The sequence below is a fragment of the Melospiza melodia genome, chromosome 15 (genome assembly GCF_035770615.1).
Source record: "Melospiza melodia melodia isolate bMelMel2 chromosome 15, bMelMel2.pri, whole genome shotgun sequence".
Taxonomy (NCBI): Eukaryota; Metazoa; Chordata; class Aves; order Passeriformes; family Passerellidae; genus Melospiza; species Melospiza melodia.
The window spans coordinates 16,147,933-16,291,538 of NC_086208.1; the positions used below are offsets into that span (position 1 = coordinate 16,147,933).

A 143,606-nucleotide genomic window follows, 5' to 3' on the forward strand; every position below is an offset into this window, starting at 1 on the left:
CCAAAATAGGGTGAAAAACTGAGCCACGGAGACCCTGAGGATCTTTAGATGCCAAAAACAGGTGTGAGTGCAGTTTGCACCCTGATTTGCTTGTTTTCCTTTCACGTGAGACAGCCGCAGGACTTCCCAGAGTTTGTGCAATGCTCTGTGAGCATTGTCAGCTGCTGAGACCCACTGGTACCACATTAATTTCATGGCTGTGCTCAGCCATCTGCAGGGTTCTGCACACATTTGACAACAGCTGCTGCTCACACCCAGTTGTGCTCTCAGTCTACAGCAGAACAAACTTTGGGGCATCTGAGTCTTCTGTTATTTTAAAATCTTGTGTTGGATTATGCCTTGGCTGCCCTTGTGTAAGCACCTGACCTGGAAACCTAAGCCCTCCCAAAGTGTCCAATTGTGGATGTCCCATCCCTGGCAGTGCACAGTGTCAGGTTAGACAAAGCTTGGAGCAACCTGGTTTAGTGGAAATTTCCCTGCCCACAGCAGGAGAGTTGGAACAGGATGATCCTGAAGGTTTCAACCCAAATAATTCAGTGATTTTCTGAGTGTAGGAAAGGACATTACTAAGAAAGCTACAGATATATAGTTAGCCCCACTGAAACAGCCAGATTTTTTTATAGATCCAATAAACACTGGACTTCTCACAGCCACAAATAAAATTTTACAGGATCCTTTTTACATGGAGCTCCATTGTACAGATGAGAAGAGCAAAGTTCAGTGGGCACATTGCTTTTGCCCAGTTTCACAGTGCAAGACCTTTGGCAAAACTTGAGGCTGAGCTCTGGCTCTTTCACTCCCCAGTGCTTCAAGAACTCAACCATTCTCTCCTCAACTATACAAATAAAGACTTTAAGTGATTAAATGTAAGTACTGAAGCGAAGCTCATAGCAAGCAAGAGTGAATTGGCATGAAATGCAAACACAAGCATGAGAAAACAATCCATGTTTTAACCATAAATGCCTGTTTTCTGCAGGAAAAGCTGTGTTCTCCCATAACATTTACAAGCCATCTTGTCCCCAGCAAGGATTAACATTTGGCATCGAAGTACTGATCTGGCAAAGGGCTGCCAGTAACGTAATCTTTTTTACAACCAACAACATGCTTAAAGTCTTGACAGACTTGACCTCTGCCCATTGCTAATCCCTAACTTTCTTGCCCACTCAGATATACATCTTTAAAGAGATGGCACCAAATGTATAGCAAACAGCTACACTTGAAGTGATGGTGAAACAAGAGCTGCCCAGGGAAAATCATTGGGTGGAGAGCTAACCCAGCCTGGCTGGGATTTTGGCTCCATGGTGGGGAGAGGTTAGCCTGCTCAGTTAGACATTTGTGGGGACTTTGTTGCTGCCCAGATGGGAGAACACACCTTTTGGCAAGAGAGGATGCAATGTATTTGCTTGGATTGCTGGAGAGCCCAAAACTGTAATGAGACTCTTTGTGCTCAGACAGTCTGAACAGTCCTTGATCCCGAAGGATAAAGCTAAACAAAGTAGATGAAACTCACACATGGAAAAATGAGATATAAAGAGGCCTTATATTTTACCGAATCAGTTTCTGGTTGAAAAACCAGAGTGGTAGATTTACATTATATTCACAGAAAATAACAGCCAATCCAAAAAGATTCCAGCTGTCTTTTCTTTCATTTGTATGACAACCAGTCCTGGGACACATGCCAGCTCCTCAGATATTGCTGCTCCACAGTCTAGTTATTTTAACTTCTGGCAACTGGTTATTTGACCTCTTGGTGGCTTGTCATTTTAGTATCACTTTCTCTATGTGGATAATCTAGTGGGAATCCTTCTTTTATAGTGAAACGTGGTCATTGGCCAGAACACTTAAGCATTGTGCTGTCAAGTCCAGTCTTGAGCTACAGCTGAGGAATTGTGGCTGGGAAGCACAAAAAGTACATTTCAGGGTCTTGTTCATGAATTGATGGTCATCAGACACTGGGAGAAAACAAGTTTTTTCTAAGCCATGTGTTGTGTATCAGCTTTGGATCACTCCATAAAGCCTTGTGATAGCCAACTCTTCTCCTGGGTGAGCACAGGCTCCTAAGGACTGACAAGGAGGAATTTTGAACAGCATCACCCTCAGCTTTCACTGGCTTGAGAATGCTGAGTTAGATCACTCTGGCCAGAGAAACCAGCCAGGTGTAAGACCTGATCTCTCCTTCTCTATCCAGTCATTCCAAAGTGGCACAAAATCCAGCGGAGTTCTCTGTATCCTATGGAATTCCTCCAGGGATTGGCCAGCACTGCTGGATGAGAGTTGCTTTTCAACAGTTCCAAAGCAGCCTGAAAGCACTTCAGAAGAGCCTTGTGTCTGTAAATAATCTCATCTTCTGATGAGAAATGTCAACAAAGGGGCAGCCATATATCTTTAATTTAAGGCAATATTCCTTTGTCCACCTTGAGCAGTCAAAGCACAGTCATAGATTTTTCCAGTAGTCTGGGAATGGGATCTTAGAAAATGGTGTACTCAGTCTGACATGGACTTAAATAGGTTTCAGAATAATCCATTATGCATCATGTGTTTAATTGACATAATTAATATTTTTAAGGGGAGCCATTTACATTGTGATTTCTATACACATTATTTACAATTTCAACAGTAACAGTTAATGCTCTGTGACAAACTATATTGTTTCCAGCTTGTTATCCATTCATAACAAGGTCAATCTATTACCATTATTTTTGTGAATGTAGCTGTTACCTTGAGGCAAAAAGTTAATTGTAAATTACAGAGGAGGGATTATTGAGTTGGATTTTTTAACTGTATTCACTGCAATGTATGGTAATGCTGCTATTTTATGAAACATTTACATTTAAAAGCATTTTGTTATTCATATCACACATGCTGGACAAACTCACTTTTAAACTTTTCAAGAACTCGCTCAACGGGAAGGGAAGAGCCTTTTGGAAGGATCCAGCTGAACACTCCATAACCACTGCAGTTAAAACCAGATGGAGCCTCAATCTATTTTCCCCCTTTGTCTGAGGCTGGTCCCTCTGCTATCACCGTCCAACACAACTCTGAGAAGTGCTTAGTGCTCTGAGGAACAGGAGCAGATTTGATTGTAATTCTGAGTAACACCACAAAAGTGATCTGTAAGAGACGTATCTGCAGATTTTATTCAGCCCCTGACACACAGCAAGTACACAGGGCCACTCTGATGGCTGAACTCTTCTCCTCCCTTCTTCTGCACAATTTCCACTGCGTTGGTTGATGCCCTGGCAGGCAGAGTTAAATTTTCTGTTTACACCCTGCCTTGTTTGCTCCCACCTGAGCAAAAGTCAAAGGGTCCATGGCATTGCTGCTTCCCAGATGGCAGTAAAATTGTCATTCAGAGACTACACAGAAAAGGATGGAGAACCATCATAAAACCTGTCCTTTTTTTTTTTTTACATCATTTTAACAATGCATCTCAGGGCAAAACCCATGAGCTTTCCATTAGATCATGGACTTGTCCATCTTAAAGGAGAGCTGACACCATTTAACTCAATCTAGATCTGTCTGAAACGTTGATCTCCACTTTAGTTTTCTTTTGTACTGTACTTGGAATTAGGTGATTTATATAATCCCATTCTATCCTGGCTTCAATTAAAATACTGTCATTTTATCTTCACAATCACTTCCAGAATAAGAGGAGACAAACTCATAAACACTGAATATTTTGAGCACACTAAAGAACGTAAGAGCCTGATCAGATGCAGAAATGCATTTACAGTCACACAGAAATAAGAAAGTGTGTTTTATCTTACTTTCTCTACTTAAGAATAGGCAGGTGAGAGTTGTTGGGATATTTCCTTAACCAAGCTGTAGGAGATGTGTTCTAACTTCTCAGTGATGAAATTTGTGTAGCATGCTGAGGGTGTTCAGGTAAAATTTTATAGAGAACAATTTAAGTCTGTTAGAATCTCAGCTGCTCACTTGAAAAAATTTATTCCTTTCTTCCCCAAGTCCTGATGAAAAATAAATTTGTCAGGCCTGTGTTTTATATTTCAAATGTTTAATGTGCTATAACAGACCAAGGTTTTTTCCTACCTCATGCTCTCAGAAACTTCAAGGCATCATCAGGCATTACCATATCAAGCTTGGAACGGGTTAATTAACATTATTTCTGTGGTCTCCTTTGCTGGCAGCATGTTCAAAGTGCACAAAGCTCGGGACATGTGCATTCTTCGTCCAATAACTTGTCCAGTAATTGGTATATTGATTGCTAATGTCATCATGTTTTAGTATATATAAACCCTCTCACTCTATCACACAGCAGCCAACAATCCAAGAAGTCATTGTTTATTCATTGTAACTCCCAAACTGGCCGTGTCAGATTCTGCTTCAGGCCTTGCTGATAAAAATCAGCAGATGATTGGGCACACACATTCTTGACATGGCTGACCCATGACATCTTAGGGCCAGCAGGGAGCCTGTCATTATGTGTACAATACTCTTCTTTCTTCCCCCTTATCTATTCCCAGATGACTTTGAGATTTTTATTAACTCATTAATGACTGAAAATGTCATTAAAGAAAGTGGGGAGGGAGGGGGAAGAAGGACATTGTGTTTGTTTGTTTAAAAGTGGGGAGCAGCCAGCCGTGGGCTCCGCTTGGAGAAAGGTGAGGAGCCTTAAAGGCAAAGCTGAAGTGTATCCAATGGAAATGATCATTAGTTCAATAGGATGAATAAAGCCAAGCTTTAGAACAGGGAAAAAAATATTTTAGGTCATATTTGAAACAGAACTAAAAAGGGAGGGATGAATTTCTCAACAAAAATAGCAAAAAAGGGTGGTCAAGATTATTTAGCACAATCAAGAGCCCTCAGAAGCACATAAGGATATGTCCCTGGGACTGCCTGGGTGTTCAAACACTTCAGAATTCAGTCAGAAGGAGTTTTCTGTTCAGGCTTAGAATTTTATCATGTCTTTAAAAGAGCATCACTTCACAAAAAGAAACAGTGCCTGTGTTTATGGGTGTTTTTAATTTTCTTGTATACATGTCAGTTGAAAGGACATTGAAAAGCATTAAATAGTAATAACACCTGAAGTTTTTCTCAGTTTTTTTTTATCCTAAGTTTATGAATTCTATCTGTAAATGTAGAAAACTACTGTATATATAAATTTGCAGATTTTTACTGTATGGTCAGAATTTTATTACATTTAAATATATGTATTTAAAGCAGAGTTTTCATGTGAGTCTGTTGATAGGCTATTTCTGATCCTACAACACTCAGTCACAAAAATTACCCTACATTCAAGATAAAAAGCTAGTCCTACCTTAGAGATTTTTCTTCCACCTCAAAATATTGCTTATATTTCTTAACTTCTGAACCAATCTCAAATCTGATACTTTATTGGAAGCTGGATTCATATGAGAATGAAAATAGCCTTTTTCTCCTGAAATTTGTGTGTTTCCTATAATTAGAGTCCTGTCGGTTTGGAACCAAGGACTTAATATTTTAAAGATTGCAATTATTTTATTTTAATGATTGCCATTTGTGGGCTGACTGAGGAGTAGTGAATGTTTTCCTTTCCTGGGCAGCTGCCCTCCATATGGTTGTTGATCTCAGCCTAGAAAACTCTGATGTGATTCTGTGATTCCTGGGTGCTAAAGTGACCCAGAGCTCGGTGTCACCTCCATTGGTTGTCCCTTAATATTCCTTGTTTCCATGTCTTTCTGCTCCATGAGGTGAGTGGAATAAAGATGAGCCTGTTTCTCAAAGGGAGCTGCAGGTATTGGTATAAAATAATGCAATAACCTCCACAGATTGGACCTGTGAGTTTCTGCAGCCAACTCAAACAGGAATCTGCTCATTCCATCACATAAACTGCAGATAATGGATCAGATGTATCAACCTGTTCTCATAGACTGAGTACAGTCAGTTTTAGTACTCCTAATAGGAGCTAAATTAAAATAATTTAATTAAACCACATTATTTGTGACAACTCTCCATTCTCTCCACTCAATAGGTGATCAGATCACCTGGGTCATAGGGCAAACATTTATTCTCAGGAATAATGATAATATTTGCTGTGTCCCAAGTCCTTGTGAAGACAGTGGACATTTTCTCCAATATTAGATGTCATTTCTGGTTTGCCTCTTTAAGAGTGATTTCTATTCTTCTTTTGTCTCCTGATAATTAACAGAACATTGTTTGTATTGTAGTGGGAGCTGGAGTTCTCCATCATAGGTCACAGACTTTGTGGAAGATGCTGTCAGGGGCTTTAAAAAACTGCACATACATATATTTTTATATACCTATATTCTCCAAAGGAGCACAGATGGTTTTAAAAAAGAAAAAAAAAAAAAAAAAACAGCAAGCATTTGCTGGCCTAATCAGCTATGCCCTGATTAATCAAGGTGTGTCATTTCCCAAATGCACCTTTCCGAGAGGAATCTTTCCTTTCTCTTCCCTCTCTGACATCCAGCCTCTCTTCCATCGTGCACCAGAGTGGGAACCTGTCATGAATCTTTGGATAATGGACTGTTGCTTTGACAAACTACTCCTGGTGAAACACGTGCCTGTCTTGGCAACAATAATAGCAAAGTGCAGATTTTGGGGAAGAAATAGAGGTTTTGAGGGCCTCAGCACCAGACTTCGAGTCTATAAATTGCTGGCCTGGGATGTTAGATGCCTTTTAATATTTTCAAACATCCAGTAGAGTAATGAAAGGACTGTAGGGCTACCCTGATGTAAGACCTCAGGAGAGTTGTTTTCAGAGATCATGGGAGCTCAGAACTTGTTTAAGAACATGAAGTCCTATCCAAGTAATAGCTGGAAATAAGTTGCTTGATTTTTCTATCCCTAAAGACAAATTCTTGTAATAGCAAAAGTGTAAAATCCAACAAAGAGGGGCTTGATACTTTCAGATACTCCAGCCACTTCACAGTAGGGGAAAAAAAAAAAAAAAAAAAAGGCAGACTGACAGTGAAACTATTTGGGGTAAATAATGAGGACAGACTACTCAGAAATAAACTGGCATGGATTTGGCCATGAGATGTCAGATTCATAACTTGGGAAATGAAAGCCTCTATATACTAGAGAGCAGGCCCTAGCCCAGCAGTGGCAATTCAGCCTTCTGAGCCACAGGGATTTCTTTATAAGCAGTGGTATATTAAATGTGGGATCGGGCAGGCCAAAGGGACAGCAGTAAAACAGAGACAACGTGCAGCGACCAAAAATGAGCTAAAGCCAGACACTAATTACTTCACAGTAATTTGGTTTTCCTGTAGAGTTGACTAATATTGCTTGCTCCTGGAGAGTAAATGCTATCCCTATCAGTTGGGTTTTAGACCTAGTAAGGTTTTTTTTTTTCATTTAAGTGAAACTGAGGAGAAAGCAGTTTTTGTTTATTTATCTGATTTTGCGCCTTTTTCGACGTGAAGATGAGGGGCGGATTGTTACACTGTGCACATAGATGGAGTGGGCTGAGGAGGAGACAGGCCCAGGTCAACAAAACAGATTCATCCATCACATCTGCCAGAGTGGAAAGATAGTTGTCTGGATGCTCGATCAACCCGAGACCTTTCTGCTGAGTCAACTGACAAAGATTGCAGATACTCGTGACAACGAGGACACTTATCCACCAGTAAGTGGACTGAAGACCACCAACACGTTTTTGGCGGTGGGTCTTCAGCTTGGGAAGCTCTGAACTCTTGAACACCAGAGTTTGCAGCCCTCCTCTCCTTATCGCCTGAGAATCTTGCCAAAAACTAAGATGGAATAAGGTAAAAGAACAAAAGGAAGGGATTCTGAGGTGCTAATGGTGGAAGGTGTGAGAGTCAGTAGAAAGTACAGTAAAGAAACCCATGACAAGTCATGATAAATGGGTCGTTATAAAATTCATGTTTAGGCTGCACCAGTCTGGGGATAATGCCATTCGTCATGGCAACACTGGGGCACTAATGAGCCCTCATTGCATATTCATGGCTTTGGCGCCTCTCTCCTCTCTCTGCCTCCCTCCCACCCCTAACCAATGCCTGGTAAATATCTCCACCTCAAGCTGAAACTCGACTTAGGCTGCTTTTTTTTTTTTTTTATTTGTTATGTTGCAGCAATTACACTGTAAAAGTGCTGCACAAGATTGATTGCTCTGATCTGTAGTTCAATTGTAAATTAGAATACACATCCCCCTGGGGACACACGGCCCCTATTTGTGATTAAGAAAAAAGCCCCATAATAGACTAATAGCTAAAGTTCTCTCTCTTTTACTTTCAGGCAATTAGCTTGATGAAATGGCCTCTTTTTGTGTACCCTGGAAGTGTAAACCGATATCATAATGAAGTATATGATGTTTATTCTATTATTTTCACCTTGCCATGTATGCAGGAATGCATAAATAATGGCTGCTTTGTCTAGTACACTTACTGATTCAGAAGTAAACTCTGTCTTAAAGATGCAGCCTGTGATCCCATAGCCTTCTGGACACTGTGACTAGTCCCTATAAAAACTCACATTCTGCCCAAAGAAGTTGGAGACCATTTTTGGCCAGGTGATTAAATACTGTTTGCCAGACACTTTCATTTATGATGAACCTTAATTGGCAAATCCTCCTAATAACCTTGTGGAAAAGAAGGTATGCCCATTTTACAGAAAGGAAAACTGAGGGGCAGATGCTGAGCGCGTTACACAAGCCCACACAGGACCTTAATAAGTACTTAAGAAATCCTACCTCCTGGAAGGTTTTTTCAGGCAATCAGAGGCTCCCTTTCCTCCCTCTTGTGAAGTTATTAATGCTGTCATGGATGGGTCATGGAGTGGCTCTGACCTTACTCTTCCTCACGACTCCGCGGTGTCACGGCTGCCTCCATTTCCACGTGACACACAGAGCTAAAGCTCTTTCACCTGAATCCAAGGTGGATGTGGTCATGCCCATTCTCAATGTTGTGTGCTGGATGTTGGCTTTCCCAAGGCTCAATTTGAGCTGTCAGTCTGAGCCAAAGGAGTGGTGTTGTGCAACAGCGTTAGAACGCGGGGATGGTGTTCGTGCAGTCGAGCTCCAGATAAATATCTGGGAAGCAAACTGCCATGTGATGATAGCTCTGGGCATATCTGCCTGCTGAGGAAAGGTGCTCCTGCATTAGCCTTTCACTTTGGCCCAGGAGTGCACTTTTGAAGAGAATCCCCCAAATATAACCCTGCTTACCACATCCCACCAGGCCAGGCAGCCTTGGAGCACGCAGACGGAATTCTTTAGTGTGGAATTAAAGCAGGTGATGTGGTCTGGGAGCTGCAGCAGCAGCTAACAGGAATTCTCTCCACAGGAGCATGCTAGAGTTAGTCTGAGTAAACCTCCACCTGGGCCAGTCCCTGCTCCTCAGAGCATGGTGCAGACAGAGCTTTCTTTGCCCATTTGCAGGGCTCCTATCCAAGGAGTTATGACAAACTTGGGTAGTGTGGCAGGGAGGACGTGTGAAATGGCCTGAAAATCCTGCCTGAGGAAATGCACTTCTTTATGTACACCCCCATCAGTTTGCCTGCAGTAGAAATGTCTCCATTTAGTTTAAATTCTGTGTGAGAGGTGTTCTGTAGGGGAATATAACACAGCTTGGAAACATTTTGCTAAGAAGCACTACCAGTGCAAACCTTCAAAGGGTAACTCTGTACATGGCTACAAAACCATATTCTGTTTAAACTTGTTCATCATTGTCTTCTTGCATGACAGCCCTGGCATTTAAAATATGTTAGGGGTGACACAATACTTTCACCTGGTGCAGACATATATCACTGGAAGGATGTTCTCATAAACAAAGTGCTGCAGGCTATGATCTTATCATTCTCCTCTTCCTTCTTCTCAGCTCAGTTCAATGACAAACACGTATTTCTCTTCTTTGCTCCAGTTTCTGCTCTGCAGGAGCCTGGTGCTGGAGCAACAGGTGATGTTGCAAATCAGGAATGACAAGCGTTGGTGGTGGCCTGGTGAGGGGAAAGCATCAGAGGGGGCAGGAAACAAATGGAACAAATTTCATCCCAATCCAGCTGGTGCAGCTTCGTGGCACGGGCAGAAGTGCACTCGTGTGTGCGTGCCTGCACAAGCGTGAACTTTTTTTGAGGAAGACAAAGCAAATTAGAGTGTTCATGTGTAATTAGCTGACTATTAGTGTGGTTCAGCCAAGGCAATAGGCAGACAGTTAACTCGAAGATAGCTCGCAGATAAAAGGGCTGGGAAGGGTGTTCTGGGGAAAGCTGGAGGTAATAGTTCAGAAGATAAAATCCTGACAAATTGAGCAGGCATCTCAGAAGTTCTTTCCCCACACCATTAGCACAGTGAAGCTACACAGGCCTTCCCTCTCCGCCCTACAAAGCTTAACCCCTCACGGCATCTGGGGCTCTTTGCCCTTGGATAGCTCACTTCTGAATTATTTAATTATCATTTCCTGTTTAAATGCATTCGTTTGAAATAAAATGGTGAAATTTCCTGCCTGTGCTTCCTGCCCTCCTTCTTGTGCTAGCATATGAAGCAGAGATTATTACCCCTGTAGAGGCTGGAATACCTCCAGCTCTTTATCTGAGAGGGTGTGTGACCAGGTCTAGTAAAAACATTATCATTAAGCATCACACCTGGGGAGAAACAAAAAGTGTGTCCGAGTTCAAGTCTTTGCAACTTCTGTGAAAAATGTGGGTGTTTTAGTAAATCTCTGTGATAAATGAAAATGTCATTATAATTTTCACTCATTTTATAGCTGACAGGGAAGTGCTTTCTTCTGTCCCTTGGGAGTTTTCAGGATTTCATATTCTTTCAGCTAATTCTGTGGCTAACCAATAAGCTGCTAAAAAGTGAAAAATCTAACTGAGCCATTTGCTTCAGTAGTTTCAAAATATTTCATTTTTTTACTTTCACTTATAAATTAAAAATTAAAATCAAAAATATTTCAAAGCAAATATACATTCACTTAGAATAATATTATTGGGACACTTGCAATGATTTTTAAAAATCTTTAACATCTTTTTTTTTGCAGCGGAGAAGCCTCATGGAAACTTCATTATTCAATCCAAACCTTTTTGCTTGTTTGATATTTTCCAGGACAAAGTTCTCATGGAAAACCCTAGCCACAATCCACTTTTATCATTAATTCAGTATATCAGGGCATTCTTGTTTGGGATGACTTCCAGGAAAGAATAATTGAGAACTTCATGCTAAATTGATCCAGCAGTGAAATTCTCAAATACTGCTGAAATTATCCATATTTCTGAGTATCCATTTATGAAAAACTTACATTTCTCTAAGGTCTATATGCCTATGGCCCCTTCCATTCCTCTCAAACAGGATTGATTAAAAGTTCTTTTTGTTGAAGTAAAAGTTTATCATGGGTTTTGCACAACCTGTGCACTGTTTCTCTGTCAGTGTGTAAATTTTGCAGCAGGACTGTTAGAACTTTTTCCTGCAAGGAAAATGCACTCAGGGTATTTCAGATGAGACGGTCTTTTCTGTGGTGCCAGACACAGAATTCACCAAACAGACAGGAAAACCTGCACTGTCGGGGTGGGTACAGCCATATACACTGAAGAACATGTTATTTTTTGCAGGAAAAAAAAAATCACTCCTCAAGGTACAGTTAGCAACTTTTGCTTCATAGCTATTCTTTAACCCCCAAAAGAAAATTCCCACTGCTGCTTTTAATGCTTGTTTGTCCAAGCCTTGTGTAGGCATTTGTCACGAGCCAAATTTGGAACGAATTCTCTGCAGAAGAAATGAGGAATGAAGAGTGGGCAAGACTGTGTTGGTGTTTCTGTCCATCTTGAAGGAGGGAACCTTCTGCTGCAGCTCTCAAGTGATGCTCGAGGGGAAGAACAGCACGTACAAGGAGGAGAGCCAAGTGCCTGCCACTAGAGAGAAGCCCTGGGGACAGCACCAAGGTAAGGGCCCTCACCAGCCACTCAGAAAATGCTTTCCTTGTGACTTTTGCTGCCCCACTCACCTTCCTCCCCGTGTCCTGTCGTTTCCCGTTTTGCACAACGACAGAGAATCCTGAGGTTTTACACAGGTTTCTGGAGTGAGGAGCAAGCTTTCAAGCTGCTTGCCTTGCCTAAAAAGAGGAGTAGGGTTACACCAGAGGTTCTGCAAGCCCCTCACCATCTCCTCTGAGCTTAGGGGTGTTCAGCCTGGAGAAAAGGAGTCTCAGGGGGGACATTATCACTCTCTACAAGTCCCTGATAGGAGGTGCAGCCAGGTGTGGGTTGGTCTCTTCCCCCAGGTGACAAGCCACAGGACAAGAGGAAGAAACTCAAGTTGCACCAGGGGAGGTTTGTGTTGGATATTAGGGAAAATTTCATCACTGAGAGGGTGCTCAAGCACTGGAACAAGTTGCCCAAAGAAGAAGTGCAGCCACTATACCTGGAGGTGCTCAAAAAATGTGTGGATACGGTGCTCAGGAACATGGTTTAATGCTAGACCTGGCAGTGTTGGGTTAATGGTTGAACAGATGATCTCAGAGGTCTTTTCCCACCTTAATGACTCCATGATTCCATGGCCCCTGTGATTCTATGGTCCCACCTTAATGACTCCATGATTCTATGGCCTCTGTGGCAGAAACTCCCAGCAGATGTACAGAAAAATGTCAGAAGTCAAACTAATTCTTCTCATGAGGTATCTTCCTTGCTCCTATCACGTAGTGCATTAGAGACTGGCAATAGAAGTTGCATAAAACAAGAATGTTTAATGGTATTTTAAGTTGATTATATTTTTGGTATTCTTTTGGCAGAAAGTCCTGCAATTTAATTAACTAATTGTGCTGCATGACAAAATTTTATTCACTTTAAACCTCTTTTGCTCCTTGTATTAACATAGTCTATAAATATTCCCCTCCTAAGAACATTCTCCATAACATTTGCCACGGTATAAACTTCAGCCCCCTCCTCCCAAAGAGTTCTAAATTTATCTGGTTTATCCTGGCATGAAAGCAGATACATACAATTACTGACAAGACAACCACTATCAAACCCAACTGTTGTTACCCAGACTGAAATTCTTCCAAAAATTAATTATTTAAAATAATCCAAACGGTGCAAATATCCAAAGATCAGACAGATCCATAAAACTTGCCTGTAGCAAAATCATGCAATTAGAATCATGCTCATAAGTGTTGCAGTCTTAAAACATTAATGGAAGGAGTTATTAAAATTGTATTTGATTTGCATTATTACAACACTGAATGCACTGTGGAAAACTGAGTCCATGAGTGAGGTGCAGCACAAACCAGAGTATTATTATCTGAGTTGGAACTTTAAAATAGACTCTGCTTTACAGTTCTGCCTGAATTTTCTTTAGTTTTATTGCTCTTGTAAATTGATAAGGATTCCTGGTTTTATATTAGAAATAGAAAATGAGGAGGAGGATAAGAAAATAGTTGTAGATAAAGACTCAGAAAAGCAATTTGAGGAAAAAAAATCCTTCCCAAAGTAAGTAATTTTTATCAGAAATGAGATGTGTTGTTGTGATCATAAGTACCATCAGAAGCCCCAAGAATTGCAGGGTTTCTGTAGACAACCTAGGGAAAAGTTTCCCTAAATGTGGAAGCAATTATCATAAAGAAATTCATGACTCACAGTAAGAATTCCTGGTTTTATTTCCATTACAAATAGTCTGCAATTTGTGCATCTCTGTCTGACATCTTTTTATTGGGCACTTACCCTCCCTGACATGTTTATAAAATTACCTGCTTCATTAGTGGGACATCACCAGCAAATCTGATGCACAAATATTGCCTTTAATCCAGCAGAAAACAGAGTTTGCTGAAGTCAATGGAATAATTTCAATCAATTCCAACAGAATTAGAGATAAACCTGTGAGGGTTAAAAAAGATATATATATAACCATTATTACAAAGTGTAAGAAGGAATACAGGGAATTTTCTTTGCAACTGAGATATTTTTAGGTTTTTTATTCTTTAGAATCCCTGTACAGGCACGTCCCTCATGCACAGTTGTCAAAAATAGTGTTTAGGCATTTAGGCTCAAGTTGATCTAATCCAGTACAGAAGTGTGCTCTAAATTTTTCAGGGCAGTGAAAATGTGTAAAAATGGTATCTTCATGTTCAAAAGCTCCATTTCATTTAGAAGAACAGTGCCAATAAATTAAATAAATGAGATTCTTTCTATTAAAAATAGAAATAGTGTCTTGTAGAAAAAATACTCCTTCTTCTGAACTTAAACTATGCTTTAAAATTCAGTATTCAGATCCTTAGCAGGTGTAAATCATCACAGAAATTATGCTGTTACACTTTACATGATATTACCAAATTGTCTTGCTGGTAATTAAGAATATCCTCTATGGAATAAGGACCAATGACAGGAGAAAGTATAAGTTGATATTGTCTCAGCACGCCTAAGTGGTAGACAGAAATATTCATGTGCATAATCTTGCACCTTCCCTACATGATACCCAGTGGGCTGAAGTAATAGTGTACAGAATTATCTTGGAAAAGGCAATTCTCAACAGAAACTAAAGAATCTTATGAGTTGTCTGTGTTTCTCATAATTATACATGGCAAAAATTAAGATAAAACTAACAGGCATGCTCTTGGAAAATGTTTCTTTAAAAATGTTTCTTTAAACTTTCAGCATATTATACTCAAGTGTTTTCCAAGCTCAAATTTTCTGTATTTCATTCCAAGAAAATCAGTATCCCTTTCTCCATTTCTCTTTATGGGTCTATCATGTCTGTAATGTACAGCACATAGAAACCAATGCCATTCCTATTACTCAGGAAGGCAATGAAGCTGTTCTGATCAAAGATGAAATTTCTGAATTCTGGTGTATGAAATTTGGATGAAATTTCTGAATTCTGATCAAAGATGAAATTTCTGGTGTAAATTTCAGGGGAAAGGCCTGAATTCAACAGAGACTTCCATGAAGAGGCAAACAGCCACTCTGTCCTCTACAGCACAGCTCCCCTAACTCACCAACAGAGAGTTTTTCCAGAATCGAACTTCTCTTTAAAATGCCAGTGCTCTCCTTCCTCAGTATTAAAAGTGATTCTCAGGAAAATTGTTTTCTTCTGATTCTCGTGGAAATTATTTTCAACATGTCCCTTAAGGAGGTGCGCATTATGAGCAGCAGAGGCTCAGGGCTGGCATTTCAGGAGTTCATGAAACATGCTCCGACCTATGTGTTCAGCCCATGGCTCTCCCCAGTATGCTTTGGGCTTTAGAAATCACTTTGCTTTAATTCCATCTAAGTTACTGTGAGGATACAAGGTCAAAATTCCATGGAACATGATGTTACATCCATGGAACATCAACATACAGCTGATGACCAAGTCCCTGTTTTCTCTTTTTGGATAAAAAGGTCAGTATTGGTTTCACTATCCCCTCCAAAAAATTAAAAATAGTCAACAGAGAGAGGAAAAAATACAATGCATAGTGGTGAATGATGCTAGGATGCATGTGTTTAAAATGTCCTGTAAGTGCAGGGTAACCAGAATCATGATGTCATAAACATAACATTAAAAGGCCAAACATATTAAGACCAAAAAATATTCTGTATAGATTACTAGTGAGCATCCTTATGGCAGATACTGAGGGATATTCTAGATTCTATCAGGAATCAAGAAAGAATTAGGCATATATGTACATATAGGAGGAGTTTTTGATCTCACATAAAATGTAGAAAGCATAAAATACTGTGTATTAGAGGTCCCCTGAGCAAGAACTATTATCTCAGCATCAACTGCAAACACATTACCATCGGAAGGCTTATTCCAAGGTATGAAAAAATCCACTAACAGCAGGAAACAGAAACGTTTGAGAGCTCCTCTGGAAGCCCTCAGAACCAAAGCAGGATGGCTCTGTGCAAGGCAGGCTCCAGCAGCACGGGCCCTCCAGGAGCTCTGATCAGGCACTTCCCTCATCTTCATGTCTGCACCCTCCAAGCTGAATATCAGCATCTTTCTGAAGCTGCTTAATGTGTGAGGCTCTGTTTTAACCTCTCGGTATCCTGTCTGTATGTGGAATGCAGACAAGTGGGCTTTTTTTCCTTATTAATATGGAATAATAAAATAACGTCACCTGTTGTAATGCACCAAGAATTTTGTGGGAAATTTTTTTCCCACAGAGGGAAAATTCTGTGTCCTGCCTACTAAATGACAGGCACAAGCAGCTCCTTCTGTGCATGTGATCACATCCCACTTTGTGCACGTTGGAGCTTTTCAAACCTCCAGAGTTTTGTGTTTAGCAAAGCAGATGTGCAAATGGAGATCGGGGTGACCTCCCCTCTGAGAAGCAGGCCTTTGACACACATTACTCCCCTGCTGACAGCACCACTAGTGTGGATCAGTTGGCATTTCACACCTGCAACTAATGTAGAAGTTGTAACAATATGAGTGAGCATTAGGGAGAGAAGGGATCCTTTGGACATAAACCAGCTATATTTAACAGGAAAGGTGCAAATCCACGTTATGACTCAGGATATGTATTAGCTGCAGCCCTTCCATAACCTAGAAAGAAAGAATTATATCCAAGGGAACTTACCTCAAAGAGTTTCTCTCTCCTCAGGCAGAAGTGATGATTAGGCTAAAACTGGCCATTTGTTTTATCTGTGGGTCGGGAATAGACAATTTAGTCCTTGCAGCTTCAGCTGTCTTGGCTCAAGATCCTGACCTACAATAAATACCTCTCCAATCAATAGAGCACTGAACTTGGAGCACAGCCAAGGACCTTTCCTGGCAACTTTGGCCTGGACTGAGCTGACCTGGTAAATCTGCAGCGTTTGGGGAGAGATGTCACTGAGGATCCTGAGCTCTCCAAGTGCTCCAAGCCTTGGGAAGTCTGTGCCTCCAGTTAGGCTGCTGGGGACAGGAGCTACAGCAGCTTTTCACATGCTGTTTTCTTGTTGGTGACAGATGATCTGCGCTGCTCCTTGGGCTGTTTGGGCTGTCCTAATGCTGCAGCACATATCCTACAACACTCATCACTGCTCAGGGCGCTCTTCACTGAAGCAGGTCTATCAGCTGCAGAGCATTTGTGATTGGATGTATTTGCTCCCCCATTTAGGAGCAGCAAATCTTGTTGAGTGGATAGAAAGGTACCATCACCCTTAGTACCACCATGGTCTGGGAGTCATCCCCTATGGATGGGTTCTGCAGGTTTCTTTGCCAGTGTCCAAAGGTGGCTGCCCCGATCCCTCCCTACATTTCCCCCTTCTGCCTCTCTTCCTGCCTGAGAAATGTCACTGCTGTGAATGGGCAGCTTCAGCTCCTCCTGCCAGGCTGGGAAGGGGCCACAGCAGCACATCTCTCCTTGAAAATCAGGGTGCAACACCCACCAAAGGGGGCCCTGGGACGTTACGTGACATTTCCTTGGGAAAGGAAACCGGTTTGTCACCTCTTGCTTAACGGTGTCACCTCAAGGCAGAGCTGAGGAGCACCCGTGGGCACCAGAGATAAGGTTGCATTAGTAACACTCTATCCATCTTGTTCTGAAGATCATGGAAGCACAGGAAAGCTTGGGTTGAAAAAGACCTCCAAGATCACCTAGTTCCAAGACATTCTGTTTTCCAGCCTCAAATGTGACATAACATTAAAAATGTGGTGAGAGTCTCACTTACATAAATGTTAATTTATAGATTGTCCTACCAAAGAAAGTAAAGCATCTCTCCCAGCTCATCTTCCTGATTTCTCTTAGAGGATAGAACAGCTCCAAAGTAGATCAGAGCTGTCACCATCCATGACCCCTTGGGGTGAGAACTGTATGAAAACATAGAAAAGGTGTTCTTAATGCAGAATGACATAAACTACAGATGAAGTATGTGTGAATACTTTTGTGTAAGGTGACTGTATGAATGTACTCTGCAAAATGCATTTTGGATGTCGTTGAGAATAGTAGTGCACACAATTCAAAGTTACCAGGAATATTAAAACAGGTGGGAAAGGCACAGAATAGACAAAGGAAATTGTAGACAAAGGCAGGAAAAAGGGAAAGATGATAGATGTGGAGACAGCTAAGAGGATGACAGGTGAGACAGGCAGGATGAGGTAGGACAAACCCAAATGGTTCATTAGATGGAAAAATGTCTCTCTGGCATTGTACCTCTAGTTTGTTTTTCCACAGTGGTGTTACAGTTCTGTTTCTACTGCTACTACAAGTGCAGCACTGAAGTTCTCCTGATTAGTTTTTCCCCCCTGTGTAAGATGTCCTTTATGCTGTGATGAGATCATTTGTGTATTAGTTCATTTTAATCTTTTCAGAAGGAATCCAGGAACTGCGGTGAGGTCATGACTGCAGTAATGTCTAAAAGGATGGTTTTATACAGGAGGGGAGGAATATTCCTCTCATTTAGCAAAACTCTAACAGAATTTGTGGCTCTCAAGTGTGTTGGACAAGTTAAGGTTTGGGATATTTTCTGTTGTGTGTGTTTGCAAAGGACAGGCTGCTTCATACTCTTGTTTTTCCCTAAGTAGTGCATAAATCTAATAAATTGTGCAGACAAAGTACCCTGTTAGAACTTCACCTGAATAATCCTCTAGCATCATCCCGACCCATGGCACCTCCCAGTTTTACAGTCAAGAGCATGGTAAATAAACCCAGACTCCTCTGGTGGCCTGAGTGTCCTCACATCAGACCTCCTGTACCACTGAGAAGGCAGCTGCCTCGCTGAGAGCATCCTTGTTCCCATCTCAAGGTGAAAAATCCTTGGGGCATGCCCCAGGGCCATGGTATCACTCTTTAATATGATATATCTGTGCCTCATGGGTCAACCGAGCAATGAGGCATGAATTTGGACTGTGACATTTCTGGCAATGACCCAAAAATAAAAGTGCCAAAATTTCACTGTTACTCTGATTTTCACCTCCAGTCTTTCCCACTCTCTGTGGAAGTGGCAAGACTTAATGATATAATTCTGAAAGGTCTCTGGATGGATTTAATACTGGAAAGAGACATGTAGACAGATGGAATCACGTGCCTTGCTTTGCCATGGCCAATGTATTATATTTTAAGGTGTTCTAATGAACTTTAAAATTATTCCCCAGCATGCACTGGTCAGAGGGGTTCTTCTGAGTGTGCCATCTTCCTGGATCCTTGAGATCATTCCCTCTGGATCTGTTGGATCAACAGCAGAGTGGTGATAACAAATACAGTGCTGCTTTAACTGTGCTTTCCCCCTCTTTGCTAAATGGATTTGTGCATACCAAGAGTTACACTGCTCCTCTTTTAGCAACTTCAGGGCATCAGTCATGTGCTCAAAACCAGTTCCCCTCTCATATCGAGAGACCAAATGTCTTGGATGATCCATGGGACACAGAAGACGCCACAGGCTTAGTTTTGCTCCAGGGGTTTGAGAGATTTAGTTACCCAGGGAGGAGTGGGAGATTAATGGTGCTCGTTGATGGTGACAGGGACCTGTGTGCTCGAAATCCCATCACAGGCAGAGAAGAACCCACCTCTACACACTCCTAATATGCATAACTATGGAAAGCCTTTTAAATAAAAAAGACTAATTAATAATGCCTAGTGGTCTAGGTGTCTAAGTATGAATTGTCAGGGATTTCTGCAGGCTCAGGGAGGTGGGGAAATGGGTTAACATTGCATTGTTTCAAATTACAGGGTTTTAGATTGCTTCAAACGAGAAGCAGAGAGGGTTTCCACGCCAGATTTGAGACTTTTATTCTCTTTTATTTGTACTCAAATTTCGGCTTCAGCTCACATTGTCATTCTGCCCAGGCTGCTTCCCAGACCAGCTAATTTGTCTACCTGTGTTCCATTTTAGGCCTTGGTTTTAATTTGAGGATGATTCCTGCTAATACCAAAGACTGGATAGGACATCCATTAAAAGTCTACACAGCAATTGAAATGGAAAATTCCAAAAGAAACCCTATTAGAGTTTTTCTCCATCAAATCAACATTACAGACTTCTTATGCATTTCTTAATTAGACATTGATATTAACTGGACTGTTGCATGATTTAAATCTAGCTCTTAATCTCAGCTATTCTATGCTGCTGTAGTTTTTATGACATCCAACCAGCGGCTGCTTTATGCATTAATCTATCTGGAAAACCACCTTCACATTTTTTTTGTCTTTTTTTAGAAGAATAAAGGCCCCAAGAAGGAAATGAAAGCTTTTGGGTTCAGCCATTAGTAATTTTCTGCTTAGTATTTGAAAAATTGCTTATTTTAATTGCTTCATAGAAGAAAAAGATATCAAAGCTAACGTTCTTTCTCTCCAAACTTTGTAATTATTTCTCTCAGACTCTTATTTGAAATGCCTTGAAAGGATTTTCATTGAAATGTAGATTTCTTCTCTTTCAAAAGTACTTTTATTCCCCTGTGCTTCTTTCCCTTTTTTTTTTTCCTATTGACTTCCTCTCTAGATTTAGAGCAAAAACATAGTCTCCAATGTCTGGACACTGCAGCATGTGTCACACAGATGTCCCCAAAGTGACATCTTCTTTAAACCTAACCTTCCCATGGCCTACAGACTGTGCTGACAATTTGCCTTAGGTCTTAGTCTGGTACCCTTGGGCTTCCTCCAGGGATAGCAAGGAAAAGTCATAGGTATTATAGAGGCTTGCTCTGTCTACTCATGCTGAAAATTATTGTGTGATTTGCTAATTAATATCACCACCAAAATTAGGAATCTAATGGAAAAATTCTGTAAATATGAATGAGGGTGTCAGTGAGCTGAGGCCAAGGCAGATGTAAGCCTTGTATAGTTTTGGGTTCTGTTTCCAGCAGTGTAAGCCCTGAATATCCTAATCCAGAAGGGAATTTACCAACCAAACCCTGTGGTTAATTCTGCATTGTATTTAAATGTCAGTAGCACAAAGCCTGAGGATCATGTTGGCCTCCACAGTAATCCTTGATACCAATACAGCAATAGTAGCAAGAAGTTCTTTATTTCACCTATACATTTTCAGAGAGCATCATTTACTAATAGATTATGATCTGGTCAAAGTGATCTATACATTCATTACATCTGGAGTGGGCTTTCATAACTCACAGGACCTGAGAATGAGGCAAAACTCACACTTGTTTATGGTGCTGCAGCTCTGCTCAGCAAGAAAAGGTGCAGAGAAAACACTGTCCTAAGCACTTGTGGTCTGCTCTGGGTCCCAGGTGATTTCTCATGCCAGCTCACAAATATCCTTAAGAGCCTCAGCAGAGTGGGGACGTGGCTGCCCCAGAGCCACCTCAAAATGCAGCTTTGCAAACCAGTCACCCCACAAGCCTCGTGCAGCCATGGCTGAGGTTATCTCCCGGGGGAAATCTTCCCAGTGGAACAAAACATTTTGAGAATAGAAGATGGAAATGAAGCTAAAGCATTCTCAATATCAGATTTTGCACACATTTTTTTTTGCAATAACACAGAGGGAAGAAAGAGAATAAGAAAATGAGTTAGAGGGAGATGGAGAGAGAGATGGTCTATTAAGCAAAGCTACTTTTTTACTCTCTGAATTTACAGTCCTGATAGACATCTCTTTTCAAAATTACTCATTTTTTATATTCAGATACTACAGCTTTCAGTACTAGGTCCTAGATTTGTCTGGACAGATTACCCTCTTATTTCCACAATGAAACTTAATTATCCTTTTTATGTCTTCAGATACTTCCAGTTATTTCCTGAACTGTTTCTGGGGACAGAGAGCAGCTGATGGGTCAGTCAGTAAAGTAAATACTGTGCATCCCTACTGTTTTTAAGGCAAAAGCCCTTTGGCCCCAGGTCTTTTTAGAATATCTTGAGGGCTAGCACATATAATTTGCTCAGATCTACTTTCCTGAGCTTTTTTTCTTTTTGTGACCAGGCAGAGACTCATCATTTTCTCACCACCTTTCTGTGTATTACTTGGAAGCATCTAAATGTGACTAACTCACCTGGAATCCGTAGAGGGATATTTGAATGCGTCATCCCTGAGACAAGAATAACTCCTCCTGAAATCCAGGGTGGAATTGACTGCATGGCTTCAAACACCCCTTCCTGTACCCCTGCTGCTGCAGCAAGAAGGAATGCATCCGAGTGCTCAGAGCCCAAATGAATAAATAAACTGGTTCAAAGCAATGGCAGGAGCACACAGGGGTGTGGAAGTTGCTGGTATTGAGTAGTTTCTGGATTTTAGGACACTCCAGGTTTCATCTGTAAAGAAAACTATAACACATAATCCACTGTCACTGCATTCTGTCTGAGCAGAGCTAACACAGAGCAGTCGACATGAAAATATCACCTGAAATAACCCAGGACCTGCAAATACTGAACAGAAAATTATAATGAGTATCCATTCAGACTTTGAGAGTTATTTTTTAGCTTTTTTCTTTATTTTTAAAGTCTCAGTTGTTCAAATTAGAAAGTAAATAAGTGTTACAACTAATTAAAATATAAATTGGCTACAGAAAATCACCCAAATCATCAGGAAGTAGAGAGAGAGCACAACTGGGCATGTGTTATAGAATCCTTTATGAATTAAATGCTAAATTCTAAAGGGCTGACCTGGCAAAATAATATTAATGTTAATATTAATAGAGCAAGTGTTGCTGTGGTACCCAGGTATATTTTACTGGGTTGAACAAGTAGTGGTCAAATGCAGTTTAGCTAGGCTGGGATGAACAACAGACTTTGTATGGACTTTACATATTGTATTCACCCCGAATTAAACAAAATTTCTCTTACCCTGGCACAGTATTCACACTGCAGTCACATCTCTGCATGGAAGTTCCTTCTTCCAAGTCAAACTTGTGACCCCAGCCTGAAAGCAGGAACCAGCATGGTTCAGTATCACTGAGTCTGTCATACCAAAACCAGAAATTAAGATGTCACTGAGGTATAAAACACAAGTTTCTCTGTCACACCCAACCTACATTTTCTCCAGATGAGCTCATCATACTCGGTTTCCACTATCCTCAGAGAACAGATAATCTGTTTCCTATAAATACAATAAAGAGTGCTTCAAATGACATGACATTTTTTCAATTCATCATTTCGGTGATTCAAAATAAGTGTGAAGGGAAAAGATGCTGAAAGCAACAAGCAGCAGGAGCCCAGGACTGAGGAGCTCAGGAGGCTGAGCCTCCATTTTTGCTGGGTTTTGATGGATTCTCCCATCTCAGACCTGTCACCTGAACCTTCAGCCTGGGTGCATTTACCTCCACAGGGTCCTGCAGCCCTGTGTGCTGCACAATGATCTGGTCCTGATCTCACCTCTGCCCTCACTCCCTGCAACCGGAAAAACAGTGATAAAAAAATAATAATAAGCCCAGAATAATTATGTATTGTCTTTGCAGTGAAACAGGCCTTGAGCACTGAGAGCTCTCCACTGGGAGAAGTCCCATTTAAAAAATCTCCCTGGCATAAAAATGAATCAGATCCTGTTACATGAATGGCCTGTGTTTACTATTCTTTTCACTTACCTTCTAGTCGTTCATTTTCTGAGCTGACTTGTGCCTCTTCCTCTGTTGCCAGCAGGAATTGGGTAACAAGAACTTGCTGGAAATGGAGTGGTAAACAAATAAACAAACACAGAGAAGGACCTGCTGACTTGGCAGATGCACTATTACAACCATGATGTGAAACTATCAAACAACAAATGCAACTTCTGAATGTCTCATGACTCACATCACAAACAGTGAAGGGGAAACTGAAAAGGGATTTTAATCAGTGATAATGAATTTGGAACAACACTGGATTTTCAGATCATAAGAAAATCAGGACAAGTCTGGGTTGAATTCTTGGTCTGAATCAAATATTCTTCTTCCTGTAGCCATCAATCACTACATCCATTATCTGTAAAAAAGGCATCACTTGGACTACCCCAATAGCAATGACCACTCTACTATAACCAAGAAAATCAGTCAGCATCTTTGCTCTAGGGTAAGGAAAATATTTGGACGCTTCAGGAGTAGTCATTTCTCCTCCCAAGAGCCCAAAACCTCTAAGTGTGTTACCAGGGCTCCTTGCTTCATCTGTTTCAATTTTGAAGCTCTTGGAAAAGGTAACAGTTCACAACTGCTGCAATGGTCTTGCCCCAGGGAGATGGACAAAGCAGCAGGGCAGAGGCAGAAACACCACAAGGAACCCAACGGATGTTTTCTTGGGAAAAAGGGGAGATTAATTAAAGGGGAAAATCTGCTGGTCATTTAGTGTCCTGGAGCAACTATTGTGACACTGAAGCAGTGAGTTTCTGTGTGGCTTTAAGACATCTGCCCTGAGGAAACATTTGCAATTGAAACTGTGTCCTCTTTTTCCCAAGTCTCGCATTCCCATGGGCCAGCAGTTGCCTTGCTAAATGAAATGCTTCTTTAGGGAGACTGGCTGGCCCCAGGGATTGGTAATGCAATATAGAGCCTTTCATCTCTCACCCATGAACCCAAGTCAAACAGAGTTTGGTAAATGGCCAATAACCCCTACCATTCCAGGGCTGTTTGGTGACCTGTGCGAAATGAGGAGGGTCATCTCTGTGTCTGTTTACTAGAAGGCAAGTGTCAACTTCACCATAAAAAAGGACACAGTTACTACTCATTATCACCCAATTTAACATTCTGAAGACAAGAGAACGAGCCTGGAAAACTCAGCCATCTTCTGACCCAACCATGGCGGTCCCAGTACATCAGGGCTTGAGGAACATTAATGAGGACAGCTGCATTGTAGCAAACCAGGCTGTGCCTCTCCTGCCAACCAGAAATCCAAGTCTGAGCTACTCTGAGCTGCGTGTGATTACAGTCCTTCCCAGATCCACATGGAAATCCACAGGACTCTGTCCAGTTTTTGGGTGCGTCGGGCACTAAAACACAACCATGAAGTTACACAATGCCGCAGGCTTCTGCAAATCTGCATTTATGGTCTTAAAAAGGCACAGGCAACTTGCACAGGGACCCAGAATCCAGCACTGAGAGAGTTAATGTGCTGAGGAGCCCTGCCCTGAAAGGCTCTGTTCCCTCACCCATGGTGAATATAGTGTTCTGGTTACCAAAATAGCTGTATTTGGAAGGGTTGAAGGCCAGAAGCTCACTGCAGTACCCACTCTTGCCCTATGCACTGCTCATTTTAAGGTCAGACCTTTAGCATCAGGAATCTGTTAGAAGAAAGAGGAATCGCTTTAAAAGTTGTTGCCACTCTGGGGATTACCCTGGAAGGTCTGAGAGGGTAAAGGAAAGGGCAGGGGCAGATAAACACTTGGCCACATGAAAAATCAGCTGCCCCTAAATTTCAATACATCTGCATAAACCTCCCAAAACTGCAGCCAGCTTGCTCTTCCTCACAGTGTTCCCAGTCACCACTCTCATTTTGCAGCCCTTCTCATGCCACAGCAATGCTAACTCTGTCATTGTCAGCTGAGTTACTGTTTAATCCCTCCTATCTTGATTAATTGCATTAAATTGGTATACCTATGTTAATTAAACAGAAGATGGCAGAGGGAGCTTTTACTTCTTGTTCTTTTGTGTAGATCATTTCCCAGGACTTCACAGGTTGTGGAAAAATAACAATACAGACACACCACACATCATATTTCAGCACAGCTGATAAAGCTATACAGTGGTCCATGATTCTTTTTGCATATCACAGTACAGGTTTAATTACCACGCTGCTGCTGCATGGCAGCTCTTCTTGCTTTTTCTTTTTTTTATTTGTATTATTTGCAAGTCATAATCATGTTTTCCTGTCATCCCCGAGCAATGTGCATGCGTGCGTACAGGCAAATGCCAAGCCTGGAAAGGAAATTTGATGCGTGTCCATGAATTAGAGTTTTCAAACTTTGGCTGAAGATTAGTACATGTAAACATAGCTCTGCCCCCTTCATCTTGGATAATTGGTCACAAATGCTACTTGACACTTCTCAAATCAGACACTTTACATACTTCTGAGCATAGCTGAACTTTTTTGGCAGGAATTAATTTGCTTTGCAACTTAGCTGCTCGTTCCTGGCCCGGTCCCTGCTGCAGTGATTTCAGGGCAATGTTCTGCCCGTGTGAGGCAGGACCAGATCTGTTTGCCAGCGCCGACGAGCCCAGCTCTGCTGACTCCCTCACAAAAACAATTACTGCAGCTGATGTTCTGCCCTTTGCCAGCCTTGATTAACACTGGGATTTTTACCTTCAGGCCCCTCTTTCTCTCCCAATGACTGAGCAAGTTATAATGCATCAGGGGACGTCTCAAAGGAACGGGGAAGGCGATGTAGCATCCCCAGAAAATGCAACTTTTGACACACCAAAACCCTTCCACAGCTTTATGGGAGATGGTCACAGACACCATCCAAGGAAACTCTCTCACTTTTTTTTTACTGCCCTTCCTGCAAACAGTGCACGCTCCAGCAGAGAGGGGAAATCCATTTCTGGAGTAGTGATGGAGTTTGAAGCAGGCACAGAATTTGGTGCTATTAAAGAGCCCCCTGTTTGCTCTGACAGTTCAGTGTGTTTACTCACCCTGCACCAGCACTGAGAGAGCTGAGCAGACCATATGCTCACTTAGAAGGGCTGCCAGGTCTCAGGGAGCATTGCTGTGCCTGTTCCAGGAGGGGTTTGGGACAAGAACACATTCCATAAAGGATTTCACTAGGAATATTGTATTTTATCTGGTGATTTATTTCTGTCCAGTCTCTGCACTAAATGGCAGATTATCAGCATTTCCACGTAGATCTATGAATAACCAGTGGAAAATCTCATTTGCCCTTTATTCACTGGGGTGTTGATAAGCTGCAGCATATTAAAAATATTTGTCAGTTTGTTCTTCTCAGCTATCAAGTAGGGTATGTGCCAGCATGGCTGCTTCACCCAGAAAATGGAGAGAAAATGACGAAAAAAATGTCAGTTCTAGAAGAGGGTGACCATTTGCATGAGTTATTTTAGGATTATTGCCTTGCTTCTAACTAAAACTTAAATCTGTAAATTATATTGAGCTCCTACCTGCGGAAGCAAAGGGTGGAACTTTGTGCTGTGCTTCAGGTGTAGAGAGGAGCAAATCCCTGGTGGTGCACTCGTGTTTCCTTGGTTCTCAGGGCTTCCTGCAGCTCAAAGCACTGATGAGGAGTAGCCAAGACAGAAAGAGTCCCCACCTCTGGCCTCTGGTGCTTGTGCCATGACCAAGAGCTGAGTCCAGGGCCAGGGAACCAGCTGCATCAGCCACCTTTGAGTGCTTGGTCCCCCTGCTTTCCAATCATGGTCTTGTGATGGTTCATCCCTAGAAAAGAAGGGTAACTCCTGTTATCAGAAATATGGCAGATTCACTGTGGAGAAGCAATAATTTCCCCAGAATTCAAAAAGAGACATGGCATGTTAGTATGTCTTGAGTTTTTATAGGTTCATGCTTTAAAATAAACAAATTGGTATGTATTTTGCTCTCTTCAGTTTAACTCTGATGTTTGAATCACTGTGGGAGGGGTGGGTATGATATTTCTAGGAGAACAAGGCAACAATTGGCCAAGAGATATAGCACAGCTCTAAAGTCTGAGCTAAGGAGGATGCTTGGTTTCCATTACTATTATCTATCACTATAAATTTAGCTTTCAGGTCCTAGACATTTTAAAATAACATGTCTAGTGTTGGAATAGGAGACTATCAGAAAAAGTGAATTACAGGTTACAGGCTTCCAGGATTTGCAGTATAAGAACTATTACTGTAATTACACCTGTGGAGTCCTCATTTATGTTGTTATTAGGGGAAAGGGATGGGAGAATTAGGATGCATGGAAAGAAAACATTGCAGAAGGGGAGCTAAATAGTTTAGCTGGGACAAAGAACTACGATGGCTCCTGGTCACACTTGTGTTTTCAGCATGTGAAGTCACCATGTGCATGTGGACCTGAAATGTCCAGGGATTTAGGTGAAACCACTATGGATCACCAGTATCTGGTACAAACAGACACAAACCTCAGCCCCCAGAAAGGCCCAGCCTCACACTCAGCACCCAGATTGGGAGCTGATACCTTTTTGTGCCATTGAGCATCTCCATGATCTCTGCTGGGTGCAAATGGGGATTGACCAAGTGACTCCATGAGCTCCCTTCTTCAGAGACAAAAGTCCTTCCCCATCCTCAAAGAAGATCAAACCCAGATCCTTGAACATTTGAAATGAGAGTAAAATAGGGAAAAACAAAATCTTTCTTTTTAGGGGAGAGGTGAATCTCCATTTTCTCTCGTTATTTTGTCAGGGCTGAGTGGCCATTATTAGTCCATGGCTACTTGCTGGTGTAAATCCACTGTGTCACCTCCTGGATGTCATTACTTAAAGTCAGCAAACTTGTGCTTCAGTGGCTGAAGATTTGCTTGCTTAATGCCTGGTTTCATCAACAAATTCAGGCTGGCAATGACATCCTACTTGTCTAAGTTAATATACAGCTTTGCACTGTCCTTGTTTCCCTTCCCATTCAAACTTATGGCTCTGTGTTGGTGTCTACCAAAAACCAACATCACAGCTGAAGAGAATAAAGTGATGAACGAACATGAGGTTTGCATGTAGATAATTAGAAGTCCGGCTGGGTAGATCACATCATTTAATGTATCATCATTATGTTTGTATTTTAAAAGCATTTAAAATATATTATTTCTTCTAATACTCCATCTCTTCAGTGCTTTGACAGCAGGGATGAATCGTGCTGTGTTTTTTGGTAGAGATTTGTTTTCTAAACATGATGGAACTATGTGGATCCACTGTAATAAGTGAGTTGTCCCTGCTTGAGGAAACTCTTGTGTCAAGAGTAAAATCCTTGTTTGGCTGTGCTGCAAGAAGCAGGATGATATTTAATTATGACAGCTGAAACTCATCTCCAAGTGCAGACAATATTGATTTGTTCTAATATAGAACAGGTGGAATTAAAAAGCTGGTTTATTTAGAAATTTACGTATTCCTAAAATGTCTGTTCAGCTCATTTTTAAATTTGATTTCTTATCCCAGGTGAATTCCACTGCATTTCTGAATCTCAAGAACTGCCTGTGCCTGATAAGAGCTAATCAAAGTATACCAGCATAATTCAGTTGTTTTGATTGTGAGATTTTTGTTTGCTGCTTTATTGGGCAATGGTGTTTGCAAAAGAGAGGTGAAGAGAACCAGAGATGGAATTACAGCCCACAGTTGGTGCATGAGACTTAATATTAGGATAGGACCACAGTCTATAAGGTCAGTGGCACATGATACCAACCTAGCAGGCAAAATCAATGCCTGGTTCTGTAAAAAAAACCAACAAGGAGAATCTGTGCCAGCGTCCCAGCATGACAAATGAACTTGGGCAAGTTGAAGATAATCATGATTATTTAATATTCCACAGCTCTACAACTTGATACTCTGTGGACAAAAGATCAGAAGTCTGCTGAATCCAAAGTTTTGAATCTTTGGGTCAATATACTTCTCATGTCTTCAACATTGTTTAATTTAGGAGGAAACAGTTCTGAGCTAAGATAAGATCTCAGACAAAATTGACGTGGACTCACAACATGGCCTAACATAACAATTTAATCTATCCTGTGCTTCCCCTGAAAGAAGGCTTAATAACTGTGGTATGATTTCACCTGCTGCTTCTAACATTTGCTCATTCTTTTTTCCTGAGCAAATTTGGATTATCAGATGGCGAGCAGCTTTGTTCATGGTAGACAAACTTGAATTCATTTAGGATTAATAACAATAGGTTCAATCTTGGATTCAATGGCAGTTCTTAATGAATGGAGTCTTTGGAAGATAAATGTTTGTTTGTGTGAAAAGAGAAATAATTAATTCTCCATTTTTCTGGGTATGAGGTGATTATAGTGCATATCACAAAATGTTTTCCCTGTGTTTCCAGCCCTGGGTGTAAGAACTGCAGGAATGTTCCCCAAGCCCCAGCATTGCAGATATGAGCCATTTTGACCTTGTCATTTCAAAATCTGAAGTTTTGCAAGGAATTGCTTGCGTGAGAAAAAAAAAATGTATCTCTTACTCACAGTGCTCTCAGGTGCTCCTGGTGATCTGATGCAGGGCAGCGAGGAGGGAGGCAGGGAGGGAGGAAGGTCCACATCACTGCGATCCATCAGCAGCCATGGGTCAGCACTGGGTCACTTGCGTGAAGGAATCAAGGCTGGATTTTGGCCCAATCCTCACCATTGCCTTAGACATGGGCGTCTTCCAGATTCCTGTGGGAAATCCCACGTTCTTCATCGCTGTCCCTGTCTCTTGGGAAGCAGCCGGAGCCCACCGTGCCCGGCCAGGAGAGGCTGTGCTGCCCAGCACCCGGTACCCACTGACCTCAGGAGGAATTAACAGGCTTCAGCAAACGTTCCCTGCAGGCAATTTTACCCTGCAAAAACATCACCCACATTGCTAGAGTTTAGGACAACAAATTAGAGCTTTTAATATGCACTGGCCGCTTTTTTTTTTTCACCCCCCCATCCCCACACCACCACCATCCCCCCTCCCAGCCCAGTAACATCCAGTTGCTTAATTCCATTTGAAATCACCCGGGTTAGGCACCTAAATAATCTTGTCCTTCATGCCTGTCAACATCTTGAGGCACCTAACCACCTTTAGAGATGTGGTGTGAAAGCTTGTGAACGATGCAATCGAGGAGGGAAACAAAAGACAAGTATCCCTATTTGCTGCCCAAGAATCCACAAAGAATGCTGCTTCAGCTCTGCTCTGATTTCTAATTAGATTATGAGTGATGTAGGACTCTGAAGCCAAGCTGGAGTTTGTGCTAGCACTTTGCATGTATGAATGACAAAGGGACACCACTTTCATATTGATTTAAGCAAGCCAGTGGAAGAATGTTTAAACATCAAGTGCTTGATGTCCCAGTTTGCCAGAGCACCTGGAAATATCAAATTAATTCCAGGTGTTCTGCCATTAAGACGGGCTTGCTGCTTTTACAGCCACACATACAAAATGTGGCTCCCAGTTCCACAAATAAAAACGGAATGGTTTCTGCTCCTAATGCCTCGATAACTCCGACATATTGCAAGTTCTGGAAAGAATTTTAATCTACATAGTTTTTTTTTTTTTTTTTAATGGGGAGGGGAGCGAGGGGGGAAAGATTTTAAATATGCTGCATACAATTTGTGATGGTCATCTCTAAAATGCAGCTCCATTATCCTTTTCCATTTGGAATGAATGAGGCTAATTAATTTCAGGCCATACTTGATGAGGTCAGCACCATACGAAGGGTGCGTGCTAGACATTGCTAATCTCTTTCAGCTGAGAGTGATGAATTAAAGATGAAGCATTCCTTTGCAGGCCTAATTTAGAATGTATATCAAAAACCTACAGCAAATAATACTATACCCTACAACAAAGGAAAACTTGTTCTCTCAGGCTCCCATGTAGGGTTGATTTTAAAGGCATTTTCATTTCGCTTTGGAATTCCAGCTGTGGATGGGTGAAACAGTTCAGAAAATTCAAGCTTTCTCTCTTTCTATTGCTTTTATGGACAAAAGTAGGCAAGGGGGGGCTAAGGGGAGAGAGAAACTGGTCCGTGTTTGATCCTGTATGTCCTGTGGTTCTGACTGTACGCTCGGCATTTGGGAAACCAAGCACCTGTGACGTGACACCCCCCAGGGCCACACTCACATCTTGCTGTTGGGGATTTCTAGGTCTGAGGGGAAAGCAGTCAAGGGTCCCCTCTGGTTCATCATCATCCCAAGAATGTTTTGTTGGACATTGCTGGGCCACCCAACAAGGACAGGATCTTCCAAGCCTTACAGAGCTGTCCTTCTCCCCAGGGATAAACACCTCCCTATGCAAAAAGGTCCCACCACATCTAGAAGTGCAGATAGCAAAACTGAATGGAACAAATCACTGTGAAAGCAGCCAGGTCTGGGAGCAGGACAAATTCCTACACAGCTCCCAAACTTGGCTGGGAGTTGAGGCTCAGCCAAGCTTTGCCACCTTTCCCTCAAGGCAAAGCCACCCACAAAGTCCATAGGGGTTTCCCCCGAGCAAGGGACTGCAGGATTTGTCCCTGTGGGCAGCAAGAAGCTGAATTGTCATTCTGGTAAAACAGAGACTGATGAAATCTCAACCCAGCCTCACAAGGAGGCTGCAAACAACAGACCAGCATCCTCCCCAGCACTTCTCTGCTCAGTACCTGGCAGTTCCTTGGAATTCTTGACAGGTTGCTGCAGCGCGTGGAAGTTCCCAACTGGTGGCCATAAGCGGCTGCCGTCTTTGTATCCCGGTAGTCCTCATTAGAACAAAGCTGCTTCGAATTAAATCCAATCTACATGCCGAATCAATCTTTCAACCCTTTGATTGCTTCTGAAAATATTTATACTTCTTAATAATGCACATTTTGTCCCAAAGCCTGTGATTAAACCCAGACAAGGTCCGGAGAAGCCTGAAGTATATGGGGAAGGGGTTATTTTGGACAGGAAAAGAAAGATAAAGACACAGGTTTTTCCTATTGTGAAATCATTAGAGTGTATAAATCTAGCAATTGCAGTTGTATAAGCATCAGAGTGGGGTTGTAATAAATACAGATTGGAGTATTATAGTAACCAAATGGAGTTTATGGATTATGTTCACTAGTTCATATTTCTCAGCTACTACAACCTAACTAGCTTCATGCTGCACTCACCTCTGTTAATATTCCCTATTAATATTCTCTTTACGTGTTTGTGGGGGAAAAAAAAAGTTAGGATTCAACTGCTGCTCTGTGTAAAACAAATATGTTTAAAGAATCATGCCCTCCAAAGAAAAAAAATAAACACAGGGATGCTGCAAAGCGACCGTGTTCGAAGGGCACAGGCTGTGTCTGGCTGAAATCGCCCCATTCTGCTGAAAGTTAATAACTTCCATCTGAGTGGGATCTGCTCCTAATGCAGGGCATTTGCTGCGAGAAAATTGGGGTGTAAAAACGAGGAAAATAACTTCTGCTATCCCTTACCCTGGTGGATTTTTAGGGTGGTAAATAATAAGCTTTGGCTGGAGATGAGAAGCGCACAAAGGCTTTGAAACCGGGCTGTGTGGTAAACAGCGCGTTATTCCCTTCTCAAAAAACAAAGTGAATCGCAGGTGAGACATGAGGAGATGAAGGGAAGGAAACATTCCCCGGCTAAGAAATAACCCAGACAGGGCCAGATCCTCCAGAGTGGGGGTCTGCCGTCGATTAAGAAGGTGCTGGTGGCTGGGGACGCAGATCAGATAAAGGCTCTGTACCTGTCTCCCTCCCTAAACACAAATGACTGCCCTTGTCTCTAAAAAAAGGGAAAAATTGACTTTGGAAAACACACCATGATAAATCTCCTTGGATATAGTATGCAGTGTCTGTGTGAGCGGGAAAGAAATCCTAGAAACTAAAAATATGCAGTGCTTATTTAATATCATTGTCATCAGCAGCATCAGATGGTAAATGCAGGTAATATTCTTCAGGAGTGGGCTGATAAATGCTTGTGGTAGTTTTGCTCGTGACAGTTTCCCCTTTCATAAAGGAGAGAAAGAAATATTCTCAGCTAAAATATTATTCATTGACTCTTTCATCACGTAGTTCATTATATTAAGTTGTTATTTCCTAAATATGTTAGGGGGTGGTAATATTATTATACATATATCCTGAGTCATGATGGCTGTTTTGCATTAATGTATGATTTGGATGCTCAGTCTTTAAGGTAGAGAGAAGGGGTGTGTTTATCATGACCATAAATAAGGGGAGAGCAGGGATTGTAAAAAACCTCTCATAAATAGGGATGGATCCAAAATCTAATGACACGCATGAAAATCCATTTTGGATCAGACCCCCATCAGAACTCTGTATTATATAACCAGCATTTTCTGAGTATCCTCTATTGTTTGACAGCCCTGATTTCACACTGAACTTGGAGTTCATTTCTGAACAGAAGCTTTTTCTATAGAAACTTTTAATCATATCTTTTTTTGTGAACACACACATACCATCGAGGATATTGTCTTATTAAAGAGTTTAAGCCTAAAGGTGTATGCCTACTTTTAAAAGAAATTTTCTGATTGTAGATAACTGCTCAATTTGATTTAGTGTCCAATGATAGTGATGGGGTTGATAACTGAGCATTCATCGGTAATTCATCTTGTGCTAGTAGAAATTTACAGCAAAGCAGTGCTTTCCCAACACTGACAAGTCCTATTAATCTTCTTCAGACACATTTCAATAGGTGTCTCCATCTGTGCCCAACATCTAAACACTCTGGCATCGCTGGGGACTTGGAGACACCTTCATTTCAGGTTACACTAGTGAAAATGTGATACTAGATTGTACTCTATTTTTAACCTAATTCTCTCTTTTCATTCAATTAGCCTTTCTTGCCTGCATTTTTCTACTCATGTGTAACATCCTTTTCCCAGGAATAGCTTAAAAATGAGATTTAGTTACTTAAAGAGACAGAATCTGCCAGGGCAAGAGCAACCAGGAGCTTAGCACAGAAAAGCAGAATAACAAAGCTCAGGGACACAGCGTGGAGACTGAATTGCCACTCACCAAACACGTCCCGAGCAGCATTCCCACAATATTCCCCTCCTGATGCACCTCTTGCAGGCACCACAGGGTTAGGACAGGTCTGAAACCAGAACTCAGAACAATTGCAGGATGTTTGGGTGTTGAAATCCCAAAGAGCTCTGTTTGTTCGTGCTGCACGGGGATCCCCACCATCCATCCCCACTTCGCTTTACATATACAACTAATGCATGAACAAACACAGAGCAGTCAAATTACAGCAATAACATTTATGGGTGGATTATGTTCCAACTTCCTCGCTTATTATTAAAAGCGAGTAAATTGCGAAGCACATGGAAGAGGTAGGGTGCAAATGCAGGCGAATTTCCACTCTGAACCAAATGTTGTTTTTTCACTTTCAAAGCTGCGATGAGTTTGCGAGCAGACGCAGCACAGCTTTAAAGCTTACTCATTCAAAAATGTGTGTTTGGGTTCCTCTTTTTTTTTTTTTTTTTTTTTTTTTTTCCCTCTCTCTCCCCTCCTTACTCCATTTACGTTTTGCCTTTCAAAGAGGAGCAGATGCACACCATTTGGGTTTGGGTGGCTCCTACTTGCTCTGAACTTTCTTCTGAAAAGAGCAAACCGTGAGCCGTGCGTCTGCTTCGCGCCGCAGAGGCAGCCTCAAACTTTGTTTCTGGCTTTATGAAGTTCTCTCGTGAGTCGTATTATAGATCTAAATGACCTTATTGTAGGTGGCAAGTTTAAATGTGCCATATTAATAACTTGTTATCCAAGACAAATTAAGTCCTTATGTGTCAAAAGCACTCTGTTCTGGATTACCTACAAGACAAGTATTTATTGAATAAACGTTGGATCCAATTTCATTTTAATGTGACTGACTGTATGCTGCAGCCCCTTAGAACGAGATAAAAACACTCAAACCTACAACTGTGTTGCAACATTACACCTAACTTGTCTATTTCTATTATTGTCTTTTTAACATGGGATCTCAAAAGTCTTTGGGGGGGTTTAAGGATTTATTATTATTATTGTTATTATTTTTTCTGAAGAGCAAGGAGAGAGATAGAAAAAAAAAAAGACTGGCATTCAGCCTAAAGAGAAATCATTGAAACAAATTAATCCTATGCCGTTTAAATTGACATGGTAATCCATCATCAGCAAAGGGAAACTCTGAAAGCAATCTAGAATCTGCAGTGTTCTTTCACTGGCCCTCAGGCACAAAGACAGATAGTAAAAGAGGAAGGGGGAAAAAAAAATCATAAAAGTTAGCAGCACCTTAGCATAGGGAAGGGCTAGAGAAAGCAGCTTTCACTTTTTCCTGCTTTCAAGCAGCCAGCTCAGAAAGCAGCGCTGATTAACCTTCAGTCACTGCCTGCTAAGGTTTGCTCGTGTGTCAGATCATCTTCAGCTGCTGGGATGGGAGTTATTTCAAATAGTGCAGAGCCCCCGTCCTGTATAAACTCCACCATTGAAAACTCTGCCAAACATCAACTTGGGCATTTCTGCTTACAGAGGCCCTTTTATTAGCCTAAACTTGATCATTCCAAATGGACAATAAATTCTATCTGCAGAGCCCTGCAGAAAATAGCTGCACTATCCTTGGGAGTTTAATAGGCAGGATTTTCATAGAGCTAGCATGAAAAAACTGGGGGGGGGTTTATTTGGGTTTGGACTCAGGGTATTTTTTTGTCTATCCCCTGCTTTCTCAGTGGGGCTATCCACCATAATATATGTTTCCCAAGAGATTTTTCAAACTAGTTTTAAATATCTAAAGTGATGAGACTTTGTGCACCTTTAAAATTTTATTAGACTTACGGTCAGAAGAAAACATAAACCTCTTGGGCCTTGAAAGCCCATTGCAATACAGTCATTATCCCTATAATGTCAACAGAGCTACAAAATTCTCTAGAAATAAACCTTTTAAGAACAGCTTTCCCTGCTTCATGTTTTCTTTTAAGGTCAGTGGTGCATCACTTTTTTGGAAAGCGTTTCCCCTCTCTGGCCAGGTTTAGCAATGTGAAATAGAATGTATATTACTAAATGAATAGGTTTAATTTTAGACACTGAAAAAATAAATAGAAGAAGAGAGCCAGGGCAGGAATAATACCTTTCAGTTAGAAACAGACATAGTAGAAAGAAAAAGTCAGAACTTTAGTGCCAGGGGCAAAGGGGTGAAAGGCTGGCTAATATGAACCATATCCAACATCTGCCCTATTTTAATTTAGCAGGGATAAAGTTTCTTCTTTTTTATTATTAAGAAAACTTTATGTGGCAGAGAAACCCATGAGCTATGTTATCAAAACTGTTTTATTGTCACACTGAAACTTAGAACTATTAAGAATTGGCGGGGCAAAGAGATAAAAACTCCCCTTCTCTCTCCTTTTATACTCTGTGACAAGCCTGGGCTCGGGTCCTGCTGACTGGGATGTCCTTTTCATGTCTTTATGAAGTACTGCACTTGGGGCTCTAATATAAAGGGGAGGTTAATTGTTCAGGATGGGTCCAGATGATTGATTCTCCAGGTTTAAAAAAAAATAAATTAATAAATTTTTAAAAATCTGAATATTTAAAACAAAATCCTGATGCGGCGGTCGCCCTCAGAGTGAGCGATGGTGCTGGGGCACAACAAGTGTAAAGAAGGGCTGGGCTGGGGACCTGTATGAGAAACAGCCCAAATTGCCAGGCTGGAACATGATCTCATTCCACCTAAAAGTTTTCCACCTCAATAGTGCAAATTCCACTATAAAATAACAAAGTGTACCAAACCACATGTGAGTAGCTGTAGGAGTAAGAGAGCAAATTGGTTTCTGACAAAAGAGGGATGAATACCTTCGGATAATCTAAAGTTAAAATTTGATTGAAAGCATAACATTCCTCTAAGCATCAATATGCTTAGGATCCAAAATATGGTTATTTTATTACCAGTTAATACTTAGATCAAAGCAAAACACTGTAGCTGGAAGGGACATTCTCTCTGGAAATAAAGTTCCATGTAATTATTTCCTATTAAAAACTAAAACTGGTCTTAGATTCAAAAATTTGGGCTTCCTTACATATGATATAATGCAAGCTTGTCAAGAGAGAGCAGATGTACCATTTTTCACTGTTTGCTGGTATCTCTTTGCTTTAAAGTTTTCGGTTTAGCTTTAACCCTTTGAATGTGAAAGATTCTCATCCAATTTACCTCGATCAGACCAGGGGGACTGTTTTGGATTATATAGACTCATTTCCTTATGATAAGAAATTAGGATTTGATATGAGCTAACATCATTTTAAATAAAGCCTGCAACTGTAAAGAGGTAAAATCTAAAGAAAATGATATGGCGATGGGTAGGCAGCTGAAAGTTAAATATTAAATTGTAAACAAAGGTTTTACTCTTGGGCAAAACAGCTCATCTTAATTCAGTTCGAGACATGGAGTTTAAAATATGCACTCAAAATACTTCCAAGAAAGCTGCAACCTTTCAGAGGAGAGAGATAAGAATGTATTTTAATTATGAGGTTATAAATATGCGATAGATTTAATTTTTTTTTTACCAACTCCTAATGTGCTACGTAACATTGTTCAGATGCAGTTATATATTTATCTGTCTGTCTCTATTCCTGTCCAGGGTTTTGCTTTTATTTTATTCTTTCTCTTTTTTTTTTCTTCCCTCCTGATAGCTCAATCTCTATTTATGGCATCGTTGAGACAGGCCCTGGGAAAAAAAAAAGAATCTATCCTTCTGTATTTATAAACCACCACAGAATAAATAGGGAATGGTTCCTTTTTACAGCTGAAGGGCTGGTATTATAAGTAGCAATATGAAATATTTAGACACATTATTTCAAGCTTCCCGGCTGCTTCTGATTCTGCTAATTATTTTTGATCTGTCAGTCAGAAATAAAAAAAATAAATAAATAAAACTTTAAAGAGTTCATTAGAACTGCGGAAAGGAAGAAGAGTCAGATATAAGGCAGCAATTATAATTTGGTTTTAACATGTTTTTTTCATTTTTTGCTGACTCCTCAGCCACATTGTTTGGTAGAAGGATGGCTACAATATACTTCTACATTAAAGCCTGTTAAATAGGGAAGAAGCTGAGACATTCAGCTGGGATATTGTTTGCTAGCTCAATTAGTATCCCAAGAATTTGAAAGTACAATAAATGTATCTGAAGATCATATCTAAACATACTTACCAAAAAGTACCCACCTCTCTCAGCAGTTCACATATTTCTGCCTTCTAACTGGGAGGGGAGAAAAAAAAAAAAAAGAAAAAGAAAAAAAGGCAGTTCGATGTGTAGGTTAAGATTGGCGTGTGGCAAGGTTTGTGTGACATACAAAGAAATCTGTATTTCACTCAACAATTTCATTGCTTAAACATATAGTTTAGAAGCATCTTTTCCTTAAACATGTGGTTCAATAACATTTTCTTCAAAGGAACAACTCAGTGTGTTAAAAGATTTAAGAACAAAGAATGTGCTGCAAAATGCAAATTCCTCCAGTGTTACACTGTGTATGCAATTATGTATGTAGGCAGATAGATATAATTTGAGAGTTATTAACTTTCAACATCAATGATGTACCCTGAATCAATACAATGTAACTACCTATTAAAATATAAACCAGGTGTGTTCCCAGGCAAATATAGTCTCAGAAGCTTTTCTAGATTTTTTTTTTTTCCTTTAAAGATTACAGCTCTACTGTGGACAAGAAGCTCAAGAGATTGGTGCTGGTCCTAAAGATGGAGATTGCTTTGCTTTTTGCTGATGGCTCTAGGATCTTTCATTCCCTCCACGTTTAGGGAAAAAAAATTAAATAATAAATAATATTGAAATGGTGTGAAGGGGATGAATTGTCTCACAAATATCCATATATTTATATATTTATACGCCTCCGGATGCATAGGAAAGAGAAAAGTTCCCTATTTCCATATTTCCTTTGGCTGAAGGGAGAGAATGAAGGGAGCAGGAATCATTTTAAGCTTTGCCCTCCCGGCGGATCGACCCCTCTCGCAAATCCCTTTCTCCCGGCCGCCCTCCCTCGCCCGCAGCCCCGCGCAGTTAACCTTGGAGCGGCGCCGGGCAGGGAAGGGTTAATGAAACCCAGCTCTTTACGACCTCCAGGGTCAGACTCTTCCTATCTGCAATCTAAGGAATTAGGTAAGGAGGTTATAAGATTATAGTGGAAGGAGTTATAGGCCCTCGTAGCCTCACACCTGAACATATTGGGCTAATCCACTGGGATTCTTAAAAATCGCTTCAGCTATGGAAAACTGTTAATTAGGCTGGGTCTGTCCCGAGGTTTCCTGTTGCATTACAGATCCAGCCGAGCTGCCTGCGCTCCATGGGCTCGCCTGAAACGTTCACGGTGTGCCCAGCTTTCTGTCCCTTCCCCACAGCTGAAATCACCACCAGCCCCTGATTCCGGGGTCAAAAAATAGCAAAGCTGGGGGAAAATTCAACCCGGGACATGAACAAAAGTCACCCCCCTCCGGTCCCTGAGCCCTGGGTGCCCGGCAGGCTATTTGCCGCTGTTTCTAACTTCAGTGTTTGTTTACAGTAGCAAAATTAGCACTTGGAGGAGAAGTGAAAAGCTGTTTTCACATCAGTTTTACTCCTCGGTTCCTAGCTTGAGATGCCTTTCCTCCCTCCCAGCAATCAGCATCATTTAAAGTGCGGTACAAACTTTCTCTCGCTGCTTTGGCTTAGTTCTCTGCAGTCGCATCCTATTTTCTGCTAAAGAAAAGTACGCGGGGAGAAGGCAGCATGTGAACACGGGCCAAACATCACGGATTCGAGGCAAAAAAATAATAATCATAATCCCGAGCATCCCCCCAGAACGTATTTCAATGTGGCATGGCAGAGCCCTGCCCTAGTCCCAGCTTTCTGCCCTTTGGCACTCAGATATTTGCTTGTCTCCAGCAAAGTTTTCTTTAATCCGCCGAGACACCCCAGGGCTGTACCTGAGCCACGGCTAAATTGCTCCCTACAGCCGATAAAATCCTGCAGCAGCAACTCCCCAACTTCAATACTTAAAGCAAGAGCTGGTTTTAGCCATTTTGCCATTTGCAGAAATGCTGAATTTTTTAATTTTTTTTAATTTTTTTTTTCCTATGCCACTTGTGGTCACCCTCGAATGGCAGTAATCTGTAGATTACATATTACGAGCCTTGTCATTACGTGGATAAAATGAGGTGGTTAAACGCTAAAATCCATTTTACTCACCACATTTGCTTGTGGGGAGGGAATGGGGCGGGAAGGAGAGGGGAGGACAAACTTGTAGGAGAAGGATTGAACCCCCTCGGATGGGAGCTGGATGTGCTGTCAGAGCCCTCTCTGCCTGTGGGTACACGGGCTGGGCACCCCTCAACTTCACCTCCAAGGCAGCCAGGCGCCCGATCACTGCAGCCCTTCTCCCTCGCTCCTGAGCCTTTTGTCCCCATTTTCGTGGTATCTCAGCTTTGCTCCACAGAGGCGACTTTTCTCTGCCTCTCCTGGATTTGCTCTGTAGCATTTCTAGGCTCCTACTCTCCAGCTCTCCCCCCGTTCGCCTCTTTCATCTGTGTCCCTGATCCCTCTCCAGCTGATGTGATTCTTTAGAAATGTGGGTCTTATCCCGTCCCTACCTTTGCCGGCTCTGATTAGATATTATTTTTTCATTGGCTCTGCTACAATGGGTTCCTCCCTTTAATCTTTCGGTATATTTTCCCCCTCCCGGTATAACCAAATCCATGAAATTCACAGCCTCTCTCTTTGACACGACTGGTTCGTCTAATCACTCCATATCGATTTCCCTAACTCTTTTCATCCAGCTGAAGACACATTTTAAAACACTCCAAGCCAGAGTGTGCTCTTTGCTTTATACACACTAATAAAATGATTTACCCTTCTCTCTCTGCTCTCCTCACAGGAGAAAATCGTTCAAGTCGCGGCTATTTGTGTGTGATCAGTAAATATTTAGTGTGGCGACATCCTCAGCTCCTCTCCTGATCAATACGCAACCCAACAGGAGGCGGACTATTGTCCGGGTAGTGACTTGCTGAGATCTCCTTTAGATGAATCCTTTGCCCCCCATACTGTCTGTTATGATTTATCCTCGAAGGTGACCAATAAAGCAAAACCGAGTCTTTAAACCCGTCTGTTTCTAACCTGTTTACCGTGCCATTAAAGCACCTAAGCGAGGAATGGCTCCTTCATCCCCGTCTCCCACATCCCTGGCATGGGCTGACACACGCAGGGCGCTGCTGGAAAATGGGGATCAGAGCGGGCAGCTCTGCACCCCTGAACCTCTGCTCCCCTCGTTCCCCCGCAGGAAAAGCCCGGCCGCTCTCTGCGCTGCGGTGTCGCGGCTCTGAGAGGGCGATTCCCCGCTCGCAGCCACCCTGCAGCACCCCCGGGCACAGCTCAGCCCCAGCCGGTGCCAACGGTGTGCCCAGGGATGGAGGGTGCCCCAGCAACTTGCAGCCCGCCTCCCTCCTCCTCCTCACCGCATCCCGCGGCTCTGCTGCCCCAGGAGCAGGCTGGGGCAGGGCTGCTGGGGGCTCAGTGGTTTGTTGGTTTGTTTGTTTGTCTGGGGTTTTTTGGTTTGGGGTGGTTTTTTGTTTGTTTTTTTTTTTTTTTTTTTGAACGACATGGAAAAGCTGCAGTGAAGGAAAATAATAATAATAATAATAATAATGGAAATGGAGAAGAGCTTTAAAGCACGTTTCCTGTGGTTAACCATAACGAGAGCTTTCCCAGAGTGATAAAACGGGCAGCAGGAGAAGTTCGCGTGTGGATGTGTGTGTGCTTTATCCTGATGTGCTCTTTCGCTGCTGGCAAAGCCAATGCCTCCCCTTGTAGCACCCCAGGAGCTGCTGCGCCCGCCGTGGTGTCCGAGGCAGCAGTGGTGCCTGTCTGATGCAGCCTGGGCGCCTCCACACAATGGCCACGCAGTGATCTCTGCATCGCCTCTGTGTGCTCGCTCGCACCATGCCCTGCAGCCCACAGAGGTGCCCAGATATTTATTTTATCCCCGTGCGTGTGCCTTTGCACCTCAGCTCTGGGTCGGAGGCGTTCATCTCTGCGAATGGACATTGCCTGCACAGGCGCCGCATAAATCCAGGGCTGTGTATTACAGATGTGCGACTGTTATTCAAATGTAAAACCAGCTACATCCACCTGTTAACTTTGTTTAGAAACCACTTTCACTAATGGCTTTTCTCTAACTTATTCAGCCCGTTACTCGAGTATAGGAGGCAATGGAGGGGAAAAATCCATATGAAACCCTGCTCACAGGCTCTCTTCGAGAGGACACTTTCCACACCTTGCCTAGACAGGGCTCCTATAGAGCGCTTATCTCTCGAATATATCTTTATACTAATGCATACTTAATTGGTCTGTCTTGACTGTCCATATAAAACAATTTAATTAGGGTGCTTTCTGCTTTGGAAAGAAAGAAAAAAAAATCTGCCCAGCATTTATTGTATTTAGCACCAATACAGGCAGAAAATGTTGCACAAGTTTTTGGTTGAAAGAGCACCTATGTGTCCATTGAAGGGCGTTGATCCGAAAAGACAGAGAGGACAAGTAAAATCGATTTGAAGCAACCCTCTCTGTCCCTTTCACACCATTCAGACACTCCATTCCTTCTAAGACAAAGACCCAGCGCCTTGGGAATGCTGGCAAGGCGGGGGGGGGAGGGGGGGGGAAGGAGGAAAAAAGGAAAAAAAGAGGGGAGAAAGAAAAAAAAAAAAAAGGAAAAAAAAAAAGCTTCAATCCCCCCAAGCGAAAGGGAGAGCTCTGAAATTCCTTCATATTGCTGTTATTTACCCCCGAAGATATGTTCAACTCCAGGATTTTCTTCAATTCGGCGTCTAACACTGCTGCTGCGAGGAATGTCCCTGGAAGGGGAGGAGGTAATTATGGCTATTAGTGCTGCGAGCCCAGCCGCAACCTTGGTCACTCGCAGGCTTTTAGGGTTAAAATAGCCCTCACCTCTGACCCCTGCGGAGCAAAGTTGTAGCTATTGCCACAAGTTGGGCCAAAGTTTTCAAATCCAGGGCTGGGCAACACCGGAGGGGGCAAACTTCTCCCTGGAATTATTTTTGGTTGGGATTTAAATCATCTTTAGTCTATTTAATTGCCTTTCCCTCCTCCTTTGGCCAAATAATCCCTTTCGGGGAGGTGGGGGGGATTTCAAAACGCCCTGCTCTCGCTACCTTTCCCACTGCTCTTTCCATTTAGGTTTAATTTGGCAGATTGTTTTCAAGCATGAAAATGGTTATCATCAAACTGAATTACTGGGTCAGCCTTTCATTCAGAGATCTCAAGAATAAAAGGGGGGACTGGGGGGGGTGGTCGGGCAGGGGTGTCCCCCCCTTTAGGCTTTCCCCGCCATGACCCGTTCAGCTTTACAAAAAAAATTATTAAAAGGAGCATTTGGAAAAATGAAGAAAGGACAAAAAGCTTGGATTTGTCTCCTGTGCTTTCTGCACACCTTCACGATCCTCCCCTGCAAGGGGGGATTTTGGAAGGGGGGGCGAGGGGGTGCTCAAATTGAGGAGGGGAGGGAGCCCACAGATGCAAGTACCCCTCTGGCAATAATAAAAATTCATTCAAGTGGGCTATGTCTCCATCTTCCATGTACTGATTAGACTTAACAAGAGTGGAAACTTGTGTAGACCATATTTATGGTATTAACAAGCAGTTAAAAGATTTATCCTTCTTCTGATCAATATTGTTCGTGGCCGGTCCTTCCCCCCCACCCCCCGGGCCCTCCCCGAAGGCTGCAATGACAATCGCCTTCATACTTTTTCATCACCGATCGAGGTGGCAAAACCCTTTTGTAATTTTCATTAGCCCAGTAAACATGCAATTAACATGCAGCACTGTGGTTAACTTAATTCCTGTTTTAAGGCAAGGACAAGCAAGAAATGGAAGAGCGTTTGTTCCATTTGTCAAGTATGACACACTCCCTACCCTAACAGTTTCTTAAAATAAAAGCTCGGCTCCCCACCACCACGACCACCACCCCTCTTTCCAGAAACCCCCCACACTGATACACACACACACACAAAAAGGAGCAGGAATCCATTAGTTGGAGAGTATTCTCCTGCCAAAGGCGGTATAATGTATTCCAAATTTTCCCAAGCCCTCACTGTACCGGGGTCCCGTTCCCCCCACTCCCCCCTCCCATCCTGGGGAAGGGGGCTGACTCGCTGATATTTCTCGTGGGTGAAAGATTCAGCCTTTTCCTAACCGTATTTTTTTTTTTTAATTTAAATAAAATAAAACTAAACGTGCTTCCCATGACTAAAAGTTGCCATGTTTGTGAAGGGGGTGGGGAAAAATGTCTCCAAGGGTTTCAATTAGCAACAAATGATTATTGCAACGGATTTTTGGTAATGAAAAAATGTGGAGTACCTCTTTCGAGCTGGGATCTCAGGGGCAGTGAGAGAGAGAGAGAGAGAGAGAGAGAGGGGGAGAGGGAGAGAAGGAGAGAGAGAGAAAGAGATTGCTGATTAGCTCGGATTCTTTCCCAACTTGCTTTAGCGTGTGCTTGCGTTCCCTGCCGACCCTACACAGGACACTATATATTTTTTCCCCTTCGGTGCATGTGTTGATAGTCCAGCCTGTAGTTGTTTGCGGTTGGCTTTTTCTTTTCCTTTTCGTTTTTTTTTTTTTTTTTTTTTTTTTCTGCCTGGGAGGGGGGAGGTGGGTAAGGGGGGGAGGGGGGGGCTGAAATCCGTCGCATCCATCCTACCCCCACAGTCATTAACTTAGGAGATTTCCCTCTCTTATTTTTTTTTTCCTCCCCAATTGGAAGGGTGGGTTGTGAATATTTTTCCCCTTATTTTTTTTTCCCTAATTTTTTTTTTTATTTTTTTAAGTCTCGCCTTTCCAGCTCCAAACAAGGTGTAGCGAGACTCTCTTCCTTCTAAGGAATGAAATGAGACAAGGATCACTCAAAGACATCTCCTACCTTGGGCTTGGGGATTTTTTCTTAAAGGCAAGGCGCACATTCCTAAGCAGCTGTGTACAAAGCCCCCCCTGAAATCTTGTCTGTGTAAAGTTAGAGTGTGTTCAGGGTGTTTTTTTTTTTTTCCTCTCTCTCCCAAGGCTGATCGCTAATAATACATCGAAAGCACTTCCCTTTAGGTTGTGGGAAATCTATTCCCTTCACCTTGCTTCCTTTTTTTCCCCCCCTGAAGGCTGTAACTTTACTTTTTTTTTTCTCTCTCTCTCTTTTTTTTTTTTTTTAATCAGTTTGCACAATCGCTTAGATAAACACCAAGAAGGAGACTTCTCTTTAATTACCCAACGCACATCTTTCTGGGGGGCAAACAGCGGTCTGAATTTTTTTTTTATTTGTTTGTTTCACCTGCCAAACTAAAGGAGAGGTAGAAAAAGGAAGATGCAAGCGATTTGGGACCTTGAACAAGGCAAATATGGTTTTGGTATGTTTACTTATAGTTTTTTTTCTTCTTCTTTGACACTTTTTTCGGGCAATGTGTTGTGATTCTTGTGTTTCTCTTTTAAGGAAAACAAAAAATCCAAAAAAGCAAATGTTAGCTAACGTGCGTCTTAAACGATCGTTTCTAAGGTTACGTGGGTTGCTCTAAGGAGGGGAAGAGGGGAGGGGGGCAGACCCAAGTATGTGTAATTGCAGCACCATCAGTTTAGCACGTCCTTTAAGCTAAATAAAGCAAAAGCAGCAAACAAACAAACAAGCGAACAAACCCAAGGACCGGAGCCGCTTTCCAGGTCCGAGGCAAAGCGCCTGCGAGTCATTTCCCCGGGAGCAGCGCCCGCTGCCCTGCCCGGCGCCGGGAACGCTCGGGCGGAGCGCGGACCGACCTGCTCCGGAGGGTGGGAGGGCAGGACAGGGGCTCTGAACTAAAGTGATAGCTGTTAAACTGCCCGCGATCGCGCCGCTCCGTGCAGCTGGCAGCGTTTATTTGGGGTGGGGGGAGATGGGGGAAAAAAGAAAAAAAAAGAAAAAAAAAAAAAGGAAAAAAAAAAAAAAAAAAAAAAAAAGAGGTTGTGGTGAAGGTAAAGCGCCGAGATCCCCTCTCCCCCTCCGGTCGCTTCCCTGGCTAAGCAAGTACAATGGAAAGAAGCTGGAATATACTCACCATCCGAAGGTGTGGTTGGCAGTTCGGCTGAGGCTTTAAGGCAATTATTTATCCTTTTTTTTTTTTTTTTTTTAAGTATTATTGCAAAAGACGTAGATCTGACTTTAAGCGGCAGAAGTGTTTTGCTCTGACAACAGCAAGCGAGGCTCGGATCCTCGTTAAAAAAAAAAAAAAATCACAAAACAGGATCTCCCCCCCCCCCCCAACCCAATCCCTTACCACTATCCCTTAAAAATACCTATTCGGCACAGCTCTCGCAGAAACCCTGATGCAGAAATCTTATAGTCCGGTCTAGGAGTGCCCAAGCCAATTAATTTTAAATCCTTAGGAATTAATCAGATTAAAATGTACAGAAGTTTCATTCTCGTATGCATACGTGAGCCAAAAGTCGTTTCCCTTTAAGAGATCCTTTTCTTTTAAAGTTGAATTTTAGGCAGATAAGAGACTTACACTAGGGGGCAGCCAGATACTGTACTTGCTCCAATCTTAAGCAATTTTTTTTCCTCTCTCACAGCATATGCTCTGATTTAGCACTGTAAATTTTTCAGAGGACCCAACTCTGACAGCCCCTGGTGATTTTCAAAGTACCACAAGCCAGTGGTTAAAAATTGCATTGACTTGGAAGTTCAGAGGCACACAATAGGAGCCACTTTCCCTATTCATGGAACTTCAGTGTGGTGGAAGAGAAAAACACACACATACTACATTGAGGGAGAAGAGGAATTCATTGAATTCTGTTAGACGTAACTGCTTTCCACTGAGTTCAGAGCGAAACTCGGTATTTGTTCGATGCTGTATTCATATTGCGATTTAATCTAGAAAGAATTAGAGGACTGTTAGGCAGCTTTCTGCCAGGAAAGCAGCTTCCCCCTCCTTCCTCCTCTCTTTTTGAAACCTAAAGATTTACACCGGCTCTATCCCCAACTCAATTTTAGCAAAATAAATCCTTCCACTCCCTCTCATTAAAATAAATTTACATCTGCAGTAAAATGGCAGGAGGGATGCGTTTGTTTATTTGGAAAACCAACACGGTCTCACTTTTAAACCAGAGCATTTCTATTGTCATTAAGCCTCGGAGAAGGACAGTGGAGAATCTCCCCCTTCCTTGCGAAGCGCTCAGGTTTCGAGGATTATTTAGCGAAATTAGCTGCAGTTCATTTTTACATTCATCTCCTCTGTCTCAACCCACTCGCAGGGGTGTTTTCAAATAAATAGCAAAGCATCTAATGGTGCTAATAGATAGTTATATCGCTGCATCCCTCGAAGAGCAAATAGTTAATCTGGGGCATTCTTCATTAATGCTTGAGCAATCAGCGTATACGGCGGCTTTTAAGCGTATATCAATGGTTTTTCATTTTTACGATCATACGTTCAAACTATTAATATTGTGCGTCCTGTTAAAACCGCTTTCTCTTGTGATTTCTGCATTTGTTAGGACGGCGTTTATGTTTTTTCATATGGTGAATTAATCCTGTTTACTTTGTCAGATTCGAGACAGGAAAGGTTGGCGTTGGGTTGTGCTTTGGGTTTTGGCTTTTATTTTTTTCCTCAGGAAATCCAACATCAGCAACAATCTGTGGCTATTCTGTATTTTGAACCCCCACCTTCTCCTACCCTCCCCGAAAGGTCACCTCCTCAGCTCTGGCTTGTTTGGAAACCATAAGGCAGTTCCCCACATTTTAACCTGGAAAGATTCCTTCCCTACTTTCTGTCTTCCCAGTCCCTCCTGGTCACTGTTTCGGGTAAAGGTTATTTTTTGCTCCGTGAGGATCAATGGGAACGCTGCAGCCTTGTCTTTGAAATTGAGTCGCAAAAACCTCTTCGCCCGTGGGGTCTGAAACACGCCAGGTTTCCCGGCAGGACACCCTCAAGTCGAGGTGCTTTTTACAACTTTCCAACCATCTCCGCACCTGCGGCTTTAGCCACACGTTTTATTTCTGCGGCACAAGTGTGTGAGCATGTGGCAACATGAAAAAGTGTGTGTGAGGAGGTGAGGGGCAATGAATCCCTGACAGAGTTGTGCCCAGGTCTGTGTCCCCGCGGCCGTGCTTGGTGACCGGCCGGGATGCGAGCGCTCACAGACGCGTGTGTTCGCGGAGGAGGAACGGTCCGGCCGGGCATTTATCTGTCTGTGCTAACATGTTTTCTATTTTATCTCTCCGTCCCTTCGCTTGTTCGAGTGTCTTTTGGCCATTTTCACCGGGAGACGGACTCGAGTCCCCGCTCCGCTGGCCGGTAGCTCCATACAGCGGCAAATAAACACGTCCCCGTGCTTAGCTCTGTTACCTGCTCGTGGTACAGAACGGAGGTCGCGTTACAGTGTCGGGGTACGTGCGGCCACCAAACCCCCGAACCCGCAAAACCCCGAAATAAAGTTAAAGGGGTCGAGGCGAGCAACGCCGTGGCGATGCCGTGCGGAAGGCTCGGCTGTCACGCTCTGCGGAGCGCCGTGCCGGGCTCCGGAGCTGCTGCAGCGGAGCCGCGCTCCCCTCGCTCCGGGGCGAGCGGGACCCGGGAGCGCTCGGGCGGAGCCCCCGCGCCCCGCCGGGGCCGGGCGGTGCGAGCGGCCGCTCCCGGAGCGCGGGGCACGGGCGCGCTCGGCTCGGCGCGGCTCAGCGCAGCCCGGCCCGGCTCGGCGCGGCTCCGCGGACGGCCGGGGCTCGGCTCGGGCGGGCGGCGGGACGCGGGGCGGCCGCGCCGAGCGCAGGTGCCCGGAGCGGGGCCGGGGGGCTCTGCTGTGAGACCCCCGGCGGGCTCCAGCCCGCACCGCGCTCCCCGAGCGCTTTCGGACAACCCGCGGCCGCCCCTTCCCCGCAGCGGCGGCGGCGGCAGCGCCGGGGCTCGGCTTTACTTTATTCCGTGGAGTTTTACCTCGGTTTAGCGCCTGCTTGCCGCTTTGCACCCGGCCGCCCCCTCCGACCCCCGAGGCCGTGCCCCGGCGGGCAGCCCCAGGTGAGGCGGCGGCGGTGCCGCGCTCCGCACGCCGGGCTCGCCCTCACCCCTGGCCCCGGCGGGGCGTGAGGGCGCGGGGCGGCGGGCGCGGGGCGGCGGGCGGCGCTAGGACCGCGCGGGCGGCGGCGGCGGCCATGGCGGGCCGCGCAAGGGCGGCGCGGGCCAATGAGGGCCGGGGGGCGGAGCGCGCGCTCCTGGCCACTCAGGCGCCGGCCCGGTTGCCTTATAAGGCGCGCGGTCGCCATGGCGACGCGCGCTGAGTTGCAGCAGCCGTGTCAAAGTTCACTCTCCCGCCAGCGGGGCGAGCGGCCGGCGGGGAGCGCGCTCGCCGCTCCTCGGCCCACACGCCGCCCGCACCGCCCGCCCGCCCGCCCCGCCCCGCGCCGCCCCTCCCCGCCGCCGCCAGGGGAGGGGAGCGGGGGGGAGCCCCTGCTTCTTTTTATTTTGGGGCGGGGGGGGGGGGGGGGGAAGCGCTGGCGCGCTCTCCCCGTGGTGATTTTTTTCCCCTCCTCCCTCCCTCCCCGGCTGAGGAGCGATGCTGCGCGCTGGGTTATGATCCTTCCCTCTCTCTCTCTCTCTCTCTCTCTCTCTCTCTCTCTCTCTCTCCCTCTCCCTCCTCCTCCTCCTCCTCCTCCTCTCCTCCTCCTCCTCCTCCTCCTCCTCCTCCTCCCGCTCCCCTCTTTTATCATCCTGGCTGGCTGGGCGCTGCTGCGCTGGCGAGTTGACTCCTTCCCTCCCCCCCGCCCCGCGGCCCCCCTCCCCCTGCCCGCGCCGTGAGCACCGGCGGCGCGGAGGCGAGAGCCCACTTGCGAGGCGGCAGAAGCAGCATAAGGCAGCGCGGCGGCGGCGGCGGCAGCGGCGGCGGGAGCGGCGGCGGCGGGAGCGGCGGCAGCGGCACCCGAGCGGCGGCGGGAGCGGGAGCGGCGGCGGGGACGCGGCGCGGCGGGAGCGGCGAACCGGCGGAACGGGGCAGAGCGGAGCAGAGCGGCGGCGCCGGAGAGGAGGAGGAGGAGGAGGAACAAATAAACAATCATAATAATAATTCATAATAATCGTAATCGTAACGATCATAAGAATTTTTTTATAAAACAAAAAAAAAAAAAAAAAGAGAGCGAGGAGGAGGAGGAGGAAAAAAAAAAAGCCAACAGCCCCCCCACACCCCCGAGCCCAAAAGAGGGAGCGAGAGAGAGCAAGAGCGCAGCGGCCGGGCGGAGCGGCGGAGAGGAAGAATTAAAGCGAGCGAAGGAGGGAGGAGAGACAGAGCAGAGAGAGAGGAGGAAAGAGGAGGAGGAGGAAAAAAAAAAGCCCACAAAAACAAAGCGATCGCAGTTGATGTTGCTGCTGCAAGCTGGACTTCCAAAAACTACGGCGAGACCGACCGCTCTCCGCGCCGAGAAGAGTCTCCTCCGCTGTGCGTGTTTTTTTCCGCTGTGTGTGTAATCTTTAACCTTTTATTCATTCTTATTTTGATGGCTTTCCTGAATGGCTGACTGCGAGCTTCCCTGGACCTGGCCCCCAGACACCCGCCTCTCCTCCTTCAACTACTCTGCTGCAGATCAGCTCTAAGAGAGAGAGAGGGAGATCTTTGAAGAGATTTTTTTTTTTTTCTCCTCTCTCTCTCTCTCTCTCCCCCTCTCTCCCCCACCCCCACCACCCCTTTACTTTGCTCTCCTGGAGCCCAGACAATCGACTCGCACCTCGCCCCCCCGCACACACACCTCCATCGCCCCGTGCTTCTGCACCTTCGCCGGTACCGGGAGATTCCCCCCACCCCGACCCTCCTGAAAAAAAAAAAAAAAAAAAAAAAAAAAAAAAAAAAAAGGCAAAACAACAAAAGAGAGAGAGGGAAAAAGAGAGAGAGAGAGAGAGAGGGGAGGACAAAAAAATAAAAAGACTGCTGCAAAGCTGATCTGAAAAGCAAAGCAAACAAACTTTGAAAATAAAGGGGGAACAGGAAGTTTGGCAACGGTGTCCAATAGATATGGCAATGGTAGTCGGTGCGTGGCGAGACCCCCAGGACGATGTGCCCGGAGCTCAGGGAACGCAGCCTTCGCAAGCCCCGCCGGTGCAGGGACCCCCGGCCGGGGCCCCGCACACCCCACAGACCCCGGGGCCCGGGGGCCCTCCCAGTACGCCAGCTCAGACCAACCCGCCGAGCCAGCAGAACCAAGGAGACAAGCAGCAGCAGCAGCAGCACATTGAATGTGTGGTTTGTGGGGACAAGTCTAGTGGCAAACATTATGGCCAGTTTACCTGCGAGGGTTGCAAGAGTTTCTTCAAGCGGAGTGTAAGGAGGAATCTCAGCTACACTTGTCGTGCCAACAGGAACTGTCCCATTGACCAGCACCACCGCAATCAGTGTCAGTACTGCCGCCTCAAAAAATGCCTCAAAGTTGGCATGAGACGGGAAGGTATTGGGATTTCATTTGTTTTGCAATTTTTTTTTTCACTCGCTGCGTTTTGGGGTTTGTTTGGTTTTCCTTTTTTTATTATTTTTAAATAATATATATAATTGCTCTTAGCATTTTTAACTTTCCTCTCCAAACCCCAAACCCAACCAGAACCTTTCCTTCCCCCCCACCCACCCCCCTCGAATAAACCAGCCAGAAACTTTCTCGTAATGAAAGAAAGCGGTGTTGGGGAGGGTGGGCAGGGAGGCAGGGGCTCTCGCATGCTTTCTCCTGCACTCGTAATTGATTTGTGTTTGTTTTGATTTTGCTGATGGAGGTTTATTGAAAGTGGATTTTTAGTTTCACGCTGCTTAGGAGCGAGATGATGATTCTGACGTGTGGTTACTTTTCCTTCGTGTTTCCTCCTGCATGCTCAGCCTTAGCCCCCGTGCCCCGAGCAGCCCTGTGTGTGTGTGTGTGTGTCTGTGCGTGTGTGTACACACACACACGGAGCCTCCCGAGATGCACACACACACACACACACATACACATACACACACGCATATATATATATCCTCCAGCACCCTGCCTTAGATTGCAATTTTACACAGGCGGTTCAAATTACTATTACAATGGGACTCACCCTACCGAGGCTCTACAGCACTCCACTGTGGATTCCCGGCCGGATTTTTCCTCCTTTAAAAATATATATACACACACACATATCTCCACGAGTGTGTGTGTATACACACACTGCCGTGTGCCTGCCTTTCCTGGTTGTTATTTCCTCACTTTTCTCTTCTTCCTCTTATTTTCTTGCTCCTCCGGGAGAGGCAGGAGGGGGTAGAAGGGATGGGGTGGGGGGTGTAAGGAGCAGTCCAGAAGTAAGTGTGGGGTGCTCGGATCTCTGCAAGTGGAGTCTTTGTGATATAAAATTAGACGGGAAATGTGAGCCTGCAGTTTTCCAGTGCGTGCTCTGTGTCTGGACGCTGCTATGTAGGTTAAGGGTGAGGGGGCTTGGGACTCGCCGGGCTCCTCTCTTTGTGTTTCTGCAAGAGTAACTAACCTTGGAATACAGGCGATAACAAATATAAATCAAGCACATTTTTAGGCGTTCTCCCTTCTTGTCGTCTCTCTGCCTCTGAGCCCTTTATCTCTCTCCTTTTTCTCTCGCTGTCACCGTGTAAATTTATTAACAAAATGAAAGGCCCACTTTCCATGGGCAGCGGGGGAAGGTGCCTTTGGATAATGCCCTCAGCCTCACCAGGGGACCTGCCGGGGATGTTGTGGGGTGATTTCGCCTCCTTTGGTATTTTTTTACGAGAGGGGGGGATGTATAATACCAGCAGCAACAATGTATTCAGTGGGCGAGAAACGCGTGTGGGACCAGAGCCGGGGATTTCGAACTGAAGTGTTTCTTCCTTCTCCCCTCCTCCTTCCCCATCCCGCTCCCCCAGCCTCAAACCAACGAGCTGGTTTAGGTGTAACGGAGGAAAAAAACACACAAAGACGTATCCTGCATCTCTGGAAGGAGGGGGTGGCGGTGCAGGGGAGGGGGGGATAACCGGACTGTGGTGTGTTTTGGGAAGTGAGGAGCCGGGCTCCCACAGCAGCCCTGGCCGAGCCCACAGCGTCCCTCAGCTTTTGTTGTTGCTTGACTTGACCCGAGAACTGCGGAGCCTTAGAGCGGGGCCGGGGCTGAACTCTGGCGGGGAAAATGCACGCTTCCCCCCGAAGCTGGCCGGGTGCGGGGTCACACAGGCACGCACAAGCACACAAAGCAGGCTGTATTGGAACCGATGGTCGCAATTCAGATATTAATAGCTGTAGTTTCTTCTCTATTTACTGCAGCGGTCCAGAGGGGCAGAATGCCACCCACACAGCCAACTCATGGTCAGTTCGCCTTGACAAATGGGGACCCTCTCAACTGCCATTCCTACCTATCCGGATATATCTCCCTTCTTCTGAGAGCAGAGCCCTACCCCACCTCCCGCTTTGGCAGTCAGTGCATGCAACCCAACAACATCATGGGCATCGAGAACATTTGTGAACTGGCAGCTAGGATGCTCTTCAGCGCGGTGGAGTGGGCCAGGAATATCCCCTTCTTCCCAGACCTCCAGATCACAGACCAGGTGGCCCTCCTGAGGCTGACCTGGAGCGAGTTATTTGTCCTCAACGCTGCCCAGTGCTCCATGCCCCTCCACGTAGCTCCGCTCCTGGCAGCTGCTGGCCTCCACGCTTCGCCAATGTCTGCTGACCGAGTGGTCGCCTTTATGGACCACATACGAATCTTCCAAGAGCAAGTAGAAAAACTGAAAGCATTGCATGTCGACTCTGCAGAATATAGCTGTTTAAAGGCCATAGTCCTCTTCACCTCAGGTAGGCGGCATTTCTTTGCTCCTTTTTTTTTTGTTGGGTTTTTTTTTTTTTTTTTTCTTTTTCCTCTCCTCCTTCCCCGGGCCCCCCTTGAGAAGTGTTTGCTCTTGCAAAGTGTTATTGCCTGCACCCCATGCCCGCTCCCTGCCCCCCGAGAGCCAGCGCGGTCTCTTTTCCTTTTAGGAAGCGGTGCCCTGTGCTCTGCCCTGCAGGGCCTCGGATCTGAGCATCCCATCTTCTAGGGAGTGCAAATCAGAGAAAAAAATAAAATAAAAATAAAATACACACACCCCATTCATTTTAATTTTTTTTTAAAGAAAAAAGCAGGCAGCCAAAATACACCCCAAGCCTAGCTGAATAATGCTGGGGACTGGGAAAGAAGGGGCCTGGGAAGAGGCACCCATTCGCCACGAGAGACTGCGCTCTTCCCATTGAAAATAATATTTTATTTAACAGTATAGCTCTGGGTTGTTGCATTTAATGACACGCATCCGAACAGCAGCAAAATCTGTTTGATGTTGTTAAATACAAGTCGTCCTATCAGTGAAACCACTTTAAAAAGAGGATCATTTTATGGGCAGCCAGGAAGGGAAAAAAGCCCTGCAGGATTAAAAATTGAATTAAAAAAAAAAAAAAAGTTAAATGCGCAAATCTGAGTTTAAAATATGTTCCCTGCCATCTCATAAAATAAAATAAATCAACTTTGCAAAGAGCTGTCTCTGATTTAAACAGAATGTGGCAGTGAGCAGTTCTGTGTCATTTAAGCTAAGGGGAAAAGTTTGCATTTGTACCCAGCAGGAACTGCATAGTCCAAAGCGAGTAGCGGGTGCGAAAAGATCATTACCATAAGTAGACAGGGATAGTATGGAAAAGTAAGAGGAGGCTGAAGCTGCCGCTCCGCAGTGTAATTCCGGGGTGGCACAAGCATGACTCTCCCGAGGAAAAGACCTCGAGGTGTTTCTTAGATAATCAAAGAGGGGAGGGGGGGGAAATATGTGTCAACTTTTGCTGCCTAGAAATAGTGCATGAGTTATAAAGCAATAATTGAGTGCGTTGTGAAATCTAATTAGCTTGCACTAGAGTTTAACCTGGGTGAGTAATAATCCTGATATTAACTCTGGAGGCTAAATTTTTTTTTTTTTTTTTCTTCTGAGGGGAAAAAAAAAAAAAAATCTGCTTGCTAATTTGTGCAATACGTTATCTCAGATCACTAACTTTGAGGCTGCACCGGCAACCCAGTGTGCTGGAGCCCTGGAAGTTTGGGGATTAAATTTAAAAATACATATATTTCGCCTGTAACTCATTCGGACGCTTGGGAAAGTGGCCACGCGATAAACATATGAATGGAAGCAGGACCTGCAAAATAATTACTCATCAGAGTTTTTTAAAGCCTGATATCAGGAAACAGGAAAAAAATGTAGTTTATGTGGGAAAAGAAGGGCTCACAATCCGTTCCTTGTTGTGTTAAAGGGGGTCTGGGGAACGAAGTCATTTTCTGGACTTTGTCCAGGTTCTGGGTCGTGACCTAAACTTCCTTTTATATATTATTGCTTTACACATAAAAAACTTCTCCTTTTTTTTTTCCTCCCCCCCCAATTACTGGTGTTAAATCCTGAGGTGATCAATGAGCAGGGCGCATCTAGCCACAGGGAGACAGGGATCCCGAGTGGGAAGGGGTGTCCGTGGGGTGCTTATTTTATTTTTCTATCGTTTTTCTAGGATGCATTTTCCTCTCCCTCGCTCAGCCGCTCAGCGAGGATCCCACACACGCTCACATCCCTCCCCAGCCCCTGCCCAGCTCACACCCACACCAAGGAGTTTATTTCCAATCCTGCCTTTTCTCCCAAATCACTTTTTTTTTTTTTACTTTTTTTTTTTTTTTTTTTTTTTTTTTTTTAGCCTTCTGAGAAAACAATCGTCCGATCCTGTCGTAACTGTTTAATTTATGACTATTTTCAAAATGGGAGGCCTGGCGTGTAAATTGCCTCCCAACTAGATAAACGTTTCTTGTTATCTGATTCTGGGGAAGACAGCCGCATGCAAAAAAATATAGGGTGATGCTTGCAGCTTCTGCAGCACCCCAATAACCCTCCCTGATGTAAAGCAGACGCACATAGATGCATATAATGTTTGCTGCAGCCTCTTTTAAGAGGGAGGGGGGAAAAATCTGGGTTCTAATGACTCGCAGAATATGCATGTGTTAGCCCTGTGCCTAGGAAAGCCACAGGGAGGTCAGGTCACAACCTGTGCTCTTTCAGCACAGACGTCTCTGATTTAAAGGGAACTTATTGTATTTTAGCGTATCAGGGAAAAAAAAAAAAAAAAAAAAAAAAGAAAAAAAAAAAAAGAAAAAAAATGTCCAGACCCTATCAGGGAGTTTTCTTCTTGTAAGGGCCTTTAGGTTTAAAAAGAAGAAGAAGAGGAAAAAAAAAAAGAGGGGGGAGTGGAGGGGGGGGAAGAAAGAAAGAGAAAAGAAAAGAGGGGGGAAAAGAAACAGCTCAAATGAACAGAGAGATCACAGTTTGCATGGCTGCCTCTGAATAGGCTAAACTGACAAGATCAGTTTTAAAGGGCCACTTAAATCAGTTTCAAAGACTGAAGAAAAACGCGTTGTCTTCTTTGGGGGAGAATCTGTTGCTGGATCCGGGGCGCCATTATCTTTGGCTGGGCCAGTTTTTTATTATTATTATGATTTCTATCACTGTGAGTAGTAGTCCTTCTCATCACAGGGTTAGGCTCCCCCCAATTATTTTCCAAGAAGGGGGGGGTGTGGAGAAATAGTGGCTCCCTTTCCCCCTTTTTGACTCGAGGCTTCCCCGCCCCCCCAGCCTTTCCCCCAAAAACCACAGGGATATGGAATTAGGCTTGGCCAGCACCTCCTTGCCACCCCTCAGGTCTGTCGTGCCATTAGAAATCTCGACCCTGGGAGCTGTGCTCTGTCCTAAAGGAGACCCTCTAGAAGAGAGAGAAATGCAGACACACACACATACACACATGCACAGAGAGATTGTCCCTTTTGGTGAAACCCACTTAAACTCTGGGGGGCGAGGTGATGGCGCACCATCTACTCTTAAACCTAGACATTTGGAGGAGAAAAAAAAAATCAAATTAAAAAATTAAAAAAAAAAAACCACACAAACCGCCAAAACCTTTTTAATCTGATGATTGCTTTCTTTTTTTTTTTTTTTTAATCTTTTCTTTCTTTTTTTCTTTTTTTTTTTTTTTTTTTTTTTTTTTTTTAATACACTTTCTTCTAGATGCCTGTGGTCTCTCTGATGTAGCCCATGTTGAAAGTTTACAGGAGAAGTCACAGTGTGCTTTGGAAGAGTATGTTAGGAGCCAGTATCCCAACCAGCCAACACGATTCGGGAAGCTATTACTACGTCTCCCCTCCCTTCGCACTGTCTCCTCTTCTGTCATAGAGCAATTGTTTTTCGTCCGTTTGGTAGGTAAAACCCCCATAGAAACCCTAATCAGGGATATGTTACTGTCTGGCAGCAGTTTTAACTGGCCTTACATGTCCATTCAATAAAACATCCAAGAGAGAGAGAGAGAGAGAGAGAGAAAATAAAAGGAAAAAAACAAAACAAAAACAAAACAACAACACCGAGACAAAAATTAAAAAAAAAAAAAATAAATAAAAATTCAAAATTGAGAAGGGAGATGTGAGTGAAAGGAAAGCAGATGACATTTGGGTTCTGGTTGTTTCTTAAATTTCCTTCTGCTAAGAAAGGATGTAAAAGGATGTTTCAAGTTTGCTAAGAGAAGACAGGAAAAAATTAATGGACTGTGAATTAAAAAAAGAGACTGTCAAATGAACTTTTACAGAATGCATTAAAAACTCCCGTGTCGTTCAGAAAAAAACTTGCTACTTATCATTTTTTTTGTAAAAAATAAAAAAGAGGGAAAGAAAAAAAGAAAGAAGAAGAAAAGAAACGATGGTGGGCTTTTTCTTTTTTTCTTTTTTCTTCTTTTTTTTTCTTTTTTTTGGGGTAAACTTTTTAAAAAATCTCGCTTAAAGTGCATTTAAAGGAAATTTGGAGAAAATTAGCAGAACGGAAGAAAGTAAGTCTTTTTTTTTCCAAATTATTAATTGTCCTATGTGTCTATGTACCTATAGCTGTTCTTTTTTGTATTTTTCTGGTTTCAAACCAGTTTATTCTGTGGTTCTATAATAATTTTTGATATAACCTTGGCTTCTTTAAAAAAAAAAAATAAACTGTGTATCCTTAAAATATATGTTCTGAAAGAATTAAAACTGAGTCCACGAAAGTATCATAGGAAGAAAGGAAAAGAGAAAAAAAAAAAAAACCCTCAACAACACAATGATGGAAGCGCACTTAAGGTGGTGACCCAAAATCTAGCTTGAAGCTGAGAGAGCTATAATTATATAGACCCGAATGAACCACACGTGTCATATAACTCCCCCCAAATCTAGGTTTTTTTGATATTTCGGACAGAAAATGAACTGTGGGGATTTATTATAGGTAGAAGGATTTTGTGTCCAAGACACACTACGGTTTTGATTTAAAAGGAAAAAAAAAGAAAAAACAAACAAGCAAACGAGCAAAGTGAACTTTTGTAATTTGAATTGGGTTCCACATAGTTCATCATGAATTGTTATTAAACTCCTCTATCTGTTTGTATATTTGCAAGCCCTTTGTATTATAATAATTGTTGATATTTTCCCTTTTTAAAAAATACCATTGAAATCAGCATGACAAAATAACACTGTTGGCACTTATAGATAACGTGATTGATTCAGTATCTTAGAGTTTACAGTTTTGTGTTTAAAAAAACTGAAGGTTTTTTTTTTTTTTTAAGTGCAACATTTCTGTATACTGTAAAAGTTATAATAACTGAACTGTTTGGTCGAGTCTTTGTGTGTTATATTCCAAGGAAAATTGAAAGTATTCAGAAATTAAAATATTATTTGATATCTGAAACTTGTTTGGCTGTCATAAATGTCTTTCAGAAACCACATTACTTCTCTATAGTTTGCAGTCATTTAAGTCCATAGGCGATTGATTTGTTTACTTGTCACAGTAAGTTTGTAGCAGATGTATTGTAGTGTATTTACCTGTTTAATTCCGGGATGGGGGTGGAGGACTTAAGTTCGTGGTTTATCTATGGTTTTAGGAAGTACTATGCTGAAATGGTAAACCATCAACCCCCATTCATCTAATCCTCCTGTTAATTAAAAATGGATTTTCTGGAAAAAAAAAAAAAAAAAGGCCCTTATTTTTGTCACACTTAAGTGCCTGCGTAGGAAAGGTATTGTTGTGAAAAAGTATTAGAAATCTGGAGATCAGTATCTATTTTATGATCAGAATGGGGCGAAAAATCTTTTGTAAATGTCTGACATACGCGCACAAGATCATTCAAGCAAGGTAATAGCAGTATTGTAAATATAGGTCAGTTGTTTGCAATGAGTTTTCTTTAAGTATGTGTGATTTTTTATAATACTCCGTAGTTGCCATCTATCGTTGTCATTGAGAGGTCTTCAAATGGAGTGGCTTTAGCTTCTAGCACTGAGGAGTCGGTTTTTAATGTATATATACTCTCAAGTGGATTTCATTTTTTTTTTTTTTTTAATTATTATTATTATTTTTTAATTTTTTTAACCTTTAGACTGTGAAAGCATGACCACAGGTCATCTCTCTCTTTTCCATATGGGCTCGGTGTCTGTGTGTATGCTGGCACACAGGCGGGCGTGGGCGTCCCTGGATGTGCCCTGTGTGTGGAGGCACAGGGCCCTCTCCTGCAGCTCCCAGGGACCTGCCTGGGCGGGTGGCACAGCCCCGGACACACCATGGGCAGTTGGAAAAAAAAAACCCCACCAAATAACCCAACCCAAACATGAAGGAAGGCAAGATGATGTGGTTTTTGCAATGGGTTGATATTTTATTTCGTGTGTGTGCGTGTCATTTATTTTTTTTTTTTTTCCTCTCTTTTCTTTCTCTCTCCCCCCGCCCGCCCTCCCCTTGGTCTATAGCAGATGCTTTGTATGTGAAAGCTTGCAATTTTGTTCTTGTCTGAGGCTTCCCCCTCTCCCTTTTTACCACACGTAACTACACCATGTTGTGGTTTCACAAAAAGAGAGAGAGGGAGGGAGAGAGATCATTCTGTAAAGTCGATTAAACCCTGATCTTTAGTGTGTTCCAGTTAGACACATCTGTACTGGGGGCTGAGGGGCGTATGACTGTGAATTTGAGCAGAGTTTTACATCTGAATCATGGCTCCTTTTCTATAAATATATAAATATATATAAATATATAAATATACTATTATTGCAGGGGAATTGCTGACCTCTAGATTTAGCTTTTTCTATTGCAAGTGCTATCCATGTGAGTGTGTGTGTGTGAAGTTTTTATGCTTACTAAGAACACAGGATCTTGACTTGTTTGTTTTGTGTTAGTTTATTGTAAACAACCATTTGTTGTAAATTGTTATTGGCATTAAATTATAATTTATGATTTTCAAATCCAAAACATTCTCTGCTTTTTATGTTTTAAAGCCTGTAAGCTATCTCTGTATTTATAAGTTTCTTGCAGCGAGCTTTGGTTCACAGAGAATAATAGTAAACAGAAAATGCACCAGGGTTAAATAAAAACACACACACACACACACACACACACACGCACGCACACACACAAGCCCCGTGTATATATGTTTGGAATGCTCAGAGGAGGATTTGTTTAGGGACTTCAGTTAGTTTTAAGTTTATAGCATTTAAAGAAAGTTTTTCTTTTCATGCTGAGTTAGAACAAAAGATCTATCCAAAGATTGAATTGGACAAAAGAGGAGGGTTGGGATGGAGAAGCTTGTTCTATGTTGAATTGAGGAGATCCTTTTTTTTTTTTTTTTTTTTAAGAAAAGGAAAAAAAAAAAAAAAAAAGCTGTTAAACATGGCGACTCTTTCCCTCTAAGTGTCTAATTTATTTTTTTTCCTTGCGGTTCCCCCACTTCCCAACCCTCCCTTTTATTATATTTTCTGCTTTAATCTGATCTCAGCTCGCTCTATTCCTTCCCACCTTCCCCCCCGCCATTCCTGCCACCGGGACTGGCGGGGAAAGACCCAAAGGCGACCCGGAACGACAGCGAGAGCTGCGGAGCCGCCCGCGGTGCAACCCACAGCTCGGGAAAGGTCTTCTTCACCCCCCCTTCCCCTTCCTCCTCCTCCTCCCTGCGCTCTGCCCTCCCCGCCGCCGCTCTCCCGAACCGGCCCGGCCCCGCCGGGGGGGCGGCGGCCCCGCGGGGCGCGGAGGGGGCGCGGGAGGAGGCGGCTCCCCAAGTTCAGACAAAAGCGGGGGCTGGGGCCGGAGGAGGCGCCGGGCGGGCGGTGCCAGCCCGCGCGTGTGAGCGTGTCCGTGTGTCTGTCCGTGCGTGTGTCTGTGCGTGAGCGCGTGTGGCAACCGCGCGTATCTCCGTGCGCGGCGCCGGCCCGGTGGGAGGTGGTTTTTTTTTTTTTGGTTTTTTTTTTTTTGGTTTTTTTAATTTATTTTTTTGGAGGTTTTTTCGGAGGTTCGGAGGAGGAGCGGGGGGCTGCGCGGCCGCGGGGGCGACGCGTGGGAAAGTGCGCGGTGGGCGGCGGAGCGGAGCCAACATGGCGGCCCCGGGCCGGGCGCTCGCCCCGCGCAGCCGGGGGGGCCCCGCGGCCCCGCTCCGCGCCCCGCGCAGCGCCCCGAGCCGCCGGGAGCGGCCGCGCTTCCCCCGCCGCCCGCATCCCGCCCGCGTGTCAATGACCTGTGGAAGCATCTCCCCCGTGCGAGCGCGGCGCGGAGCGGCGGGGTCACGCCGACCCCGGGCGGGATAGCGGGGTCTGCGCCCGCAGCGAGAGCGCGGCGTCCTCGGGATGGGCCCGAAAGGGGAAAAAATAATAAAAAAGGGGGGAGAAAGCGATAGGGATAGCGAGGAAAAGGCAAGGATGTTTCGAGGCGCTCCGTAACCGCCGCTGATAACGAGCGGGATGTGGGAATGGAGATGGGTTTTATTTTTATTTCCTTCTCCTCTTCTTCTTTTTTTTCTTCTTCTTCTTCTTCTTTTTTTTTTTTTTTTTTTTTTTTTTTTTTTTTAATTAAAACTTTAGTGGGTCCTGGGGATCGCGCTCGCTTCGCTTTGCTTTGTAGAATGGAAAGAGATACACGGAGAAATGCAGGCCTTGTCAGGATTTATTGAAGTTGGGTTTAAAAAACGTGCTTCAGATGATTTTTCCCATTTTCTCAGATTTCAAAGGCTCCCCGCAGTGCGGCTGCCTAATTAATGGTGAAATTCAACTAAATCTAATTATGCAGTAATTTTAAAGCAGTTAGTCCTGGGCGCTGCTTTGTAATAGGAACCCAGTTTTTAAAGTTTGCTTAATGTGTTGGTTTAGGGAGCTGGGGAGGAGAAGGGTGTAAGGGACAGAGCTGTGGGGTTGTTTCTTTTTCATTTCCCCCTTCTCCCCTTTTTCTCCCCCTCTTTTGTAAAGCAAAGAAATGCAAAATATAAACCCAAAACAGGCAGCGAAAGGCAAGGAGAGAGGCTGTCTTATCCCCTCGTATGCGATAGGAGTATTGAGTGAGAAGCACCAGCGAAAGTGTAAATAACACAGTAGTTAATAGGGACCATAAAGGTATTCCTGGCCTGTGGATTTCCAAGTGCCGAGCTGGTTTAGAGAGGATCTTGAATCCTGCGGTAATAAAGGGGCAACGGAGACACACAGCGTCTCTTCTTGGGAAATAGAAACCAGATTTCAGCTATTGAACATCTATTGTCATTAAGAGGAGAGGCTTGTGCTCGCGAAGTTATAAATCTTATCACCCTTTTGATAACACAGTTGTAATCAGTTAGCATCGCATTCAAACCCAATTGTAAAACTGCCTAATTTCATATGTCATACATGTCATTAAAACTTTATTTTTCCCACTTCTCTTTTTTTCCTCCCCTCTCTCTACCCATCCCCCCCCCCCACGTAAAATGTCAACAGATCTGGCTGTAACGTGCAGCAGGGAGAGCCCGAGGTGGCTGCGCTGCTCCGGGGGCGAGCCCGGTGCTATGATGAAGAGGGTTTGCTTTCTTCCCACCTAGGTAATCGGAAGCGTTTCTATCATATTAGAAGTATAGGAGGGGGAAAAAAAAAACCCCACCCCATAATAATAAAAATAGAGGGGGGTGGGAGGCAAGGGAGAGAGGAAAATGAAATCCTTCTCCTTCCTTCGGAATTGCCACGCTCAATGAAGTTCTTTGAAAGAAACTTGTCTTATGATTAGCTAAGCAAACACATCTGCTTTCCTAGTTTGGGCTTAGCTAATTATCAAAACAAAGGGGCCGTTTCTTCTTCTACCTTGCTGGAAAGAAGATGTTATTTCAGGAGTCCTGTCCCTCCTCCCCCTCCCTGATCCACACACACACGCAGCCCCCGTCCCAGCCCTTCCCAGCGAAGCACCACGCTCCTTTTATTGGGATTACCGATGGGGAAATGAGTTTGCGCACTCCTCTTCCTAATGTTAAGCTTTATCATTACCTTCCTTGGAACAATATTTTTCCAACCAAATGTCCCTGCGGCAGGGCGGAAGGTGGAGGTGGGAAGGGGAAGGGAGGAGGGGGAAGGTGGTTTTGAATTGCGGACCAACTTCGCAGCTATTTGAATCAAGGCTGCACTCGGTTGATTTTAGTTGACAGAGCGTGTGTTGAAGCTGAACTCTATAATTTGCACTTCTGTTCTTTTATTAGACTTGGACAACGAACTAATGAGCTTTCCCAGACCAGTGTGTCACTTGTATTTATTTTCTTTCGGAAACTTTTAGATAGAAGAAGTGTTCTCGCAGAAGGGCAGAGGTGGAGGGAAGGTTTCGCGCGGCGCTCATTTATTTATTTATTTTCCTGGAGGTGCAGGGACCAGCTCTGCGCTGGTGCGGATGTGTCTGTGCGTGTGTGCGTGTGTCCCTGTCCCCGGTGAAAGGCGACCCACGCGGTGTTAGAGCAGGAGAAGCTCCGAGCTCCATGTGTTATCCGGGCGATGCTGCCCTTGCAGTGACTCGGGTGGTGGGAAGGTAACGCGGAGGCGAGCCTTGCGAGACGCCCGAAAACAAGATAAATACATGAATTCGCGTCTAAAGCCTTGGTCCTGAAGGCAGAGGCTCCGCGGTGCGGGCGCGCTGTGGAGCGGAGGGCAGTGAGCGGCGTGAACCCGAATTTGATCAGACCTCTGCAGGAGCGGGTTAACTTCATAAAAGCGAGAGCTGGCTTTAAACATGTACCTGAGAGACGCTGGAAGAAAAGGGTTTGAAAGCAAATAGAAAGGTTTTTAATATACATGCATATTTAAGAAAGGGAGAAAAAGCCCAAAGGAAGGGTTTCCATACGCAAAAAAAAATAAAATAAAATAAAAAGGGGGCGAAACGTTTGTCACTACATGACCACCAACGCACGAAGCCGTATCCATCGCTCGCAGCCTGTTCCATCCGTGCGAGTCGTGAGATATTTTGAATTTTGATTCCAGCGTGTTTTCTTTGAACTGGGCCTTTCGGTTTATTAGGGCAGGAAGAGGAACTCAGCAATCCTCTTTGAAACACGCTTGGTTTAACTATTTTACACAAGTTTGCCCAGGTCCCTGGAGATTCTCCAGTTGAAGAAGATTGAAATTAGAGTTAAAAGCTGGCGGGGGGGTGGTGTGTGTGCTGGGAGGGGGTGTAAGAGGGGTAAGGGGGTGGAGGGCGAGTGTGGAAGAGGGTGATGAATCCATTGTAAATGCTCTCCTGTATTCCTGTGTGTTGGGGAATGGAACAGAAATCTGCGTCGCCTTGTTTGATCCATACGCGCGCATCTGCGGGTGCGAGTGCGTGGCTCGTACTCTGTATGGAGACATGCACACACATCTCTAGGCCACGATTAATATTCCCAGAAATGCAGGAGAAAAAAGCTGGCATTTAGCGGCCATACGGAGAGGAGCACGCTGCCTGCTTCCCAGCAGCTTCGCTCCCAAACTTTGCCTTTTCTTTTGTTTTCTTTTCTTTATTCTTTTTTTTCCCCCCTCCTTCTTGTAAATTGCTGTTAACGTGTGTCTTTATGTTCTGTCTATAACTAGGATGTAATCAGGCGCCCCATGTCTCTCTCTGAAAGCATTTAATAAATGTCTATTAAAGCGCTACAAATGTAAGATAAATTTAGTGGCGCTGCTGTCTCCCTGTATCCAAACGGTAATGATGGATTTATCAACAGGGATTCGCCTTCAGCGCGGTGAGAGAGATTTACTCAACAAATAAGTCGGAAAAGCACCCACCCAAATACAATCATTTATACGGAAACTGATTTCTTTACAGCACCACAGATTCGAGGGAACATACAGCTTATTGCCTTTTTTTTTTTTCCTTCTCTTTTTCTCTTTTTTTCCTTTTTTCACCCGTCCTCCTTTTATTTCCCTCCTTTTTAACATAATCAGTGGAGCTGAGAGCGTGTGTTTGTCTCTGTTTTGGGAGTGTTTGCCTGCTTATTGCTGGTGGAAGCTCCCAGACTCGATCAAACCCGGATCAATGCCTAATTTCTCGGCATCACCCTCTCCCTTCTCCCCCCTACTCTCACGTAATTTTTTTTTTTCCTTCAGCCCCAAAATATCGAACATACGCGTGTTCGGTACCAAAACCCGTCGAGTTTCGAAGACCAGGATGAATAATAAAAGGGGGGGGAATTGTCCCTGAATTATCTGCGTGTCGCTCCATAAATGCTTGCGAGCGGCTCTCAGGAGCCACAGCACCTCGCAGAGATGCTGCCTACCTCTGCTGAAATTTCTCTCTCCTTTTTCTCAGCCTTTGCTTTGAACCCTACCCAACACCCTGCACGCGTATAAAAGGAATGAACTCAGAAAGAAGCGCCATTCATTGTTGGATTCAAGCACTGTCAAAAAAAAAAAAAAAAAAAAAATTACTGAAATGCAGCCACAGAGCGCCCTTAAGATTATTTCCCTTTCCTAGAAAGTAGCTCCCAACCTCAGATTTCTCCCCCCTCCCCCTTCTTCCCTGGTTTTATTTCCCCCCCTCCCCCCCCACGCACACACACCCTTGACCACATCTTTCTCCGATTCGCCTTGGAAAAAAAAAAAATTGCATGTGCTGATGTGATGGAGCCCTTTAAACAACGGGCATGTGAGAGCTGTATTCACTCTGAAACATTACCCCTATTTTCTGAATTTCCTTCCTTTCAAATAGCTGCTCGTATCTTACCATCCTGGATCTCCTGATTTAAACATCCTCAGTTCTGGGAGCTTGTTAGATACATCTACGTTTTAATTTAATTTAATTTCGGTATTGTACTTAAAACAACAATAAATAAACGCGAGAACTTGTGTTTTCCTTTGCAGAGAGTTCTTTATTCTTCTCCAGAAATTTCATTGAGATGTCTCTGTACTTTGTTTGTCAGTTATCTTTGTTCCTTTTAAATAAAGGGCTTTTAAATGGACTTATTGCTCCCAGCGTGGGTTCTTCTCTCTAAATGTTAGAAAATTGTGCCATCTACCCGCTATTCTAAGTACTGTCACACTCGGAGACCTCCAAGGACCTTCCAGCCCCAACTTCAATACAACTGTGTCAAAGGGTGCCTAGTAGCGAGAGGAGAAAGGTTTGCGTGGATTTTACAGATTTCCAGCCTGAATCGCTCTCTGAAGCGCCAGAACGATCTGCAAAGATGCAGTTGGCTCCCTTTGATGGCTGGCGCTCCGGCCCCAGCTCCAGCCCAAGCCTTTGCAGGAACTAATGAAGCCTCCCTGCCTTTAGCTACATCGCACTTTCTCTCCAGTGCATAGTTTTCCCTGCTAATTTTAGACACGAAAAGTGTGGGTGTGCAGGGAAAGGGGGGGGGGAGGGAGAGGGGGCAGTCAGTCTTCTGTCGTAATTTTTTTTTTCTTTCTTTCTTTAAGAGAAATAGTCAGATATTTATAGCCATGGCCTCTAATGCTGAAAATATAGTGTCGTTAATTGAAAAACAAAAGTTCGCTCGCTGAGGTTGGTTCTGGCTGATTAGCTGGGGATGCTGCTGGCTGTGTTTCCAAGGGCGGGATGAGCAAAACAGAAATGTATATAAACTTTACAGGCCTTTTTATCTCCACCCCAATACTTTGCACAGTAACCCAGTTCTACCTCATTAGCCCAACTGGAACATTAGTGCTCAGGTTTAAAATTAGATTTCAAAACCTTTCTTGCTCGTGGGTAAGTAGAAATAGTTGGGAAGGTGTCTCAATCCTATTTTTTTTTTCTTTTCCCACTAAAACTTAAAATCAGAAGCGCCTTCTAAATCAGTTTAAATGGATTACCAATTTCCAGGTTTCTGTAATGGTGTAGTTACATGCCTTCGAAATTATTTTCGCACCTCTTATGAGTATCAAGAGAAGATTGAGGGTGCTGGACGAGTATTTATGTGCGGGAAAAAAAACCGTGATACGCTTTATGACTTTTATGACTTGTTTCACACTGTTCGAGAAATGGAGTTTTAAGCAATGTACAATTAAAACTATATTGCTCTTTGGACAAATTCCAAGAAACTTCAGAATCAATTAGTTTAGATCCTTGAATACTTGTTGCTAATACGTTTATAAATGTATATATATATATATATATATATATATGATATCAAAGAACAAGAACGACTTGCCAAGGACAGCTCTGCTCCAGATGTAATTTTTAAGTCCCTGCCATATAGCTGCGCAGAATCCCTTCTCCGATTTCTCATTTTTCATTCATTCCTCTCGGAATATTCAGGCATCACAGAATCATTTTTCTCTCCCTTTTTTCCACCCCCCTCCCCCGCCCAATCCCCTCTTTTCGTGCCCTTTCGAGCTTTCCGGGAAGTTTCGCCATTTGTTTTTGTTTATTTGTTTGTTTTTCCGTTTGATAGTTCCCAGCGGCTTTTTAACCATTCCCGTGATTATTCCTATTGGCCAGGTACTGGGGTTAAAACTTTATTCTTCTCTACCCACAAACTCCCGCCCCGCAGGCGAAGCCACATTCAGCCCCTCTTAATTCCCAGGTTTAAAGATAATCCGAATTTTAAAAGCGGCTCCACCAGCCGCTCTCTTCCCTTGATCACAAACTGTTTTGTCATCTTAAGCGCGATTTTCCATCCTTCTCCAATATTTTTTTTTTTTCCTTGCCCCAGAGCCTTTTTCAGACCACATTTCCACAATTCTGCTGCCTGCGCTTGGCGGTGGGAGCGGGGCTGCTGCCTTTGGGGCCGCAGCGGCTGGGGCTCAGCCCCGGGCATCCCAAATCCTCCCAAATCATCCCAAACCATCCCAGCGCTTTCCTTGGAGATCACTGTCCGTTCCTATTCTTTGCAAGGTTTATTTTTCTGGACAAGAAAGTGGTGCCCCCGCTGCAGATGTAATGGATTCCACTCGCAGGTTTTCCTTCCTGAAGAATCTAATCTCAGCCAACAAGTTTCTGCCCTAAACTCCTGCTTCGTTATTTGTGAACGACCCCTGGAAATTTGCTGGACAGTGACCTCAAATTTCATCCTCTCCGCAGACGGTTTCGCTTACCCTTAAAAAGAAGCTTATTTTTTTTTAAGCTCACTAAAGTAAATAATAACAACAACATTAATAATAATAAACTCTGACAGAAACATATGCAAAATATCTTGAGGATAAAGCCTTAAATGAGACATTGACATCCAGGCTAGTTTTTGCACTGACACTGCGTGAGGCTCAAAGGAGCAGTGAGAGGCAGGGCTGCCATCCAGCAAACTTTGCTGGACTTTATTCAGATAAAACTCGATCTTTCCCTCGCTGAAGCCAATGGCGAACTTGTACAATAGGAGGCAGGTCAGAGCACATCACACTGCCCATATTGTCTTCTGAAACATGGGAAGAACCCTGCCACCTTCCTCAGCTGCCTTTAAAAAAAATTATTTTTATTATGTTCCACGCCTGATAGACACCCCCTCCCCGCTCGTGTTTTGTGTTTCCTAGTCCCTTTATAGGAGGATGATTCATTTTGCACTGTCACTATTTTCAGTTTTGTGGGTTTACTGATGTCTTACTAAAGGGAAAAAAAAAAAAAAAAAAAAAAAAAGTACACTTTTCCTACCCCAAAGGTCTCATTAGCCTCCGCTGGCTGCTTTTTAGACAGCAGCTCAGTCTCTCTCCTCCAGCTGAATTTGTCCAACCCCTTCATCTTCTCATGTTTTATTTCGAGGTCTCACTGAAATAAAACCATTAAATCCCCAAAAGGTCAGCCTGTCCCCGCTCTAACATCCCCGCGAGCCGAGGTTCCGTCCGCGCTCCCGTTCGGATGCGCTGCGGGGATGCGGCGGGGCCGGGGCTCGGGGCGAGCCGGGCTCGGGCTCCGCAGGGTCCCCCGGGACAGCCCCAGCACCTTCCCCCTGCAGCTCCCCGCACGCTCTGGCCAGACCTTAACGCTGCTTATATTATTATCATTATTATTATTATTATTATTATTATTATTATTATTATTATTATTATTATTATTATTATTATTATTACTACTGATATTCAAATGGGTGCCCGTTTGTCCCCCGCCACCAGCGTGTTTCAGAGCGATTATCTCATATCTTTGCTGCAGCAGTAAGCTATCCCTCAGCCCCGGGTCAGGCATTGATCTCTCTGCAATGTAACAAACGGCCGGGTTAATTTTCCCTCATTACCATTTCCATGGCTCAGGCTCCACACGCAGGACGGAGCCCTCCAGCCCCGCGGCCGCTGTGTGCGGCTCGGGGCGCGCACACGGACGCGCGGCCGGACAGACGGACATGCGCGCCCCAAACCCGCGCAGCCCCGCTCCGAGCGCCCCCGAGCAGCGCGGGGCTGCTTTTCTCTCCCGTGTCACCTCGCCTGACCCCCCCTCTTTGTACGGATTTGGGGTTTTCTTTGGGGTTGTATTATTTTTTAAACGTTGTTCTGCTCGCTATAAATTAGAAGGATTTTTCTTTTTTTTTTTTCTTTCTTTTTTTTTTTTTTTTGTTCACCCCGTTTACTTCTTAATCTTTTCTTCTTTCTTTTTTTTTTTTTTTTTTTTTTTTTTTCTTCATCGAGTCTTTTCATTCACTGGTTGCAAAAGAAAAGGGGGTTGGTCAACACCAAAATGGCAAAGTTCAGCTTGGAGAAAAAAAAAAAAAAACAACAAAAAACAAAAAACCTCCAGCTACCTACAAAGGGGCTCAGGGCTTTGTAATGGCAGAAAGAAACAAAAATGAAAAGAAAATTGCAGTTGAGGCTAAAGTGTGAGAGTGTGTTTGTGTGTATGTATATCTGTGTGTATTTTTAAAGGTTTCTTTGAACTGCCTTTGTGCTGACTAGGCAAAGCTCCTTGCCAATGCTAGTCACGGTTTAAGGAACTTTGAGTTAACCTCTTATATCGAATGAATCTTTTCATTTGGAAACCAATAAATCTCAATCTCTAGCCACCTTTTGTAGAACAGGCTGGGGCTTACCAAGGCGAGGCTGAAGCTTATAATAAAGAAGAGATAAAGTTTGCCAAAGTTTGGGTTGTTTTTTTTTTTTGTTACTTTTTTTTTTTTTTTTTTTTTTTTTTTGTAACCTTCCCCTCCTTCTTCTTCCTCTTCTTCTCTTGTAAATAAAAGTTTTGGAGATGGCAGCATTTGGAAGCAATCCGGAGAAGGACTTGGATCTATGCATTGTTTCACAGTAAGCCTATTTACTTAAATAGAGTCTTCAGGGATTGAAACACGAAAATGATTTATAGTTTTCCAACAAGTCATTATTTTGGTCAGTTGTTGAGGGTGGGGTTGTGGAAAAGGAGGGGGGTCCATACAGTCTAATAATCAATGTGTGTCTATGGAAAGTGAAAAGGGAGGGGTGGGGAGGGGAGGGTTCTGTAGATAAGTAGGGTTAACACTATAAACATTGCAGACAATTGAGTTTTCCCATCTGAGCGGGAGTTGGGGAGAAAAGGGGTCTTCACATTTATCAGGCATGGGAGAGGGGGAGTGTGGGTGGACGAGAGGGAGGGGGGAAAATACATTTCTCAAATCACTCCGGACTCACTCCTTTGGTTTCTGCCTTGCACTTTTGCATTTTGGGGATCATTTCTTTGAAGTACTTTGAAACCCAGCGTTTCATCTAATCTTTGGACGGGAGACGTGACCACGAGAATCACTGTTTTGATTTATTTTTTCAGTATTTATCTCCTGTCCAGTCTCCCTCGCTCGCTCGCCTGATTATTCCATATTTATACTCGTGTATACATAATGTACAGATTATATATATAATGCCCCCGTAGACATCTTTTAAAAAATCATTTGCAATTTCTCTTGCACGGAGGCGCAGTTCACTTCTCAACCCCTCTCTTTATCCTGTTTTATTTCAAGACGCTGTCTTCTTGCCGTCTCCAAATTGTTCCCATCCAGGAGTTATTAATTACTCTTACAAGGCGGGAGATTCTTAACTAATAACAAAGTTGTAAATTACCACCTTCCCTCAAATATTTCTCATTTGTCAACCCTGATTGATTTGATTAATATTCCACCGGCTGAGATCATTTCAAGTTGCACTATATAATCAGCAGCACCAGGCTGCTCAGCAGAGCTTCTGCTTGCGGAGAAGGATTTTCTCCAGCCCTTGAGCTGAAGTGTATTTTTGCACTTGCTCCAGAGGAGGTATAAACGTGGACCTACCGCTAAAAGGACTTTAAGGTGCAGAGGCTGAATGCGGTGTCGGGAAATTATTAAATGAGCAGAGCGTATCTGTTTGGTAAAAAAAAAAAAAAAAAAAAAAAAAAAAAAAAAGGAAAAAAGGAAAAAATGAAAAAAAAAATCAGTAAAGAAAAAGAAACGAATGGTAAACCCTCATGTAAGCCTGGAAGAAAAAGAAGACACGGGTTTCTGCCCTGCTTACGGGGCTGGTTCAGCCCTCGCCTGAACTCTCCCACACTCCCTCCTCGCCTTGCATGCAGACTGTCACATAGCCTGCAATAAACACCCAGCACTGCGGTCTGTGCTTTGCTTGTGGCCTCGGACGCAGAGAAATAATACCAATAGCGCTTAAATTAACCCCCCATGCCTCGAAGTGACAGACAATAAACTTGGCTTCAGCCCCTCTCGCTCCGCCGCGAGTGGGACTGGGATTCTGGTTCGAAACCATCATATTGACTTAATTACGTGGCTGTAAATAACGGCCCAGAGATCATCTTTCTCTGCTTTTAAAAGGGGGGAGAAAAAGGCAAAAAGGTCATCTGGGTGAGCTTTCTGCCCTGTGCCCGAGCGGAACCTCCGCGCACCGCCGCGCGTATGCACCTAGAGAGCAGGGTGTAGGAAAGAAGGTGGAAATGGCCAAATAGGAGTGACCCCTGCCTGCCTGAGCCGGGCCAGCAGGTCCTTGCTGTCCTTGCGACCCAGCGACACCGCTCCCGCCGCCAGCACTTCAGTTTTAATCTTAATTATATTAAGTGAAGTAGCGGGCTGGCCGTGGGGCTGGACGTGGTGCTGCCTGGCAAAGCATGGATCGTGACTATCGCCTTTCTATCGCTGTTCACGACCCACCTTGTCTGCGGCCGGGGGGCTGGGGGGCTTTTTGTGCTTTTTTTTTTCCTTCCCCTCCTTTTGGTGGTTGTTGTTGTTGTGGTTTTGGTGTGAGTGTAAAGGTAAAAATGAGAGACACGAGTGAAATAACATTCCGCCCAGTCACCTGCAATTCAATATGCACACGAGAGACGCCGATGTATATGAGACGATTTTAATTATGATTAGAAGACACACTCTGAGCAAGAAAATAGATTTGGAGGGAGGGGAGGGCGGGGGGAAAAAGAGGATCTGGAGGAGCATTAATGAAATCTTTCCCCGCGATACTAAAAGAAACAAGTGGTTGATACAACGGAGGTGATTTGTCACCCAACTGCAGAGGGGGGTGGGCGATGGGATCTGAGCATCATTCCTTGCCTCCCCCCCCCCATCTTTTGAAGCACATGATATGCCGCGATGCCTGGCAGGCAGAGCCCGCACCACGCCTGTGCCGGGCTCTCCCCGCCGAGCCCCCCCTGCCCGCCGGCCGCGGCTCCGAGCAGCGCCGTGCTCGGGCCTAATCTCGAGGGGAGAGACGGTGTTTGTGCGCATGGAACCTTTTGTCTCGGCCCGCGGATCGCCGGCCTCTGCACAGACAGCGCCGACAGTTCAGGGTCACCGGCGATTCCCGGCCCCGCTGCCCGCAGGGTGGGGAGGGGGACGCGGGCAGAAGGTGACCCTGGCCGGTCCCTCCCGGACAGTTGTGGCCCCGGGAGCCGGAGCGGAGGCGGTGGCGGCGCGGGGATGCCGGGGGAGCGGCCAGGACCTGTTCTGCCCCCGGCTGCGCCCTCCCAGCCCCGGCGCGGCCCCCGCCCGCCCCGCGCCGCCGCTGTGCGAGAGCCGGCTATTTTTCTCAGGATGTGACTTCCAAGTGGCATAATCTGTGGGAGTGTGAATCTGTTCTCGTTATGTTTGTCCCCTTCGGTATTTCTACAGGCTCTTTTATTTTTTCCTTTCTTTCCTTTTTTTTTTTTTTTTTTTTTCTTCCCATCTCTCTCTCTCTCTCTCTCTCTCTTTTTTTTTTTTTTCGGTATAAATTAACTCCGACTGAAACCACCAGATTGTTCCGAGGAGACTACCTCCCTAATGACTTCATCTCCAAAAGTTGACTGACACTCTAGCGAACTGCCAACACCTGTTTCCCAGCACCCAGACTCCAGAACCCACCAGACCTCGTAAATTTAGCTTCTCCCTTCTCCCCCCCTCCCCACCCTCCCTTAATAGATGACGTGAATATCTGAAGGGAAAGGGGGAGGGGGAGATGGAAGTAGGTCACATTTGAAACTTTTTATTTTTCATCTCTTCTGAGCCAAAGGCGGAGATAAAAGGGCCGGACAGCTCCTGCCGCGGGGTGCCCGGGGCTGGTGGCAGCCCTGGGGTCGGGGTCGGCCTCCAGCGCTGGCAGCTACCCGCTCAGGCGGGGTTTAGGGGCAAAGCTCACGCCTGCCCGGCAGATCTCAGGGGCTGTAACCATGACCCGAGCCCTCTCCTCGCCTCTGCCTTTTCCCGAGGATGCTGCAGGTCTGGGGCTCTTTGGTCCCACCTGGCCCCGCAGGTCTCTGATGCAGCCTCGCTGCAGGGGTGATGCCAAGCTGGGCCGAGGGGACAGCGGTGGGACAGGGCCAGGTGTCACTCCGGGCAGAGGGACACACCAGAGGGGCTGCCCCTGGGGGAAGGAGGGGTAGGAGGGCGGCCAGCATCGCCCCCGAGCCTGCGGGAAGGATGGAGAGGGCTCCAGCCCGAGGTGGCCGGGGCAGCGGTGGTGGCAGCGGTCCCCTCGCCAGGGTCCTGGGCTGTCTGGGCACTTCCCTGCTGCCCGTCGTTCCCTGCACAGGTTTCAGAGGTTCAGGAGAAAAATAAATAAAAAATTAAAAATTAAAAAAAAAAAAAAAAAAAAAAAAAGGAAGGACAGAAATTAAAAAGAAAACTATCTTGTCGCATAGGGAAATTCCTTTCCAGCTGCAGCCTTGCTGGAGAGGCTGCGGGGAGCAGGCACCATGAGGCCGGAACGGGTGCCGCAGCCCCTGCCCCGGGCGGCCGAACCCCAGCTGTCCCTGCCCACCGTGCAGGAGAGCTCTGCTCTGCTCGCATCCTCCCCCAAACCCCCCACCCTGCCCGGGACAGCCTCCGCCACCGGGCCTGGAGCCCAGCACGGGAGGAGGGCGAGCACAGCCCCGCAGCGCCGGGTGGCATCTCGGCAGGGCGCTCCTCAATGCCGGCATCTCCCCTTCCCACCCCTCTCCTCATCCCCCCGGGCGCCCCGAACACCCCGAGAGGAGCCGGTCCGCTCCCGAACAGCCGGGACAGAGATTTGGCACACCCTGGGCGGAGGGGAGAGCTTTTGAGGGGCGCTGGTAGGGTGACTTTGGAGCGCTCCTCACCCCGAGCGGAAATCCCCAGCCCTCGGAGCATCCCGCCCCCCACACGGATGGAGAGTTGGAAGTTGTCTCCTCTTGAAAAGAACCCCCTGAAATTAATAGGCTGCGAACATAATTAATAGGTGGAATATGCAAAACGTTTGCGGTGTTTAAAAGGCTCGTGGCAGGTCCGCGTGTCTGTGCGAGATACTGAGGTGTCGCAAGGGCTGGTTATTAATGGGCAGGTTTTACGTAGCTTAAGGAGAGAGGAAAAAAAAAAAAAAGGAAAAAACAAAAAAAAGAAAAAAAGAAACCAGGTTTTCTTTTTCTCACTTCTCGCTCTCCCTCTCTCTAATCCAGGAATCATTAGCAACCCCCTCTGGCTACATGTTTTGCATCAGTGAAACATTATGACATAGTTGTAATACAAACTCCGCTGACTTGCTCTGCATCTTGTGGTAGGAAGTGCAATAACAATAAAAGCATTTAAAAAAAAAAAAGACTCCGGGCATTAAGTTGTCTACCTGGAACACTCTTTTCTAAACAAACAAACAAAAAAGAAAAAAAGAAAAAAAAACAAACCCCAAAAAAACCCCCCAAAAATAAAAACAAAACAAAACAAAAAACCCAAACCAACAAAAAACAAACAAACAAACAAGGTGGTGTTAGGACGGAAAACTTCTCAGCCTGAGGGATCCACTGTCCGCACTGGACAGGGGGAATTTCTTCCCTGTCTTTTCACCCTCCTGTTTTGTTGGGGTTTTTTTCCCCTTTACCCTAATTCTGAGTGTTTTTCATAATTTCTGGGTGTTGCTGCATCCCCCGCACTGCCTGCTCGCATGCCCGGGCTCTTAACAAACCCCGACCGGGGACATTATCTCCCCGCAATATTAATTGTCAAAAGCAGCCTTTGCTCAATTATCTCTCTTCCACCTGTCGCAGCTGTTGGGTTATATTGTTCCCCGTTGAAATTCTCGCTGGAATTAAAAAATAGAGCGATTTTTCCTCTTCTTTTCTGCTTTCTTTGAAAGAATCCAATTGTGCTGGGGCCGGCCGGGGGCCCGCCGCCCCGCACCTCTCTATTTTCTCCATTACTCATTAACTAATATTCGCTACTTTCTGCTAAAGTCAAATGGCTCTTAATAGCTCTTTACATTCTCGGAATAACATGTGGATGCTCTTGATCAATACTTAATAGCACGTTTCATGCTAAACAACTGCCGTGTGTGCTGCTGGGCAGGAGTTCTGTGCGAACGGGAGGGCGAAGAGGACCCGGGGGAATCTCTGCCCTCCGTTGTCACCCAAAGCCACCAAAACCTTGGGAATTGAGGTCTTGCCTTTCCTCCCTGCCCCTGCCGCTGCTCCCTTCTCAGAAGAACCGAAAAGGATCCCCCCAAATCCTCCTTCCCGCTCAGCACCTGCCTGCGAGGAGAGATCCGCGGGGTGCTTTGAAACGCGCATGTGACACTGTCCCTATTGTGAGCCTGCAGGGGCCTTCCTCTTCTTTTTTTTTTTTTTCTTTTCTTTTTCTTTTTAATAATTTCCCAAACGAGTCCTCCAAGTGCTGGAAGTATTTCGAGACTTTACGTTTTCATCATCTTCTTTACATTGCATTATTCACTGCTTCCTATTCCATTATTATTATGATTATTCCCTTAAGCGACGTGGGAATTTCGAACTATATCAGCGCTAATGCTGGTGTTTGGGGAGTTTTACCATTTAATTTATTTTTTTTTCCTGGGGAAAACAAACAGATTAAAAAAATGTTAAATTATCTTGAGAAATAGCAGTGGTACGTGCTCCATAAGAAAATTACTCTGCCTTCTGAGTATCATTTTGATTTAAAGAAAGTAGTTGATAGTAGTTAATGTGAGGGTTTTGGTTTTTTGGGGGGGGGGTTTGGTGCAGAAATTGCTGCCATAGCGGGCAGAGAGAACTCCTTCAATTCTGCTCTTTTTACTCGAATGCCCAGTCTTATCACAGCATTTTGCGCTCCAGGACAGTCCCGAGCTCAGTCTCCCTGGCGAGGTCAGGCACCACCGCGCAGGAGGGCAAAAAAGACATTTAAAAATTGCAGAGGAAGCGAGAAAAGCCTTTCTGTTCTTTTTGAGATTTGGCTGCAGGAGCTGCGCGAGTGCTGTCCCCTGGCTCTGTCCCTGGGTGCTGTCCCCTGGGTGCTGTCCCCTGGTGCTGTCCCCTCGCTCCGCGCCCCCGTGCGCGGCCCCGCAGGTGCGCGGTCGCTGCGCGGCTGCAGTTGCGCCCAGCGCAGCGAGGTGGCGCTGGGGAGCGCGGCGGGCGGCGGCGCGGGGGGACGCGGGCGCGCAGCGGGCGCGCAGCGGGGTCACCCCTCCGAAAAATACACCCTCCTAACCCATCGTACGTGTTTTTATCAAAATCCAACCCTCCCGGTGGCAGCTCTGACCTTCCCCGATTCCCCTCTCCCCTCTGGAGCGCACACCTTCCGCGCCCGCGCTCTCCCTGCGGGCATCCCGCTTCCTGCGCGGCCGCGGAGCGGAGTCAGGTTCTGCCGGCACCTCTGCCGCACTTTTAGGGTGGTCAGTGTTATTTCAGCGCTCAGGCGTTAAGAGAGAGCAAAGGTAGGGAGCAACCTGTCTGCTTTGTTTAAAATAATTCCCCCTGTGGCCCCGCTCTGCCCCCCTGGAAGCGGCTCTGGCGCGGGTTTATTAATGAACGCAGGTTATTGGCAATAGTTTTATAGAGCCAAACACGCTGCGGGAACCTGGCCGCGCGGGGAGGAGAACTCCCACAAAGGTGAATTCCCAGCATGGGGAGCAAGCACAGAGCCGCCAGTTCTTCTGTGGCCAGGGAAACTCCTGAGAGCTTTGACGCGTGCTGTCATTGAGGAGTGCATTTCTCTGATTTAGATCTTTTTGTTTACTCTTTTAAGGTCTCTAAAAAGCGCGGGGAAAAAAAAATCCTTTATGGGTCTATCCTTTCCCTACAATACCTGCAACCTTCTGAGAGATGATCGCTTTTAAAGAAATGTCTTAATAGTGTATGAAAATTACTCCGTGAGCTAAAAGGATCCGAGATACCTTTCCTTTAATGGTTTTTAGAATATGATGATGATTACTATTATTATTCCCCCCTCACGCTCCCCCCATATATTAAACAGCTTCGACAGGAGTGTGAGGAAGAAACGGACACAAGAGAATTATTTACGGCTAACCCAGTGCTAACTTCCACATCCCCGTGCGTGGGCACATGTGTGATCATACATGACGCTTCCTCCCTGTGAGTGCAGCATCTCGGTGCTGCTCTTCCTCTGTCCCCACTTTTCGCCTTCCCTGTAACTTTTGGAGGCTGGTGGGTTGATGTTGATTTTCTTTTTATTATTGTTTTTAATCTCCGCGTTAGGCACGCAGGTTTCCCCATGCAGGTCAGGTCATTAGGAATGTTAACGTCGAGACAAAGAATTATAAACACGATCTCCAAGTCTCTCTCAATTCATTTCTTCAACCGTTTATTCGGTTTAAGTGATGAAAAGTGACAGTTCTGAAATAGACAGCTTTTAAAAGTAATGAAGTCAGATGACGCTTTAACCTGTCGATTGCTATAAATCAACTTTGAAAAAGATGAATGAACAATATTATTTGCTGGCTTAACTAGGAGTTAATACAGTGTCGCAGTAGGAGCTGCGGGAGCGCAGCGGCGTTGGGTGCTGCCGCCTTCCCCGAGCCTCACCCGCCGCCAAAAATAACAATGTTAAAGCAGCGAAACATGCGAAACATTCCTCCTGGTGCGGAAACCAGTGTCATTGTCACCGCTTTTATTACGGACCCTCGAAGGCAAAAAGGGGTATTTAAACGATCCCCAACATCCAGCTGGGAAAGGGAGGAATCAGCTATTTTCTCCTTTTTTTTTTTCCTTTTTCTTTTTTTTTCCCTTGTCGTTTTTAGAGGCCTTTCAAGCAAAAGTCTTGCCGCGTTACCGGTATATAAGGCCAAACTGACCCGTGTACCTCCACCAGGAAGGTTTTCAAAATAAATATGGGCCATTTCCTCCCTTTTACCTGATTCCTTTACTACCTGCAAGCTTGTAGGCGCAGCGTGGAAGAAAAAATAAAAAGGGAAATAAATGAAAAAAAAGAAAATCGGGAGGAATAACAGGAGAGGAAAAAGTAGATTCTTTTCGGGGAGAAAAACATAATTTTCGTGGGTGAAACAAGTGCAAGCGTGATGGGGATATCGCCCGTTCCTCCCGTCCCTTCCCGGCCTCGCGTGTAACCCGAAAAATACTGAAAAAGGAAGGAATTGAAAAAGAAGGAATTCCTTTCTAAGGGATGATCGGAAATGAATCAATGACTGGTTTATGTGCTGGGTTTGCTCCCGCAGCTCTCCTTGCGCCCTTCCCAAACCTCGCTCGGGGCCGCAGCCCCGGGACGGGGTGCGGAGGCTTCGCCTCTGCCCTTGGGAAATACGAATACCGCCCGGGGGTTGATAAACTTTTCCTTTTTTTTTTAGTCCGCAAAACGGTTTTTAAACAAGCTATAAACAGAAAAACAAACCACGAGAACTCCGCTTGGGATTCAGGGCCGGGATGGATTTTTTAATCGCCTTTTCCCCCCCCTTTTTTCTTTCCCGAGCACAATATAAATCAAAGCGCTGCTCATCCTTTCCCAGCACTGTTAACGGTCCTGGATTTTTATATTTTTTTTTTCTAGCCCTGGGTTGTTTTTTCCCCCCGGGGTGGCGAGGGGCAGAGGTGGCGAGGGGCAGAGGTGCGCGCCCCAGCGCGGAGCTCCGCGCACACCCGAGCGCGGCCGCGGGCGGAGCGCGGGAGCGGCGGCCACAAACGCGGGCCACGGGCTGGGAATTGGGGCTGGGGGGGTGTCTGAGATGTTACCCGGGCTTCTTTCTACAAAGTGTTATCGATTTTAGGCGAGTCTTGGCGCCCTCACCTTCCCCCCCCCCCCCGAGAAATGTCAGAGCAGAGAAGTTGAGAGAGAAGTTTCTCTGCTGCTTTAAAGGTGACCTTTGGGAAAGTTTCCGCACTTTCTCTTTCGCCGCTCAAGGACTTTATTTGAAGTTCCTTGTCTGACTACACTCTCTCCGAAGCCGAAGCTGTCTCTTACATTGCACTTCTCAAGTCTTTATCCTTGAAAAATATGGAGAACCAGATACATTTTTCTTCTTTTTTTTCTTTTTTTAAATTTTTTTTTTTTTATTTCCCTAAGAAAAACAACAGATCCTCCGCAGGGACCTCTTTCTCTCGGAGAAAAAAATAGCCTCTCTGTTTAGAGAAGAGCTCGGGAGGAGGGAAAATGCCTTCTATACCTGTTGCAAGCGCAGGTTGCCCCAGTGACTCCCAGTGCCCCCAGTTTGAAGCAGCAGCTGCGGGGAGCGCGGGGTGGGGCGGGAACGGATCCGCGCTTGCCAGGGGGGTCCATGGGTGCCGACCCCGGCCCGTGCGGGGCTCAGTGTCCCCTGCCTGTCCCACAGCCCCGCCGCACTGGGGGGACGCGCTCCCCTCGCCCCACACCCTGCGTGGAATTCCCAGGAGCTCCAGGGAGCTTTCCCCGAGGTTTATTCGCACGGAGGATGCGGAGAAAGCGGCAGGCGAAGATTTATGTTTACGGTAGGAGTCTGTGGGGCGAGCTGGGCCCAGTTCGTGTCACAGCCCTCGGGCCACAGCCCCGAGCTGGCCTCGCCTCGGGCGGGCGAGCGCCCGGCCCGACCAGCGCCGGGGTGCCGGCATCGGGAAAAAGGCCACGGAAAGAAACTTTCCCCTCTCTGATTGTGTTACCTTTGGCTCGAACGTGTAATGAAAATCCTCGGAAAATGTTACACAACACGAGGATAGCCTTTTGGAGCGAAGCGTCCAGAAAAGCCCGGCCGCTTCCCTGGGGGCGAGCGGCGTTATCGCCCGGGAAGCACAAACGCATCCTCGGCGATCCCGCCGCGCTTCCCCCCTTCCCGGGCCACCGAAACCCGAGCCCGAAAATAATATAACCCGTCGGCGGCCGCAGACACGGCTCTCACCCGTACAGTGTTACAAAAAGCATTTAAATTAATCAGGGCGCTCCCCACGGCCGCTAATTAGGCGGGGAGGGAAGGGAGGGCCGGCCGGGGCCGCGCCGGGAGGAGCCCACGGGCGGCACCCCCGGGCCGGGCTGAGCGCTGGGGAGGGACCGGGGGCGCTGCTCGGGCCCCGCGGGGCGGCTCGGGGCGCTGCCCGTGCCCGCGGAGCCGTGGGAGGGTGGATGGATGGATGGATGGATGGATGGATGGATGGATGGATGGATGGATGGATGGATGGATGGATGGATGGATGGATGGATGGATGGGGAGGATGGATGGAGCTTGGCGGCGCACGGGGACGCGCCACTTCCACCCCAGCTGTCCCGGCTGACCGCGGGATTAGCGAGGACACTGCAGCCAGGGAGCTGCGCCCTCCTCCAGCCCTACACCTCCCTCCGTGCGCCTCCACTAAGAACTAAAGAGTGGGTTCATAATATTTCTTTCAATTTCCATTTAATGTTATTTTAATTGCCCAGATCTCGCGATAAGGCAAACCTGGCGAGAGCTGGATTCATCCCCCCCCCCATCCCCGCCCCCCTCCACCAAAGTTATGATGGAAAAAGCAGAATAAATCAGAATAAATCCATCTCTGCGCCCCATCTCCACTCGGTACCCGGGGGGCAAGTGGGGGGCTCATCCCTAAAGCTGCACTGAGAAGCTCCTGCCCGGGGACAGGGGATGCTGGGGAGAGGCGAACAGCCCTCAGGAGACCCCCTCCTCCCAAAGTCCCGAGCTGGATCTTGCAATGTTTGCAATCCACACCCCCCCCTCATTTCACCACTCCTCGTAGGAACTGGTTCTATTCCCAACCAGCTGGGCTCGCAAAATCCAGCTCGGGGACTCACTTTAAAACTATTATTATTATTATTATTATTATTATTATTATTATTATTATTATTATTATTATTATTACTACTACTACTACTACAATTCCACCCTGCCAATGCCATCCACCACAAGCGAAGGGCTGCGGGGTTTGTGTTGTTGGGTTGCGGGGTTTGGGTTGTTGGGTTGCCGGGTGTTTTTTTTTGCCCGTGGCACAAGGAGGGGCTCCAGGGCGAGGCCGGAGGGGCTCAGGTGGAGCCGCAGCCGGGCCGGGGCCGCTGCCCCGCTCGGCAGCGCCGGTGGCTCCGCGCTGCGCTGGGTGGGTGGGAAGCGGGGCAGGGAGGGAGGGCTTGGAAACCCGTCCAATTTTCCTGTGAAAGAAAAAAAGAAAATAATCATGGAGGGGGGGGGGGGGGGGCGGGGGAAGAGGGACTGCGGTGAATCGGTGTGAAGGAAGTGGGATTATTGCCTTAATTTTGGACGTTGATAAGGGAATGAGGTAAAAACAAAACTCGCTTCATTATATACAACAAAATGTAATTTATACCCAGGGATGCCTGTCCACTGAGATTTACATCATTTGCTGATAGCGATCACACTTATTACTTTTCTTCAAAGACTTTTTTTTTTTCCCCCCTTAAAAAAAAAAAAAAAAAAAAAAAAGAGGGCATTTGTGCTAAATTGCCCAATGCTAGTGTGATAACTGTCAAAAGTTTGACATCAAAGGGAACTAATATTATTCAGTTACCAGAGGAGCTGTCTGTCCAAATAAGAATATCTTAATTACTGAATCACAACGGTAGAAAAGGGAACAGATCTGAAAAGGAGAGGGGCTGGCGGGGGGGGCGGGCGGGGTTGGGGGGGAGCTTTCAGTCTGTTCCTTTTTGATGAACCATCTATATTAGGCCACTGTGCGATTCTTAATCATGTTTAGTGGTTTATACCCTTTCTCTCTCCCCACCGGTCCTCTGAACTTTATAACTATATGTAAACACGTTGTCAGTTTGAAAATAATCTTCTCTGGGTTCTTGTTAGAAGAAATTTCAATCTTCTTCAGTTCTAGATTAGGCAGTCTAGTTTTCTCTATCAGTGAATGGACTGGGTTTCTTGGACAATAATGTGCCAATTGTTGATGGTTTGTGACCCATAAAATGTGAGGGTGACTATTCTGGCTTTGGTATGTAATTATGCAAAACACTTTCTATAAAGGCTTGCCATCTGATCTAATGACAGTCCCTGCGGTCTATTTCAAAAAGGGAGGGTCTCTATACACAGCTCCTGAGAGAAAGAAAAGTAACATTTTGTTTTAATACAAGTTTTATGGGAAAAATGGATAAACACAGAAACAGCCGAACACATAGGCAAAGCGTTTTCGGGGCAAACTCAACCAAGGAGGAGATATTTTCATAAGTTCAGCAGAGCAACACCACAGGTCCACAGCATCGGGGTAGGGACAAATGATGTGAAATCCCCAGAGGGAGGGAAAAAAAAAAAATATCTTCAACTCCTAAGCACCTTGGAAGAGATGGGAGGTCGCCGGGGACGCCGGGGATCCCGCACAGCCTCCCACCTCTGCGGGCTTTTCCATGCCACAGGAATCATTGATTCCCCCTTTTTTAGCTGTGGAGCAAGGCGGGGTTCTGCCTTAGCCAGCCTGTGACAGCGAGCTGGGCACTCGGGATGGCACCCACCATGCTTTCCATGGACGGCTGTTCCACCTGAGATTTTAATGCCAGCAATGTAAAATGTAATAAGAATAACCAGGATCGGCACCACCAGCTCCATCTCCCTCTCCAAAGAGCCTGGACAACAGAGGGTTTCTTAAAACAGGTGAACAGGAGGGCAGGAAAGAGACAAACCTCCCCTTAAAGAAAAGGGGGAAAGTTAGAGGTGTTTGGGGGTGTTTTGTTTAATACATTATTTGTATTTTCCCCATTCCTCCTTGCCCCCTCCCTTCCTGCTTTCCTGAAAGGAGGGACGCTAAAGGGCTCCGGCTGCTTTGGTTGCTATCAAATGACATTGCTGCTACGTCACGGGACAAAACATAAACACTGCTGCCAATTTAAACTGATGGGAGATGAAGCATACTAACAACCTGGATTATAATGGCAGGAATAGTTATTATTTCTCCAGAGCACATCCATGTATGCAGAGAGCCATAGGGAGCGAGCAGTCATGGCTGGAATTTTATCTCTCCACATAGGCATGATGTGTGTGTCCACTGTGACATGTTTAATTCCCCCGTGGACTAAAGTAATACTAAAAAAAAAATGGAAAAAAAAAAAAAGTAAGCAAGAAAGGCTGATTAAAAGGGAGAATCAACAAAATATCAACATGCCACAGAGAGGAAGGAGGAATAGATAATTAGAAGCAAAAGAGGAGCAGGTAATTATGATCTGAAATTAAACATGATGTTTAAGACGTCTCCTTTGTACTGCAGCGAAGATTTCAGATTCATACACATAATAAACACTCAGGTTGTCATCTGGAGGTGCAAATCTGAAAGATATTCCAACAAATGAAGTGCTGGCAGAGAGAGGTATAAAGAGATCTCCGCCTGTCAGGGGTCAGACAGCCTGAGATTGCTTCTAGAGATCTTTTGAAAATTTCACACGATTGAAGGCTTAGGGGCTTTGCTGTGTTCGCATTTCAAACTCAGATCAGCGGGATCACAATCAAAAATAGAGGTCTGGAAAATTTTGATGCAAAGATGGCCACAGGCTCCACTGATTTTTTTTTTTTTTCCTTCTTCTTCTTCTTCTCCCAGACAGACACTCTGACATGACTATGATCCCGGGGATGACAGAGTTGTCAGAAAAGAAAGGGAAAATAGCATCTTGTCTTGTAACTTCCTATCAGTCAAAAGGAATTTAGGATCCTCTTTCCAATAAAAGAGAGGGAGAAGGAGCAAGAGGGGGAGCGGGGGAAGACGAGGCTTTCTTACCGAGCAAAGAAAAGTGAAGAGAGTTGCGTGTTTCATAATTAATATTCCACACCTAAACGTTTCTGATCTCTTCCCTTTGCAGTCCTCCCACCCCATCACCTTCCTCTTCTCTACAATTTCAATTTTAGATCAATCCAGGTCCTCTGAAACAGTGTGCACAAGTGATAAAATACTGGCTACATGGGTATCCGTGTTAATACTGTATCACTCACCCTATATTCTTCCACGAGATATATTTTTTTTACTCGAACTTAATGTAACTAGGTGATTTTTGCTACAAACATCTCCTACCGTTATTGTTTTATTAAAAATATTAAATCGTTCTAATAAAGTATGTTTAAAGTCTGAAAAAATAAGTTATAAAAACGGAAGGAAATAGAAAATTTAGAAGCGTCCTGTGAGCCGAAGAACAGCAAAAGAAGGATTAAAGCAACGGGAATTGAGTTAAAACATATATTCAGTATATTCTATTTATAGCTCTTTTGGCAAGGTCAGGTGCAATAGGAAGTGTTTTATCATCTCAGCTATTTCAAATTAATTGCCATTGATTTGTTGACCAGGAGGAAGAGTAGTTAGCTCAGGTCTAATTATTGTGGTTTCTAAAAGAAATGCTGCGGGTAACTTTCCAAAGGAAACGAGCTGGGCTGGGAAACCGGACCTTGCCGGGATGCTCTGTCCTAATTAGCTCCGAGGCGAGTGCTTGGCACCTCGAACCGCCCCAAAGTTTCCCAGTTTGCATTTAATTCCTGGGTGCTCTGCAAGACAGGTCCTAAGAATTAGCGAAAAGTGCCCGGTACTGCTCATCCTGCATGGATTTTTGTGGGGTTGATATTTTAAAATCAATTTCTGTGGTGCCGTGTGTGCTGCTTCAGGTAAAGAGAGGACAGGGAAGCAGCGAAAATGTGCTTTTGGTAATTGACCATTTACCATTTATATATATATATATACACATATAATTTTTTTTTCTTTATTAAGAAAAACATATTTACAAGAAAGATGAATTTTTTTTTTGTCCTTGGAAAGGATGAAAAAGGATTCGGACTTCACTGAGTAACTGAAGTTTCACAATCTTTTCAGAAATAAAACATAACCACCCTTGCCATGCTGGGAAGCAGAAAATAACCTCTGCAAAATGCCTAAAATGAGGATATTTACGTTGTTAAAGTTGTGATAAGAAAGTCTGTGTGTGAAACCGCCAAAGTTTCCCGTTCCCCCGCTCCTCCCCAAATGTGACAGTGGTAACTCTGGCAAATGACATCTCAATAATGAACAAAACATTCTTCTTTTTTTTCCCCTTTTTTTCCCCTTGCCATCTGAAGCAGCCAGTTAATTAACAAATAACCCCCTCATTTTTCGTGGACCCCACTTTTTCTAAATGAAGGACGAGAACTTTAAGAGGAAAAATTGAAAACGAACTTGAGGGTGTGAAGAAAAATAAAACAAAAAAACTTTGGAGGGATGCGTTTGGGGTGTATTTTGCTCTGCTGGGAATATTTCAGAGTTATGTCACAAAAATAAACCTAAGCGGTAGTGGAAGCAATTTTTTTGAAGATAATAAACAAGGCTAAAGAAATTAAAATAAAATAATTCGAACACACAGAAATAGGTTGTTTCAAAGGATTATTAGAAATATCTTTTGGGGGGGAGCTTTTGTTTTTTCTCCCTGAAAAGATGAACCAGAATGAGGAGGATTCGGGGTTTTTGTGCCTGTACCTGGATGGTGACGTGTTTGCAATCCAGACTTTCGGGCGCAACTTTAGAAATGGGGGAATAAAGACAGAAAATCGGAGAAACACAGTTAGAAAGAAGCACGATTAAAAACGTTCTACGGGGAGTGCGGAGAAACAGAAATAAGCCAATTTTTAAGAAACATTTCCCTACTTGAGGAAAAAAAAAAATCCTAGAATTTTCCACATGTGCAACATAAATTCCAGCTTCTGCCGAATTCCCCCGCTTTCAGCTGAACAAATTTAATTCTCGGAGGGGAAAAAAAAGAAAGCCGAAAAAGATTACGAAAGTCCTAACTTTGCCACGGAGCTGCCCTGTAAACCAGCACGTTTGCGCTCGCATCTCGTGGATATTTTTTAATCTCTGGCAAGGTCCCGTCCCGCTGCGGGGAGCTCGTACCTGGTCAGAGGGGAGGGAGGGGAGGAAAAGCAGCAAACGAACTTGGCAGGAGGAAATCGTTGCCGTTCCGGGCAAGGACGTGGGGCAGGGGTTTAACTCTCAAAGTTTTACTTGGGAAGAGGAGGAAAACTGAAATATTAAGGAGGCGGCTTGCGGGGCGGGCGGTGGGCGCAGGGCTGGAGCGGCGATGCCCCCTCCCGCGGGCTGAGGGAGAGGAGGGGGGAATTTGTATTCCTTTCACCCCAGAGATGGACAAGATTGTCCTGACAACTGCAAAACGCGGGGGTTCGGACCTTTGTTCTGCGCTGCCGATTGCAATTTGGAAGCGGCGATTTTGTGTTTTCTCCCTTTCTAAAGAAAAACAGGACGATCCATGGAATGACTTCTTTTTTTTTTTTTTTTTTTTTTTTTTTTTTTTTTTTTTTTTCCACCCAATAAAGTTTTCACAAACGGAGAGTGGATTTTGAGGGGGTTATTTTTTCTCTTTTTTAAAGTTTTTTTCCCCCTGCTTTTCTTTTTGTTTTGAAGCGTGGCCAACAGCTCGCTAAGAAACGTGGAAAATAATGGGAGCTCTCCTGATGATTTGGTGAAACAGTCCCTAAATCGGGGCAGGAGCTGGCGGACGGGCCCCATCCTGTCTCCTTTCCTCAGGGAAACCCACCTGCCTCTCATTCTGTCTCAATAACTCCGGGAGGTGTGTTGGCTTGAATTCCCCAAACCGGGACGCCCCATCCCATATTCATCCCGCCCCGCCTCCATCACCCATCCTCCCCTCCCGCTGCCCCACGGCCACGCAGGACATCCCAGAGGGATCAATCCCAGCCGGATCTGGGTGCTGGATGTGCCTCCCCTTGCCCCATCCCGGCTCCGCTCCGGGGGCATCCCTTGCTCCCCCTCCACGCGTGTTCCCAGCTCGGAGGTGAAACCACCCCAATTCCACGCGTCGGGCTGCAAACACCTCCCACGGCACGCAGCACCTTTCCGTACACCCCCAAATCAATGAAATCCTCCTGAAATCTCCCCAGGATTGCGGCGGGAGGTGGCAGCGGGTTGTGCCGAGAGTGGAAAGGGGAGCTGCGCTCGGGTTTTCCCCCGGGTTTTTCACACTGAGGGGGGATTTGGGGTTTTTCTCGCACCCCTGTTCCTATGAGCACCTCGCAGCCTTGAGGTGAAAACCTCATTGCATCCTGCACGGGGTTAATCCCGGGCTGGCAGCGAGTGTTTAAGCAGAATCTATAGGTACGGCCTGTAATGTATAGAATGCCCCGAGTGTGTCCCCTTCGCGGACACGCTGGAGGTGCCGGCGGGTGGCACACACAGCCCCAGCCGCGGGTGGGTGTCCCATTGTGTCCCACTGAGGGTGCCAGCCGTGCCCCGAGCTGTTTGCAGAGCGCTCGGTGCCTCCCGTGCGTTTGGGGCACCGGGAAAGGAGGGGAGGCACGGCCAGAATTATTCCCAGGCGCCAAACGCTGCTGCTGTGGAGATTTCACATGATCTCCCTAATTCCACGTTTTATATTTTATGATGTCTTGCCAGCATCACAGTGTGTTTCTGTTTAGATATACTAAGCTCCTTGAAATTAATTAACCTGTGGTCAGCAACAAAAAAAAAAAAAAAAAAAAAAAAAAAAAAGGAAAAAAAAAAAAGAAAAAAAAAAAGAAAAAGAAAAAGTAATACTGGTTAAGCTATATTCCTTTACAACGTTTGGTCACAGTTAGTTACAGAATTTTCCAGCTGTGAGGATGATGTACACTATTTATTGTAATTGAATTGCTGTTATAACACCTTTCAAGAGGAAAAGTGATACATGACAAAAGTTGAGCTGACGCGGGGGCCCCCTTTCATCCATCCCCCTTCCCCCCAGCTCCCCCCGGTTTATCTGGAATAAAAACTTCACTCGGGGGCGAGGACCTGGGGTGGGTGAGGGCATCGAGTGGGTGAGGATCTGGGGTGGGTGAGGATCTGGGGTGGGTGAGGATCTGGGGTGGGTGAGGATCTGGGGTGGGTGAGGATCCCTGCGGATCCCCCGCGGCCGCGCTCCGCTTCCAGCCCGCAGCCAGAGGCGCTTCGGCCGCGCAAACTGAGCACCCTGCGGGAATTCCCGGCTGGAGCGGGCACTGAGATCAGCCCCGCGCACCCTGCGGGAATTCCCGGCTGGAGCGGGCACTGAGATCAGCCCCGCGCACCCCGCGGGAATTCCCGGCTGGAGCCTGGAACGGGCACCGGGCTCAGCCCTGCGCATTCTGCGGGAATTCCCGCTGGAACGGGCACCGGAATAAACCCCGAGCATCCTGCAGGAATTCCCGGCTGGAGCGGGCACCGCTCTGAGCCCTGCAGTGCCCTCGGGAATTCCCGGCTGGAACCTGGAGCGGGCACCGGAATCAGCCCTGCGCATCCCGCGGGAATTCCCGCTGGAGCGGGCACCGCGCTCAGCCCCGCGGGTCACTCCATCAGCCCCGAACCGGCCGAGCAGGCGAGAGGGTGCAGAGGGTTCTCGTTTGTAGCCCAAAGAGCCGAAAAGAGCCGCTCTCGTGTTCCGGGAGGCAATTGGATTTGTTTCCATCCCACGCGTAATAGATTCTCTGGAGCATCTGAGAGATTATTTTATAAAGCAAATTCAAACCAGGCTGTTCATTAGATCGCATTATTATGAAAAGGGAATGATCAGTTGGGAAAAAATCTATCTAATTTGGAGGGAAAAGACCGCAGATTTTAAATAATTTCTGTAACTTTTGCTACCTTTGGCGGTTTTGGCAAGAGAACAAATAAAAACCCCGAGGAGTTAGAAGTGTTTTTTTCCTCTCTCTCATATTTTTTCCCTTCTCAGTGCCACACAGCAGCCTTTCCTCCTTCAACTTCAAAGAGCACTGAAAGGACAAACATTCTGATACAGCTAATAATACACGGAGAGAAAGAATTTGCATTCCTTAGCAAATATAAGTGCTCATTAATAGAATCATGTATTTGGCTAAGAACATCTTGCCAGTACAGCTGGGAGATAGAAAGTGGTCGTGTGGGGAGGGCTGGAGAAAGAGTTTTGATTGACGCTGTAGGAGCCACATCACCCCCCCTTTCCCCCAGCCATCTATATCAGGTCGATGATTACTATTAAAAAAAAAAAAAAGAAAAAAAAAAAGTAAAGTAATAATCATAAAGGAACAGATGGGGACAGAGTGCCCTGCGACTTCTGAAAGGCACAGCAAGGACTCGCTGGCTAGAAATTCATCAAGATAATGCTAATTGCGCCCTCAGGCCGTGCCGGGGGTCCCGCACCCGCGGCACATCCGCGGCACATCCGCGGAACATCAGCGGAGCATCAGTGGAACATCTGCGGAACATCTGCAGCACATCCGCAGAACATCTGCGGAAAATCCGCGCCCTCCCAGCCCCGGGACTGCCCCGATCCCCTCCGAGCCTGTGGGGCCGGCGGGGAAGGGCGTGGAGGGCAGCGATCCATCCATCCATCCATCCGTCTGTCCATCTATCCATCCAGTCCTCCATTCCTCCATCCATCCATCCATCCATCCATCCATCCATCCATCCATCCATCCATCCATCCATCCATCCATCCATCCATCCCTCCATTCCTCCATCCATCCATCCATCCATCCATCCATCCATCCATCCATCCATCCATCCATCCATCCATCCATCCCTCCATTCCTCCATCCATCCATCCATCCATCCATCCATCCATCCATCCATCCATCCATCCATCCATCCATCCATCCATCCATCCATCCCTCCATTCCTCCATCCATCCATCCATCCATCCATCCATCCATCCATCCATCCATCCATCCATCCATCCATCCATCCATCCATCCATCCATCCATCCATCCATCCCTCCATTCCTCCATGCCTCCATTCCTCCATCCATCCGTTCCTCCATCCATCCGTTCCTCCATCCATCCATCCATCCATCCATCCATCCATCCATCCATCCATCCATCCATCCATCCATCCATCCATCCATCCATCCCTCCATTCCTCCATGCCTCCATTCCTCCATCCATCCGTTCCTCCATCCATCCGTTCCTCCATCCATCCCTCCATCCATCCATCCCTCCATCCATCCATCCCTCCCAATGGGTGTGGTGGGAACCAATAAACCAAATTAAAGTTGTCTTCTGATTGAAACTTTGTTCTCTTGGCTGAGCTGAGGACAATTCTTGTGATTTATCCTTATTTTACACTGGTGAGAACTCTAATTTAGGTCTTGCGTTCCCTACTGTAAATCTGAACTTGCTGTTCCCTGCAGAGGAGTCTTCTCCAAGAGGGAATATGTAAAAATCAGCTTGACACAGTCCCCATAAAAATCAGCCTGACACAGTCCCCAGGAAAGTTTCCAGACACCCAGGTGGGCAAACCTTTCCTGTTCTCAGCACAATAGATCATAAAAAAAGAGAAAACCTTAGAGAAATTAAAAAAACAACTCAGCCTTTTAAGGTGATTATCACAACTTATGCCTACATTTACTGATTCCCACCTTTCTACAAAGAAAAATAATAAAAATATCTGGCCAGCAGAGACTGAGTAGGTGTGTCTGTGAGGAGATGCTGAATTGGAATTGCAGCTCAACATCAGGACTATAATTTGTTCTCCTGGGTTCCCAGGCTTAAAAGTGTCATAATTATCAGGATTTTAAAGGTGAACAATATATTTCAAACTGTTATTTTGAAGGAGCCTGTGAGTTTATTTTTTCACTTCAGTCTTGAACATCAGGTTTGGATATCTTTGTAGAAGATAACCCTTAATTCAGCTGCAAGGCTGAGAGTTTACACAGAGTGAGGATGCTTTGGTGAGAGTTTTACTCCATCAGATTTTGCTGCTAACAATTACTTTCTGGGTTTGAACTGTTTCAATCATATTTATAGAAGTCACCCTTTCTTTCTTTCTAGGTTTTAACTATTTCAATCATATTTATAGAAGTTGCCTTTATCTGTGAGCTTCTTTAGTTTTAGTTAATTTGGAAGGATTTTTTACACATTACATGAGTGTACTTTTGTTTCTCCAACACAGCTGAACATAGCTTTGGCTTTAGTGGACTTTATTTCATTGGAGATGCACATGGATGCAAGGGAATGCACCTGTGGTTTTCCAGGATGGTTTGTGTATGGCAAGAGCAGAAACACGCATTGGCTTCAAAGAAATCCTCTATTTATCAGTATAATCTGTAGAAATTACCAGTCAGGGGCCTGCTGTTGGTTTAGGCCCAGTGGTCATGGGTCTAACAACCTTCTGACCGAGCCTGGGATTACAAAGTCAAAGATCTGTGCTTGCTTCAGCAGGTGGGACCCTCCATCTGAGCACTCTGATGTCTGCAGTGCCTCTTTGTTGTGTCCCAGTGGTCCCCAGCCCACCACGGCCCTGGGATAATAACATCAAGCGAGGAATGCTCTGTCTTTTTCTTTTTTTTTTCTTTTCTTTTTTTTTTTTTTTTTTTTTTCCCCTCACCTCTCCCCGTCCTTTTTAACTCCTGTGGCTGTGAGCAGCCTCAGAGGGTCCACGAGGTTAACAAATTGGGAATTTCAACCCCCGCTTTGTTCCAGCCTCCCCTGGAACACTCCTGCTGGCCTTGAACGCAGGAATCCCTCCTGACCCACAGCCCCAAGGCCCCCGAGCTCACAGGGACAGCCCCAGCAGGGGAGTGCCCCAGGGTGAGGAGCCCAGATCTTGGGGGATGAAACAAAATGTTTCATATGTGATGAATTGGACATCTGTTTCATCAGAGGGGGGAAAAAAGGGAAAATTCATCAGCCCTAATGAGAGATGCAAAGATATTTTGGTCTGTTGATAGGCTGCCTCCTGCTCCTCACAGCTGGAACAAACACTGCCTAATCTATTGGCCTCTAGGAATGATTTTTTTTTCCTCCCCTGGGCAATATCTTTTCTTCACATCAGATCACTGGAGTATCAGTAGCAGGCACTCGATGCTTTGCATTGTGCTCTTTAGCAGTTTTGGGTCACTGCCAGCCTCCAATTTACCTGCAGGTTCCCTTCTCCCTGGGATGTGGATCCATTCCATACTGGATTTCTTAAACATGATCTCCTCTTCCTGTGCAAGTTTTATTTTTTATTCAGGAGCTCTACGAGAGCATTTTGTTTCTCTCTTAATGTGATCAGGGGATCTGCTTTTACCCCAACATTTTCCTGTAGGATTCACCTCCTCCAAATGTTTCCATACCCTCTAAATGTGGTCAGGAGGCAGGAGGGACATGTTCTTTGTCACCCTGGGAACACCTCAGTGTCACCATCCCCTGCACTGGTCCATAGCTCAGTGCTGGTGGACACTCCCTGTGCCAGCTGCTTTATCAAGGGATTGATAAAACCTCATTTTGATTTTTACTAGCAGCTTTGTGTGGACTCTGAATGGTCTTACAGCACATCCCTGGACCTGGGGACCTTTTCCTCTTTGGAAGTGGGTTGGTTTCATGCACAAATTCAGTTTTTGAAAACAGAACAATTCTTTATCCAAAATTAATTTTTCTGTAAATACAATATTTCTAATGGAGCCTTTTCTGGAAAGAATTTCCTCTCCAGCTCCTCTTCACTTCATTCCCATGCCCTGTGTTATTCTAGGCGCAGGGCTTTTGCTGTAATTTGTATTTTCCTCCTTGCAGGAGGTGGCAGGAGGCCAAGCCCTGCCCGAGCCATCCTGCACACCACGGGCTGAAGGAAGCCACGAAAGATGTCTCTGCCTCCAGCCCCAAGTGTGTGCTTTTCATCTGCAGGGCTGTGCCCAGGGATGATGCAAGCCCAGCTGGGATTTCAGCCAGGCACTTGCAGACCAAGTTTTACAGCATTGCCTGAGAGGGGCCAAGCAGGCATCTGCCTTTTCCTGGCCCTCCTTGCAGCTGCCCCAGCAGTGGCCACTTTCCAAAGTGCTGTCACCCACGTTTATTCAATACTAAGTGTACTAGAGGCTCTTCAGGAAGCTGCAGGATCCTCTCTGAAGCTCCTGATAACACCTTGTTGTGCTGCTGTTGACACGCTTGCAGATCCTGTGACACCCCATATTTCTTTTTTTAGAAGTAGCATTCCAGCTCTCTCTTTTTTTTTTTTTTTTTTTTTTTTTTTTTTTTTTTTTTTTTTTTTTTTTTTTTTTTTTTTTAAGCCTCCCTTTCATTACATTGTGCTGATGGCACAGAAAATTGTCAGCTGTCCATTCTTTCCCCAGACAGAGAGTATGTCTGTATGTATATATATGTATATATGTATGTATAATCAAGGCAAGGGGAGGAGAGGGTCAGGTGTTGCTATGGAAAGAGACCATTAATCTGTGACAGAACTGCTACTCTGCGAGGTGAGAGCCTTCCCCTGCACAAAACAAGCCTTTAAAGGGAAGCTCACCAGCCTTTCTCCAGGGGACACCTGCCCCAGGTTTGTTGGTTTCATAATTTTCTCCCTTTGTTGCTTGACTTTGGTTGTGGCTTTTCAACCAGATTTTCACTGCTCTGAAGGTAGCCCACTCTCAGCTAGTCTGGATTAAATTAAAGAGATTTTTATGAGGTATTGCCTTGAATGTTTCACAAAGAGCTTGATGGCCAGGTCCTGGAGATTATCATAAGTTTCTCAAAAATCCTGTGATGGTTTATGCCAGACAAGCGCCTGCTTACACTCAGCAGACATCTCTCAATTTTAATAGATGCACCCAAAGAGAAAGAAGTGGAAATTGAAGCAAAGGGAGACATGAATCCCTTTCCCATCTATTCTGTTAAAATGATGTCCCTTGCAGACCTGGGTATCACTCTGGTCCATACTGGGCATGGTTTCACCAGGGACTGTCAAGCCAACCAGCCTGCAGCAATAAAAGCAGTTCTGCTTTCATTTTCTAAGCCCATTTCTGACCAGGAGGATGGAACAGAAGGAATCCTCCTTTGGAGGTGCCTTTGCAGAGCTGGTTTCTCTTTGCTCATGCATGGACATCCAAGCACACACAAAATTGCTTCGTCTTCCCCAGGCCCTCAGTGAGGAGGGGTTTGAAGCAGCCACTCCTGACCCACAAAATGATCTTCATCTGAGGGCCCCACAAAGCCTAGCACACAAGTTATTAACTGTGGCAAATTGATTGCATTAAATTTAACGTGATAAAAGGTAGATTTGCCAGCTGAATGTCTCATCTATAAAACTGCACTGTCGCAGACATCTTTCATGGAAAAGCCTTTCCCTAGGATTTTTCCTCCTGAGAAGCTGAGAGGCCTCAGGAACAAAATGCAAACATTGATTATCTGCTGCTGTGAGATGCAACAGGTGCATCTGGGATTGGTCTCATGTGGTTGTTTCTAATCAATGGCCAGTCACAGTCAGCTGGCTCGGACAGAGAGTCTGAGACCGCTGCCTTTGTTATCATTCTTTGCTATTCTATTCTTAGCCAGCCTTCTGATGAAACCTTCTCTTCTATTCTTTTAGAATAGTAATGTAATATATATAATAAAATATTAAATCAAACCTTCTGAAACATGGAGTCAGATCCTCACCTCTTCCCCAATCTGAAAACCCCTGTGAACATTGTCACACTGCACACTCTGGGTGTTTTTACACCTTTGGAAGAACTCTCTCTCTGGGTGTAATTTTAACCCATAGCTTTATCCTGGCTTAGCAATGGAACTAGAACCGAAGAGTTAAATGAATTTCTCCCCATACAGCAAGATTTTTCAATCCGTTTCACTTTCCCAGCCCCTGCCACTCGTGCTGCTGGCTGCAGAGCCGCCAGTGTGTGCTGCCTCCCCCGGTCACTTGGAGCCTGCCCCATGCACCACGGGGCCTTCCCCAGCCAGAGGCTGAGAGCAGCTGCTTGGAGGAATGGGAATGAGCAGCACCAGCCTCTCTCAGGGTCACTGGCCCGGTGTGATGCTCACACACACACCAAGCAATGTGCCACAAGCAGCATTTTGTTTTTGTTCTGCCTGGCAGTCTCAGTTTCAACTTGTTAATTTTTTTTCCCTCTGTGTTGAGCGCTGCGTACAACAAGAAGGGTTGGTTTAAATATTAAAGTGTTAACATTTCCTTTGTTGTCCCTCATCTCCAGCATTTTTAAGTGTTCTTCAGCAGTCATTTGATTGATTCTGAGATTTTTGTGCTGCTTTGGACCTTTAAAGCCTGGTAAGAAATCACTGTGTCTAGTTTTTAAATCTTTGAGATCTGAACATAATTTCTCCCCATGAGCACAGGTGTGTGTGTGTATGCATACATGTGTGCACAGAAAAATGGAGTTATGTGCCTCTCTGGAAATCAAACCTGGCAAAAGGAAGGTAGCTCTTTCCTCTATAGCACTTAGAAATTTTCCATGATCCCTTTCTGTCTTTTTCAGAGTAGATTTTGCTGCAAAACCAGCACTCAGAGATGGGCTGTGGCCTCAGTGTCATTTCTCCTTCGCACCCAGCTCAGCAGCAATGTTTTCAGTCAAGAACGGTGATGGACGCGGGGTATCAGTCACAGGGGCTCTCATAAAATTCCCAATAATAAACCAGGTAAAGTTCTGTGGTCCAAACAACACTGCTCAAGGAATTCGAGCACCAAGGCACACTGATGATCAGATGCTGCATGGTTCTACCAGGTAAAATAACAGGAGTATAAATTAGGAAAAAACCCACCAGCTCAGAATTTTGCCATACATTTCAAGATGCTGCTATCAGTGGTCACTGGTGACAAAGTGACTGGTGAGAAAAGGAAGGAGGTGATAAGTAAGAGGCAGACGAAAGAAAAGTCATGAAGAAATAAAGAATACTTTCCAGAGCAAAGAGATTTCTGAGAGAGAAGGGCTGTTTTTGCAGCAAAGAGCAGGTTTTCTTCACAAATGGGCTTGAATTGCACCATTAAGAGATGGGGTGCATTTCTCATCTTGGGAGTCCATGGCTTGTTTGCTAGTGGGAGAAAAAGGATGCAATCTTCTTGGTCCTACCAGCAAATTTATTCCAAATAAAAGCAAATCTGAGAAAATTTGGTGAGAGTTTTTCTGGCTTTTGTGGGGTTGTTTTGTGTGGAAACATGTGCCTTGTTATACATGTACATCATTGCAACTACTCCTTGCATCCAAAACTGTTTACAGGGTAAATTTCAGATTAAGAAAAACTCCCAGTGTCCATTTCAAATTAAGGGACAACTTAAGAGACAGATTTTCTGCTACATTTGACCATAATATCCACTATGGTCTTGGCAATGTTTTTAATCGCTGTCACCTCAGTATAATTTTTTAAGTGATAGGAAAAGGCTCTAATGTAGGAATGCCATGAAGGGAGGGTTGGGGGAAAGGAGGAAAAGAGGCAGTTGTACAAATTTTGGCTGAACAGAGGATCCAAGATGGTGAAAAAGAAACTGAGATTTTGTAAGAAAGAATGAAAGAAGATGGGCATCTGGGAAGGGAGGGAAAGAAGTATGATCTTGCTGAAGGATGGGAAAAAATCAGTGTAAAGGGTGTCTCTGGGGGATAGGCACAGCATGGTGGGAAAAGGGATTTGTCACTTGGTTTTTGGGATGGGCAGACAGACAGGAGGCTGCGGTGAGGAGGGAGACCCAGAAAGGGGCACTCAGAAAGGGACACCCAGAAAGGGACACACAGAAAGGGACACCCAGAAAGGGGGACCCAGAAAGGGACACACAGAAAGGGACACACAGAGGGACACACAGAAAGGGGGACCCAAAAAGGGGCACCCAGAAAGGGGCACCCAGAAAGGGGCACACAGAAAGGGGCACACAGAAAGGGACACACAGAAAGGGACACACAGAAAGGAGCACACAGAAAGGAGCACACAGAAAGGGACACACAGAAAGGGACACACAGGGGGACACACAGAAAGGGACACACAGAAAGGGACACACAGAGGGACACACAGAAAGGGACACCCAGAAAGGGACACACAGAGGGACACACAGAAAGGGACACATAGAAAGGGACACACAGAAAGGGACACACAGAAAGGGGCACACAGAAAGGGACACACAGAGGGACACACAGAAAGGGACACACAGAGGGACACACAGAAAGGGGCACACAGAAAGGGGCACACAGAAAGGGACACACAGAGGGACACACAGAAAGGGACACACAGAAAGGAGCACACAGAAAGGGGCACACAGAAAGGGACACACAGAGGGACACACAGAGGGACACACAGAAAGGGGCACACAGAAAGGGGCACACAGAAAGGGACACACAGAAAGGGGCACCCAGCAGCCCAGGCTGGCCTCAGCAGGGCGGTGGGGGAAGGTGGGGATGGCTGCCAGCCTGCCTGGGGATGGGGTGGCACTGCCAGTGCTGGTGCTGTCAGGGACGGCAGATGACAGGAGCAGGAAATGGGGAATATGGGAGAAGAAAGCACTCTCAGGGAGGGGTGAGTTCAGCTTCCATCTCTCAGTGCAGCTCCTCCAAATCTGGGGCCATCTGGACACAGTCCTGTCCCTCCTACAAGCTGTCAGCAGCAGCGAGGGATTGCTCTGGCAGCCAGGACTCCCTGGCACATCCGAGAGGCTCCGTGCCCGTGGCCAGGAGGGCAGATGGCACCGGATCCAGCACGGTGCCTTTGCACCACCTGGTGTCCCCTGCTCGGGGAGCCCTGCGGAGCCAGGTGAGCCCTGGGCACAGCCCTGTCACTCAGCCGGGGGCTGCAGAGCCACAGCAGGGCTGGCAGGGGACGCCTCAGCCCCTTGGAGCGTGTGGACCATGGTGGGATGGCCACGTTTGGTTCTGGCTGCGCTGTGCCAGGCTCTGTCACCAGAGCAGCAGCTCGAGATGGGTGACAAAGCAGGGGAGCGAGAGCTTGGCTGGCACACTGTCTGCAGAGGAACGGATCCTTGCAGTGCTCAGTCTCCAACCCCATCTCCTCAGAACTTCCTCTGCCCATAAACTGAAATTTGCGCTGGTGTTTTGAGTTGCTTCTGCAATGGGTATGGATAAGAGGAAGTATTGTGTAAAGTATACATAAATGTAAAGTATATGAAAGTATATGTTCCTGATAGTGCTCACCTGTACATCAGGGATTATTTTATTCATGAAATGTCTCCTTAACCCTCAGCCTTCCCAAGAACAACACAAATTATTTTATTAAATTTGTTTATTACGGCAAATCTGGTAAGGGGCATCTGCAAAGTGAATGCTTTGGGCTAAGAAAATGATGTGTGTTTTTTTTTTTTTACTCAGAGCTGCAGAAAATAATGCCAAGGATTGCAGCTCTTGTAGAAAAAAACAGACCAAACCAAACCCAACAAATAAACAATTTGAAAATCATGCCAAAAATCGAGAGTTGTAATAAGGACAGTGTAAAATTTTGTATTAGAGGAGATGACATGGGAAGCAAGGGGTGGCTGTGAATTGGTTTAAGGGTCAGCTCTCCCTGTCTGTCTGTCCTGTCACCCCGGGCATTGCCTCCTCACAGATGTTGCTCCTGGGAGAGGGAAGAGGTTGTGGTTGACATGTCCAACCCTCAGCCCCAACAAACTCTTCTGGCAGAGGAGACTCTGAGAGTTTCAGCTTGGATCCCATATGTGCATGTATTTCTTCTGCTGGAAAGTAAAGATGCTTTTAAAAATGACATCTATTTCTGTTAAATTGTAAAAGATTTCTCCAACCCAGGTATGACATTCTGGCCAAAACCTTTGAGGCAGAAATCCTCCCAGAAGAAAAACAAATTGCCCCACAGTGAAGATATCCACAGAGTGAAACAGAAAAATAAATAGAAGGCTTGAATACAAGTTTTCTCTGCATGATAAACAGGTTCCCTAAACATTTATTCATTAGTCATTCAGTAAAGAAGAGGAGAAAAAAAAAAGAATAAAGAAGATTCTGGATTGATAAATTTGTAAATGTTTTAAATTTATTTTATGGCATAACATGAACACTTATGCAATGAATTCATACATAAACAAATAATGAAATATCTTTAAACACACAGAGGAGTGTGCACACAAAATGCACTTGTAGGAAGCAAAGCCCAGTTTCAAAAACTGATCTCAGACCAGGCTGGAGTGCCCAGCTGTGTCACCTTACACTGGGACAGCAGTCGCTGCATGACTGCACACCCTGCTTTGGAACTGCACTAATGTGACAATCTGGGAAGTAAATGAGTGACCTGAAGTGTGTGACAGCAGCCCCTGCGATGGCCCACCCCAAACTCCCCTTTTGGACAGGGTGAAAAGATGAAACCCTGTGACACTCTAGCCCTGGCACAGATATTTGATAGAACGCTCTAAGTGCAGTGGATGTGGCTCAGGGCAGGGACATATTAGCTGCAAATATCATTGAAGCAGCTACCAATTTAAAAACACACAAAATGCAGAAGAAACTGAGCCATAGCAAAACCTGTTAGTGATAAAATTGGAAAGAGAAGCGCTGCGTGCCCAGCTGGTTCAATCCTGATGGAGGGCAAAATGGAGTGAAAAATAAACACCAGATTTAGAAGCACACTTGATGTATCTGGCAGACTGCAGGAGCTGGTGCCACCAAGGCAGAGATGTCTGTAGCCACATCAGAAGTGCCCAGCTCTGCTCAGACACACACGACATGGGTGCCCTGCGGGGTCTCAGCCCCCTGCACTGGAGCAGGGAGTGAGCAGTGACCCAGCTCAGCCCTGCTGTCCCTGCTGGCACAGAGAGCTGCACTCACACCCTCACCACAGATCCATCCTCATGGAGTCACAGAGCCACAGGATCCCAGAGCGCTTTGGGTTGCAAAGATCATCTCTTTGCATCCCCCGTGCCATGGGCAGGGACATTTTTCACTATGCCAAGGTGCTCCAAGCCCCATCCAACCTGTCCTTGGACACTGCCAGGGATGAGGCAGCCACAGATTCTCTGTGCCACGGCCTCACCACCCTCACAGGGGAGAATTTATTCCTGGTATCTAATCTTAATCTAACCTATTTCTGTTTAAAACCATCACCATCCATCACTGTGCCCCCTAATATCTTGAACACCTATATCCCCCCCTAAGGATCTAGAGGCAGTTTTGTAATCAACACAAAAAATTTCAGGAGAGTGGTATTCATAACTTCAGTGCTCAACATCCATTGATTTCAACGCAGGAGAAGTTTTCAAAACTTCTTTTATTTTCCTCCTTAGCTCCTATGAAGGCAGCTTCTGGGTGTCCAAGCTCTCACGAAAAATCAAAGGGAGCCTGAATGCAAAGCAAAAGCACAGTTGTCACTTTAGTTTACTCATGCTTGTCCCAGAAAATGAAAAGAGGCTTTTTCTCACTTTGTTTTTTTTTTTTTTTTTGTTTTTTTTTTTTTTTTTAATGCACTCGTGCAACACAGTTGTGTTTGGAGTTAAACTTCTTATTGTCATGTTGGAAACCCAAACTGTGCATGCAAATCTCCTGATGGCTCAGCACCAGACCTGTGAGTCTCATTGCAGAGACATCTTTGAAAATTTGGCCTCATTCTGTAGTGACAAAGTGACAGATTCCTCTGGTAAGGAAATTCTGGTGAGCAGAGTGCCTGGAGGTTTGGCTAATTTGCTAGGATTACAGTTTGGGTTTTAATGACAGTGGCTCAGTTTTCCCTCAAACCAGCCATCAAAATAGAGCTCTGCTTTTAGAGAAAACCAAAGATACAAAAGTAGATTTATCCCATCTGACTGGTGCTGCAAAACTCCCAACTAAGCCTGTGTTCCCCTTGTCACATTTCCTCTGCTAGAACCTGGGTCTGGTTTTTTAATTCTCACATTGTTTTGAGCATCCAGGATTCTTGGGAAGCTCATTTTCACCCTGTTTACTCCAGAAATTAATTGGGATTTCTGTCTCACACTGATCCTGAGCATACACCTTGTCTTCTCCTCTTAGGCTCTCATTTAAGGACGCAGTGGGATGGGTGGGATGGTTCCCCTTTTGCCATCCTTGTGCTGCTCTGCCACACCAAAGGGAAGCCTTGGGCCAGGATCAGGTCCACCAACTCCTTCATGTATTCAAAGACACCTTTTTATGATGGAAATTTCTATCAAGCCCTTGCTAATTAAGCCCAGTTTAATAACTCTGACCATTTATATGACATATTTCATCTTGGAAGAGCTAATAAAACCAGAAATTACTGTTCACAGTGCTCCCAAGAGGCAGCTCATCATTATCACATCCATTTGACAGGGAAACTGAGGCAATGTGTTTTTAGGACAAGAGAATGGAGTCTTTGCCAAACCTCCCAGGTGAGTTCAGTGCTCTGCAATTTCCCATGCGGGATAAAATCCTCTTCTGCTGGATATAAAGGGAGAATCTCCTGGTTTTCCTCATCAGGAAGATGCAAAGGTGAAAAAGGGTCATGGAAATGATGTCTGTGGATCTTCCAATTCTCTGCTGGGCATTTGAACTTAAAATGCCAGCAATGCTCTTCTCCCTGGCTCTCAAGAGGAAAGCTATATCTGGAGTAGGGCAACATGCCTTAATTTGAGAAATTTAATGCCTTCGAAGCACTACCAAAGCACAATTAGCAAATAAAAAAACCCCAGAAGTCAAGGCAGGAGACCTGAGTATGTAGTTCAAACATCAAAGGAATATTACCTGTGCTTTCATCTCCCGTTCCTCTTGTGAGTCAAAGATACAACATATTACTGCATATTTTAGGCATTTTCTGTTTTGAAAGCTTAAATGTCAGTGTAATTACCCCAATGGTAATTTCTGTTCTGCTGTTCCAGGCTGGTGCTTCAGCAGAATCTCCCAGTTTTCACATGATTATCTCCATCTCTGCCTTTGATAGGTTTGTGTCCAATTCACTCTGGATTTGAACTGGTTGACATTCTTTGAAAATCTGCTTTGAATGCTGCCAATGAGGTATGGTGCTGACTTTTGTGGGGCATTTTTGATGTCCTTCTCTCACCTGGTTCCCCCATCCTCTTTCCCAAGTGCAGGATCACCTGGCTGCACCGAGACCCAGAGTTCAGAGCAATCTGTAATGCAACCGCCTGGAACAGAACATAACTTTAACCTTTTTCTTTTTGTCCCATCTCTCTTTCTTTAGAATAAACTTCACAGTTGAGGATTATTGACAAATCTGCTCGAAAAAGACACATGAAGAACATCCTTTATGGTCCATCTTGTGGTAAAACACGGGTATTTCTTTGCTCATTTGAGTGTCAGTGGATTATTCCTGCTGGTGCAATGTTTTCAAGAGATAAAATACTCCCCACTGTGCTACATGCAAATCTCTGCAATGTAAACATAAATAGTTGTTGCACATGCATAATCAAAGGCATTTTTTTTTTAATAATTATTGTTGGATAGTTCAGTCCTCTAATAGCATCATCTGGTGTAAATCAGTGTAGCTCTACTGAAGCCTGCAAAGCCCCTACCGATTTGTACCAGATGGGGCTCAAACTCTTCACTCTAAGTTTAGTCCTTCTAAAGAAAAAAAAATTAAAAATTGAGAGAGAAAGCCTTGGTAGTCCTTGAAAATGAAGTTCTTTGTTCATTCATGGGAAGCTGGTAAAGCAAGAATGGCAGGGACTTTTCTTGATCCGTGCTCAGCCCTTATCTGGGGAGAACATTTCTGCCATGAAGGGAAGCAGGAGGTTCTGTGCCAAGTGAGCTCTTGGCCCCTCTGCTCAGAATGCTGCAAAGATTTGCCAGATAATGTAATTTATAATGTAATTTATAACGTGAACCCCTTTCTGCCAAGATTTGGACCAAGACCACCAGCTCTTTAGCATGACACTGCCAGATGCTAAGAATTTTCAGTTGTTCAGAGCCCGTGCTGCATTTTGAGACACCTAAAGGTGAAGGGCTGGAAATCTGGTTTTCTGTCCCCAGAGCGATCTTGTTTCACTGTCATTCAGCATTATCTTTGTACACAGCACAAAGAACTTTCTAAAGCTACTTTGACACCTGATTTGACTCCAGCTAAAGACAACAACCTCAATTTTAATCCTTCTGGTGTTCTGTAGAAAACTGTGCTCCGAGTTAATATAAAAGACAATATTCAGTAGCTTCTATTTTCACAAATTAACTTAGACTACAACATTCAAATAGCTGCTAGTGGAAGTTGCCCATGCAGATTTCAATGCTATAAATATACAGTTATTTCTAAATTATCAACAATATCTTAACTGCTGTACACAGTGTTTTATCAAGAGACACAAAGTTAACTTTGCTTGCATAAAAAGAGGTGGAAAATTAGGAGTTTGCTCCCTCTCTTTTGAATGCAGACAGCAAAAATATCCACTAAATACCAAATATTACATATTAATGATAGATTGGAGGAGAGAGTTTTGACAGAAGTGAAGAGTACACATATACAGCATAGATTTACCCACCTTTCAAACAACTTAAAGTCTGCATTACTGTGCTCAGCTCTTTCAGGTTTACCTGTCAGATTTTTTTCCCCTCGTGTTTTCCATTTTTTTGACAAGATCCTCCAAAAGAGTTGCTGTTATTCTTGCACAGGCTTGACGTGGACATAAACTTTTTTGCAAGAAGCCTGAGCTACTGTTAGCAGCTCTTGAAGAGCTCCAAGTCCGACGTGGGTTTAATTTGTGGTGAGTGCCATGGCAGAAATGTCTAACAATATAAGTCTGTTGGACATGTCGTCTGGGCTGTCACGTTCAATTTGCACATGACCTCCTGGCCAAAAACTGGGAAAGAAGTGGTAGAATGTGGGACTGAAAGCTTATATTATTGCTTTGACAGCTTCACTCATCTAGAAGTAATGCAAAATGCAATTTATATTTATACTCTCTGACCTTCTGTACAGAGAGTGAAACTATCTAATGATGGGCCATGGTAGCAGAGAAAGAAACAGATCTCAATACAGCTGGAATTTGTCTACATTTTTTTTTTTTTTGCTGTTCAACCATTCAATTACAGTCAAAAGATAAATGAAACATGAAGAGTGCCTTGGTTAGGTAGTGACACAATTATTTTATAGTGAGTAGGTTCTGGCTCTGAGCCCTGGCAAAGGTTGCCATGCACACCTTGTTTCACTAGATACAGATAATCTGCCTGCTCCCACCAGACAAATCCCCTCTGCTTGGAGGTGTGTCCTTCTGCCCATCACAGGAGGAGAAGAAAGACACCTCAGTACCACTGTTCCCCTGCATTTCAATCTCCTCCAGAAAGGCTGATGCTCTAATCCTATTAACCACGACAAACGGGACGCGAGGCATTTCTACGGAAAACAGGCAGATAGGAAGGATCTGCCACCTTCTTCTCATCTGAGGAGCAGCACACGGGTCTGTGTCCTCCCAGGGAAAAGAAATAAATGCAGCAGGCTTGGATTCTGACAGTAAGCACCAGGTGACACCTGAGGATCCTTAACAAAACATCCCAGAGCTGGAATGGCACTGCTGCAGCTCAGCATCCTTCAGAGGGGTCACTGCAGCCACCACCGCTCAGTTTGGCTCCAAGATTCAGCCTCCAGCTCATCTGCTCCTGCCTTCTCATCCAAAGGAGACACAGGATCTGAAGGAAAAGTTATTTGCAGGGATGAGCTTTAAGAAGAGATAACAAAAACAGAAAATACGAAGTGTGGGGTTTATGCATCTCGGGGTGTTTTGGACAGCGACATCAGTTTGAACTCATCTCTTCACTCCATTGATCCATTCTGCTTTAAACAGGAGTCCATCCAAAGTCCACTGACCTCAGCAGAGAGAGTTTCATAAATGGTTGGAGGCTACAAAACAATTTTAGAAATCAGATAATCATATAAACCAATCACTTGTTTTCTGTCGTAATTGTTTTCTTGTGGTTTGCCATGTTTTTCTCTTGTACATTGAATTAATAAAAATCACTGGATGAAGATTTTAACTGATATCTAACTTTCTCCATGGAATTTTTTTTTAAATATATGTGTTGACAGTAATAAACCATTAAACTTATGGTCACTCTACAGTTAATATGTCAGAAAAGAATAAAGATGCAGAAACAAAGGCTATGAGAAGGTCATGTTTCATAAATAAATACAATAAGATGAGATAACTAAGACAAAATAGTTCAGTAATGAGAAGTGAAGATTAATATGCAATTTATCTTCCTTTTGGTTTGTTTCTCAGTGACAAAGAGCAGTTTGTCCAATCTATTAGTTGTCCTACTGGTAAAAAAATTCTTACTTCTGTACATTTGGAGCAGAATATGATTATATTTATTAAATCATTTGGAAATTTGACATCTAGGTGATTGTGGAGCTTCTTCCCCTGGTCCCTGCACTCTCCTGGGTTTCCAGGGTGTGATGTTTCAGCCCATGGGTTTGAACCTGGGGCCACACATGAGCACTGGGAGCCCTGGGGTGGCTCCCTGGGGGCGAGGGCAGCTCTGAGGATGACCACGGCTCTGTGAGGGGCACTGTGCAGCATGGACCTCACAGTTGGTGCACATGGTTAAATCAATACCCACCTCCCCAGGGCACCCCCAGCCACAGAGCAAACCCACCAGGCGGATCTAACCAGATCTGCTTCCTTCTTGTTCTTTTTTTTCCCCCAAATGGACAGCTAGAATAGAAAATATCAGTTAAAACAACCAAAAAACTCCCCCGACACACCTCCAAAATCTTGTCTAGGTGTGACTCCTGCTGGTGCCAGCACAGGCTTTGCCCTTGGCAGAAGGAGGAGAGGGATGAGGCCCCTGATTTGGGTGGGAGGGAGAGGAACGCCCCCAGGAAATCGCAAGGTTGCTTCTGCAACCTCTTGCCCAGCAGCTGGTACAGCGAGCAGCGCCTCCCCTCACACACTGCACAGATCTCTTCCAGCTGAGTCACTAAATCAGGAAAAAATGGAGCAGTTGAGCTGGCATTTTAGAGGACTGATTTGGAGGGGGGTGGGAGGAAGAAATCCCCCCTGTCCTTTGTCTGTAGCGTTTTTATTTTTTTTTTCTCCGCCAAGCTGCTGGAGTGAAGCAGTTAATAGTGATTTTTTTTCCCCATCATCTTTAATCCACAACCCTGCCCTGTACCTGCCCTTATAATCCCCTAGCATGTGCTGGTGACATCACATGGCCATCAGCTCCCAGCTCCATCCCTGTGACTGTCATTAACTGTTGCAAGCAAATGAAAAATGACTGGGAGACTCGGTGGCTCCCACCAGTGACCTTGGGTATTATTAGAATGACCTCGCTTTGGCTGGACCATAAAAAAAAAAAAGAAAAACCTTCCTTGATATCATCACTGGGGCTGACTGAGGCTGTTTGCAGCGAGGAGCAGGGAAAGGAGTGCAGAAAGCCATTAAAGAAAGCAAAGTAAATGTTATGCAAAGATGCAGTGGCCATAAATAGTTGATCAGAGGCGCAGCCCCAGCAGCAGCCCCACAGCCTGACCCCGTGCCAGGACACGCTGGGCTGTGCTGGGGTTACAGAGCACCTTGCTGCGAGTGTTTTTTAACCAACCTCCTCTTTGTGATTTGTTTGCTTGGGCTTGAAAAGAAAATAAATCACGTGTAACCACTTAAGGGCTTATTGGCCTCTCACACCTTATACTCTGACATGCTTTTCTGGTCCTACACACAACTCTGGGAGCAGACGAGGGGCAGACTGGGCAGGATGGACATTTTTTTGTGCAGTTCCACACAAGGAAAACGTGTCCTTATGTTTCTATGTAGATACATGTCCTCTCTGTGCAAACACGTGTACAGCGCATGATTATTAATGTACATATGCATGCAAGCATAAACACACACCACTTATAGATATTCATATTTATGGTCGTGCATTATTCTCAATGCACAGGCATCTGGATACAAAAGGAGCAAATATTCATTGCATGTGTCCGATGTTGCCTTCTATATAATATATAATAGTATACATATATGTATATATGTATACATGCATATATATATGTGTATATACATATGTATGTAGTATATAATAGTAAATATATGTATCATATAGTGGTCGTGCTTCTTCCATGTACTCTGGAGATATTAGTAGTAAAAATAAAGAATTAAAATAAGAAATAACTAAAAAAAAATGGCAATAACAATGAGAATAAGAATAATTCACATATCTAGGCTGGGCCATGAGGATGTTCTGGTGTTTAGTGCCCTCCCTGGCAGGGACCTGCAGGCTCCCCCAGGGCAGGGGATGCCCAGGAGCCCCAGCTCTGGTCCAAGTGCGGTGCTGGGTGACCAAGCCAGGTTGCAGTGTTCTACCCGGGAGGGCAGAGTGGGGACCGGCTGCCCTCGGGGTCCCTGCTGTGAAATAGTGAAAGCCCCTGGGGCACACAGAAGCGATCCTCCCGCCGCTGTCCTGCCCGGCTCCTCCGCTGTCAGCTGGAAATGGATCTGATGCCCTCTGGACTTTAGCTGCCGACGAAAAGGGCATTTTATTACAGGTTCTGACAAGTTGCAGAGAGACTCGGAGAGCTCAATAAGGAGAAACAGCGAATCAAGGGGCAGGAGGGGGGATGCTGCAGATGTTTGGCAGGCAGGGGGAAGATGGGCTCAGACGGGAGGTGTGGGCAGGGACACTGATGCGGGGGTGCGAGCAGGGACACTGATGCAGGGGTGCGAGCAGGGACACTGATGTAGGGGTGTGAGCAGGGACACTGATGTCGGGGGTGTGAGCAGGGTTGATGATGCCAGGGGTGTGAGCAGGGACATTGATGTCGGTCTGTGAGCAGAGACACTGATGCCAGGAGTGTGAGCAGGGACACTGATGTAGGGTGTGAGCAGGGTTGATGATGCCAGGGGTGTGAGCAGGTACACTGATGCCAGGGGTGTGAGCAGGGACACACATGTAGGGTGTGAGCAGAGCCGCTGATGTCGGGGGTGTGAGCAGGGACACTGATGCCAGGGGTGTGAGCAGGGACACACATGTAGGGTGTGAGCCGAACCGCTGATCCCAGGGATGCCGATGCTGCCGACGGGAGCGCAGCGCATCCTCCGCCGGGCAGAGCTCCCCGGAGCGGCGCGGGGGCTCCCGACAGAGCCCCGCTACCAGTGGCGGCTCCTCATCGGGGAGCAAGGAGCAGACATCACCAAACCTCCTTTTCCCCCCTATTAAACCTGTGCGCGTCTAGAGAGCTCCTGTCCCCTTTGCGCCGCGCAGGACGCGCCGTGCGCGATGGAGGCGGGAGGGATGGGCTGCAGGTGGCTTCCCCACGCCATCCCTCCGCCCCTCTCCTGCTCTGGGCCGGGAGGGCACGGCTGCCGGGCTGCAGGGGGCTGGCATCGCCCCGCGGTGCCAGGCGGAGCGGGCAGGGAGCGGCGCTCCGCCGGGCCGCGCTCACGCCCCGGCTCTCGCATGCCGCCCCTCGGACCTGTCACGTACCCAGAAGGATGCCAAGGACTTTATGGAGTCTGTCAAGCGCTCAGTACTTCTGTCTTTAGTGGCATCCTCATAGACAAACTTCGCAGGTGTTAAAAAAATATGCCGGGAAATAATACTACTAATACTAATAAAAAAAAAAAAAAAAAAACAAACCAAAAACCTCAACGAGCTTAACAGCTGCTCAGGGACACTGCAAACCATCTGATTTTGCAGGATAGGGCTACCATCCTAATTCTCCCTGGCAGCTTTTCAAGTGCGTTTCATCGCCGGTTGCCAATGGAGGATGGCTCTGTCTCTCCCTTCGAGCCCTGCCGGGTGTCTCTGGGAGCGGCTTGGCACCGGGAAAATCAACTCCCATCCCGGGAACTGGAGGGGAAAAAAAGGAAAAAAAAAAAAGAAAAAGAAAAAAAAAGTGCTGGTGTCTGGAAAAGAAATAGTAATAATTTTAAAAAAAAGTTTTGAAGTGTCAGACTGTGAATTGAAGAGTTTCAGCCGGGGTAGTGCGGTGCCTTATGGCAGGTGAGCGCTGCGCGGGGAGCTCCTCACCCGCCTCGGGGCAGGGAGGGAGGAACGCGACACTCGCAGACACTTTGGGGACATTCGTGTGCTTTAAGAGCCCAAGGGTGACCTCGGTGCCGGCCTGGCACCGCTGTGCGCGACACGGGGCACGCAGGGAGGGCTGGAGGCAGGAATCACAGCGCTCCTGCATCCCTCCCGAAGGATGCTCCCCTCCCGCCGGCCGGCTGATGTCAGCTCGCTATTTCCCCTTGGCTCATGGCTCTCGTTTCGGGTTTATATTTATTTTCGAAGTGTTGAAGCCCCAGTAACACGAAGGGTTTTCTCGGAAGGAAAAACAAACCCCAACGAAATCCCAGAGCAATCTTCACCGCGAAGCAGAGCTGCCTGTGTCTGGAAATGATGCTTGCAGAAAGGGTGAAAGTCATGGGCCTCTAACCAAAAAATGTAACAAACCCCGGCCAGTATCACAAGGGCAGGCTTCCCATGGGCCTCAGGGCTTGCTGTTATCCTTGCTTACACTGATAAGTCCTTTTTGTAAATCCTCCAAAGTTGCTTGCTCTTCCCTTTCATGTATAAAGTTACCAAAATCTGACAGATAAGACAGATTTACTGTTCCTGGATAAGACTTATGGCCACACGTAAGAGACCACACTGCAAAAGATCAGTTAAAATATGTTGCTGCTTCAATGAAAGACTGTTGAAAAAACCCCTATTTTTACTTTAAACGATAGCATGAGGAAAATAATAATATAGTAAAAGGGGAAAGGAGGCAGGTCCCAGAAGAATAAAGATATTTTCTGCTCTGCTGTCACTCGTGTTTTCACCTGTATGTGCGCTTTCCAGGGCAGGCAGTGTGGCTCAGGGAACTGCTTTTCTCCTCCTTTTCTTCGGCTTTATTTCAAAATGCAGCTGACACCTTCACAGGTACATGACATTATCGGCACTCACACTCGGGGAAAGGGCTGGGGAATGTGGTGGAAGGATGTGTCAAGGATGAGGCAGGAAAGTGCAAATTTAGAAAACCTTGGAAGTTTTTCTCCAAGCCGTCTGAAAAGACAAATTAGCGGGGATTCCTTGGATTATAACATATACATTTTGAACTGTTATTGGAGACCTTTATCATTTAAGGAATGGTGACCGATTTCCTAAGAGTGAACTATTTGTTTCTTTCCCTTCAGGGACAGGTTTTTGCCTACATTTGGTGTTTTGTAGCACTGGGGGAAGAGAGCCCAAACCAAACTTCCTCACCTCACTGCTAAATCTCAGCCTTCCTTTGGTTATCCAAAACTGTTCGAATCTGAGCCAGCGAGTGCCAAAAGTTTGACAAAGCTGAGTAGAGAAATTACTCATCCAAGAGTGTATTAGCACTCAGGGAGGCAAATCACAGCACAGTGGATAAAATAAAAATTAAATAAGATAAAGTACGGGCTCTTGCTGAGGTTTATTTTTGATTTACCTGTTTAACACTTGAAAAAAAAAAATTATGGTAGTAAGAGAATCGAAGGGAGAGTAACAGCTTTAAAGGCAAATGGGAGAGGAGGATGGGGGATCCAGGGAAGAGCAAAGGAAGGCACGACAGCTGGAAACCAAGGGTTGCTGTGCTCAGTCCCTGAGCCATGGGCGAGCTGGGATTGCCAGAGGCTGAGGGGGCATCGCCCTTCCCCGGGTCCCCCCAGCCCTCGGATAATAAACTCAAGTGTCTGCCTGTCTCAGCCCTGCCCATCTTCTTTAGCCAGCTTGACAAAGTGGAAGAAATATGACATGTGAATTATTAAAGAGGAGGCAGTTGACTCCTAACCTCTGTTGCTTTTTCTCAGAACCCATTACCTGAGAATTTATCTTGCAGGAATTACAGTGTCTGAAAGCTTCGGGAGGAACGGCCAGGAGGGAGGGGGGCATTTGAATAAGAGTTTTGAAGAAATACCGCTGAAAAGCGCCAGGTTTCACCTCAGCATTTGCGCCACTCGAGAGGTGGATAACGTGGAAGAGAAAACAAGCCATTCCTCCTCAGAAGTGGATCAGGTCGCCACGGGGAGCCAGGGAATAAAATCCGAACTGAATTTAAAACGGCTATCGCCACTTAAATACCTTTAAAAAGTAGAAAGGGGAAAATGGAGAGCTTTTTTCGTGCTTAAAGTTTGTCCTTTAGCCCCGTTCTTAAAGTTAACGAGGGCTCTCGATAAGTAATCTCCCCAGCCGTCCCGGGTGAAGAGGGGCTCTGCAGTGTGCCCTGCTCACCCCTGGCACCCAGAAATGGGATTTAGCTCCCTAACAGGAATGCAGAGCCCGGAATCTTGGGGGGAAAGCACAAATTCTGGGTACAGACTCCAAAGTTTACGGGTTCTGCCATAACCCTCCCCATAAAAGTTTGACAGTGCTGTGGAGCTGGTGGGTGATTCTCAGGCCGAGCAAAGCGTTGGCTGATTGTTTCCCCCCCCACCAGGAATTCAGAGGGACAGATTGAATGGCATAGACATTGATTTTCCTTTTTAAAATTTTTTTCTCTTCCTCCTCTCCCTTTAAAAAAAAAAATATTTCGGAAGGGGGAAAAACCACTTTGGGAGAGAAGAAGACGAGGGTGATTTTTCCAGTCCTCTGGGCATAGATTTGTATCTAGCGCTGCCAAGCCTAAGGTAATAATTGAATCTCTCCCAAATCTTGGTGATAGAGCAGTCAGAAATGACTCCATCTGACAGCAGAGCCATGAGGCAAGTGATGGATACTATTGTCCAAGCCTGACCCTCCATTAACACCACCTATCAGCATCTGTATTCTGTCACCAATTCCCATGCCGGAGCCAAGAGGGGTGACTCTAATATTCTGAGCACATTGAAGGCTTCCATGCTGAGTTCAACCCTGCATCAACTAAATGGGTGGAGAGGATGACCTAAACCTTGCTCTCTCTATCTCCACTCGCCTTATTACCCCACTCCAATCCCATTGTTTTGCAGGTGCCTGCAATTTGCTCCTTATCTCCTCACTGTTTATGAGGGCTCCTTTTTATTAATACAAAGGGAGAAATGTTATTAATATTAATTAACAAAATAAAAAATGAAGCAGTTTTGGGAATCCACCAAATGAATAATCTCATCCCCTAATTGGAGATGAAGTGGTGGTGGGGGGGAGGAGGTGTAAGAGAAACAGATGACCTACTGGGTGACAGGCACAGGTTGGAAGGGTGACATTTTATTGTAAGCCTCCCTATGAAAGGAAGAAAAGGAAAGGACCAGTCAATTTAATGCAGGGACCAAGAGTGCAAGAGTGTTGCTAAGAGACAGAGATGCTGCTAAAGTTCTGTGAGAAGCTGTACCCTGACCTTATGCAAATGGAGGCTTCCAACTCTTTGTGGAAAGGCTGCAAATTCCACCCACTGTGTCACCAATACCTGGCATCGAGCCTTTTATTCAAATGTTCTCTAAAAACACACACGCAGAGGATGTGACAAAGCATGACACATTTAGGGCTGGAAGGGGGGAACGGGGAGGGGGGCAGCAGGGAGGGGGAAGGACGGATCTCATGGTGGAAATGTCACCCATCCAAACCTCGCAGAGCCTGTCATCTCCCCGAGCTGAGAGACGAACCCAAGGATCCCTAAATTACCTTAATCCACATCTATTAGGAGTCATAAATAGCATCTACTCCTCGTGCGTGGGAGAGGCTTCGGGAAAACAGAGGAGCCACCACGACCTGCTGGCTATCAGCTCTCTGTCCCTACATCTGCAGCACCCACAGCTGCCCAGGAAGCTCCTTCTGCATCTGGTTACATCCCACGGCCAAAATCAGCCAGAGAAAACCCCTTAGCCAGGGCCCAGAGCTATGGGGAAAGGTTAAATCTGGGGGAGCAGGGAGGTGGGAACGCTCCCAGCTCAAACACAACCTTCACCGAGGATTCAAGGTGAAGTGAGTGACTCTAGAGCTGGTTTTTTCTCACTGCAATCAGCAGAGAGTAAATACCCGGGTAAATCAATACAGATCCCTACCTGACGGAAAACAAGGTTGGGTTTTGGGGTTTTTTTGCGTTTTCTTTTTTTTTTTTTTTTATTATTTTTTTTTAATCGAATATGAGTTCCAGACAGGCGTCAGAGTAATTGAAGAGTTATCTCGGGGAAAAAAAAAATCTCAATACCCAGTTATAGCAACTTTCTCCCTAGTATATTAAACACCTGTGGATGCTGCACACGGATCTCCCCAGACTTTCCTCTCCCAGTACCTTCCTCACACACAAATGGCAGATTTATATTTTGCTGTGAACGTTCAGGTTTGCGATGCAGGGAAAGGAAAGGCTGCTTGTGCTCAGAATGATAAATAAAAGTAATAAAAAGGAGCAGAATGACCTGGGCAGCGAGATAAAGTGCTCCAGGACAGGCTCGTCCTGCCGGGCTGAGCTTGCGGTGCTTAAATTCGATACCCCTCTGTTTTCCACGCGATCTGGAAATTATCGGTTTACTTTCATTTCAGTTGATGCTCGGGGCACTTTTGGGACTCCGGCGGCCAATTTTCCTTTCACAGGAGATAGGATTTCTCTGTCCGCCCTGAGCAGCGACTGAAAAGTGACTCAGCTGCGGTCTGCAAAGTAAGGTGATGCCTGATTACTCATCTTTGAGACACTCAGGCTTTGCTTGGGCTTCAAACCGCCTCGGAAAGCCGAGCTGGGAGAAGCAGTCAAAAAACTTAAAACCCCTCTGTCACCATCGGATCCACCTGATTCTCCTCGGCCCCATCCTTCGTTGGGGGAAAGCTGCTTTGGGCATCTCCTGTCCTCAGGATGTCCCAAAGCAGATGGAAAACGTGACCCTGCACGAGTGAATGACTCTGCCCATGGGTGGAGGTGGCACTGGGAGGGTCACGCTGCTTCCTGCGGTGCCACCCGGGCTCCGGGCCACTCCTTGTGGGCATGGGGGCTGCGGGTGCCCTCTGTGCCAGGTGGGCACAGTAAAGTGAAGTTACCCGTGCAAATTGCCCGGTATATACATATATATATAATTTTTTTTTTAATAATAAGAATTTTCATAATGCGCACAATACTATTAATATTTCATATTAGCAGTGCGTGCATGGTGAACTTTGTAATGGGAAATTCAATCGCCGCTGTAAATATTAATAGAATATGAAATGAAGCCACAGCTTCCATGTAGCACTGACAGTAAAACGGAGTGAACATGTGGTGGCCCTGGGGCAAGATAGGCCTTTCCTCTTGTCTCTCTCGCTTTATTGCATTAGCCCGAGCCTCTCCTTACAGTCCTGGGCTCAGAAGCTGAAGTTCACAGGTCAGCCATGACAAATGTCCCCACGTCTAGCCAAACAAGACCCCCTGGCCTTGCCATTACATTTGCCCAACAAGCCCCTGGAGAGCGCTTAAGGGTGGCAGGCGCAGGTAAAGAGCTTTTTAGTGCAACTTCCCAAAAGCATCCGAGCTTTTTAGCGCAACTTCCCAAACGCGTCCGAGGCGCGGAGCATCCCCTCTGGGCTGGCTGCGGGCACCTTTCCCCCCACCCCGGCTGCGGGCACAGCCTTTGCCCGCGATCGCACCCATCCTGGGGGTCCTGTCCCGTCCCGATTTGGGATTTCCCGCTGATTTCCCCCCGTTCCGAGCGGCCCCGGCGGAACCAGCGAGGTTCGGGGCATGCCCGCGATGCCCACGTTGGCCCTGGGGCTCTCTCTTTGGAGGAGCCAAACCGGGAATCAAACGCCTTCTTGGCTTCTCAGCCCCGTGTTTTTTTTTGGCTGACATCAGCCCCGGACCGGCAGCCTGCCGGGTTTTTGGGGTTTTTCCAGTCTTTTCCCCTGTTTCCAGGATTTTTCTTGTATAAACATCATTTCCAGCCGCTTTCTTTTTACGGCGGGCATTAATCTCCATTTGTTAGGGGAAACCTTGTCAGAATTTCCTCCCGCTTTTCCCCACGGAGGTTTGGGCTGCCCGGTGATTTATGCTGTGTCTCCCCGGGGCTCGGCGCTCACTTTTCCCGTGCCTTGAGGAGCTGCAGGTGGGAGGAGAGGGGCTGGAAACCCCCCAAATTTTGCAGGGCCTGTCGGGGAGGGGGGCACAGCTGGGGAAGTGGGACAAGGCACCGGGAAGAGAATTCGAAAGGGACACTTCAGTAGGTAGTTAACAAATGGGCGATAATCCCAAAGCGTACAACTCTTTTTATCTCGGCAGGCAAAACTTCCCACCTGAGAGGGGGGAAACACATTGCACCCCGAGAGCCCCATTCCTTCCTGTATAAAAAAAAAAAAAAAATTCCAATCAAAACCCCTGTGATCAGCCCCCATAAAAACTTTAATTTCAACAAATACCCAGGACTACTGATTTGTTTTTTTTTTTAGGAAATTCTAATATTTTAGTATTTATCTGACAATTTTTCAGAAAAACCCAAGCAGCCGCGTGTCTGCCGCTTCTCCAGCCGCTCCCACTGTCCGGCAGCTGCGGGAGATGCCGAGCCGGGAGGGGAGAACCCCCGGTCGCTTCCTCCTTGGAGCGGCTCGTCCCTAATTGCATGCCAAGAAGAAACAGTTCTCGGGAGCCTTTTAGCCACCCGGGTTGTGAAATCATGAATGAAAAGGAAATAAACCCTAATGCGCAGCCAGGAACCGACTCTGGCCACTTCTACATTGACTTATTCTTTTAACAGCTTCTGTATTTTTCCAGCATCGTGGCTCACGTACTTTGTACAGTGTCTGTGGCTTCATTAAAAGCTTTCTATTATATCCCCCAGGAAAATGCAACTGTCACCTCTCCGTGCCTTTTAAGAAGAGTTGCACTTTCAAAGAATATTTTTCTCCCCTTTTACTAAAAGAAACAGCACTGAATTCAGGTTTTGTAAGTGTTAAATAACTTTCCCAGCGTGTATTAAAGGAAGATTGTATTTTATCAACAGCTGATTGATGCGGCCATGTGATCCTCTCGGTTTGTCTATAGTATCATATTTATTTAACCTGCTGGGGGACTGTGTTCAGGGGCCGCTTGCTCCCGCTGGCAAGAGCACACACATTACACACTACCCCAGGTATTCTGATTGATTGTTCCCACCCCACAGCCTTTGGATCATAATTTAACACAGCAGGTCCTACAGCACAGAGGAGGTTTTCGTGCAATGCAGTGAGGGGTTTCTCTGAGCCAGTACCGCACAGCTACCAGGCTTTTCTGAACTAAAAATTTGATGTACGGGGAGAGGTGGAGGAGCGCTTGCAGAATCGCGATGCGAGCGGTGGCACACGCAAACGCCTTTAGCCTCTACATTTAATCCGAGCCCTTCATTTTTAACAAGTTCTTCCTGCAAATGAGCATTTCCTGGGACTTTCGGAGCACCCGGGAGCAGCACCATCACGCACGTCAAACGCTCCATAGCGGCAGTCGGTCAATTATATTCAAGCATATTTAAAATGCGGAGAGAGTCAGACGTCGGTTTTCTCCTCACTTTCCTCAAATGAAACAGTTCACAAAGTCTTTTGGCTGCCAGCTGCTGTTTGGCCCCAGAGAGGAGATAAAAACAAAACACCCATCATTCCTCCCCCCCAACCAAAAAAACCCCCAAACCCCTCAACCCCCCCCCACAATCCACATCATGAACGCCTTGCAAATTGTTTAACAAGCTCTGTGATGAATTAATTTGCGCGGGGAGGTTCTGGATGCCGGCGGGTGCTGCTCGCAGCGGTGCTGCTGGTGCTGCCTGGGCAGCGGCGGGGCCGGAGCGGGGCATCCCCGGCCATCCCCTGCATGCCCGGCCATCCCCTGCATGCCCGGCCATCCCCTGCATGCCCGGCCATCCCCTGCATGCCCGGCCATCCCCTGCATCCCCGGCCATCCCCTGCATGCCCGGCCATCCCCAGCATCCCCGGCCATCCCCGGCCATCCCCTGCATGCCCGGCCATCCCCAGCATCCCCGGCCATCCCCGGCCATCCCCGGCCATCCCCGGCCATCCCCGGCCATCCCCGGCCATCCCCGACATCCCCGGCATCCCCGGCATCCCCAGCATCCCCGGCCATCCCCAGCATCCCCGGCCATCCCCGTTGCGGAGCATCCCGGGCAGCTTTCATTAAAGCTTTATTTTTATTTTTTTTTCCATGTTTATCCTGCGTGCACCCACATTTTGCTGCGGAAAACAACGTTTTCCAATGTTGTTTGCTTGTTTATATATTTTTTTTTTAAAGAAAGAATAATTATTTCTATTTTTAACCCCTTCCTCCAGCCGGGTCAGGGATGCGCTGCGGGGCAAGTCTTCGCCCCCCAGCTTTCTCTCCTTTTTTCCCCTCTGGTTTGTCTGCGCCCCTTGGAGAAGTGGGGATCTCCCCATTTACTCTCTGGAGCTGTACCCCGGTCCCGCAGGAGGCCCCGGCCCCGGGCTGACCCCGCGCTGGGTGCGGGCCCGGCCCGGGCGGGTACCCCGGGCACAGCCTGGCACCCGCTGATGTTTGCCCGTGACTCAGGGCCAGGCCAGGGATGCAGGGGCTCGCCAAGGTGAGGGAGATGGCAAAGGAGGTGCCAGCTAATGGATCGGCTCCAGTCCCGCAGTGCCGCGGGGCAGAGGCGTATTGACAGATCACGTTAATCAGTAATTTTTTTGGTGGTTTTTTTTTTTTTTTCCTCTGGTGGGTGCTGGTGACAAATGGCTCCACTCGCCGGGTTCGTAACCCTTTTGTGGCCAGGGCCCTTCTCTCTGCCCACCTTCCCGGTACCGATGTGAGCTCGTCCCGCTCAGCCCTCGGGATTCCCCCCGGGGGAGGCGGACAGATTCCCCAGGGCGCTTCTCCTGCCCAGATTAATTTTATTCTGGGAAAATCCTGTCACTTAGGACCACCTGTGCTGGGATCTCTTCAGGAAAGGTGGTTTAATGGTCCAAATGTCTTTTTTGGAGGAGGGCACGGGGAGCGCTTTTACTCCGCAGCGGAGACTTTCCGCATTACCTGTTCTGTTGACAAAGTAAACTAAATCCCACTTAAAAACACGATTCCTAGTCTCTGTGAGAATGAAGCATATATGTTTTTAGGGCTTGTTAGTGCCAGGTCATATTGACTGATTCCTGAATAGTTGCCATTGTGCCGCGCTTGCTAAAGGAACCCGAGCAAACACCGCCCGAGAAAGGTTTGCGGTTCCCTTCCAGCGCCGGCTGCGGGCTCGCAGCCAGCCTCTCCCTCCCCGGGCTAATCTCTTCCTTCTAAATTTGTTTAGGGAAAAAAAAAAAAAAAAAGAGAAGATAATTCCCGGGAAGGTGGGGAGGGAGAACGGATCAAACAGCGCGGGGAGGGTCATGCACCTCGGAGGCAGTCCCGGGGCGAGCATCAGCGCTGCCGGGGGTGCCGGCTCTCCCTGCCCTGGAAAAGGCTGGTGCGGGGCAGGGCAGGGCTGTCCCTGTGGCAGGGACAGCGCTGTCTCGGGCAGGATGCGGGGCAGGAGCCGCAGCACCGCGCCCTGCCCGCCCCGCACCGCGCCGGGGCCGGAGCCGCTCCGAGCCCCCCTCCCCGAGGGGCTGAGGGAGGAAAACAACAACGTTTGTTCATTCCAAGCCTCGGCAAACAGCTAAACTAGTTTACACAGTTGGTTTTGACGAACGAATAAATTGTTTTCTTTAAGTACACCGTCCTGAGCAAGCACACACTTTAACTAGCTTTCCTAGGAGAGAGCTTTTTACTAGATTGCTTTTTCATTGCGTGGCTATCGGAATGAGATAATGACCAAAGAGGTGGAACCTAATCAGCCTTTTAGTTGAGTTTAAAGAGTCTAGAGGTAGTTTAAAGGTAGCTTTGGTCATGTTTGCCGGGCAGCTGCGATGTTTGCACTACCACGTTATGATGGGGAGAGTAATGTGTTCGATAGATAAGGGAAAGAGGCTAGCCAAAAAGCAAGGTCAGGTGTGATAAGACTTGACACTTTTACTCATTTTTCACACACATGAAAGGAAACTTTAAAATATGAAGCAAAAAGAAGGAAAGACTCGACATGCTAACATCTATCATAAAAACTGTACATTAACAGACCTCACTTCTTATTTAATTAGCCCAAAACCTTATCATAGTTTGGAACATGTCATGCCATTAAAAAGAAAAATAATTCCTCTATTTTGTTAGCACCTAGGTATGCTCTAAAAATAAAACCTCCCTGTTCATGGGATAACCACACAATTCCCTTTCTCCCCCTTCATGTTTTATCTTCACTTTCTAAAGTAGTTAATAAAATAAGTTATAAGCTGAAGATAAGAGTCTGTGAGTGCAATCAATAGGGAAGGGAGGGCATGAGGTTCTAAGAGAGACAAAAATCCTGGAGGAAAAGGAAAAAAAAATTGTCTCTCTGGATTTAAAAGCTGTAAAAAATAAAACCACCAGGTACTGATGAAGAAATACAAAGTGCAATGTAACCAAACAATCAGTGGCAAAAACTCACTCCCTTAAATAAGACCTGCTGTGCCTTAAATGGTATTTTAGCAATATTGGTGTCCAGGATGACAGCTACATATTATTGACCCTTTATTCTATGAAAATGAATTGTTTTTTGCTACACACGCAAGAATTCTAAACCAAAACTTACTACATTTCTTCTTTCAGGAAACTTTTCTGCCATCTTCAGTTGAAATCTAAGCTACATTTTGAAGGTCAATCTCTCCTCAACATCCACCTTCTATCAGAAAATTATTTCAATCCCCATTCAACAAAAAAATTAGGAAGATAATATTTGCAGAGCCATCTAAAACCAATTTTCAAAGGCAACATCTACTAGTGTACAGAGGCACTTACACACCCATGTCCAGGATGTGGCTTCTCAAAATGCCTGTGCAGCTGCTGGTCAAAATTAAACCAGAATTTGTAGGCACTGCAGCTTTTTCCCATGAAGCCTGGCAAGTGCCTGGAATTTGCCTTTGGGCAGGTCTAGGGCTCGCAATCCCCTGGCAGGGCTGAACAGTTTGGTGTTTTCTGCTTTTTTTCCCTGAGCCCTTCTCAAATGATGTTGCTGTGCTTGCCCAGCGGGTCTTTAAAAGAGAAAATGAGCTGGGTGAAGAAAGAGGACTGACCTGCTGGAAGGTTTGATTTCCCTGCCTTTCCATCAGTCCTCCAAGGGCTACACCAGCCCCAGAGAGATGGAGATCTACTCTCAAGGTCCTCTCCTCTGTCTGAGAGGACATAAGCTCCTTCTCCCTCTCTGCTGGGAAATGAAGAGAAATGGGTCACGTTTCCATCAGTTCCTCCTGAAATGGCTGCATTCTGCAGAAAAACGGGGCCAGGGGCAATGCAGACATGAGCATGGCTCTGTGCCTCAGTGGTCAGAGTCAGCACCAGGGAAAGAGAGCAGGAAATTCCAGCTTCTTGGGTGAAGCTGGAATCCCTTGTGCTTTCAGGCACCTAAAGCACCACTGCTGCACATCCCAGCCCTCAAACTCCCCAGCTATCACTCCAGCTCATACAGGAATGGGACTGGATGTTGAATTCAGTCAACATCCCCCTGGATTCCCACTCCTTATTGGGACAAATCCCTGGGGACTGCCTGAAAATTCACCCAGAGCAGCCTGGTCTTGGCAGAGCTTTCCCACGGGTTGAGAGGTCCCTGGGCACTGCCAGTGTGCCAGCAAACAGCTCCTAATCAGGTGGGGCTCAAACACCTGCATTGTTCCCAGCCAGGGCACTGCATGGGCACCCACGCAGCCAGGCACAGGGTATGCCTGAACACACATGTGAGGCTCGGGAGATCTGGGTGCCTCAACACCTCCAGTGCTTTGTCAGAGCACCGTGACACACACCTGAGTCACTCAGGTATTTTTTATGGTACTGCTCTCAAGCACCGGCTTACCTGATGCCACACGAAGGATCTCAGTGACCTCGCTGAGGCACCTCATGCCTCAAAGCAAAGGTTTGGGCTTTGCTGAGCAGGGATGAGCTCACACCCACTGGGGGATCATGCCATGTCTTAACACGCTGCTGGATCACAGCCAGGGCAGCAAAGCACAAAAATCTCACATGGGATAAAGAAGGTGAGCAGCATCTCCTCAGGCTTAGCAATAGTCTGAAAATAACCCAGCTCAGGGTCTGCCAAACCCATTTCTGCACACGGCAAGGACCAAGGATGACAGAGGGCTCTTCCACACCCCCCCAGTGATGTGGGACAGATGTTTGTCTCCAGCGCTTTTCTTTCTCTGCCCCTGAATCCCACAGGAAAACCTCTGGTGGCCACAAACTTTCCTTAGAGTAATGGACAGGCAACAAGATTACATTTTCCATATGGAAAAAAAAAATAAAATAAGGGAGCCCTGGGTCTTTAGGAATTATTTTCTTCCTATAGAGGCCACCTTGTACACTTTCATTTTAATAATCTATATCAGTGTTGTTTTTTAGCTGATTTTAATGTCAACTGGGGATTAATGTGCATTAATTAAATTGACTGTATTTTCCTTAATGAGCACAAAAGGATTTTATGTTAATACTGATGATCCTAATAAGGATTCTGTCTACTTATCTGTGTTTTCTCAACATCCTGAAATATTTTATTAGGAAACAAATTAATTTAGTTGCTATCACAGGGTAAAAACAAAAGCTATCAGGTGATTGCTGACTGGGTCTGATGATTAAGCTGTAAGTACTGCACGTACTGTAGGACTCCTCACTGCAATGCACTACTTTAAACCTAATTTATGCCCTTTTCATGGCATTGACAAACTTTTCTGGGTTGGAAGCTGCTGTTAAAGGAGTACCTGAGCAGATTTTAAAGAGATGCAGGAAGAGAAATCTGGGTAAAGGCTTATTCTCCTTGCCTTGGAGTGAGTTACTAACAAGTAGGAAACAGGGAATGAGCTGGGACCAGATGCTGCAGAGTGATTACAGACAGGTAGACAGGTATTCATGTACAACCCCCTTTCAGCTGCTCGGATTGATAATGCAAATCAGTTTTTAACTTGTTAAAACCCTATAATATAATAACAATCATTCACAACAAACGAAAAGAAATACATTTATTTGCATGCATGAATATATCTGTGTCAATATATTTTTATACATTCACAGCTGTTCCGAGCTTGAAAGACACTTGACTTGCTGAGCAAGCATTTAATAAAAAGCCCATGGAAATGTTAATTAATGGTATTTGGTACTAAATGCTCACTTTGATGCTAAAATGTTACGCTGTGCAGATTTAAAATTCATTCGGCATTTTTTGCCCTTGTTACCATCTGCAAATTTCCACCCCACACCCCATTCTCACATCAGGTTGCTGAAATAATTTGATGGTATTATAGCATATGCCAGTAATGAACGCTAGGGACGGCTTCTGATCCCACTACACCTGTTTAACACCGTGGCTCTGGTTTCTTGCCACTTGCTCGCCTCTTTCCCTTCACCATCCCAGCCCAAACCACCCCTGGCTTTGCACAAACCCGTAGGAAGAGGCAACATCCCTCAAAGAACTCCCAAGAACTTCAGCAGCTGCCACGTTTTAATCAAATAAGAGCAATTCCAGTGAGTTCAGAAAGAAATACTCTGCTGACCCAAGTTACTCAGGCATAAAATGATCTGTGAGACCCAGCAGCAAGTAGAGATGTGAGAAACCTGGCAGTGGCTCTAAGATACCTTGGGAAAAGGGGATCTGAAGGGTTTCAGGGCTAAAAGCCCACCTGGAGCAGGGAAAGGAGCTCTGTGAATGATCTCTGAATCCTACCCAAGGTAATTCTGGTTTCCTAAGGTCTGCGGCATTGGGAAATTCGGCCGAGAAAATGGTAAATGTAATTTTTAAGGCTGATCATAAGGTAAATTGCAAACTCGTTGACAATATCTATATGGTGGAGAGAAAAAAATGCTTACATTTCAAAGACTTTAAAATGAAACTTTGTTTACAAAAATGTGACTGATCTGATTACAGAAATCCTTGTCTTTTAATTTATATTTGTCCTAAGTTTTCCATGTAAATGAAATTACAATAATAACTTAAAAATATTTTAAAAAAATCCTTAGGCTAAAATGTTGGAAAAAGGAATGATTTCTTCAAAAATATAAGAAAATTAATTTTTTAGAATAAAATCCCCATTTGAAAAAAAAAAAGGCATTGATCTTTCATTTCTAAGGACAGAAAAAAACCCTGCAAGAAATCCAACCATTCTATGAAATTCCACTGGATAGATGGCTGTATATATGAAGAGGTTTAAGCATTTATTTCTTTACACTTCTGCTTTTAGTTTAGTTCAAGTTTTATATTGAATGTTTATACAGGGTTTTAATAACATTTCTGTTTACCTTGTGTCTTTCTTGACAAATTAACCTTTTCCAACAGTAACTATAAATTACATAATCACATTAGAACATTAATTAATTAAAGATATTAGTAGATGACCTATAATTAATATAAAATAATTACAGAAATTATTGTTAGTTTCGACAATCTGGAGCTGAAACCCGCTCTGAAACATCTCATGCCAGTATTCCTCAGAGTGATTACAGTTAAAATATCCCACTGCCACTTTATTTGTGTGCACAGAAGAATAAATTTTTATGCCAGATATCCCAGCATGTCCAGGCATTGACTTTTGCAAAATGGACTGGGGACATAATTATGAGCAGCACATTTTGCACAGGTCACCCAAGAGCTCCAAAGTATAAAAAAAAAATAATTGACATTTTCTACCTTTTTTTTTTAAATGCTGTTGTCTGCTGCTCTTTGAATACTCTGTGATTTGTGCTGGCATCTGGCTGCTGTCCTCTAAGGCTGCATTTTTCCATTTTTCCATCCTACCTGGCAGCCTCTGCCACATCCACCTTGGTCCTTTTGGAGCATCTCAAACACAGTGGAACGGAGAGTCTCACTTTGCCTAAGGAAATTCATCTGTAACTTGACAAATTGATCAAAAAAGTGTCACAGGGGTAAATCCTGATTTTAAAAAGTGTTTTGTGAGACAGTTAATGACCTACCCTAACTTATTTGACAACTGGGGACAGAATGTAAAAATGCACCAGATGCAGACTTGAGGGGCTCTCTTTAGGTCTTCACTCTGGACACTTTGTAGATGTGAAAATTAGACCATAAATAGATTTAAATCCATCTCACTTTAATTATTTTTATAATGGTTTTCTATTTCTTCCTTTGCTATACATCCTTCCCCCTTAACAAAATGCATAACTCAATTTGCAGAATCACAACCTCGCCCTGCATCCAGAGGCTGACTCTAAATTCTCACCTCTAGAAACATGGTGAAATCTCCCTAACAAAGAGTAAAACAGACTTCTAGCTCCAGACCACGGTCTTCCTTCCTTAATGAACATTTGTTGAAGGTAAAACTTTCCATATTAGACTTTCACAAGGAGTAGACTCATTTGCAAATATTTAGCAGGGTTCTGCAGTCCTCCCCAGGGGCAGCTTGGGCAGAAATGTCAGCCTGAGAACTGTGGTACTTTCAAGAGAGTAAAACCACAAAGCTCTGATCTGACTATAAATGCTACATTGCATTTCATTATTGGCTTGGCACACAAGATGAACACAGACATCTTTATCTCTGTGTTTGAATCTCTGTACACACATCTGTCATCAGTGATATTTTTAAGGTTGCTGACTTGGTTAGATGAAGACAATAACATTTATTTGTGCAGGGATTGCACTAAATATCGGCATGTGCATAAATGGAGGCTGTAGTCAGAAAATAGAAGCCATAAAGATTTAGGGGATGTGGTTCAAAGCACACAAATCTATGCCTTGTTCACATGCATCTATAAATAAATAGCTGTGTAAGAAACTGGAGGCATCAGTGTCCAGTCCAGATCATGGCCTTATAAAAGCAGCTCCTGTGCAAGAGTCCACTTTACAATTTCCTCTGCTCTAACAACCTCTTTTCATTGCAAGCTTAATGAGTGCTTTCAAGTGCACGACAAAAATGAGATGAGAGAGTTGGGGGGAACCTCCTTGTCGGGGAAAACCAACACCTTGAATTAAAGGCATCAAGCACTTGAGCCTCTGCAGTCAAAGCTGTGTTTTCAGAATGTAAAACTAATAACATTCATTGAACTACTGAAATTCTATAAAATAAAGGAGAAAAGTCCAGTAAACACAGCCCCTAAAACTGCAAAGAGATGCTTGCTTTTGATCTGCAGGAGCCTTTGCTTCTCTTCTTCCATGCAGGAAGGATCACTCAGCTTAACCTGTGGGTGCTGCCTACAGCAATATTTTAACCATTTGATATTTTTTTAAAACACCCTTGCAATTTCTTTGGAGTCCTATAAATCATTTTCCCTTTTATTATTTTTTTTTGGTGTGTTATTAAGCTAAAGAACAATGGGATTTTTTCCTCCCCTTGTTTTGTCCATAAATTGATTTATGTTACAGCGAATAGTTGAATTACACACCCTTGTGTAAAACATGCTGAACACTAAAGAATAAGTGACTATCTACCACTTGAAGATTAATCTTCTCTTTGTTTGAGTATCTGAGACTACAGGGCACTCACAGCTGGAAAAGAGCATTCTAGCTACAGGTTTGTGTTTTTAATAGCATATGAAAGCTGTTGTCAGGTTTTGTGTTTTTTTTTTTTTTTTTTTTTTTTTTTTTTTTTTTTCTGCAGTATTTATTTATCATCACATCACCAGAACAATTTGTTGTAATTCTACTGTACATTTCATCCCAAAACCTCAGAGTGCTTTGCAGGCATTAATTATCCCAACCAAATCATGCAACATGTAAATGATACACAGGGATAATTTAACAACTACTAAGAGGAGCTAACTGTGAGGTAGCTCCAGAGAGGTTGTAAATTAGTTGTATGGGCTATCTGAATGAGTTAGGTGTAGCCTGGGAGAGCTGGAAAGTACATTACCCAGCCAAAGCAGCAACGTGTCATTAGCAGGCAGAGCATAATTATGATTTGGCCAAGCTGTAGGATCAAATTATAACACTAAAGTGAGACTCACACTGAGATGAGTAAGTCCTGCTTCAGTGCCATGTGTGTGCTGGCATCTTTGTGTTCCCCATGCACCAGGGAAGATATGCATTGATGCAGTCTGCAGAAGATAAGTAATTTTTATGTAGGCGGACCAAACTTGTGACTTTTGGCTCCCAAAAAATCAAGGTATAGAGAGGAGTTCTGCTAATTTTATTCTCTTTTTAAAGAGAATGAAAAATAATTCTTTATAAATTGCATTTGCACGGCTTTTCTCAGTCAAATCCCAAAGACATTTCCAACAGCACAGGGAATGGCCCTGCTCTGCTGGAATGAGTCACTTAACTCAGGCTGGAAATGCCAGCACTGAGCTGTTATCTGGTGAGCTCTGATGGGATCACACACGAGGCAGAAAGGCTGAATGCTTATAGAAATACAAATATTTCTATTGCACCTATACAGGAGCCACAGGAGATGTTTCCCACAGACTAAACTCCCAGTGTGCTCCTCACCTCCAAGTGGAAGGAACTGAAAACTTGTATTTTGAATGCCTTATAGAAATTTTAATAATGAAGCAGAACTCATTTAATCTTTAAGGGAATGCTGATATTTAAAAATTTTACTAAAGCAGCAGTGTACGGAATATTAATAGTTTAAAAACCTATTTGCCATAACAATGCTAATTTTCTTCCTTTTCACAGTATTTATTAAAAAGTAATTGCCATACTTCCCATCAGCTGCTCACCTCAAAATGTGGCAGTCTCTGACACCAGACAGGTGTTGCCAAAGGAAAAAGAAAGTTGAAATGACATGTTGTCAGTTGAAAACATCAGAGGAAAGAAAAAGACAACTCACAGGCAAAAGCAATGACCAGGGAATATCTAGATGTGCATCTAACAAAGGCTGGAATAAATATACAAGTAATGGAAACTATTGCCTGTGTTAAGACCAGCAAGTTCAATTTTCAAACAGCCCTGCTAAGGCGAGGTTTAGGGATGCATCTCCTCGTCTCAGCTACAGCAGCTCACTCCTGCTTATTTCAGGGATGTGACAAAGGCTTTCACCAGCTGAGGATGTGACCCCAATATCACTCAGATGCCACGTGAGTGCTCCATCCCCTGGGCTTTGAAGAGGTGTGGAGTGGTAACCTGCACACACGTGTGGGTTTCATAGCAAAGGGTTTGTCAACAGGATTCAAGGTCAATACGTATCAAAACATGAGACCTGGCTAATTTACTTTCATTCATGCACTTGGAGTTAAGCAGCAAAGAAGGGGTTAACCATAAAGTATTTCACCTTGAACCTTGCACTCTCTTTATCTAGCACACCATAATAAAAGATCAAGAGTTCCTGCTTATTATCTTATTTTTCCTCCTTGTTCCACTAGGCTAGGGCCCAGACTAGTTATGGATTAACACTGTGATCAATAGTAAGCTTGCTGTCTCGCTCTCGGCAGGGGAAAATGAACTCAAAATGCAGTCAAACTCTTATTGATCAAGGATATAGGTCTCACTTTCATTACCTCTGTCTCCTGATAACCCACATATAATGTGATGAGTTGCTAATCTCTCTGCTTTTCAATGGACCCTTCACCCCTCCTGTCTGCACAGTAGAGCTTTTATTTTTGCCTCTTCTGTGTAATGCTTGTAGCATTAACTCTCACTCTATTACCATCATGCCTGGTCAATCAAGACTCATAAAAGGACTTTTAAATAGAATTGGGCCAACTGTGTTATGATTTTATTTGGGTTATCTCCAAGCAAAGGAGTTGCCCTTCAATAACAAGCCATGACAAGAGTGGGTAGTCTGGACTACCCAAACCCATCTTAGAAGAAGATATTTATGCGGAAGCTTGCATTAAAAACATATGCTCTGCCACAGAGAACGTAGAGCTTTAATGTCATTCTTCTGCCCATTGTGGACAAAGAATTCATGTCCATCCACCTCACCTGTCGTTTTGGGTACTCACCAAGAAATACTTATTTGTTCCTTTGAATAAACTCTGTTGGAAGAGCATTTTGTATGGAAAGGTAACATTTCCTCAGATCCCCTGCAACGAACAGCTCAGCACCAAAAGAAAGGCAGAAAAGCAGTTTATTTCCTGGCATTGATAGCCAGAGACATGCAGAGCATTTGGTCACCTTCTGCAAAGTTTTAGTGAGCTCAGAAACAACCTTCCAGTTACAATTTTGAAATGAAGAAATCTCCTTTTTGAACACAATGATTTTCTGATTAAAAAAAAAGGATTTGTTTTGATTTCTTAATTGAATTTTTAACCAGGAATTATAAAAAGCATTTCCTTTTGGTGGATTCTAAATGTTGTTTATTTATTTCCCATTAATAATAAGAATCGTAATGATAAAAGTGATTCAAAAGTAAATTCTAACCAGAAGATTGAAAAAAAAAATAAAAGGTTCCTAAAATAATAAAATTTGAAGGGATTTTGTTCTGATTTGGAGGAAAAGGATGTTTGAAATATCAGGAATCACTGCAGGATGAGATTCCCAGTGTCAGCAAACTTCACTATCTTGAAAAGAGATAATTTGCTGGTAAGCTAAGTGACTGGATTAAAGTAATCAGAACTGTGTTGGAAGGTGTTAATCAGTGTCCCCAAGCAATGCTTTCCCCAGTTTGTCTCAAACAAGAAGTCTGTGTACTTCTATCAGGTAATTGAACCAGGTCCCCTCGCATGCAGTGTCACAGGAATTCAAACGACACTTCTCGTAGATCCACTCCTTGCAGATCCTACAAAGTCAGTCATTATTAGCATAATTATTTGTGTGATCTTCAATCAAGGATGTCATCACATTTTCTTAAACATAATATAGATTAAAAATAAGACGTTATTGATTGGTTCTGAAAGGGAAAGGTCTCAAGTTTCACGTGCACTGTTTGCCTTCAGTGGTGGTTTTCTTTATACATTAGATAACACTCCTAACCTCGCAGCCATTGTGAGCGCCGAGTTTCCTTTTGAAGCTCACATCAATCATATAATTAAAACATCTTAGTAGTACTTTCACAATCTAGCCAGATTGCGATCTGTGCTCCCTGGGCCTGTTTCTGAAACTTCAATTCATGTTCTTTCTTTTTTTGTGTGTGTGCATGTGTCACGTAATTACCGCTCTTCTTTCTCTCTGCTCCTTCCAGGTACTCTTTGCGGTTGGTCCAAATTTCTTTAGAGTAGCCTTCCTGTTAGCTCTAAGTCTTTCCATTTTATTACAAAGAAAAAATTAATTGGGTTCTAATAATGAGGTAGGCATGCGGGGCACTTACCAATGAAATACAATTGTTTGTGCATAATAGAATCTCTATGGTGGCATCTGCTTGAACAGCTAAATCAAAGACCAACCAAAATCGCTGGTTGGAGATAATTATCTTTGCTGTAAAACACGCTCAGATCTACATGGTAAGATAAAAGCTCACCCATGATATCACTAACTGATACCTTTTCTGAGGGAGAGAGGCACTAATGCATTAGTTATAAAAGCAAAACCACAGACGTCATCTCAGATCAAAATATTCACATGCTCCACCGTTAAGCAGCTGATCTTTCATTTTATCATCTTAATGAAAAGGGGTCTGGGCTTCAAAGGGGTTGTTGACACTTCATGCTACCCTGACTGCTATGTCTCTTTTTTGTTTCTTCTCAGACATGTCCTCTGACACCAAAAACATTCTCTGCTGAACGCGACATATCATCAATTTGTGTATGAGAGCTGAGGTTTCTTAAAAATTGCTCATTTAAAGGCGTTGGACCTCCCCATATGATTTTCTTTACTGCTTCTGTTCTGCTCTGAATAGACACAAACAGCGAATGAAGAAGGCAGATGTGAGGAGGAAAAGATATTTTATAGTGGAAAATATCTTTGTGGAAATGATGAAGGTGTCCATCATCAGGAAGAAAAGCGAGCTGAATTTTTGATGTATAAACCTGAGATACAGTTCTGCATGTGTCAAATGGATATGTCAGAAAAAGTGACAGTGGTATTTTTTCACTTTATGACCCAATCTGATTCTTATCAAAGTCACATCCAGCCCATAAAGATCATGGACATCAGCTACTCGATAGACCTAATAAGGCAGCTTTAATCTCACAGTCTCAAATGCATTTTATCACTGAAGACCTAAAGCACACTTAAAAAATGTTGCATATAAAGCAATGTAAGCCCAGGGTATAATTTGATAAGACATGCTAATGCTGGCAAGATCCTCACTATGCAGACAATTTGTTTGTAACAGATATTTCACAACACAGAGGTTTGGTGGAATAGCTATGGTGCTAAACCAAAACTGATTAACCTTTAAATGCAGAGAATGCTTGAGTTTGGTACCACATTTGTGCTACTTTTCCACTCAACTCAAGGCCCAAGTTTTATATTTAGTTATTATTCCCTTTCTCCAGAGACACAAACAGGGACAGGCCATCACCATGTGAATTAATGAATCCCTGGCAATAATTACAGTTATAGTTGACAGTCACACTGTGGTGTTATACTTACTCATCATGACACCACGAACAATACCTGAGAGGAAGAATTAAATTCTCCAGAAAGGAAAGAATGGGTTAAAAAGCCATAAGGAAATTTACACTAGGGATAATTTAAAGCAACTGCTAAGATTAAAAAAAAAAAAAAGTATAATCACAAAATGTCCACCAATTAAGCCTCAAGAAAATGTCTTTTCTTTTTTTTTTTTTTTTTTTTTTTTTACTTTCGTGTTTCGAGATGCAGGGTTCACCCTAGAGCGCTGAATTTCCATTCATGAGCATAGTACATACATAATTAATGCAATCTGCTGTCTGTTATGACTAGAGATGACAGAAATTTATGTGACAGCTACCAAATATGTATATATTTGGTTGTTGTGTATATGGCTGTTAATAGGTTTGACTGTATCTAGCATTGATAATATGCCACCAATGTGGTGAAGTTAAACCCATCCCACGTCTTCCAGGCCTGGTGTGTGGTAGGGCTATCCAATTTGAATAGCTCCTTTATGTTCTTTTTCAAACCAAACGTTTTTATTTTTGTCAATAAACTGTGTCATTTATTATAGTTAAGAAAACTCATGTTGTTTGAGGTCTTTATCAGAGTTCCTACAAATCAGGTTAATTGGTGATCAACAGAGCTTTTCTGCCTTTAATGAGCCCTGGTAGCCCAAGGCAAGGCCCAGCTCTTGATAAGGGACTTTCCCTTTCCTTATTCAGGACTCTTTGATCACTTTTTTTTAACTGGGAGAACAACCGCCGGGAATGTCATTGTTTTTTAATTGCCTGATTACCAAATGTTGGAGATAAAAGATAGATGTTCTCAATTAATAACATTTACATAGATTAGCATCACTAACAAGCCTCATTAGTAGCTGCTGACTTTTGTTTAGACTGCGTCCCATGTCAGTTGTGCTCTGATAGTGCACTGGTAACTACATTCTCCATATTAAAATATATTTCTTTCTAACCTCTTTCCATTAATCAGGCTATATATATGACATTTTAAAGCACAAACAGGCTTTCATTAAAGTTAACTCTTATTTCCCAGAGCATTCAGAGCAAAATTGGGTTTATTAGGAGGCTTTGCATCAAAAAAGCCTTGCCTTCAGGAATGGGAGTCAGGCCTGAGGTATGTTAATGTATTTAGAATTATAAACAAGCCACTGCAGCCAGTTGCTTGTGTTCCTCTGCAACTTGTTTTGCTGATTTAGTTATTAATTTTGAACTGTCAGATCATTAGCTTTTGCTGTGCCTCAGTCTACTCATCCATGAACTGTTTACAGTGATACATGTTCTCCTTAAAGGTGCTTTGAACGCAAGGGCAGAAAATATACTGGTGGCACTCACAACACATTGAATGAATATCTGTAGTGAGAAAAGAAATCTCTTTTACACCATCCGGTTGGTGCAAGTGTTATCCTTGAAACCTGACCTCCTCCTGAGGCTGTTCCTCAGCAGAGCACCTCGTCCTAATGATTAAATCATGGATGTCAAGGTCCTTCAGGTTTGCACTCTTTGGTCCTCACCCTGAGATTGGCTTTTCCATTGGCCAGCAACACGAGGGCTGTTGGGGTAGAAGGAGAAAGCTCCTCTCCCCTTCAAGCAAACTCTCCTCAAGTTGGCTGTACTTTAAAAACACTTGATTTTTGACAGCAAAAATCTATTTGGGAACTTGTGCTTCTCTGCCTCAAGAGCAAAACAAAACATATATCAAGGAAAAGAGAGAAAACAACATGAGAGCTCTGTTAAAACAATAAAAAGGCTTAACATGTAGTTTTTCACAAGGGAAGGGAGAATGATATTCTGACTGAACTGTCAATGAAATCAAGCTAAAAGCTGAAATATATATAGAAAGCCAAATACTTTGGGAGTCAGAGGCACACTTCTGCATGTCTGTGTGCGTGTAGAATTGGAGATACAAACATGTATGGACTTGTGCGGATTAAAAAATGCTTCTATCTATTATTTTGATCAATGGCCCTCTTTTTCTTTTTTTGTGTTTTCAACACCTATTGCACTGATACACACAAACCCAATATCTTTTACTCCATCAGCTTGAAAATCTCTAGTGTCATGGCCTTTGCTTCAATGTTGAAGCTGATTTCAGGGTTGCATAAAAAAAGTAAGCTCTATAGTTCAGTCAAGCAGCAACAGCAAAGTGCTAAAGCAGAAGCTGCTGTGCTATCGGTGAATGGATTAAATAAATAAATCAATCAATAAAGGACATAATCTTTGAAAAAATATCTCTTTTCAGTAAAAAACCAAGACATAATGTCCTCTACCCATAGTCTTTTAAGAGAGAAATAGCTTTGTTGACTTCCACTGTGGTGTAAGATATTTCTCCCTTGTCAGCAAAGGGTATCAAGACATAAAATCAAACAGAACTCAGGAGGGATAGCGTGTTTTGATTGTCCAATTTTCAGCCTTTTGGTCACGTATGTTTAACTTTAATATTTTTTAATAAGGGAGAAAATAGCACTGATCTTTGTTTTATTAATGCACATGTTTCAAAGGGCAATACAAAAACTGCAGCAGAAAACAAAGGCAAGAAAGATATGAGATATTCCATTTGTGGGTTTGCAGCACAAGATGACAGAACTGTGATTGCAGGTATGCACATGTACTTATTTTTTTAATTAAGCACCAGTTTTAGAGGAGAAAAGGCAGTACCAAGATCCCTGGTGTGTGTGCACAGTACCACGACTGCTAAGCACCATCATGCAAAGTGTCAGAGCCCTAACATGACAGATGTGTTCAGAGAGTGAAATTCATCTTTGTTTGTGGGGCCAGTGGGGATGCTGTGAACCACTGAAACCCCGATATGGGGAGGGACACGGCCCACAGAGCCACCACCCCTGGGCCCTTGGGCAGCCTGTGATGGCCATTGCTCCAACTCTGGCTGGGTTCAAGCTGTTTTCCCAGGGGAACTGCTTTTGTGCCATTATCTGTCTCCTGGACTATCTTCTCCACAAATACAAGTTGTCACTATTTATATTTTAGTTCTTCTGTGCTGTTCCTTTTCAAAGTTTCACCATTTATTTGAGACCAAGAGTAAAGAAAAATAAGTTGAGAGGAAGATAAGTCTAAATAAGCAAACCAGGCCCTTTTCTATCTCTACTTTTTGAGACCAGGTAATTCCAGCATTCTGGTACTCCAAATTCTTTGATTCATGTTCAGCCAACCAGAATATTTTTTCTCTTGACAAGGTATAATTTCAATGGAGCTGTGTTTTGTCTCTGTATGATGCACTTCATATTTTTCATGATTTTGCATCCCTCACACAAGGCTCTGTCAATTAAAATGATAGCTACTTATGTGGGACAATAAGTGACTATGAGGGAAAGGATTTGTGGAGGCAATTTACAACCTCTAATTCAGCTCCAGGGATGTGCTCCAGCACAGCTACCCTGCGATGGCTGTGCCAGGTAATTTGCTGGAACACTCCACTGAGGCATCAGCCTGTTGATTGCCTGATGTGTAAGAGGCCTCAGACTGGGTCATATTCCACAATTAGTTTCAGTGAAAAGATTGGGAATGTTTCTTTCAACGTTTGTTTCAAACTATATTAAACGCTTCCACATTGCAAGGGTTAAAACATGCAGAAAAGGGGAAGCTTAAATAGAACACTAAATAAATTAAATCACTGCTTTGGTTGAAGCAAAACATTGGAGATTTACCTAAGATCATGTTGCTTGCTGCACTGCAATAAACCTTTACATCTGTCCTTAAGTACTGACGCAAATCCTATTTACATCTTGACCTTCAGATGCAGAAGAAAGAAACCCCAAACAACTATTTATCACCTAGATCTAATTTTGTCCACATTTTCTCCTTAGCTAGTAGAAAAGAAATTGATTTCTAAAAAGAAACAGATGGTTTTAACCATCTTTCCAGTACCAAAATATAAAACTGGTTTAATTAGTGTGCAAGCAGTCATGGCCACGCGCTGCATGTGCAGCTCCCCGCAGCATCTTCTCTCCTCTGTCAGTGAAGCTGCTGAAATCCCCCCATTCCCATTATTCCCAGAAACCTCTAGCCCAGATCTTTGACTGATATAAATCAGAGAAGCTCCACCGAGTTGGATGGAGTCGTGCCAATTTGTGGAAGTTGAGGTTCCGTGCTCGTGTCTTAATTTTTTGTGCATTTCCCCTCCCTGCTCCCCTGCCAAATGTATTAAGAAAAAAGAGGAATATAGAGGGAATTCTGGATGTGGTAGCCTTCATTCATGGTTTGGCCCTTTCCACAAATGCACCAGAATGTTTTTTCTTTTCCCCTGAATACTGGTCTCATTTAAATATGGACTTTTAAATAAAACAGGAGATTTGCTAATGCAATGATGCAATTAGAAGCATATTCTCAGAGAATCTACAGCAAGGAGAACAGCAAAGATGCTAAATCAAAATAGTTTTTATAATTGTATTTTTCTCACGGTATCTTATCCTTTTCTGGTTTCTATGGAAATTATGAAATTTTTTTTTTTTCACCAAAACAACAAACTGTTCCAATTTTAAACCTCACGCCGGTTCAGGGCAGCTTAATGGATAAGGCAGCCAGAGCTCACGGCCAGGACCTGGGCTTGAACCAACTGCAGGTTATAACCTAATTGGCTTCCTCTGCTGAGCTCAGTGTCTCCAGGTTGGGCCGTGGAGTGCTGCCAAGGCATTAGGGAAACTTGCAGCAGAGTTGTGTGGCCTGGAGATAGACAACTTCACTTACAAGCTGTGCCTGGCCTGACCCTGATCCTTCCCTTGCACGAATATCCTCTGCCTGCTTAAAGGAAGAAAGAAAATCCACGCTCTCCCCAGACCAAAGCTGTCATTTCTCTTTGCTTTGCAAGGCATCCGGACGAGGGAAAGGAATGAGAAGATGGTTTTCGTTTGTTTGGTTGGTTTTAGTTTGAATAAGGAGCAGAACTCTGGGAAAAAGTAATAGAAGTTAAATCATATTGGTGGGAATATAATGTTTATGTAGTGGCTTTGAGGCAGTTGGACCCATGTCATCAAAGATTTATGATTTATAGGAAAGAAATAAAGTAATAGGTCTAAGAAGTCGGACAAATCCAGAGCCATCCATTATCCCAGATGGAGAAGTTTATTCTTATTATTCAAAAATAAACAAACAAAAAGGAAATCATAGAATCATTAAGATTGGAAAAGACCCCTAAGATATCCAACAATTAACCTAAAAGAATTCATTAATTATTTTTCTTAAATGTTGCTATAATTGGACTACATCCATTATGGAACTGGTTTCAATGGAGCATAAAATTCGAGACTCAACAGCAGAAGATTGACACCAAAAAGGTGTCAGCAGAGAGGGATGTGCATTAGATATTGTTTTTTTAAGAAATAAGATTTTTTTAGTCCCCTGAAATATCTCTTTTGGTATATTCATCGTTTCTCCTAAATGAATAGTTATCCAAGGAGGTCTTTCCATGTTCCTTCATGGAAGGGCTCTCTTTTAAAAATCTTCTATTGTTTTTTGTCTCTGTACATTAAAAAAAGTAGATTCATCTCTTCATCTGTGGCACATAATTTAAGACTGATTATAATTTGTTTTTTTTAGACACTTTTTTTTTCCTTAAATTATCTTTAGAGGAGTATTTTTAATAGAGGCTATGTACTTCTGAGTGAATAGCCTGGCAGTCAAAAAACACTTCATTTTGTACAGAACTGTAGAATATAACTACAAACCATCACTTGTAGTTGAAATTTTTAAATCCTATTCTCAAAGTGTGATTTTTAAAAATATTCTGGAGTTTTATATTTGCATGGGAAAAAAAATGCAAAAGCACGTTAGGGATTTTTTTTAAACTTATTTTAAACTCTTTTTATCCCCACATTTCTTTTTGCTCCTTCAGAATTTTTAAGTATTTTCTGGTGGTTGGAAAGTGGCTAGAGGAAAGAGCAAAATATGGTTTATTCAGAATCTATTTTCTTCCAAACTGAGGGAATATGTTGAAGTTTTCGGAGTAGGCAAATAGAACTGAATAAGAAAGTAACAAAATGGAGCCTCTGTCCTTTCAAATAAATAACACCAAACCCACCAAGTAAAAACAGAACAAAAAAGCCAAACCACAAATCATGTTGTTTCAGATGCTTTAAAAAAAACAAATGCCAAAAAGGGGAGGAGACTTTTTTTGTATTTTTACAGCAATAAGTTGCAGGACTTGAACTAGGGTGACAAATATTTTGGAAAAAAAAAAGTCAAATTAAGCAATGAACAGGGGTCTCATTTTGTGTTTTTACTAAATATTTTTTTCCTTCCCTCCAGCATTTTCTTCTTGCATCTCATTTGCCTTGTACTGCTTCTAATGACAGTGATGTTCAGTTTTACAGGGTCAGGTGTGCCCCAGTTTAACCAGTTTATACTGGGACATGGAGCACAACTCCACCATTTCATGCCCTGGGGCAGCCACCATCACAGCCCACATCCTGTGAGAGCTTTGGGACAGGGGATGTGGAGATGGAGCTCCTGGTAATTCACCCAATTGTCACCCCAAAGGTTGGCATAGCTGGACACCAGTGACAATAATAGTTTTTGGCAGCCTCAGCATCACGTGGAAGTCATATCTGCTAGATCTCAGCCCTGAGCTCTGCACCAGCTGAGAGCTGAGTTAGACTCCATAAATCCCTGCTTTTCCCAGGAGCTGAAAAGGAGGAAAATTCTCAGCGAGTGAGGAACGCCTGCCATGGCTCTGTTCTGAACAAATCCCCCTAGAAGACACCAACAGGACAACTCAAATCAAAACCTAACAGGTAGTGGGTGCCTCTTACAGACTTTAATCCCATTATCAGCCAGGTTTGGCATCTGAGCCCTGTGCCCTTGGCACGGGCACGCTGTGACAGCACTGCCAGGTGCACGTGCCACGGGCTAAGAGTCGGCTGTCATCCACTCCCCTGGAATCAGGCAGAAATTATCTTTTGTTACAGTTGGAATCTGTCATTTGTTAAAACCAGTCATGCTTCCAGGATGGGAATATTCTGAGTTCTGTTAGGGATGTTTTTTTTTTGAGTAATTTTGCATCATTTGCAATTTCTGATGCATTCAAATACTACATTAGGTCCCCAGAGCAAAACCTCTCTGTCAATACACCTCATCTGACAGCAATCGTGGAAGGGAGCTTTAAAACTCAAGCACTAGTTCTGAATGCTGCAAAAAGCTGCCCAAGAGATAAGAAAAGAGGAGATAACCGGTAGTTCTCTTAAAAGTGCTTCATGTCACACTGAGAATCTCTTGAATATTTTATAAAAGAAAGAAAAACCATGGCACAAATCAATTCATATTAAATACCATAGAAAACATTTTCTAGAAAAATCAGAATGCCTCTTAAATAAATTCAAACACCTCAAATCAATTTTTCCATTGTGTGTTTTTCACCATATGAGTGGGTATAAAATGCTCCATGGATACTCCTGTCATCTTTCCCTATCACATTGCAAATATATTTATACATGACACTTAGTTCCTTTTCCTACAATGAAAATAAATAGCGAATGTTCTTTTCTACTCACCACGTTATGTGTTTTAGAAACTTCCAGAAATAAGTCAGAACAGCAATATTTATACAGTTAGGCCTGGCATATTTGTGTATATTAGGTAAACATGGTTATTTGGAACCAAGCTGTGCCTGTATGGTTTCTTCATGCTGTTTTGTTGTCTAGAGGCACAACGAGGCCAATTTTTTAGAAGAAAAATGTGCCATATAATTGCCACTTTGTGAGGCATTCAGCTAAAATTATGGAAAAAAAAAAAGAATCTCAGTTCCTCCCTTTGATGCATTGTGCTGTTGTTCCACTCTAGCTTTTACCAGCTTCCCAATGCAACTGTCCTGTTCAGTAGGAGAAAATACCTGAATTACATACACAAGTGCACTCACATACACACACACGCATACTGATAAGGTTTGTCTAACCCCTGACTTGAGCACACAGCTCAAAAATTGCCACAGAGAATGGGAGAGATTTGTTTGGAGGGGAAGAAAAGCAACACTGGTAAGAAAGGTGTGGGCTGACACGGTAAATAAAAGCAACACAAGTGAAGACACAGTTGGAGCAGGAAATAGTTGGGAGATGTGATTCAGCACTCAGGCTGGGAGATTATGTTTAACATGAAGAATGGGGAATGTGAGGCAGTTCCTACTGCTGTATGTTCATTCTAATATGGCAAATGGCAAAATGAGGCACCAAGCTCCTTTTGAGACTGATGTTGAGGCCAGCTCCACAAAGGGAAAAGCCGTGTAGCCCCAAATTCTCCACAGCACCATTGGAACTGCAGGAAAACCAAAGGACTCTGTCACTGGTGCAGCAAATCACTCAGCACATCCACCCAACGCTCTGTGGCACCAGGATGATATTTTAAAAGGGTGCAATTACGTTTTCTGTAAGGCAAAGATGGCCCTCTGGAAAACACCGAGCATGGCTTTTGTTTGACGTTGTCACAACAGAAAGGCAACAGTGAGTACCTCTCCCCTCTGCCCCCACACAGTTCATTTATGCAAGGAGAAAATAGGAGCAATGTTCAGATATTTATGTTTAACATCAAAGAAAATTCAGGTTCAGGCCAACAAACAGGAAAAAAATTGCTGAAAATCTGTTTGTCATGGAGAGGTTATCTCTGCAGTGCTGCCCAAAGCAGGAAAACATCGTGTTACCTGTGATGTGATTGCCACTGGAGTGAAGGGATGGAGGTACCTTGGCCATGCTGCTGTTTCTGCAAAAACACTTGGTGTATTGGAGGTGGTTTTGCTTCCCTCTTTTTCTGGCTTCTTCACTATTTTCCCTTGCAGATCATGCTGGAAAATGCCTTCAGTGTATCCACACTCTTTGCAAAAATGGCACTGGAGTTCCAGTACATGCATTTTGTTCTAGCAGGATGGTCCCATACCTGTGGGCTAAAAATTGAAAATCTATGTTTAAACCAGGAATTTAAATGGCATTTTTTTTCTTCCTGATTTAGGACAAAAATGCAGAATTTCAAATCTCTTTAAAAAATAATGATGCCTTGCAAATATTTACCTTTGAAGTCATCAACATAACTATCTTAAAATAAATGCTGAAACAAAACTTTCTCTATTGAAAGCATCGTCTGAATATTTAGTGGTTTAGAACCTTGTATTCTTTAAATTGAATATATTTGAAAATTCCTGGTTGAAAATGTAACATTTTCCTTTCCTAATTATTGAAAATTTTCATGCAGATATATTGATATGGCATCATCTCATTAAAGCGCTACAGGAAAAAAAACCTCTGCATGTGGCATCATATGCCAGAGGATATGTAATTTAAAACCAAAATATTAACATTTAATCAGAATGGTGAAGTCAAAGTGAAACAGGAAAATCTGACAGATGATACATAGATAAGAATAAAATGAAGTACGATTGCATTTTATAACCAGTCATGAGCACAGTAGATAGAGCTAGTAAAACCTACAAGCTGGTTCAGCTGAAATGAAATGACATTCTTTGCATAATTTTTTTTTTTCTGAAATTGTGCAGGAAGTTATATGAATTTAATTTCATATGAAAATGAAATTCCCCTGAGTCCAGAATCCTGCTCAAAGCACATACTCATTGCTTGTCACAAAACATGAAGACATGAAAGACCATCAGACTAGTTTCAACAACTGCAAATTTTTCCTCATGGCTGGACTCTGACCACAAAGAAATGTATCAAGGCACATTTCTAATGGAAAAACCATTCTTTAATAAACTGTTTAATTTTTTTTCTTCTCGAATTACCTGCAGTTTTCCAAATGCATGAAATGAGAACAACTTCCACTCCTTGCCATTGGAGAGGAGTAGCCATGCCTTAATTTTGTAGGGAGAATGGCTTGAGCTGTCTGCCAGTAATTTCACAGCCCACTTTAGATCAGCCACATCAAGGAAAACTTGTGCTCAAATTATTTTTCATATTTGAAGAGACAAGGTTTATGATACCTCTTGTTCACAGGTGGTCAGTTCAAGGACTCATTAAAAGTTATACAAGTTTGCTATTGATAAATATGTGGGAATTATAGTCAAACTGTCTTAAGAAGTCACAGCCATTAAAGAACATGTGCAGCATTAAGGGAAATAACAAATTATTATTTAATGAGACGACTAGTCTTGCTATTGTTGCTTCATTTTCAAGCAACGCTGAAATGGGCTCCCTGGTGTTTGTAGTTTCTGGCTATCTTTTTTTTTCCTCCTCATTATTAATTCCTTTTTCTCCATGCTAATCAGCCAAAGCGCTGTGTGTTTGGAAGACTGATTTTTATACCCCATTCCCTTTGGATTTAAGGGTTACTTGTCAGCCTTGGCCGAAAACTTCAGCAGTAGGTGAAGCCCGGGGCGCTCCTCGTGACCACGGCGGCACCGCTCACGCGCAGAGTTTATGCGGCCGCCACACCTCCGGGTCAGAGCTCACCGAGGATTTCCATAAATCCAATGGGTAATGTGCCAAATAAGATTAGGGAAGACTTCACATTATTGTGCAATCCAATGAAAATATCATCTGCTAAGCTCCTTCTGGTGGCGACGGGGAGGAGGTGGCTAATATTAGCAGGTGTTTGTCTCAGAGGCAGAGAGGAGGCAGCAACACCTGCCCGTGCCCGTGCACAAGGTGGGAGCAGCCATCGTGACTTCACCTGTGGCAAAGTCTTCAGTAAAATGCAGTTTTTAGGAGCTGGAATTCTGATCACTGCCATGTTGTGTCAAATTGTTTTCTCTGCCTTTTATTACATTATGTTTAATCTCACCCTGTTTCGTATTCCCAAAGGCATCTCTATTCAAAATTCTTTTTCAATTTATATAGCTGTACTGTTATATGCTACCTAATTCTTGACTCTGTATTTTCACATGCAGAGTTGCATTAATAAATGAAGCAGGTGGATTTTTACATCTGATCTGTGCCTGTTTTATCTATACACATATTTTTCTTTCAAACCTTGACCTGCAAGAAAGCAAGAAGGAAGAGTCATCTGGCAATTAGGCAATAATCATTCAATATGTTTGTATTTGAGAATAAAGGAAAATGATTTTTTTTTGTTCCATGAGGCAATAGCAGAGGGAGCCTCAAAGAGGCAAGTGCATTTGCATTCTGTATTTGTCTTCTTCATAAATGTGGTTAACTAATTGCCTCTCCTTTCATCAGTTATCAATCCTTTGTTCCTGAACACAAGAAGAATCAGATTCTGATGCCATCACTGAACTTGATGAGCTCCTGACTCTATTAGTTATCCTCTTGAACTCAATGGTTCAGATTCTAAAATGGTATAAATCAGCATAGCCCATCCCATAATCAAAAAAGCTGACCTAAGGAGATAATCTGGGCAATAAAGTCCTACATGATGAGAGTAACAAAATCAGAATCACAATGTTCTAAAATTTTATGAAAAATCCGTGTCCATAAAACCTGAAGTAAGTGAAGTGGGAATAAATACATTTGGAAAAATAAGTTGTGTTATTCTTAGTTAACATGGTTTGATGGAACATGATCTGCAGTATTATATATAACATATATAATACTGACAACATATATATAATATGATGACAAGCATTTAACCTGCTTAAAGATTGTCCATTTTTTTCAATGCAGCCATTATTTATAACTGTGAATAATCCTAAATGTTACTCAGGATGTGTAAATTGTGAATGTTGCGTACTGAGACCCCTGGAACTGTGATGTACGGCACATGAAAATAAACGATACTATTACAGCAGCCTGTCTAGATGGACTTTATCTTCATAAACTGCTGTGTTTGCATAAAAATGGGTTTTGATTCACTGCACACAAACCTGACTTCAGGCTGCCCACTGGCTGGTAGCTTGTAACTACCAGGAGTACAGCTGTAGTAATGTTCACAAAAAGTTGAATGGAGCAGGCTGAGTACAAGATCCTGTCTAGAAGCGACCAAAATGTTGGAGTCACAATAAAGGAACAGTGCCCAAGTCTTAATCCTCTGATGTTGACATGGAGGAATGATGAATTTCCACAGTTGGTGTGCAAAAGTGATGTCCCCAACCACGGCCTTGGCAATCACTCAGACCTCAGAGCAAATTAATGCAGTCTACAGCTGTTCTAAATTTTGCCAAATCCAAAAACATGAGGGGAAAAAAAAAAAAAAAAAAAAAAGGAAAGCATATATCCCATTTCTGGCAGGATTCTCATTTGCTTGTTCTCCTTCTGGCTCACTGCCATTTGCCTTCCAGTGACTCTTACAACAAGGAGGCATGGAAAACATCTCTCATCTCCACTTCTCCCAGACCTTTCATAGCGCAGTGGTTTGGGGACACATGCAGAAAGGGAGAGACTGGATTTTAGTCTCTGCAGGCTCAGGAAGAAACACACTTCAGATCTCCCTCTGGAAGCCTCCAGAAAGTGGCTGCTGTCCCCAGGACCATGTTCTGTGGTTTTCAGCTTGGATGAAGGGCGTGGAGCTGCTCAGCCAGCACAAAGTCACTGTGGCACTCACGCGAGTCACAGTCACGTGTTGGGAATCTGTCCCCTCATGTTTATAAACTAAAGAGCATATACTACACAATTCAGCTTTGTTGACTACTCTAGAAACACAGTTAATCCAGTGCTGAGTGTTTGTAAAAGACCAACCCTGTGCATGGAAAGGAAACGCTACAAAAATAGAGTTCTGCTCTTTGCAGCTACTTCCAAAAGTGCCATCCTATCAGTGAAAGTGGGAAA

At 44.5% G+C, this 143,606-nt stretch overlaps 1 protein-coding gene and 3 long non-coding RNA genes across 25 annotated transcripts; 2 read left to right on the plus strand and 2 right to left on the minus strand.

The window, feature by feature from the left end:
- Positions 1-8,032: 8,032 nt before the first annotated feature.
- On the minus strand, positions 8,033-48,897 carry LOC134425346 (uncharacterized). 21 transcript variants are annotated; one of them, XR_010029644.1, is made up of 14 exons: positions 46,639-48,883; positions 46,401-46,554; positions 43,096-43,166; positions 38,482-38,525; positions 34,325-34,523; positions 31,964-32,212; positions 29,829-30,181; positions 26,825-27,098; positions 23,336-23,411; positions 22,599-22,712; positions 16,470-22,079; positions 13,659-13,785; positions 12,497-12,626; positions 8,039-12,449 (listed from the first exon to the last, which is right to left on the minus strand). It is a non-coding gene; the product is annotated as an uncharacterized LOC134425346 (long non-coding RNA). The 21 variants fall into 21 exon arrangements; XR_010029656.1 differs by lacking the exon at positions 43,096-43,166 and having other exon boundaries at positions 8,033-12,449; positions 16,470-16,534; positions 21,809-22,079; positions 34,325-38,529; positions 46,639-48,897; XR_010029654.1 differs by lacking the exon at positions 43,096-43,166 and having other exon boundaries at positions 8,034-12,449; positions 16,470-17,683; positions 21,809-22,079; positions 34,325-38,529; positions 46,639-48,894.
- On the plus strand, positions 45,525-59,064 carry NR2F2 (nuclear receptor subfamily 2 group F member 2). 2 transcript variants are annotated; one of them, XM_063169904.1, is made up of 3 exons: positions 45,525-45,722; positions 53,594-54,121; positions 57,376-59,064. In XM_063169904.1, the coding sequence occupies exons 1-3, from the start codon at positions 45,680-45,682 to the stop codon at positions 57,648-57,650; spliced, it is 846 nt and encodes a 281-aa protein (XP_063025974.1). In that variant the 5' UTR covers positions 45,525-45,679; the 3' UTR covers positions 57,651-59,064. The 2 variants fall into 2 exon arrangements, with proteins under 2 accessions (XP_063025974.1, XP_063025973.1); XM_063169903.1 differs by lacking the exon at positions 45,525-45,722 and adding an exon at positions 50,313-51,763.
- Positions 59,065-63,859: 4,795 nt separating this feature from the next.
- Positions 63,860-69,833, minus strand: LOC134425347 (uncharacterized). Its single transcript, XR_010029658.1, has 3 exons — positions 69,752-69,833; positions 69,175-69,288; positions 63,860-65,992 (listed from the first exon to the last, which is right to left on the minus strand). It is a non-coding gene; the product is annotated as an uncharacterized LOC134425347 (long non-coding RNA).
- Positions 69,834-70,695: 862 nt separating this feature from the next.
- On the plus strand, positions 70,696-103,042 carry LOC134425029 (uncharacterized). The gene is made up of 3 exons (XR_010029572.1): positions 70,696-70,751; positions 102,598-102,671; positions 102,859-103,042. It is a non-coding gene; the product is annotated as an uncharacterized LOC134425029 (long non-coding RNA).
- Positions 103,043-143,606: the final 40,564 nt, after the last annotated feature.

What these genes read in the sequence shown, in the direction of transcription:
- NR2F2 (XM_063169903.1), top strand. Translation starts at nt 51,334, where the DNA reads ATGGCAATGGTAGTCGGTGCGTGGCGAGACCCCCAGGACGATGTGCCC. An exon ending in AGTTGGCATGAGACGGGAAG is followed by an intron (nt 51,764 to 53,593) that starts GTATTGGGATTT and finishes TATTTACTGCAG; the next exon opens with CGGTCCAGAGGGGCAGAATG. An exon ending in CATAGTCCTCTTCACCTCAG is followed by an intron (nt 54,122 to 57,375) that starts GTAGGCGGCATT and finishes ACTTTCTTCTAG; the next exon opens with ATGCCTGTGGTCTCTCTGAT.